General features: G+C 42.2%; 1 protein-coding gene and 1 long non-coding RNA gene across 5 annotated transcripts; one reads left to right on the forward strand and one right to left on the reverse strand.

Annotated features, from left to right (window-relative positions):
* Window positions 1-20332: 20332 nt before the first annotated feature.
* On the reverse strand, window positions 20333-95891 carry LOC139004131 (uncharacterized). Its single transcript, XR_011470337.1, has 3 exons — window positions 95546-95891; window positions 93677-93805; window positions 20333-20410 (listed from the first exon to the last, which is right to left on the reverse strand). It is a non-coding gene; the product is annotated as an uncharacterized lncRNA (long non-coding RNA).
* On the forward strand, window positions 61155-90109 carry SPTSSB (serine palmitoyltransferase small subunit B). 4 transcript variants are annotated; one of them, XM_070406879.1, is made up of 4 exons: window positions 61155-61509; window positions 72080-72169; window positions 81568-81611; window positions 88085-90109. In XM_070406879.1, the coding sequence occupies exon 4, from the start codon at window positions 88117-88119 to the stop codon at window positions 88345-88347; it is 231 nt and encodes a 76-aa protein (XP_070262980.1). In that variant the 5' UTR covers window positions 61155-61509; window positions 72080-72169; window positions 81568-81611; window positions 88085-88116; the 3' UTR covers window positions 88348-90109. The 4 variants fall into 4 exon arrangements, with proteins under 4 accessions (XP_070262980.1, XP_070262981.1, XP_070262978.1 ...); XM_070406880.1 differs by lacking the exon at window positions 81568-81611 and having other exon boundaries at window positions 72080-72165; XM_070406877.1 differs by lacking the exon at window positions 81568-81611 and having other exon boundaries at window positions 61161-61509.
* Window positions 95892-135995: the final 40104 nt, after the last annotated feature.

Here is a 135995-nt window from a genome sequence, read left to right on the forward strand (position 1 = left end):
TAATATTGCTATTTGCCCTTTCTCCCTCAGTGCCTGGGAGCCGGGTGTCAGCCTCGCCACCGCTGCTGGTCTGCCAGGCGATCGTGGGGTGATTGGGCCCCCACTCATACCCACCTTGACCTGGCACTGCCCACTCACCTGCTCCACCACCCTACTGTGGTCCCGCTCTCATCGGGGCCCAACGGAGCCGGCAGCACCTCCACTGCTGCCCACTGCCAGCGCTGCGTCGCAGAAGCCCGCCATGTTCAGTGTGTCCCCTGGTGTTAGGCACACGTCCATAGCAAGCAGTCGAACTCCCAGTCTCCTGGTGGAACTCCCAGTTGAACGACTGCCTGAGGGGACAATTTGTGTATTAGGCTTTTATTATATAGGATTATTTTGACTGTCTAGGTCCAGTACATTTCCATATAAATTTCAGAATCAGCTTATCAATATCTACTAAAAATGTCTTCAGGAATTTTGATTGGATGGAGTTAAATATATACTCGATTGAATACTGAGTTAAATATAGATTAATTAAATATAAATTAATTGTATATTATTAGAGTTAAATCTAAATCCATTTAAATATTAATTAGATTAATCATGATTAATTGATTTATAAATAATTATATAAGTAAGAATGAATAATAAAATGTGGTTTTCTTCATGTGTCTTCTGATTGGGGTTTGTTGTGCTTCTTATATCTTTGGGGTTTATAGTCTTCAATGAGTTGGAAATATTTCAGCCACTGTCTCTTCAGACATTTTTCTGCCCCATCCCATCTCTCTCTTCTTCTGAGACTCCTATGGCATGTATGTGAGGATACTTGAAGTTTTCCCATAGTTCATGGTGCTCTGTTCATTTTTCTGTCTTTTTCCTCTCAGTATTTCATTTATTATAGTTTCCATTACTATGTCTTCAAATTCACTTATTTTTTCCTCTATGGTATTTAATCACCTACTAATTTCATTTAGTGTATTTTTTATCTCAAACGTCATGCATTTCACCTCTGAAAATCTAGCTTAGGTATTATTTATATCTTTTATTTCTCTCTCCATCATACCCAATGTTTTATCTACCTTTTTCAACATATGGAGTATATTTATATCAGCTGATTATTCTTTTCTACTAATTGTCATCAATGCCATTTTTGTTTCTATTAACTGAATTTTGTCTTCACTACGGGTCATATTGTGTTGCCTCTTTGAATGCCCTCTGTGATTTTTGGTGTGTTTAATACCTTTATTTTTTTGTTAAATTTATTGGGGCAACATTGGTTAATGAGATTATATAAGTTACATTTCTATGATGCATCATCTGTATATTGCATTGTGTGCCCACCACCCAACTTTTTCATTGTTGGGTGCTGGATGCTTTGCGTTTCTTTAAATATTTTTGGACATTGTTCAGGGATGCAGAAAGTTTCTTGGAAATGAATTCTAGTTTTTCCCTTTAAATATTTTTAAGTTCTAGGATGTTGTTAATTTATTTGGAAACAGATACTTTTGAGATTTGCTTTTAAGCTCTATTTGGCAGGTTTAGAACAGCCTTTAGCCTAGAGTAGGGCTCAGCAAACTTTTCTTATAAGATACCACATAGTTAATAGTTAGGCTTTGTAGGCCATATTATCTTTTGCTCAGCCTTCTTATTTGCTTTCAACAGCCCTTTAAAAATGTAAAAAACAGAAACAGTCTCATAGATACAGAGAACAAAATGATGGTTGCCAGAGGAGAGGAGGGGAGGAGGATGGGTGAAAAAGGTGAAGGGGAATGAAAGGTGCAAAATACAAGTTAAGTCACAAGGTTATAATATACATCATGAAAAATATAGTCAATAATATCATAATAACTTTATACAGTGACAGGTGGGTTACTAGACTTATATCATTGTGATCACATCCTAAGATACATAAGTGTTGAATCCCTGTTTTAAACCTGAAAGTAATATAATATTGTATTGTCAACTACACTTTAATAAAAACAATTTTTTTCATGTAAAAACCATTCCTAGCTTGTGGGTTATATTTAAGAAAAAAAAAAGGCCAGCTTTGATCTCTATGCCATAATTTTCTTAACCTTCGTACAGGGCTAATTTGACTCTCTGCTCAATGTCCTGGGAATAAAAAGCCTGTCCTCTCTGGCTGGTAGAAGCACAAATTATCTCAGGTACCGTGTACATCCCATGGACCATTCTGCCTGGTCCTTTCTAGATAAACATATGAGAGCCAGAACTCTCTTGCTGAGCAGCTCTCCTCTGCAATAATTTTCCCTTTCCATTAGCAGTTCCTTGGCCTCCGTGAACTCTGCACTCTGTTTCCTCAACTAAGGGAGACTGCCAGGTTCTGAATGGGCTCCCTCTCCCCGCCCCCCCCCGCCCCGCCCCCACCCCACCCCTACCCCGCCAGGAAGCCCAGAAACTCTCTTTAGCCTGTAGCTGGAGCAATCACGGGGCTCGCCTTACTTCTCCCACAGATCACTCTCCCGAGCTTCCTGTTGTCCTAGAAACCATTGTTTCATATAGTTTTTCTGGTTATTTAGTTGTTTAAGATAAATCTTGTCCCTGTCAACCCACTATGCATAGAAATGACATTCAATAATATAATTTTTAAATACTCATTTACATAAAATTAAATATTGGTTTAAGCTCAAACAAAAGCATCACAGGATTTGTTCCTGTGACTTATGCTCGTATATTACATGAGCCATAAAAAGAAGATATTTTCTTTGGACAACATTTTTTTAAATATATTTTTTTCAGAGGAAAGGAGAGGGAGAGAGAAACATCAATGATGAGAGAGAGTCATTGATTAGCTGCCTCATGCAAATCCCCCACTGGGGATCGAGCCTGCTTACCCGGGCATGAGCCCTGCTGGGAATCGAACCATGACCTCCTGGTTCATAGGTGGATGCTCAACCACTGAGCCACTATAGCTGGTCTGGCAACATTTTTGGTAAAGTAGCATAATAAAAGTATAAATAAGGAAATACCTATTATTACTGAGATGACAAATATTTAATTGTAATAATGCCTGAGAATTAAAAAATTGTTAAAATTATTATAAGCTAAAAAGAAGGAGCTATAATCTATGCCTCACTTGGACATTGTTACTAGAGCATATTCATATTTCTTTAAAATGTTTGAAATTTGGGCCTGACGTCATATTTGGTAAGTATATAAGCTTTATATCAGTGGTTCTCAACCTTCCTAATGCTGCGACCCTTTAATACAGTTCCTCATGTTGTGGGGACCCCCAAACATAAAATTATTTTCGTTGTTACTTCATAACTATAATTTTGCTACTGTTATGAATCGTAATGTAAATATCTGATATGCAGGATGCATTTTCATTGTTACAAATTGAACATAATTAAAGCATAGTGATTAATCACCAAAACAATAGGTAATGATATATGTGTTTTCCAATGGTCTTAGGCGACCCCTGTGAAAGGGTCGTTCGACCCCCAAAGGGATCGTGACCCACAGGTTGAGAACCGCTGCTTTATATTCAGAACAGCAATATATATTTTTAGGGTTCTAAAGGAGTATTACTTATTTAAAAACTAGGACAGCAATTTTAGTATTATATATTTAAAGCCTTTAAATGTATAAAATAAACAAATTCAACTTATATGGGTCTTTTAAGAACCATTAGCTAATTGCTCTAAATACCTCTAATGACCTCATTCAGACTTCGGTTAGAATGCCAGTTATTCCAAATGACATGTTCACTCTAATTTTGTCTTCCTTTTTTATTTAAAATTATTTCAACTTGTAGTGATATGGCTTTCCAGCAATTAAGCTAAAAATGTGCCTTAAGTATTCAACATTAGAATCTAAATTACACAAGCAATAGTATCTCTTCCAGGAATTTCCAAGAAAAAATTTTTAGCGTTTAACTAACAATACTTTTTCCACTAATTGAAAAAGTAATAATAGTCCTGATAAGAGTCTTCTATTAAAATGCTACTTCTAATCTGGGATAAATTCACAGAAAACAAGTCTACCTTCATGAGATTTTAAGGTCATTCTAGTGCTATAATCAACTAATATAATTTTATATTCCCATTTACCAATGAAATATATCTTTTTTACAGAAATTAACTTAGCTTATGCTAGACCCTTGGAAAGCAATGAAGTATAATATGCACATTTCCTGCCTTCATGGAGCTTATAATCTGGTTGTAAGGCAAAGCATATACACATAAGAATTTAAATAATAATGCAGGAGATATAATAAGCCATTAGCGATTTAGTAAAAAAAGAAAAAGTCATTTATTACAAGTCTACTATGTCAGCAATTTTACACATAGTATGTCTAATCATCTAAGAAATTCCTTAAAATGGGCATATTAAAAAGAATTCTGGTTACAAATAACATCTCTTGCCTCCCCTCCACCATTCTCTCTCCCTCTCTCTCTCTCTCAGACACACACACACACACATACACACACACACACACACACACACACACACAAACATTTCCTATTCCTCAGTCTGGCCTCATTCTCTAAAGATTAGTGGCTACCAAAACTTGAAACTGATCAGAGTCATCTTGTGGTTTATATACTTACTAGAGGCCCGGTGCATGAATTCATGCACAGAGGGTGGGCGAGGGGGGCAGTGGAGAGAGGGCGCTGCAGGAGGTTGGCCAGCAGGCCCCGATCTAGTTGTGTAGATGTGCTGAGGTAGTGGCAAGCAAAGACCACAGACAGAGCGCACCAAAACAGCCTGAACACCAGCTACGCTCTGAAGTGAAAATACAGCTCTACTTCCCTGCCAGTACTCGGGCTGCCTCATTTTCCTGGGGGTGGAGTTGCTGACAGACAGACAGGCCTTCTCTCCTACCTCAGCTGCACATTTTCTCGGGGCTCCACCCCCAAGCATGATAGATAGCTGACTTCAGCCAATGGTAGCACACCACCATAGGAGCACTAGCCAATCAGCGGTTGGGAGCCCAGAAAGGCGCAGGGCCAAGCTAGAAGAGGCTTACAGGGGCAGAAGGGCAAGCAACGTGGTGTGGTGGCAGAGGTAAGATGGCCGTGGTGCTTACTTTATGTCCTTGCAGTTAGGCTGCTGCCTTGCCCTTTCTGCCCCCTCTGAGCTGCTACTCTGTCTCCATCAGCATCAGGGTCACTTTCCTCCTACAGGCTTCCCAGACCCAGATTCTCAGGTGCCCAGAGCCTGGGAGAAGGACTGGCCAGGGGGAGGAACTGCAGGAGGTTGGCCAGCCACTGGCTGAGGGAGGTTGGCTATGGAAGCACACTGACCACCAGGGGGCAGCTCCTGCATTGAGCGTCTGCCCCCTGGTGGTCAGAGCACGTCATAGTGGCTAGTCATTCCAGTCTTTTGGTTGTAACAGTTGCTTCAGCTTTTATATATATAGATACTCTCACACCAGAGAGAAAAGATAGCTTTTCTCTCCCAGCTTCCCTATGGGGAAAAAATTAGGAAAAAAAATTCAGATACACCTGCCTTAAATCTGATGTTCATGTCTTGGGAACATTACTGTCACCATAGGGATGAAGAACTGTAATTACTCCCAATAGAAGGCTCTTTTACCAGTAAGAGAAGAGGAAGCACAGTAAAGTCACTGGAAATACATTGTAAGCCAGTGTGCTCACCTCTCCCATTCACACAGGCTTCCTTTCAACTTGCTTAAGAAACCTGCAGTATGAGATCAAAGAGAGCATTTGCTGGAAAAGTAGAATGTGAGCCTTTTCTGAGTCATCAATGGTTTGGGGTGTGGTTTGTTCTGTGCGTGTTTTTGAGAAAAAAACAAAAAAAGACATTTGTCTCACTTTCAGTTTTGGCTGATTTAACACATTTCTCTATCCATCAGGGTTCCTATAAAATCTCAATCAAGGATTGGCACACTATGGCTTGTGGGCCAAATGTAACCTGCTGCCTGCTTGGTAAGTCAAGTGTTTCTGGGACAAAGCCATGCCATTTATTTATACACTAGAGGCCCGATGCACGAAATTCATGCAAGAGGCTTGGCCCTCGTGGCCCTTTGCAGCCCCTCGCAGCCCTGGCTTCATCCGAATGGTCATCTGGAAGGTCATCTGCTATTCTGTCTAATTAGCATATTAGCTCTTTATTATATAGGACTAGAGGCCCGGTGCACAAAATATTGTGCACTCTGGGGGTTCCCTCAGCCCGGCCTGTGCCCTCTCTCAGTCTGGGACCCCTCGGGTGATGACCCCCTCTGGCTGAGGCCTGCTCCCTGGGGATTGGGCCTAAGATGGCAATCAGACATCCCTCTGGCTGCCTGGCAGCCCTCAGGGGATGTCCACTTGCCAGGGGGGAGCAGACCTAAGCTGCAGTCGGACATCCTTAGCGCTGCTGAGGAGGGAGGAGAGGCTCCTACCACCACCGCTGTACTGGCAGCCATCAACCTGGCTTGTGGCTGAGCAGAGCTCTCCATGTGGGAGCACACTGACCACCAGAGGGCAGCTACTACATTGAGCGTCTGCCCCCTGGTGGTCAGTGTGTGTCATAGTTACCAGTCATTCCCAATCTTTCTGCTGTTAGGGTCAGTTTGCATATTACCCTTTTACTATATAGGATAGAGGCCTGGTGCACTGGTGAGGGCCAGATGGTTTGCCATGAATGGTGTTCCGGATCAGGGTGGGGGTCCCGCTTGGGTGCCTGGCCAGCCTGGGTGAGGGGCTGATGGCTGTTTTCAGGCTTCCCGCCCCCCCTTCAGGGTGGGGGTCCCCACTGGGGTGCCTGGCCAGCCTGGATGAGGGGCTGGGGGCTGTTTTCAGGTGGGCCAAGCCTGCAACTGAAGCTCCCAGTCTCTCCTTTTTTTCTTTTTCTTTTTTTTATTCTGGGATTTATTTACCTTCTGTAATTGAAATTTTGTTGCGGCTCCAGCTCCAAGGCCGGCTGGCTGAAAGCAGGTATCTGAAGTTTGTTTAGCTTCTATAATCGCAACATTGTTGCTTAGACTGGAGCTCAGAGCCCGGCTGCGGCAGACGGGGAACCTTTGCTTCCTCCATCACTGGAGCAAGCAAGCCTCCTGTTCACTTCAGCTGCCTGGCTGCCGGCCGCCATCTTTGTTGGCAGGTAATTTGCATATTGCCCTGATTAGCCAATGGGAAGCGTAGGGGAAGTATGGTTAATTACCATGTTTGTCTATTATTAGATAGGATTGTTTATATATCGTTCTACAACAGCAAAGTTGAGAAGTTGTCACACAGATTGCATGGTCCACAAAGCCTAAAATATTGACTATCTAGCTCTTTTCAGAAATAAGTTTACAGGTTCCTGATCTGTATGTTTGATTATATTCAGACTCAGTTATTTAGACCAGGATGCTTACGAGTATGCTATGTAATATTTTTTTTGCATTGCATGAGGCACATAAACACATGATTGTCCTGTTTTTAGTAATAAAATGGAATTACATCAGAAAGTTAAACATAGGTTATTATATGACCCTGAGAACATGTGCCCACACAAAGACATGTACACAAATTGCTTTTAGCAATGTTATTCACTATAAAAAAAAAATAGAAACAACCCAATGTCCATCAACTAATGAACGAATAAACAAAATATGGTGTCTTCATACAACGAATAGTATCCACCCATTAAAAGGAACAAAGTGCTGACATGTGCTACACTATAGATGACCATAAAAACATGATGGTAAGTGAAAGAACCCTTATTATATAATTCTGCTAAATGAAATGTCCAGAATAAGCAAATAGAGAGAAAGAAAGTATATTAGTAGTTGCAAAAGCTGGTGGGAAGAAAAGGTGGGGAATTACTGCTAATAACTATGAGGTTTCTTATAGAAGTGATAAAAAAAATGTTCTAGAATTTGATAGTGGTGATGGCTGCACTTCTGTGACTCTACTCAAAAACCACTGAATTTCACACTCTACATAGTGATTTTTAGTTCATTTGAATAAATAAATAAATAAAGCTGTTATGTAAATCAATAAAGTTGTTATTTTTAAAGAGAATAAAAAGGATTAAATCAGATGATTCAGATTGTGTCAGTCTGATTCCTCCATTATAAAATACCTCCCTCGATCTTTGCCACATCTTTTATCATTTATATACAATTGTTGCCTGGAAGTATTCTTTCATTAGAAGTTGTAAATCAGCAATTTTCTAGCTCACTCTTTCTGCATCTATGATCTGTACTTCTATAAAGAATTTTCCCTCACCAACTATTTGATAACATAAATATACAATTCATTCAGGCAAGGCAGGATGAGCTGGGTTCTTTTCCTTTTCCAGTTTTTCAGAGAAATGATTGGTGCTCTGGCAACCTCCAGTGGTGAATGGTGAGATACTTTTTTTGTTGTAATTACAAACTCACTGGTTTCATATACTAGTATGTGCTGTGTTTGCATTCAGCCCAGTCTTTTTGATACTCAAATGGTCCTATGCACTAGGAGCTCCTTTCCTGTTGATGCTTATGCCCTGTTGACATGATTTCACTAGACTTATTTTTAACAGCTTTATTACATGTAATTCACATACTATACATTCACCCATAAACAATATACAATTCAGCTGTTGTTTTTTATATTCACAGAACTCTGCAACCATCACCACAATGAATTTAGAACATTTTCATTGCCCTAGAAAGAAAGTCCATAAACCCATCAGCAGTAACTCCCATTTCTCCCAGCCCAACCCACCCCTAGCCCCAGGCAGCTATTAACCTACTTTCTGACCCTATAGATTTGCCTGCAAAAGACATTTTATATCAACAGAATTGTACAATATTCAGCCTTTTCTGTCTTCCTCCTTTCACTTCACATGCTTTCCAGGTTCATCCCTGTTGGAGCACTGTCAGTACTTCATTCCTTTTTATGGCTGAATAATCCACAATATGGCTCCACCACATTTTCTTTGTCCATTTACCAGTTGATGTACATTTGAGTTTATTCAGTTTTTTGGATACTATGAAATCATGTTGCTATGTTCTTCTGTGTACAAGTGTTTGTGTGGACGTATGTTTTCAATTATTTTGTGCATACCTCTTGCCCCTTTTTGTCCTGTAGTTGTTATACAGATTATATCTATATATGTTACAAACCCAGCAATACATTGTTCTAATTATTACTTTAAATAATTTTGTCTTTTAAAGAAGTTGAGAGAATAAAGGAGAGCAAGTATATATCTAGAGTGTGTTCAATTAATCTCTATTTCCCACTTCTGGTTCTCTTCCTTTGTTCCCCAAGATTCAAGTTACCCTCTCATGTCATTTCCCTGCAACAATATAGCTTTGCTCCCACCTACCTCCTATGTGCTGTTTCTGTCAAATATATTGAGTTTCTATGTGTTATAGAACCAAAAATTAATAGTTTTATACAATGGCTTTTTAAAATGTAGTTAAAAGAATAAATAAGCATTTACACTATCTTTTATACTTATTTAATTACCTTCACCACTACTTTTTGCTTTTTGTTGTGCAATTGAATTAAGGTCTGGGGGTCACTTGCTTTCAGCCTGAAAAAATTCCTTTAGTATTTCAGAGAAGGTAGATCTCCTAGCAACTAATTGTCTCCGTTTTTTTGTGTTGTGTTTTTGGTTTTTTTATAATCTGGAATGTCTTTATTTCACCTTCTTAAAGCATATAAGATCCTTAGTTAGAAAATGTTTTCTTTCAGTTATTTGAATGTCATCCCACTACCTTATGCCTACTTGATTTCTGATGAGCAGAACTGATCTTATTAGAGTTCCATCACATGGGAAGAGTCATGTTCCTCACTCGTTTCAAGATTTTGTCTTTGTCTTTCAACGTCTTTAATGAATGTCTCTGGATATGGCCCTCTTTGTGTTTATCCTACTTGGAATAGACTGGTTGCCTGGGGAACATATAGAAATCTGTCATTAGATAAATCACACTAGGAAGATTGTGCTTTAGCTCTGGCCAGGTAACTCAGTTGTTTAGAGCAAAAGGTAGCAAATGGAAACACCATTCCTCACCTAGATCTTCTTTATCCCTTTTTACAACTACATAATACTCCATTGTGTGGCTATACAATGGTCTACTCAATCTGTCCTCCATTGATGGACATTTTGGTAGTGTTTTCTATTAGTTTTCTATTGCTGCATGACAAATTGCCACAAACTTAGAAACTTAAAACAACAAAAATGCATTACCTCACAGTTTCCTAGGTCAGCAGTCTGGACAGGTTATCTGAGTCTTCTCCCCAGCACCCATCAGGCTGAAATCAAAGTGCAGGCCATGGCTGTGATCTCAGGTGAAGCTCAGAGTCCTCTTCCAAGTCCACTGGCTGATAAAGAGTTCAGGTACTTGTGGTTGAAATCCAAGTCCCCATTTTCTTGCTCTGTCAGCTGAGCCTCAGAAGCTAAAGGCCTCCCTCAGGTCTTTATCCCGGGACCTCCTCCAGGGGTCCTCTCACATAGGGTAGCCATCTCACATCTCCAAAGCCATCAAGAGAATCTCTTTTTAAAAGAGTCACATAAGCCCGACCAGTGGGGCTCAGTGGTTGAAATTGACCTATGAACCAGAAGGTCCCAGTTTGATTCCCAGTCAGAGCACATGCCCAAGTTGGGGCTCGATCTCCAGTAGGGGGCATTCAGGAGGCAGCTGATCAGTGATTCTCTCTAATCATTGATGTTTCTATCTCTCTCTCCCTCCCCCTTCCTCTCTGAAATCAATAAAAATTCACTTTTTAAAAATTATAAGACTCTCATGAGTAGGTCAGGTCCACTCAGCATAATCTTTAACTCAAAGTCAAGTAATTAGGGACCTGAATTACATCTGAATTTGCTATATAATGTAGCCTAATCCTAAGAGCAATATCTGATCATATTCACAGATTCTGTTTGTATTCAAGGAGGGGGTTACACAAGGCATGAATGGGGGAGAGGGAGGTTGAGAATCTTGGTTCTTAGAATTCTGCCTACCACATTCAGCATTATAAGTAATGCCGCAATGAGTAGCTCTGTGCATATGTCATTTTGTACATTTGCCAATGTATCTTTGATACTGATTCCTAGAAGAATTATGCATGTGTAATTCTGCCAGACTTTCCTCCCAGGAGTCAGACACTGTTGCATTCCCATTAGCAATGTAAGAAAGAGCAGGATTCCCAAGAGCTTCGCTAATACACTTTTAGGTTTTGCCAATTTGATTGGTAATAAATGGTATCTTACCACAACTTAAATTTGTATTATATTATGAGAGAGTTTAAGTGTGTTTTCCTATGTTAAGGAACACTTTGAGTGTGATGTGTTCAAACTCTTTGGATGATGGAGATGAGAAAGAAAATTTGGCTTTGGGGAAAGTATGAGAAGACACTGGCTTTTTGAAAAGTTCATGAAATCTCTGAATCGCCTCCCCAAAAATGTATTTAAAAATACCCGTGCCCACTGTTATACACAGTTTATGTTATTGCTTTGAGTGTTTATCACTTTCACATAGGCAACATAGAAAAAGAAACACTTTTTATAAAAAAAATAATTTCTCTCAATATTGTATATAATTGTAATTTCCTTTTTCTTTTGACTTCTCAGCATAGTACCCCCATATTAACCTCAGGGATTGCTCAAGCTTACTATTCACCATGGAAGCCACAAATTTCGGGTCCCAGCCCCCTCACAGTTAGGGCATGGACTCCAGGAATATTTGACCAGTTCAGTGCAGCAGCCTGGCATTGTCCATTTGAGAGGCAGGAACGGTAGCAAATGGGTGCGATTTCAGTGCCTTTGGCAGCGTGGTGAACACTGAGGTGCCCTGGGACCTATAAAGGCAGCGATGCCTCCCTGAGTTGTGTACAGTCATGGCTCTGATTACATAGTCTACCACTGTTCCTGCTGATTTATGAGGCTTGGTCATCAGTCCTCCTGGATGCTCTGGGAACAATACCACATGTTTTCAATAAAATCCTCTTCTGGCCTAACCGGTTTGGCTCAGTGGATAGAGCATCAGCCTGCGGATTGAAGGGTCCCAGGTTCAGTTCTGGTCAAGGGCATGTACCTTGGTTGCAGGCACATCCCCAGTGGGGGACGTGCAGGAGGCAGCTGATCGATGTTTCTAACTCTCTGTCCCTCTCCCTTCCTCTCTGTAAAAAATCAATAAAACATATTTTTTAAAAATCCTCTTCTGCTTTATCAGCCATGACTGGTACATTCTCTCTCTCTCTCTCTTTCTCTCTCTCTCTCTCTCTCTCTCTCTCTCTCCCCCCCCCTTTTTTCTTGAAGAATTAATGGCAACTTCTTGAGAACATGAAATAAATCAAAAATTGTTCAAATGAAATGAAAATTAGCTTGATGACTGCTCAGAAATGAGAACTCTGAAGTTATCTGGCAAGGATAAGACATTAAAATTACAGTGATCTTTGACATAACACACTTGTCAGCTTCAACAGTCAACTTGCTTCCATTTCTGGTTTTCAGTAACTGCTTAATCACAAAGAGGTGAGCTATTATAACTCTCAAGTCAGCTGGAGGTCTCCCTGCCCCCTGGATCTTTGCATAAAATTTCCTTGTGCTTAATAATTTCATAGCTCAGGAAATCCAAAGCCCCATCCCAAGGTTCCTGCTGATACTGCAGCCCCTGGCATCTGCCTGGCCTCACTTCTAAGTTCTGATGTCTTCACATCCTGCCTTATCCCACCCCACAATGAGGCCAGCTTAGTCCCTTCTCACACAGCTTTGAGATCTTAATAGATTTTATTGATTTTCAGGGCAGGGGGTAGGGGAAGGGTTCCACAGAAGGGTCACATCAAGCAATGTCATGCAATGCTGTACCATTTTGTTGGCTCTAAGTTTTTCTCTTTCTAAAGCAGTTTGGGCCATTCCGTAAACTTTGGGACTCACTGAGGTCTAGGCACTGAGGGGCTCCCTTTTGTCCCAGTGATAATCTTTGTAACTTGTTTTTGTTGTTCTTATACCACTTCCTTGTACTGATCCTCCACAGTCTGCCAGAGGCAGCCAATTTGCCTTGAAAAAAAATTACAATTATAAAGGCAGGCATAAAAAACAAAGAACATAGTGTAGGTTTTTGGTTTTCTGTTGGATTTCTGGTCTTAGTCACCTTTCGATTTCTGTTTTACATCTATGGTGGGCTGCTAAGTGGAAACAGGAAAGCCTTGAGGAAAACAGGGCATGGGATTAATCATCATAATTTATTAGAAAGAAAACTGAAGGAGAGGCGGACAATTCCACCCTCAAATCTCCATGGGAACTACTGTAAGTGAGGGTTACCTGAGCAAGGAGGTGACAGGGAGAGGGCGTGTACTAGAGCATCACGTGAGGGGAGGCGGGAGGAAGAGCAGAGTCCCACCAAGGGGAGTCCTACCTCTAAAGTGCCTTCTGCAGGGAGCCCAGTGCAAGCTAAGTCAATGCCCACCCACCACCCACAGCCCTGCCAGTAACTCCACCGAGAGGCTATGTCAGCTTTCTTCCCATGCTGAGTGGGAAGTAGGCTCACTTATGGATCATCCACCAGCAGGACATTTACCTCAACTCCCCCATCCAAAATGTGTCGTCTAGATACTTCATTTTTCAAGAGCCCAGGATTTGCAAGAGTACCTCAGAGAGGGAGTTGGAGGTATGCAGGGGCAAGTCACCATGTCCAGCATTTGTGTAAAACAAGGCAGTGAAAAAATCCATCCCAGTGACACATTTATTGAAGTATAATTCCCAGCAAAGAGAATTATTTCTAAGAGGAGTTTTGTGGCCAGATCTGAACATTATAGCATTTTCTCTGTAGTAAATGGAATCAAAACTACCATCACTGGATTTGCCAGATTAAAATCATCTTGTGTCAAGCAACACCAGGACTCTGAATTGACCATAAATCAGTCAAGTCATCTCTTCTTTCCTCACATCAATGATGGTACCTGTAGTAGTCAGGATTCTCCAGAGAAATGGAACCAAAAGGAGATAGAGATAGGGAGATAGTAATAGTGAGAGAGGTAGATAGAGATAGAGGAGAGAGAGAGAGAGAGAAAGAAATGGTGATAGAGAGATACAAATATGGATAGAGATACAGATACATAGAGATAGATAGATAATAAGACATTGGCTCACATGATTATGGAGGCCCAGATATTTAATGGTGTACTTCCAGTCCAAAGGCCAACAGGTTTGAGACCCAGGAAGCATCAATGTTTCTATTTAAGTTCAAAGGCAGAAAAAAAGGCAATATTCCCGTTAGAAGGCAGTTAGGCAGGAAGAACTCTGTCTTATTCAAGGGAGGGTTCAATTTTTTTTTCATTAGATGAGGCCCACCCACAGTAGGGAGGGCAGTCTGCTTTACTCACTCAGCTTTCATGTTAATCTCAACCTCACAGAAACACTCAGAATGATATTTGGCCAAGTGTCTTGGTACATCATGGTCCAATCAAGTTAGACACATAAAATTATCACAATATCTTTAACAAAGTCCGAATAATTGGTGCTACCTTTATCACCAAGGAAGGAATTTCAAATCCAAATTCCAACTTTAAGGTTACCTACTCAAAATAACTTTCAAACAAATTCAGCCATATTGCCAGGAATCTATATAATGCGTCCCCATTTTCAGACTACAAAAGTACATCTTTTCCAGCATCATTAAACTCACATACTTGGCCATCTCCAGCAGCACCTGGTCAAAGACTTTGCAATTTTTCAGTGGCACCCATAATTGTCACTGCAGAACCTTGAATCAAAAGATTTACTCAAATATGCAACCAAAAATATTTGCCAGGTAAGCCAGGCCATAGATGAGCTATTCCCATGCCAAATCTATTCTAAGAGTAGATTTAATTTCTTTTTCTCTCAAAAGAAACTTCCATCTGATATCCAACGCTTGTTTCCAGATTCACTCTTGAGAAACCAATAAATGATATCATAGAGAACTTCATGTCTGGCTCCCATTTCTTGACAAAACCTCCTGAAAAGATGCTAGCTAGGGATCTGACACCTTTCCAAGCAGTAAGCACAAACTCTCTCGGGATTTCTGACAGGATTCTGATGCCAACACATGTCCATGTCAGAAGCAGTGAGTCACGCCGACATGTCACCCTGCAGGAAAGCCAAGCGCAGGGCCAGGCATCCAGGGACCCATCTGTACACGGGGTACCGCGATTTCTCTTGCAGGCAAAGCTTTGTTTGGCTCCGAAACACTGCACTCTTTTGAAGCTGTTGACAACCTTTCCAATTTCCAAAAGAGAAATGGGACTTTGATGGCATCAATGTGCACCTAACAGACAAAAAGCAGGAGTTGGCTGCACTAAAAAAAAAGAAAAGAAAAGTAAAGAACATTTTTAGTCTTGTTAAACAATCCATGGAGGCAGCTCCACGCTCAGCTGTGGGATATCAAGTGAAATGTCAGCAGTTACACAGTGAGCGAGTCACATCATCTAGGAAAGACGCTGCCTCAATCACCTTCCCCTGCTCCCAGCTGCCCCCAGCCTGACCATCCCCAGGGCCCGTGGCCTCGTCGGGACCTCTCTGGAAGCATGTGGCTTCTTTCCTTTTCTGGTGCAGTTAGCATCCTAGGAGGATGCAAGGTTTTTGTTTTGGGTCAACTCCAAGTATTTATAAAATCCTAATCTTTTCACATCAAGACTTTTTCCTGAGATCTCCCAGTGCGTTTCAGGATGGTCACACACAAAGCGTTGCCTAGCTTTATTGGATTTTGGGTCTCATTGGCACATGGAAAGCACGCCAGCGTTTGTGTTGGTGATAAAAGAGAAAGCAAATTAAATATATAGGGTGTCCCCCAAAATGTATGCACACTTTAACCGCGGGTAACTCACTTAATTTTCACTCCTTTTCAGGTTTAACTGATTTAAAATAATGGCTGAAACCAGACGAAGCTTTGAACAAAGAAAATGTTCCTGAAGTGCCACTAGACTTTTTTTATGGGGATACATAAAAGATAACATTTTGGTACCAAACCAGCAACAGTAGATGAATTGAGGGCACACAAATACTGAACGAAATGATGCTTGATGTTTGTGATTCCATTGCTTCGTGTTGTCAGCAGTGCCTGGACCAGAATGATCATCAGTTTGCAAGCAGGTATTGATTCATTTCTGTAGGTTCTTTTGCATTTTGAAAATGAACTGTATGTTAATAAACACTGACTCTATCATCATTCCAAGTGCCTACACATTTTTTGAGATGCCTGTGTATCTCACCATTGACCCATATAAGTGTCTCAGGTATGAAGCATGGCCTCCCCTCCAGTCTCTGCCTGGCTGACCGAGTGAGGGGAACTTTCTGTCGTGGCCCAGGCACTGCTCCTCCTGCCCCCTCAGGTTTCCGAACAGCTCATAGAACAGCAGACATGCCCCGTTCCCCATGCACCTGGGTGCTCCCATTCCTCATACTCATCCTCTATAAAGAGAGGAGGGGAGCCCTAACCAGTTTAGCTCAGTGGATAGAGCACCAGCCCGTGGACTGAAGGGTCCGGGGTTTGACTCCAGTCAAGGGCATGCACCTCTCTGTCTGTCTCTTCCTCTTCCCTTTCACTTTCTCTATAAATCAATGGGAAATATCCGTGGGTGAGGATTAAAAAGAATACAAGAGGGGAGGACAGTTAAGGATTGACCATTGGCCCACATTTTACTAGCGGGTGCTTTTTCCTGAAAGGCTTTCAGCTATGTTCTGATGCTTCTCATCCATGCTGCTTCTTTTATCTAATTAACTAGTGGCCCGGTGCACGGATTCGTGCAAGGGGCTTGGCCCTCTCAGCCCCAGCTTCGTCCAGAAGGTCGTCCAGAAGGATGTCTGGTCTAATCTGCTTTTATTATTATAGATATGGCCCTGGTTCTTTGGAGCAAATCCACAACATTCTGTGTGTCCCAGCAGTTTCTCCTAACACTGGGGAGATAAGTCTGGTTAAATCTTCTCCTCACGCCCACCCATCTTCATTTCAAAAAAGCTTACTGAGGCCTTCTGGGCTTGGTAGCTCTCTTGTCCACTGAGCTGCCCTGAAGAGCTTGAAATAGACATATTGGTCAAGGGTTCAGTCAGAAAAGTAGAAAGCACTTTTACTTAAAACAGAAGAAATGAATGCAGGAAATTAGGCTGCAACATCGTTGGAAGGCCTGAGGAGACCGGAGGGGAAGGAGGTATTACCAGAATCAGCACTGACAGGAAGCCAGGCTGTTCTGCTCTAAGCAGTGGCCTTGGGACGGGCCCTCCCTGGTTCTTGTAATTCCCCCACAAAACTCTGACACGATCCCCTAGAAAGGCTGGGAGGGTTGGATAGACAGGCCTCCCTTCCCCCTTAGCAAGTCAATGGCCCAGGGCTGGCTCACAGGCAGCCCACGAATGTTCAGAGACTTTTCTGAAAGGGGGCACAACAGAGGATCTAGATGATGTAGATGCTTCTTCAAGCCCCTTCATTAAAAATATCTTCCTGTGGGAAGACTTCTCACCTCCTGGGTTCTTCTCCTGTCTCCCCTCACAATGTCCCAAGAAAGGGTTTTATGGTGTTAACTATCTTCTACCTCAACCAAAGGCATGGTTATGCACTCACCTCCCAAACTCTTAGAAGAGGATGAGCTTCAGTCCTGTCGATAAATGACTACCCATCTTCTAATTCAGTGGTTCTCAACCTTCCTAATGTCTTGACCCTTTAATACAGTTCCTCATGTTGTGGTGACCCCCAATTTCATTGTTACAAATTGAACATAATTAAAGCATACTGATTAATCACAAAAACAATATGTAATTATATATGTGTTTTCTGATGGTCTTAGGCAGCCCCTGTCAAAGGGTCGTTCAACCCCCAAAGGTGTCGTGACCCACAGGTTGAGAAACGCTGTTCTAATTCAAGGTCTCACCAGTAAGAGTTGTGGTCCTTCTGGTCTTGACCTAGAAAGCAGCCCTCTGCACCCAGCCAGCGTGGCTCAGTGACTGAATTTTGATCTATGAACCAGAAGGTCATGGTTCGATTCCCGATCAAGGAACATGGCCAGGTTGCATGCTCGATCCCCAGTGTGGGATGTACAGGAGGCAGCCAATCAATGATTCTCTCTCAACGTTAATGTTTTTTTTTTTCTCTCTCTCTCCCTTTCCATTCCTCTCTGAAATCAATAAAAATATTTTTTTTAAATAGACCCCTGGAAAGACTGATGCAAAGGTGCCCTGAGACTGCTCAGTCCATATCTGAAAAACCCCTTATTGCACCTTCCTCTTCAGCATCCCAGGACACTCATGATCCCCCAGTGAAAGGTGTGGACTCTGGGCTCCCAGGGACAAGTTGGAACCGCGGTAAAACACCATTGTCACAATGTTCTAAGAAGCCACAAATGGGAGGAGGGGAAGGCATGCTTACTACAATCCTTCCCAAACTCCTTTTGAAAGGTACTTAATTCATTTGTATTTGAAAGAATAGGCAGCATGCTTGAGGGGAGGGACCCATGTGGCTTAGTTATCTATCTTCTTGGAAAAATCACTAAAAATTCTATAAAAAATAATTCCTGAATGCACTCTACTCTATTCTTGTGGAGTAAACTTGGGAATTAATGATGTGATAACCCCTGTCAACAGAAAACAAAACTGAGATGGTAAGTGTTTCATTGGTAACTCTATGGTGCCATCTCTGCTGTAGAAACTGGAGCTTCTCATTGAAAAGATACTGGACGCACACACTTTGGTCCAGAAGGGTTCTCCGAGTTAGTTTACTGAAAACCTGTGTTCATGAGCAAAGCTGCTGGGCACAGCCTCTACCATCCGCAGGAGGAAATGAAGAAATATTTCACAGAGTTCATGTAATCATCTTTACCCCAGTTTTCACTTTATTGAAATACACAATTCAATAACAATAACCCGTTTTAGTAAAGGAAACTGGGATTTAGGCAATGAATGATGACATCTAAAGAGAACAGGACCCTGATGCTGGTTTTCTCTCGGTTTCTTCGTTTTCCGGCACAGTGTGGCTGCAGTGGTGTTTCTAAAACACAGGCAGGTGGCTAAACCCAAAACACTGCCCTTGCTGGAGCCAGCCAGTTAAATCCTTAGAAACACTACTTCTGTTCTATTCATGTTTCTCTAAAATGGCATCCCGTTTGTGGTGGTAAATTGTTTTTAAATGCTTGGTTCTCTAAAACCAACAATGCATGAATCCTCCTCTTGAAGATTGCTATTATTTTCCACTCCATCGGTCTCACTGTGGACAGTGGCGGCCGCGTGGAGGGTTCGGCAGGCTGGGAACCTGGTGAAGCCCGGCCCTCTGCACCTGGGCCCATATCAGAGCTTTCATTTAAAGAGAGCCTGGTCGGACAGGAGAGGTTTGCTTCAAACGCCTTGTTGCGCTGCAAGGCCAATAACCAGTCGGGCAGCACCGAAAATAGGAACAGGGTTATAGGCCCCCAGACAGCTCATCAGAGAACCTGTATTAGTAAATTGGAAGTCAGGCCCCTGAAGAAAGCAGGGCTGTAAGTGCTGCTGTAAAGGTGATTTAAAGGAACTCTCTGCTCCCTGGAGGGAGCTGTAACGCTTCCCCTGCTTATTCACATGCGCTGCTGTGTAACAGAAATAAAGGAAACGTAATGGTTAGAAGTCATTTGGGGACGAAATTACAAATCTCTCAAAATATGTGAGCGAAGGGTGTGAATAAACATGCCACTGTTTATGGGGTGTTAACATGCCACAGCTTTGCTAGACTTTAATTTAGGTCCAAGTGACAAAATTGTAAATGAAGTATCTATGCGTCTTTTTTTCTTCCCCCTCACCTTACTGACTACCCATAAATATGGGAAAGGTGCCAACAGATTACAAAGTTAAATCAGAAAGTATCACTGCAGGTGAAAGCAAATGAGATTTCATTTCATATTTAAAATAACAATGTTTGGCCCTAACCGGTTTGGCTCAGTGGATAGAGCATCAGCCTGCAGACTCAAGGGTCCCAGGTTCGATTCTGGTCAAGGGCTTGGTTGCGGGCACATCCCCAGTAGGGAGTGTGCAGGAGGCAGCTGATCGATGTTTCTCTGTCATCAATGTTTCTAACTCTCTATCCCTCTCCCTTCCTCTCTGTAAAAAATCAATGAAATATATTTTTAAAAAAATAAAAATAAAATAACAATGTTTGGCATTTAAGTGAAATTCTACCTTAAAATATAGTGGGTGTTAAAAGAAGAAAAGCAAGCTCTCTTAGCTTGTGGAGGGGGTCAGATGGAGAATTTCTTCTATTCCTCAAAACATTCAGTGTGATCACTGTACATCATTTTCTCCCATGTCAAATGTCATGTATGGATTCGATTAAATTATAAATGCTAACATCCTGTAAGAATTTTGTAGAACCTGTAGAATTTCTACTTGATTGCTGTCATAAACATTTCATATAACCCAAAGATTCTATACAACAAGTGAATAGAAAATGGTATTTCTTACCCAGGAAAGTGCACTTGATCTGATAAAATGATGTCAGGTTACAGAATCACCAGATGTCACCAAGGTTGTCCTAGAGTAGAGCCTGCTCTTCGTCCTTAAAACAATGAAAAATAGATTAAAGAAATTTAGCCATATTCTTTCCTTTCATAGAAAATGTCAGTTTTATTAGGTGCACTTCTCCCTGTTATGCCAAACTCAGCCGATCACCATCTACAACACACACAGAGAGAGAGAGAGAGAGACATACATGCAATCAGTAACCCCTTGGTTGAGACTAGATAGCAATTCAACCTGTCCCCACCGCCATCTTTGCCACTCCGCATTTTATCTAAAACGATGAGTAAATCCTGCAAACTTAAACAGGTATTGAAATAATTGTCTTGAAATGACCATCAGTGAACTTAAATTCTAGCAATTCCGAATCTGGCAATGTCTGCCAAACAGCCTGGACCTGAATCCTGAACATGACTTAACACCTGCACTGCCTCTGGATCATCACTTACTCCTCTGAGCCTCGGTGTTGGTGTCTGTAAAAACGAGAGAACGATGTCAACAGTGTGCGTTATTGGGATCACAGGTCACCTACGCAGAGCGCCCAGCACCAGGGCTGGCACGTGTCCTCGCTGCTCACTCGGTCACACCTGTTAAACCCCGGATGCTGTGGAAGCCAGACTCTCCCGTGTTTGCCAATGGCACATTGTCTTCTTTCCCCATTAAAGAAATTATAAATTTTTTAAAAGAGGAGGTGATTTTGCCTTCTCTTTTCCAGGTCGATTCCGCTGCTTGATCCCATTTGGATTGGAAGGTATATTTCGTTTGCTGGGGCTGCTGTAACGAAGTTCCACAAACAAGTGGCTGGGACCAGAGAACTTCATGGTCACAATTCTGGAGGCTAGGAGTCCAGGATCAGAGGTCCGCAGGGTTATTTCCTTCCAAGGCTGTGAAGGGGAATATAGCGCATGCCTCTGCCTGGCTTCAGGGGCTTTGCTGGCCATCATGGGTGTTCCTGGGTCTGCAGACCATCAGCCCAACCTCTGCCCTTATTGTCACATGGCGTTCTTCCTGTGTCCAAATTTCCTTTTTATAAGGACACTAGTAATATTGGATTAAAACCCACCCTGCTCCAGATGTAACTAATTATGTCTGCAAGGACCTTTTTTCCAAATAAGGTCACATTCTGAGGTGGGGGCAGGGCTTCACATATGGCGGGCGGGGGGAGAAGGTCACGGTTCATTCTCTCACAGAAGGTTGTGAGCCTCTCATCATTTCTGTGAGCTTTCTGGACTATGGACTCCAAAGGAAACAGGCAGGATCTAATTATAACTCTGGCCATCAGCCTTTTTACTAGTACATAGCAACCAATTTGCCCTGGAGCCTGAACATATAACACTATGGCCACTCAGAGAAAGGATCGGACCTTCCTTTAGAACAGATCTTTCGTCTGATTTTTTTAAAGTAGAAACATCACAATTGATGTCTTACATGTATTGTTCACTTTCTTCTATTGCAATTAATAGTTCAGCTAACGATCACTTCATTGGCAAGAAGGGGTTTCAGGAACCCTGCAGTGGGAAATAAGACTCGTGGCGCAGCTTGTCCAAAAGCCCCAGGATGGGCGTCAGCTGAATGGGCGACCATGCTGATGTTGCTCAAAACAAGGGGGCTAAGCCCAGCCAGTGTGGCTCAGTGGTTGAGCCTCAACCTATGAACCAGGAGGTCGCAGTTTGATTCCTGATCAGGGCACATGCCCAGGTTGTGGGCTCGATCCCCAGTGTGGGGCATGCAGGAGGCAGCTGAACAATGATTCTCTCTCATCATTGTTGTTTCTCTGTCTCCCTCCCTCTCTGAAACCAATTAACAAACAAAAAAAGAATACATGGGCCCACGAAAATAATTTTTTAAAAAATTTTAAAAGGAGGGAGCCAGACTCTGAAGCCTGCAAGTGCTTTTGTCATGGCAAAATATTTTTATTGTGGTTTTCTGTTTCTATTATTTGAAGAAGCGATCCACACGCAGAGATTTTGGTTTTTGTTTTTAATGGGGGAGCACAGGATGCACAAAAGGTTTGCAGTAAAAACAAAGGAGGCCTCCCTCTGTGCCTCCCAGACACCCGTTCCCCTGCCTGGAGGCGGCCGATGCTGCAGGGTCTTTAGGCCCCGCAATTAAAAACATGAATGCAAGGAACTCACACCAAAAAATGCTGCTTCTGCGGACTGGCCTGCACCTGGCTTTTTTTCCTCTTTATCTTGTGTCTTGACGATCCTGCCCTGTTTTATTTGCTGCATTTATGGTGTTTCAGAGTCAGATTCCTCTTTGGTAGGAATTTTATCTTGGTAAGCAGTGCAGTGTTTCAACAACACCAAAATGTGCCCCCTCCTTGTCCCCGCCTCTGCTGATGACCCAGAGGCAAGTTCCTGCAGAAAACACAATATCTGGTAGGAAAATGGACATACTTACCCATGGCTTTCAATGGTGCCATTGTTTTAGAGAAGTTGGTGACTTGCAGTCTTAAAAAAAAAAAGACTAACTAAAAATCAGGCTTAGGAATTCTGTTTCCTTACCCAGCCTCCCTTACTAGGTCCTTTGCTAATAAAATTTACAAGTGAAAAAAATCATTAATTCTACAATGCGATGGTTGATAACCACAGTGACCCCATCCTAGGACTGGAATGTAATTTATCTGAAACTTTGCTGTTGTTGCAGATTGAGGTGGTTTGTAGGTAAGCATTCAAAACAACTCTGAAAGGCACACGGTGTGACTGCATGCACACATTGTCAAATTGCCCCCGGGAAGTAATTTGGACATTTGTTCTTAACATTTGGGGACCTGGGCCCCTTTGAAAATCTGAGGGAACTGTCATCTCTCCTCAGGAAAAGTAGACAAATACACACAAAAAGGACCCCAGGCTGAGAACCAGTACCAACTTCTGTTCCTACCAACGTCAATGCCTCTTTTGCTCACACCTTCACTTTATTTTCAAGTTTTACTAATTTCATAGATGAAAACAATACCACTCTTTTCTTAATTTACATTTTTCATTGTTTATGAAATGTGAATCTTTTTGTGTGTTAATCCTCACTAGAGGATTTTTTTTTTCATTGCTTTTCACAAAGAGTGGAAGAAATGGGGAGAGAGAAGTGAGAGAGACACTTCAACTGGTTGCCTCCAGCACATGGCCTTGACCTGGAATCGAACCCAAGACCCTTTGATGCATGGGCTGAGGCTCTGACCACTGACCCACACGGGCCAGGGCTGAACACTTTTTTAAAGTTGATTGGTCATGTCTGTTTTTTGGTACATTAATTATTTAAATATTTTATATTATTCCGATTTTAAATATTAAATTATAATTTTTAACTCAACACTATAAAAAGCAGATGATAAATTGGAAACATCAATCCCTAGGTACTCCTGGACTGAAGGAATGGAGTCCTATGAATATCAGGTTCCAGCACTGCACGTCTCATCTTTTCCACTAGAGGGCAACATTAACTCATCTATCACGAGCTTCTACAGCAGGCAGGCAGCTCAATTCATGTTCCCTAGAAAGTATTTTTCTTAAAAACACCTACAAAGAGGAGAGTTACAAATATTTCATTATGTACCTAACACCTTGCTATATAAAAAATGACTAATTTTTTTTCTATTTTATTTTTTTCAACACAAGAAAATGTACAAATGGTATTTCAATAATTAGATGGAAACTATGACCTTATTAGCATTCCTTACTGCATAGATTTACTGAAATTACTATTACTTATAGAATGGTGTTTAGAGTGTGACTTATAAGCTGGAACTTCATAAACCATTAGTGGACACTGAGGAAGACAGTTGACTCCTAGAAAGCATCTTAAAAGACAACCAGATTCATTCTTGACTCCAAATATTTCATCCCCTCGGCTGATCATGTCCTACAAGAGAAAGCATCTGTTTTTGTTTTTGTTTTTTCATTCAGTAAATATGTACTGATTACCCACATGTGCAGGGCATTCTTCTGGGGCCTGCAAACAGTCAGGAAGAAAACAGGAACCCCTCACCTCCAGGAGCTTACACGCTAGAGGGGAGGGGCAGGGAGGATATTGGAGCATGCATGGCATATATACACACTAGGAGGCTGTAGGTGCTGAGAGGAAAATGAAGCTGGGAGGGAGAGAGGGCACTGGGGGTAAGGAGGTGGCCAGTGCAGGCTTCATGCACAGCCAATCTGAGCAGAGAGCTTAGGGAGTTCTGAAAACAGATCATGCCGCACAGAGAGGAAACATCAAGTGCAAGGGTCCTGGGGCAGGAATGGATCTGCCTGGTGAGAAGCAGCAAGGAAGCCAGTGTGTGTAGAGAGAAGTGAGGCGGTCAGGGGCGGGGAGCCCCGACAGCCAGCATCAGGACTTGGGCTTTTAGTCTGAGATGCAGAAAAGCTGAGGTTTTAAGCATAGGCAAGATATGATCTATGTGCATAAAAAGAATCACTCTGCCTACTCTTTCTAGAAAGGACTGTAGAGGCACAAGGGTAGAAACAGGAAGACTAGTTAGGAAGCCACTGAAATAAATTAGGCGAGAAAGGATGGACCAGGGTGACACAGCAGTGGAAAGAATTTGACATGCCTCTGAGCTATTGAGTAGGTAGTTGTGTACGGGAGACTGGCATTCAAGGAAGAGGTCTGAGTTAGAAACGTGAATTTGAGAGGCCTCCGAGGTGGATTGAGATCATAAAGAGAAGGAGTGCAGAGAGAGAGAAGAAGAAAAGAGGTCTGAAAACCAACCCCTGTGACATCTGTCTAGAAGTCAGGGCAATGAGGAGACACCAGCAAAGGAGGCTGAGGAAGAGGGTCCAGTGAGGTAAGAGGAAACCCAAGAATAAGGTGTTTGGAAGCAACTGTTTGCAGGAGCAGAAAGTGATCCATTATCACAAGCTGAGGGCCAGAACCGACCCTGGGTGTTAGCAGGGCAGGTCACGATGGCCTTGACGAGAGCAGTGCTCCCGGGGTGCTGGGGCCAGAAGCCTGGTCAGAGAGGGTGGCAGAGACAACGTGTGAAACAGGAGCCAGGAGGCAGAGCAGTCATTGTAAGGACTGTTGATAGAAAGGGGACCCAGAAAGGAAGGAAGAGCTGCAGAATGATATGAGGCCGAGAGATGATTTCCAAAAGATGGGAGGGATGACAGCACGAGTGCATGCTCTCAGCAGTAGCCAGGGAAACCTGGAGGCTGCCGGGAAGCGATGGGACTTTCCAAAGCCAAGCCCTTCAGTAGCCAAAGGGGATGGGATCCACGTGGCCCAGATGCCGGGAGGTGGGAGCATTTGATTAAGGAAAGTAAGTCACTATTCCCCACGGCTGTTTATTCTGTATTTTGCTGGGGAATGTGCCTTGTAGGAGCTTTTTCTGTGTTAAAGCTAGTACCATGTCTAACTGAAAAGCGACACTCTATAGCAGCCTGCTTCCTCAGCTGTGATGTTGGAAGAGCAGCACATTCCACAGCCACCTGGACCTTTCAGCGGGGAGGAACCCCGAGTTGATGACAGCTGCTGCAGAAACCCCTCTGCTTACTGATGCTCTATAGTCTCTGCTATTCCTTGTGGGCCCCTATTCCACTAAGAAAGACAAATACAAATAGAATCCAATTGGTAAACTCCATTAAGTAAATAGAGTCTTTGGGTAACTTGGGCTTCCTGGGGAGAAGGCTGGGCATTTTAAACTTTCTCCATTTCCCCTGCTCTTCTTCAAGGTGGCAGCTCGGTGCGTGGTGTTGGGGCTGACATACACCTTCTCCGCCTTCCGTCTCCTATTCCTAGTCACTGGATCCCCTGCCTGGCATCCATGGTCAGGTCTGGCGCTGAGGAACTGTCAGGCCTGGTGAGGTCTGATCTTCAACTTCCACTCTGTCTCCAGCCAAGGCAGGCAGGCCACCCTACCCTTGCTTAGAGCGTCACTTTGTCCTAACCACATTAATAGCTCCCCTACCCCTTGTCCTAACCAGTTTGGCTCAGTGGATAGAGCGTCGGCCTGCGTACTGAAGGGTCCCAGGTTCGATTCCAGTCAAGGGCATGTACCTTGGTTGCGGGCACATCCCCAGTAGGGAGTGTGCAGGAGGCAGCTGATCGATGTTTCTCTCCCATCGATGTTTCTAACTCTCTGTCCCTCTCCCTTCCTCTCTGTAAAAAAAATCAATAAAATATATTTTTAAAAAATAGCTCCCCTGCCCCATTAAGTTCACCCATCCATGGCTTTAGCTATCTAGGTAGTACACTATACCATTCATGGAAACTTACAGAAAAGGGTAGTCTGAGGACTCAGGCTCTCACTCCACCTACTTTTGCCCACACCTGCAGTTGCCCATGAAAAGAATCATTCCATGAGATGTCCTTTCTTTCACCTCGGCCCTCACCCCACCTGAAATGCCTCCACACTCAGCACTTGGGCTAGACGGAGTCACTCGGACACCTTGTCTCCCCAGGTGCTCCCTCTGCCTCTGTCACCTCCTTCTTCCTAGAAGGATGGGCTCCCCCCTCTCTCCTCTGTTCTGACCAGGATGTACCTGGCAGAATATGGGTGATGCACTTAGTACAAACGGTGCCCAGATAGGACCCACCCTCCCCTTCCCTGCAGCTTTTGTCAGCATGGTTCAAACCTGAAGGTCAGAGACTGGAGGAGGGAGAAATGATCATAGAACAAAACAAGAAGCTATCTGTCAATATTTCCCCAAAAGTGATTCCTTTACATCCATTTTCTCGGAAGCAGCATTTCTGAACACCTTTCAAGGGTTTCTTCACAGGCTTCCTAATTTGCCAGTAAGCCAGCAGCATTCCAAAGAGACCTTTTCTTGATCTCATTTAAAAAACAAAACAAACCCACCGCACCAGTTCTCCCAGCTTTGATGTTGGACCAAAGCAGCCAACAGTGAGGGCTGGAGGCTCCAGGAAAGCCACCTGTGAAGATAAACACAGGATGCGATTCGGAGTGGCTCATGGATTTTGGGACAAATAAAAGTGTGCTGGGGAAATTAAAGGCCAGCCTTACTAATGAAGTGGACTTGTTTCGTATGGTGGTGAACACACATCCATGATTACTTTAATGATCTTCAACACCTTATCGAATGACACACCTACCAGCTTCGCAAGGTGAGCGCTGCCCTATGAAACGTATCATGGAAATTCACTTCTATCTGGCTTCTTTCGAAAATTAACCTCCCCATGTGGTTGCCTCATTGAATAAAGCTATAGTATGACTCAATTTCATTTGGGTTTCTTTAGAAATTCAGTCCAAATACTGATGTAATTTTGGCACAAACAGTCATTTGCAAAGTCATGGGGAACGAATGAAAAGACTTTCTCATTGTCATTTCCAAATAGCATGTCTTTTGGAATATTGATTAGATCTCAGGAAAAGTTAGAGATCATTTCTAGAGCTCTGTTATTAAAATTTCCAGTATGTTCATGTGCTGCTTAATGACGGGATACATGCTGAGAAATGTGTCGCTAGGCAATTTCATCATCATGCAAATGTCATAGAGTGCACTTACATGCACTTAGACAGCCTGGCCCACTACTGTCATTGTACATGCTATATTTTTACAGTAGAATTGTTTACACCAGCATCACCACAAGGACAGGAGTAATGCTATCTAATAAAAGAGAAACATGCAAATTGGTGTCACACCGCTACCCTTCCCATTGGCTAATCAGGGCGATATGCAAATTAACTGCCAGCCAGGATGGCTGCCGGCAGCCAGGAAGCTTGAAGCAAACATGAGGCTTGCTTGCTTCAGTAACAGAGGACTTCAACGTTCCCCGCCTGCCGCTGCCGGCCTCTGAGCTTGCAGTTTGAAACATTGTTACAAATATAGAAGCTAAACAAAACCCCAGAAACCTGCTTTCAGCCAGCCGGGATCTCAGAGCTGGAGTTGAAACAGTGTTTCGATTATAGAACCCAAACAAACCAGATACCTGCTTTTAGCAGCCAAGGCCTAAGAGCTGGAGCCAAGCCTCAGAGCTAAAGCTGGCCCAGAATAAAAAGAAAAAAAAGAAAAAAAGGAGCGGTTGGGAGCTTTAGTCACGCGCCAGCCTGAAACCGGCCCTCGGCCCCTCACCCAGACTGGCCAGGCACCTGAGTGGGGACCCCCACCCTGAAGGGGGTGTGACAAGCTGCAAACAGCCATCATTCCCTCATCCAGGCTGGCCAGGCACCCCAGTGGGGACCCCCACCCTGATCCAGGACACCCTTCAGGGCAAACCAGCCAGCCCCCACCTGTGCACCAGGCCTCTATCCTATATAATAAAAGGGTAATATGCCTCCCGGCACCGGGATCAGCGTGACAGGGGGCAGCACCCAAACCCCCTGATCGTCCTGTGGCTCTGTGTGTGACAGGGGGCGGGGCCACAACCTCCCTATCCGCCCTGCTCTGTTCGTGACAGGGGAAGGCACCCCAACCCCCTGATCAGCCCTGCTCTGTGCCTGATATGGGGGAGCTCCCCAACGCCCTGATCGGCCCTGCTCTGTGTGTGACAGGGGGCGGTGCTCCAACTCCCCTATCAGCCCTACTCTGTGTGTGACAGGGGGGAGCTCCCCAACCCCCTGATCGGCCCTGCTCTGTGCGTGACAGGGGGTGGCGCCGCAACCTCCCCATTGACCCTGCCTTGAGTGTGTCAGGGGGCGGTGCCCCAACCCCCCAATCAGCCCTATCCTGAGCGTGACTAGGGGTGGCATCACAACCTCCCAATCTGCCCTGCTCTGTGCATGTCAGGGGGTGGCGCCCAAACTCCCCAATTAGCCCTGCTCTGAGCCCGACCAGGGGCTGCACCTAGGGATTGGGCCTGCCCTCTGCCACCTGGGAGCAGGCCTAAGCCAGCAGGTCGTTATCTCCCGAGGGGTCTCAGACTGCGAGAGGGCACAGGCCGGGCTGAGGGACCTCCCCTCCCCCGCGAGTGCACAAATTTTTGTGCACTGGGCCTCTAGTATATATAATAAAAGCCCAGCGACCATTATGGCTGAATGACCAGAATGACTGGTTGCTATAATGCGCACTGAGCAAGGGGTCCTGGATTGTGAGAGGGCGCAGGCTGGGCTGAGGGACCCCCGCCCCCACACGAATTTCATGCATCAGGCCTTTAGTTGTAATATAAGCCCTGAAATCTGGCTTTTCTTTTTGTAATGCAAATGCCTGACATAATCTTTGATTGTCTAGGTGTCCACTACTAACAGGTACAGGGCAAAAGGAGCCAGGCTGCCTCCCTCCCTGAGTTCCTTTATCTTAGAGATCTGGCTGATTGAGATATTTGATCAGTTGGGCTACTAGTTGTTTATTCTTCCTGTGCTTTAAATTCCCACAGTTATGTTTAAATTCACCAATGAAAAGTGAACCCTATAAACCCTCCAGGAAAAGCGTGAATATAGAGAACATACAAATTTAAATAGAATTTGGAATGGAGTCACTTTAACTAAGGGGCTACTGACTTATTAATGTTATGAAAGCTGAGTCATGAGAAAACGACTTTTTTTGTCTTAACTAGCCTAGGAACTCAAACTTTCAACTTTCCAGTCCTGTGGTGATGCCTAGACATGCATTAAACTGCAGATGACCCTCTGATTACCCACTGAGGGACTCAGGATGCGACCAGACTCCTGGCACTCATCCTCCACACCACCTGGTATCCAGCATCCAGACCACCTGGCATCTGGCTGGTAATCGTCCTGAGCCAATCCTAAGACTACGAATTCAGAACTGATTATACTTAAGGATGTGACTTTTACAACAAGAACTCTTAACTTTTCTTTCTTGGGAACATGTCTGGGTTTTTGCCTTGCTTTCCAGTTTGCAAACTCTAAGACCCTTGAATAAATCTTTATCATTTATTTCTAGCCAAAGCCCCCTGGCTCTTTCTGCGTACATTCAACATTCTGGGCAATCTTTCTCTCTCTCTCTCTCTCTCTCTCTCTCTCTCTCTCTCTCTACCAGTGTAGGTCCAGTTATAACATTGGTTCAGAAAGGAGCGCTGTCTGTAGGAAGCTCACACGGGACCCAGGCATTTCTAGCTGGATAGCCTTGCTGTGAAGAGACTGAGATGACCCAAAACAGTAATGTGTTGCCCTCTGACATTACGACAGCTATGATGTCATTAGGCGATAGGAAATGTTCAGCTCTATTTAATCTTATGGAACCACCATTGTAAAAGTTGACCAAAACATTGTTATATGGCACATGACTGTAGATGCCAGGTGAAGATATTTGCTTGGTGACTATTACAGGCATTATTATTTTTTTTTAGTGTTTACATTTTTATTTTTTATTTTTTTAAATTCTTTATTAGTTAAGGTATTGCAAATGTGTCCTTATACCCCCCCCCCCCCCCCCCATTAACCCACACACACACACACACACACTCATTACAGGCATCATTCTTTAAAGTCATCCCTAAGCAAGATAAATTTTATTTAACTAAATTGATAAAATTCCCATAATGTATTGTTTTTAGCAGGTCTTCAATATTTGCATAATAATTTCACTGTCTTTTTTTAAAGGTGTTTTTGTTGTTTCAAGGTTATCAATAAAATTTGTTGTTTCCCAATATCAGGGTGTTGTTTTTTTAATCTTTTTATTTATTGATTGATTTTAGAGAGAGGAAGGGATTGAGAGAGAGAGAAAGAGAGAGAGAGAGAGAAACATCAATTTGTTTTTCACTTATTTATGCATTCATTGGTCAATTCTTCTATGTGCACTGACAGGGGATCGAACCTGCAACCTTGACTTATGGGATGATGCTCTAACCAACTAAGCTACCTGGCCACTGTCTTTCATGTCTGACTTAGATCTACAATCAAAAAGAATAAGTCTTTGCTTTGGTACTACTATAGTTTTAAGGTGAAAAAAAGGAAAAGTTATGAAGAAGTGATGAGATATATTGAAAAATATAGCTATGAAGGAATTCTTGTGAAAACAAGAGTAAATAGGAGTAATAAACTGAGAATATCAGGTCTACGTAAGCTCCTTAGTTAAACTTCCCAGAAATTTAATGTAATTGTTAACAGGGTATAAAATGTCACTGAGAAAACCACAGTTTTATGGTAACTGTAGTTTATTCAGTCCCTTTTTGTAAAATTTCAAACCTACTTTTCTATAATGAAGAAACATGAATACTTCTCTATAAACTCCCACTGCTCTTTGTTGATATGCATATTAATATATTTACCATAAACAAATTTCTGCATATGCTTATGTACTCTACCACCACCACCCCAAATACCAGATTATAAACTGGCAAGGATTGTATCTTAATATTTTTTAATCTTCCATAATTCCTATCCAAAGAATAAAAGCAGTAAGTGTTTAGTGAATGTTGTTCCAGTTGAACTAAAGTTTGCTTTAATGGCTTAGCATTTTAGCTCAAGAGAGAATTTCTAAATAAGATCTAAAAGACTCCATAATGTTATGGTACACTACATAGTGGACAGACTAACTTTTTTTTCTCATTAGTTCTGCTATTATACCACTCCGGTGTCGGGTGAATTTCCCGCCAAAATATAAGATGGCGCGGGCAATTATTTAGGTTTCCCGCGCAAAATCAGAGTTAGTTTAAAATGCCTATATCTTTTGAAGTATGGGTTCGATTGAAATGGGTATGAAACGGTTCGCATACGCAGGTAGGTATCTTTGAAACAAATATTTGGTAATACGCAGTTACAATCGGCCCGAGTTTACACGTTTTCCGCACTCCACCGCAAATCTATATGAACCGAGTTAAGACGGCTCCCGCGGAGTACGCGCAATTCACGCGAGCCCACTTAACTCGTTTCCCGCAACCCAAGTGATACCTAGGTTCAGCAGAAATGTTGCTGATCAGTCAATATGGTCTATTTCCAGAGTGTTAGATGGCCTGTTCAAACCCCAAAGCTATGTTGACAAAAGGTGTATCAAAGAGACTGATTGGACTGGCTTGTGATTGAATTACTGCTGGGTAAGCTTTATTGCTCCTTTTTAATTTCTCAACACGGAAGGCTAGGTGCAGAGGTTGGATTTAATTACACTATATCAGGTTTCAGAAAGTATGGCTGGCATTCCAGATCCTACCACTTTTCCCTCTAGAGCCATTTCCTTTCATTAAAGAGATAAGTGTCTGGTTTGTAGGGGGGTTTGTTTTCTGTTTCATTTCCTTTGTTTTTCTATCTAGAGTGGCTCAAAATGAAAGACCTAGAAAGAGCAATGCACATGTGTGAGATGAAGACCAATGGATACAGCTTTGAGGAAGCAAAGAAACTAGAAGAGAAGGGGGGAGGGAAGAAAGGGGAGCAACGAAGTGAGTGAAAGGTACTTCAGTGAAAATGAACAACAAAAATAGAGAAGTGAGTTTTTGTGAATTTAAAGACATTACCTAGGCAGGGCCGGGACCTTCTAGACTTGGCTACTGGAAGCATTTATCACCCTGCCTTGCCTTTTGTGCGTCTCAGAAAACATTAGTTATGCCTCTCAACACTGAGCATACATAACAATCACCTGGGGATCTTATGAAAATGCAGATTCGAACCCAGGGTGTCTGGAGTGCATCCCGAGAGTCTGCATTACTCACAAGCTTCCAGGTGATGCTGATGTCTTCTGGGGACCACACTTTGCATAGTAAGGTGTTAGTTGACCCACAGAAATGTAGACTGGAATTTCTCAGCCTTGTTTGGCACTCTTGACATTTGGAGCTGGATGATTCTTTGTGGTGGGGGACTGTCCTCTGCATTGTAAGACGTTTATTTTAACAGCATCCCTGACCTCTACCCACTAGATGCCAGTAGCAAATGTCTAAATTTTGACAATCAAAATTGTCTCCAGACACTGCTAAATGTTCCCTAGGAGGCAAAATCACTCAGCTGAGAATCACTGAAATATGCAATGTGTTGGGGATGTTATAGGGGAAAGGCTGGTAGATGACATGCAGGCAAGCAGCCCTGTCTTTCAGTTCTGTGCCAGCCCCGACCCTTATCCAACCATGGTCTTCCCTTAAAAATAACGGGGGAGAGAGGAGGAACAGTGGTGGAAGCCTTCATGCCAACACCTCAGATGAAAACATTACGACTCAGCCAAGTGCAGCCTGGCCTCCCTCCAGGGGGACCTGTTGTCCAGAAATCACCCCCTCCATCTGCCACAGAGCTGGCAAGATCTAAAATATTCCCAGCATCTAGAAGAAATAAACTTCTTTGTGCCTATTCTTAGGGTTTATATAAGTGTTATATTAGTGGATATTTTTACTATTTCAGCAATGTTAAATCTTTCTCTCTCTCTCTCTCACACACACACACACACACACAAACATGTGGTTTTAATGTCACCTATAGGATGTATCTCAGAAACTCCTTCCTTCCTTGTGTTTGTTGGGGAGCCAGAAATCCTGCCCCCACCTTTCTTTAGTTTTTATGGTTGGACTGATCTATATATATAAAAGCCCAGCGACCGAATGGCAGAACAACCGGAACAACTGGAACGACTGGTCACTATGATGCACACTGCAGCGGCCAACCAGCCTGATCCGGCCCGATTGCCCCCCCCCCCCCCCCGCAACCACCCACGGCGCCTCCCCCTGCTGGCCCCACCCCCATCAACCCCTATCGTGGCGGGCCAGCTGGACCCCACCAGTGCACAAATTCGTGCACCGGGCCTGTAGTAATAAAATAATAAAATGGACACAATACTAGTTCAACAGGAGAAAAACCCATTTAACACATGCACATGGGAGGATCAAGATATGATGCTCAGATCATGAATTAAGGTTCAAGGAAATGATCAAGTTAGGTACCTTTTTAATACTTTTTAGACAAAAAATATACATAAATATGTGAGAAATTGAGAGGGCAAAGAAAGTTAGTGCTCATTTGAAAGTCATCTAAGCAAGCTCTGGGCTTGGGCAGTGAATTAGTGAAGGTGCTACACTGGCAGCCGTGGGCAAACTACGGCCCGCGGGCCGGATCCAGCCATTTGAAATGAATAAAACTAAACAAAAAAGACCGTACCCTTTTATGTAATGATGTTTACTTTGAATTTATATTAGTTCACACAAACACTCCATCCATGCTTTTGTTCCGGCCCTCCGGTCCAGTTTAAGAACCCATTGTGGCCCTCGAGTCAAAAAGTTTGCCCACCCCTGTGCTACAGGTTTGTTTGCACCAGCTAGCTCTGATTCTGTGACTCTTGTGACCTGGGTTGTCTCTGGGCCTCAGGAGCAGGGCGGAACCTGTGGCACGGAGGGCTGCTTCCCACAGTTAGAGAGATGGAAGAAAGTCACAGAGCTGCTCCTGTGGCTTCCCAGGAGATTTTAATTTTAAATAATCAATATGCCATTGTGGTGCCAGCTGGTTTGGCTCAGTGGATAGAGCAGCAGCCTGCGGACTGAAGGGGCCCGGGTTCAATTCTGGTCAAGGTCTCAGACCTCAGTTGCAGGCTCCTGGCCCTGGTCGGGGCTCGTGCAGGAGGCAACCAATTGATATGTCTCTCTCACATCAGTGTTTCTCTGTCTCTCCCTCTTCCCTTCCACTCTCTCTAAAAATCAATGGAAAAATATCCTCAGTGAGGATTTAAAAATAACTTAATTAAATAAAAGCTGTTGTATTTTTAAAATTTTAATTTTTTTTAAAAAAAATATGCCATTGTGGGGTACATTGGGGTGGCCTGCCCTGGGCCCTGACACATTTTAAGAAGCGAATAGCAAATATTTTTAGAATATTTCAGAAACGTGGGAGAATCCTATCCCACCCTGACAAACAAATATTTCAGAAACATAGGAGGTTGTAGGATATATTTTAGTTCTTTCTTCCTGTCAAAAGGCCAGTAAAATAATATTTTATCATTTCAATGTTCCCCTTGTTTTTTTTTCTCCACTTAACTTCCAAATTAATCAAATTCTGTTCCAAAGTGTTTTTCCTTTACTTTCTTTACTCCGTATTGTTCAATTGCATTGAAAAAATTTAGCTGAATATTCAGTGGGCTCTACTAAGCTACCAACTGGTGGAAGACAGAGAATCACATGTTGTCTCTCGTCTCCAAGAAGTAAATTATCTATTTAGTTAAGGAAAGACTGATACAAATAAAGCAACTAGTGAACAATGCAAACAGTTCCTAGCTGATTCGCCAGCTATGTCCAGCACACAGGAGACTCCCAGCTAATCTTTGTGGAGTGAGGAATGAACCATTAATGCTCCAGTTTCCAAACGCCATCAGAGATGACAGGTCGAGACCCATGAGCAGCTGGTCAGAAGAGGCCCCATGAGAACTGCAGAGCTCCCCGAACCTCAGCACTGAGACACCCAACTCCAGCCTGGCTTTAGCAGCATAAGGCTGTCCCCAGGACGACACAGCTCCCATAATGATGTCTGCCTGAGCCCAGCCAGCGTGGCTCAGTGGTTGAGCGTCACCCTATGAACTTGGAGGAGGTTGAGATTCTATTCCTGGTCAGGGCACATGACCAGGTTGTGGGCTCAATCCCCAGTGTGGGGTGTGCAGTTGATCAATGAGTCTTTCTCATCATTGATGTTTCTATCTCTCTCTCCCTCTCCCTTTCTCTCTGAAATATAAATATATATACATTTAAGTCTGCCTGAGAAAGCTCGCCTGCCAGGAAAATTACTGCTTTTCTAGCCAACACCTGAAGATAGGCCTCGACCTCCCTTTCTCAGAGCATTGACTAAAAAGGGTTTACAGCTATGAACCCTTCCTCCCTCCCTGCCAGCTGTTACAGGAAATATATCTCCTACAGCTCAGGAGGTCTGTCTCGAGGACCTGAGAGCCATTCCTTTGGAATGTAGCCATGAGGAAGGATAGGGTAGGGCCTCCTTGTGCGAGGACAGAATCCCAGCTTTCCTCATTGCCGCCCAGTACCTACCGCTGCCCATCTCCTTCACACCGACCAACCCTTTGTCATTGTCCACTTGTGTCCCCGCTCTCTCCCGTCCTTAGTGGGACAAGAAGGCAGGATTTCCTGCCATCAGTCCCTCAGTCAGTGTGCCTTCTTCCAGTCCATTTCTTAGGCACTGGTCAGGGCCCCGTATTCCAGCCTCCTACAGCCCCTGTCATCGCCTACCTGCTCCCACTTCTCTGCTGAGTCTTTTCCCAATCAGCACCTTGGAAGTGTGGTCCTAGGGCAGACTGGCCGTGCACCCCTGCAGGGGCCTAGCATCTGAAGTGGCCCCCGTTGCATCTAACTCCCCAAAGTGCTCAGAAACTGGGGCCCACACCAGGAGCCTCTACCAGCTGAAGAAAGAGTGAAGAAGCAAAATGGAGCCATGTAGTCAAGCTGCTAAAATACTAAAACCAGGTATTCTGCGGCAATGATGCTACTCTTGCTTTAACTAGTCTGGGAACTTAAACTTTTAGACTTTCCAGTAATGACTGGATATATCCCTATACCTATCTGTGTCTATGTCGATATCTATCTATCTATCTACCATCTATCTCACATAGCCAGACATCAGACATCTGGAAAATTATCATCGCACACCAATCCAGAAGCTAAGAAGGCAGGACTGATTCTTCTCAAGAATGTACTTTTACAAAAAGAACGCTCAGCTCAGTTAGAGCATTATCCCGATGTGCCAAGGTTGCAGGTTTAATCTCTCTCTCTCTCAATAAAATTAAAAAAAAAAACTCTTAGCTTTTTTTTCTTCTTCAGAACACGCTGGGTATTGCCTAGTTGTATTTCCAGCTTGCAAAGCCTAAGACCCTTGAATTAACTGTTATCCTTTATTTCTAGCTAAAACCTCCTGACTGATTTCTATTTGGTTGACGTGGAAGATTAACTGGAATGCCTGCTCCACCCAGGTGTGGTGGGGAAGGAAAGGCCTTCCCGGTGGGAGGAGATGAAAACACTGTTCGTGGTGCTTCCTCCTTCCCCTTTGTCCTGCATCCGTAGGACCGGGGATGTCAGAACTTGAGGTGACCTGGGAGCTCCTGTAGGACCGTCTCCTCGTGCAATAACTCAGGAGAGTGAGACCAGGGTCACCAGGCCTATCACAATCACCAACTGCTGCTTTTCCCTTTGCACACAGGCTCCGCACCAGGAATTATTTCAATGCTCCAGAAATGACACTGACGCCCTCTGATAACAAAGGAAGATGCGTGGGCTCCAGGAAACTTACAGTCCTGCCTGAGGTTATGCAGCCCACAAGGGCAGAACTGGAATTCAAACCCGCTTAGAAAAAGTTTAACCACATTTCCAAGCCTTTCACAAATATGAGACTTAAAAGAAGCCACAGTGCTCTCTCCCAAGTGGAGAAAAAAATGAGACCACCACCTCATTTTGTTAGATACATTATTAAAAAATGTGTACAAAATGATTAGTCCTGAAGATGTGGGTGAAAAGGGCTATGACATGTAGTTAGAAATTCATACGAAGTTTCTGTAGACTTACCTATAATCACATGTTCTTTAAATTTGGCAATATTTCAGTAACACTTGATTGATTATCATGTTTTTTTATGTTCAGTAACATGCTGCCCTGAGAAAAGCTAATGCTTATAAATCTTAATTTGGTAAAAAAAAAAAAAATTTAATGTGCAATTATCAAAAGCTCCAGAAGGGGGCAACATGCAGCTGTCACATAGGTGAGACATTTCCAAAAAAACCTGATTCCTCTCTTTAACCTCAACATTTTCTAGAGCTTCAGCTTACTCCAAAAATAATATTCTAGAATTGGGTTTTAAAAAATATTTCCAGGAATTGCAAGCTCTGTGAAACCTTCCCAGTGATCATCAGAGCTAAATATCAAAATTAAGGAGAAGAATTGCAGTTAGAATTTGGGCACGTTTCCTGCCCTCTTTGGGTCTCCTTATTTTGGGGTATTAGCAGGGCTAATATCACCTTCACTGCTTTCTACAGAAGGCAGGTGTGAACTTTCTAGTGCAGAGCTATGCCTGCCTCTGTAAGATTTGATTAAAAATAATTAATTCAAATAGACTTGCACTACGTGTTTGGATCCAAGATCCTCCTTTATTTTTGCTTTGCCTGGAGGCAAAAAAAAAAGAAAGTGGAGATAACATCCTGCAACATGAGGCCCCAGAACTCTGATATCCAGGGAAATCGAGGCCTCAGGTAACACCCTTCTTCAACAACAACACTCCCCTGACAGGGATGAGGGGCCACGGGGCAACAGTGCCCAAAACCAGTGGAGCCTGGGTGGACAAGCTCATCAGGGACCGGAAATTTCCAGTGAGTCTCAGGAAACTTGGTAGCCTGCATCCACACCTAGGGCCAGTAGCCACAGATACATCATAGATTAAAAGTACATATTTTAAAATGCCTCTGATATAATCAACTGTGCTGAAGATGACTGTATGGGTTTTTATGAAAATGATGCTGTCCTAGGTGGGTTGCCTAATAATTTATTTGCCCGCTCTTCACTTTAAAGATGGAAACTTCAGGCATTGCTAAATCACTGCACTCCCTGACAGTCCTAGTTTATATGAATGATTCAACAAGGCGTCCCTTGCTTTGGTTGGTTTATAGTTAAGAGCAGCTAACTGTGTATAGTGCCTTCGAGTTTATGACTTTATGTAAGTAAACTGCTTCACAGTTTAGGATTTTGTGCACATGTTTATCTCCAGAACTAATCCTGAAAGCATTTTGAAATTCCGTCATTTTTCACCAGTCTCGAAATGAGAACACTAAAAATCAAATGGCTAACACTAAAGTCTCAAAATGAGAGTATATACTAAAAAATCAACGTGGAAACTCTCAGCAAATCCTCTCGTACCTGATGTAAGTCAGCAGCAGGGGTTGCTGAAGAAGAGATGGGTGAGACCAGGTATTTAGCTTCAACCATAACATGAATTTTCTTTTCTTTTTTTAATAATAGTTTATTGATTTTTAGAGACAGAGAGAAAGGGAGAGGGAGGGAGAGAGAGAGAAACATTGATGTGAGAGCATAACATCGAACAGCTGCCTCCTGCACAATTGAGCCAGCACCTGGACATGTGCCTTGATCAGGAATCAAGCCAGCAACCTTTCCCTGCACAAGATGACACCCAATGAATGGAGCCACACCACCCAGGGCCATGAAATGAATTTTCAAAGGGGGTCTCTGGGGAATAAAAAATCTGATTAGCATTTTTCATGGAGGTTAAATATTGTGGAAATTATCGCATTCCAGAAAATTTATCAGCTGAGGAGTTATAATAGGCCCAACCCTTGAGGGAAAAAATAACACAGAGCTTGTTCAACCTGGGTTCATCCATCTACTGAGTCAATATTTGCAATTCAAAACTTGCAGGTATCATATGTACATATTTGCCTTGAAAATAATATTTGGAACTGAAAACATTCTATTCTTAGCAACAACCATTTGACATCTCCTGACTTGTTCTACTACACATGAACATTTCTCAAAAGAATTTTAATTTTTACAACTGTAAGGGTTCTTATTATTGCGATGAAAAACGCATAGCTAGAAACAAAAGAATTGTTACATCTCTGGGCCCCACACTCCTCTACAAAGCTTTACTCTGAATTTGATTCTGGGACTGACCTCGCAAAGTGCAGTCTCAGGAGGCAATGAGGGAAGGCAAAGTGGAGAGGGAAGGTAAGAAAAGGTGAGGGGAAATATCCTATTTGTATTCAAAGAAAACATGACAGTGGTGTTGTGATAGAAAAGAGCTATATTTTGGGCACCCAAAATAAAAGCATAGAGTATAATAAATATGAATGCTATTTGGGGAACAGTTAAAAGAATCTTGGAAATCAGAGCTGTCCTACACCCAGGTTTTGCCTTTGGAGTTAACAGACCCTTTCATAAGGCTCTTCGGTGTGTGGCTACAGGAAGTCAGCATCATCTAAAGTCTTCTTTTCTTAGGCTCCATCTACACACACACACACACACACACACGTGAAAACCATGGCCAAATTTCATCAAACACTTTAGCTTGATGCTTATTGAAATTTTCAGACCAGTTTTTGCATGTAGATGAGGTCATAGCCTCCTGAAATCCCTGCTAAGCCAGTCTTTGCCCTAAAAAGATATCGGTCGTCAGCTTGGTTTCTGCCTCTGAGCTCTCAACCTCATGACCTGTGTGCTAGTTTTCAGTGGGGTTTCAACCACCTGAGCCCTCTTCCTGGCATTAGTGTGCGCCCTTCTTAGTATGTTTCTTTCTCATCACATACCAGTCTGGAAGCCTGCTGTTGTGCCACCCCAGAGAACATGGGGATTGCCCACAGCGATCCAACCCTCCCAGTATGTCTAGCAGATATAATGCGTCTTCAGCACCAGCTCTTCCAACTTGCCCATCACTTCCAGTCCTTCCCTCTCTCTTTCACATCCCCTCCTCCATTTCACTCTGTCCCAGCATCAGGACAGCCCTCCATGTCCAAGTCCTGCAGGCTGCACCGCCTCTGCCCTGGGACCCCACGGAGCGGCTGAAATTGGATTCTCTGGTGGGCATCTCCATAGAGGTGTTTGCTGTGTTGGAGAATAAATTTAAAAAGATACAGGACACATCCCCCATCCTTGAGCTGATTACCATCAAGTGTCAAAGGTAATCTCACAGTTTAACAAACTGTTCTCATACCATTTCCTCAGGCATGAAGAAATGTTGTAAAACAACCAGATTGTCAAGAACAGGTTTTATGCCAGTGGTTTGTAGATAAGCCCCAAAAGGTAGGTTACATGAGAGCAGGAATGTTTTCAATACCAAGGAAAGAAGTTCAACTGGATCCGATGGGTCATGGCCATCGATAAACGTTGGAGGCAGGGGTAACATATGATGTGTGACTTAGTAATACTATCCTGCAGACAGCTTACCAGAATATTTAGAGGCAAAGTGTCTGAAACAGAAAGACCAACCGGAAGTCTGGTATGTTTCTTCAACAGGGAAACCATCAGGGTCTGAGCCAGAGAAGGGCAGAGAAAGTTAAGAAATATGAAAGACCTTGCCCTAGCCAGTTTGGCTCAGTAGATAGAGAATTGGCCAGTGGAACTGAAGGGTCCCAGTTCAATTCTGGTCAAGGGCACATACCTCAGTTGGAGGCTTGGCCCTCATTGAAGCACGTGCAGGAGGCAACCAATCAATGTGTCTCTCTCACATTGATGTTTCTCTCTCTCTGTGTCTCTCCTCCCCCATTCCACCCTCTCTAAAAATCAATGGGAAAAAAATCTCCTCAGGTGAGGATTAACAAATAAACAAACAAACAAAAAAAGAAATATGAAAAACCTCGCAAAGGAAGAAGCCACAGAAGAGGACACAGAGTGGATAAATACAGTGACGGCAAGGCTTAACTCCTGGTTCCAGGTAGAGGTGCGGTACCAGGATCAGAAACCCTCTTGAGCTCATGTCAATCTGTTCCTAAGACACTGAAGACCTCTGATTCCCCCAAATAGAAACCACCAAGACCTGAAACGTAAACCCTAATTTCTCAGTTGTTCGTTCAACAGGCATTGATTTAAACCTCGGATGTGCTAGGGCATTAAGTCAGAAATAAATAAGGTACAGATGTCCTAGGAGTTCCTCAGCCAATCCCATGACATACGGGTAATGGTTTTGGTTTCCTCATCTCCAAAACACCGAACTACCACTCAGTGTGTGTTTCTGATTTCCCCCAATAACCAATTACTGTGCATCTCCCATAATGTAAATGCATGCTGTCCTTGAGCTCCCAGTGGACACCGCTGAGGGGTGAATAATTTATCATGCTCCCCTTCCTAGCTGCATTGTCAAGGAGAACACAGCGCTTAAAGAACCGCATTTCAAATGGAATTTCAGACATTACAGAGGACCAGAGGCCAAGGTCCTTTGCAGTATTAGCAAAGGGTATCCTTCTCTGCTATTTCTCAGGTGGAATTCTATGCATCGTGAGGATGGGAGTATTCTATGCTATACTTTGAGACACCGGTCACAGGGTAGGCATATTATTTGGGAACACCTATTTTATGTGAAGATTTGGGGTAATTTATTGATTTGAAAGAGTTTATATTAAGATACTTACAGCAAAACATTATGCAGTAGGATATAAGTTTTGCACAGATTTTCTATTTAAATCGAATTAAAAGCAGGTTCAGTGCTGGACTTTGGGGATCATGTAAAAGAGACTGGGGGAGAAGAGAGAGGAAGGTAAGTGTATTGACTCTTGCATGCACTCCAGGGAGCTTGCGCTAGTTAGACTCCACACAGGTGCAGGTGAATCCCGTCTCAGCCAGGAGTCCTGGGTGAAATCCCTCATTCCACCCTGCCCTGCCCCAGCAGCTCCGGGCAGCCACTTGGGTACTTAGAGGGCAAGACTCATCTAGGGGAGCATGAGGCTCCTTCAGCTCCAAGAAGGGAAGAGCCATGGGTGAGAATGGCCAGCTGACTGTGGACATAGCTTAGTTTATAACTTTAAAATATTGAGATATATGGTATATGGCCTGCTATCATACTGGTGAATCTCATCAAATGTTAATAATCAATTCCAAGAAACACTAAGTCAGAAAAACATGTTAAACCAAAGTATGGGATATGAGGGTTCATGATACCATTCTCTCTAGGTTTACATAAAATAGATCTTCTTTCCTTTCTTTTTTCGCTCCTTCCTTCCCTTCCTCCCGCTTCCTTCCATCTTTATTTTCCTCCTCCCCTTTCTTCCTCCCTTCCTCCCTTCTCTCCATCTTTCCTTCTTTCCATCTTTCTTTCCTTCCTTCCTTCCTTCTTTCCTTCCTTCCTTCCTTCCTTCCTTCCTTCCTTCCTTCCTTCCTTCCTCCCTGGCATATTTATACACTAGACTAGAAGAAAAATAGGAGTAGTTTTTGCAAATAAATTCAATGTCTTTAGATATTTGAGAAACTTAAATTTTTGAGACAAATGTTTTCCCCCTGTTAAATGGGAATGTTACTTATATCATAACATGTACTGTATTCAGACAGTGTAGGAGGGAAAGCAACTCTGAATCCAGAAGCAACTTAAATCTCACCTTAGCAGCTGGCGACCTTGAGCAAATCATGAAACCTGGCAGAATCTCAATGGCAGTTTTCTCACTTATCAAACCATCCGAAAACCATTTTGTTTTGCTCTGTTGTAAAGATCAACAAGAATGTTTGAAAAGTGCCAGTAATATGACAGGTTCTCAGTATACAGAAGACACAATGAGTGATTATAGACACTATTGTTCCTATTATTTCTGCAGAGTTCTGGACTTTAAAACTTTTGCATTTTACCATTTTATTAAAGACTAGAGGCCCGGTGCACAAAATTTGTGCATGGGGGTTGGTGTCCCTCAGCCCAACCTGCACCCTCTCTAATCTGGGACCCCTCAAGGGATGTCCCACTGCCCATTTAGTGGGACATCCCTCTCACAATCCAAGACTGCTGGCTCCCAACCGCTCGCCTGCCTGCCAGCCTGATCACCCCCTAACCACTCCCCTGCCAACCTGATTGACGCCTAACTGCTCCCCTGCTGGCCTGATTGCCCCTAACTGCCCTCCCCTGCAGGCCTGATCGCCCCCAACTGCCCTCCCCTGCCAGCCCGATTGCCCCTAACTGCCCTCCCCCTCAGGCCTGGGTCCCCCTCAACTGTCCTCCCCTGCAGGCCTGGTTCCCCCAACTGCCCTCTCCTACAGGCCTGGTTCCCCCAACTGCCCTCTCCTACAGGCCTGGTCCCCCCCAACTCCCCTCCCCTACAGGCCTGGTCCCCCCCCAACTCCCTCTCCTACAGGCCTGGTCCCCCCCAACTGCCCTCCCTTACAGGCCTGGTCCCCCCGCAACTGCCCTCTCCTACAGGCCTGGTCCCCCCAAACTGCCCTCCCCTGCAGGCCTGGTTCCCCCTAACTGCCCTTCCCTGCAGGCTTGGGTCCCTCCCAACTGCCCTCCCCTGCTGGCCATCTTGTGGCAGCCATCTTTGACCACATGGGGGTGGCCATCTTGTATGTTGGAGTGATGATCAATTTGTATATTACCTCTTTATTATATAGGATTTTGTAGCATTTAGTATTATGAAAAATTTCTTTAATCTGAGATAAATTTTATCTTATTCTTACACCAGCTTCTGACTACTTTCTGTGTATATGTTTATCCATAAAAGTAAACCTATTAGTTGGCATATGCAAAATCCATCAGCTCTTGAGTTTAACAGTGTGAATGTGAAGGAGGAATGTGTGTCCTCAGCACCACAAGCTGCCTATCCCGGGAACCTGGAGAAGTGTGGTCTCCCATGGCAGTCCATCCTCCAGTAGGGCTCTGCTCCCCGCCCCTCTTTGTCTCAAGGACATCACTCCAGCAAGTCTCCCTCCTCACCTGCATCTTCAGTTTCTCACTCACTACTAGGGTATTCCATTGAGCATTACATATATCTTCATATCATCTATTTGTAAAATTTTTCTCTTGACCCCAAGTTCCCATCAGCTTCTGCCCCACCCATCAGCTCCTTTTTATAGCAAAACTCTAAGATTTGACTGATCCTCACTTTTCACTCTCTCTCCAACCACTCTAATCTTCTTTGACCCCGACCATGCCCACCAAACAACTCTTTTCAAGGACCTTTGGTCACACCGAGCCCCATGGTTAGTTCTTTGTCCACATCCAACCTGATCTCTCACTGGATTTTGACCCAGCTGTCCACACTCATCTTTGTGAATCATTTTACCTCTTAGCACCCATGGTTTCTCCTAGTGCTCCCATTCCAACTTACTTTTTCTTCATTTACACCCAGTTGCTGAGTATAGAAGCCCAAGAAGTCTTTAGCCCTATTGTCTTCCAGACCTTTGCTCCCACCCCACATCCCACCCCCACCCTATAGATCTCATCTAGGCCCATGATTTTAAATGTTATCTATTCATTTATGATAACCATAATGTTATTTCCGGTCCTGATTTCTTTCCTAAGCTTTGGCCCATAACTAAAATTATGTAGCCAACATCCACATTTGAGTAACTAATTGGCATCTCAAAGCTAACAACATGTCCAGAGGAGATTCCAAAATTCCCTTTAATAATCTCCACCTCTTGATTATGTGCATGGTGGGGGGAAAGGATCTAAAGACACCAGTAGTTTTGCAAAAGTCACTTTAAAAATGTTTAGGTTCTAGAAATCATTCATCATTATATTATAGACATGGAGCTGAGTGCTAAGGATAACAAGAGGGATGAAATAAGACTTCCACCATCAAGAAGCTCATTATAGTAGAAAATGAAAGCTAAATGCTCTGCCTTTGATCTGCAAGTTATCAATTGTCTAAACTTGACAACTTAATTCTTGCCTTCAGTTTCCTCATCTGTAATATGGGGATAATAATAAAAATTATACTTTCCTCATATGGTTGTTACAAAAATCAAATAAAAAGCACTTGATAAATGTTAACTTTTAAACAAGTGGCTAAAATTGTATGTTCTATTATCACCTGACATTCAAAGTGTTGTTTCCTTTATGCCTGGAAGGGAGACAGACATGGAAATAAATACAAAAATTATGCAATACACTTGGGAATATATATATATATATATATATATATATATATATATATATATATATTCCCAGCGACCGGAATGGCGGAATGACCGGTGGCTATGACGCACACTGCGGCAGCCAACCAGCCTGATCTGGGCCCTGATTGCGCCCCCCACAGGCTGGCCTGGTCCCCAACACCCCAATCAGGGGCAGGGCCGGCTGGCCAACCGCCCACGGCCCCTCCCCCCGGCCAGCCTGGCCAGCCCCCACCTGTGCACCGGACCTCTAGTAATTCATAAAATAACATAAACTCTGAAAGAAAATGTTCTCCAACAAAAAGCCCAAACCAAACAATTGCCACATAATCATCCACTGCAAGGGATGCCTTTTGCTCTATCCTATGGTCACTCCTTTTACCTTATGCATTTTTATGTTCTGATCATCTCCTTCCTCTCAAGCATTCTTCATTCAAAAAGGGACCCCATATTCATTCTTCCTCCCACACACAAGGAACCTGTCACATTAAAAAGCTGAGGCAGCAGAATGAGGTGTTTAAAGTCTGATTATGGAAAGCTGTGAATAAAGCGTGTCATTTAGCTTCCTATATAAACACTTTGCGAGCATTCGATTTTGCCCATGAGCATTGTTTGTCCCCTCCAAGCACAAGCACTGACTCTGAAGAGCATGTTCTCTCCTTGGGAATATCGAGGAAAACCTTACAGGTAAGTGCTATGAAGCAGGGATTTTCTGCAAAGCAAGTACTCATGGCACCATTTGAGATCAGATTTTTTCCATGTTGGTTGAAAAGGCTCAGTAACATCAAGAAGTCTTTGACATTTCTTTAGGAGCTCTTACTAACCACGCTAATCATCCAACCCTGGTTTATTCTATGACTCCTCCCAGCTTTTACTATGACCAGAGTTTAATGTATTCTACGATTAAGTCATCCACACATCAATCTTCTCATAGATTGTAAGGTTGTCTTGGATGCATAGTTAGCCTCAAATTACAGAGTAGTCACATCAATATCACTCTTTTTTTTATACCAAAATCCATGTACATTATTAGAAAACTGAATTCATCAAATTTCACATCAAATCCTGAGGCATGAGACAATGAGTGCTATTTAAGGGTTACAGCTGGAGAAACTGAGACCCAGAGATATTGTTAAATCCATAAAAGGGAAGAAATGGGGAGGTGGAAACCTGACAGTAAACACTTTCTCCTTCTGTCTTCCCTGCAGGTCCTTTAACCATGCGGCCTCATTGGCCTCCTGAACATTAGCCTCTTGAAGATGCTTTCATTTTTCTTGAGCAGAGACAAGAAAAAAAAGTGACGTCAAAGAACACTAGCTGTATTCCTTTTCACAGCTCTCTTAAAGCAAATGAACCCCACCGTGGCCCTCCCCATTGCTTTATATTTTTGAGTACTTCACTGACAAGTAAATCTTCTCTCTATTCAGTCTATTAATAATGAATTAGTGTCTTCAGCGATAAAGGGAGGATTAGTTCTTCCATACAGTGGAAATCCCACAACAAGGTCAGGGGCACGTGGTAATATTCCCTCAATCCCATCCATGACAGAATGCAGAAGGGCAAGTTCTGAGTCAGGAAATTCCTCACCGTGACCTGGGAGAGAAGCATTAAACTACCGCTTTTACAGATGGAGAAACAGACTCGGAGAGGTTGAATTAACTGAGAGTTCCCACAGCTAACATAGCAGAGCAGGGATTCAACAGAGACCTGTCTAGTATGCCCCCTTCCTATGTCCCCATTGCACTGCGAAAGACAAAGCTGCTCACCCTCAGATCATCTGAAGATCTGTAATCTAACCCAATGTCATCCAGATCCCATGCTCTGTCTGTTCCAACTCTTGGGCCAGCCTCAGAAACCCATTCACTCCACCTGAGAAACTGAGGCTTTGCCAATGGCTACTCTAGAGTAGGGCTGAATTTCTGAATTTTGGTCTGAGTCTTTCTCAGTCAAAGATGAGGGGGAATCAGATCAAATCCTAGAGTCAGACAGGGCAGAACTCCTATTAAAGACAGAAACAAACTGGCCTTGGAAAATGGGAGAGAAGCAGAGGCCTGGAACCAGAAGACTCCATCCTCCTCCTGGGTTCATCATTTGCCAGCAGCGAGACTTTACGTTACTTCACTTCTCTGAGCCTCAGCTTCCTATTTTGGAAAATGAAGGTAGTAGAAACTTCTACCTAGCTAACATCATTATACTGATGATCAGAAGAAGTAATGGAAACAGCCGAGGTGTCCCTCTACAGGATAATGGGTAAACAACCTGTGGTCTATCCATATAATAAAAATTACTCAGCAACAAAAAGGAACAAATTACTGAGACACACAACAATACAGATGCTCTCAAAGGCATAATACTCATAATACTAAGGGGGGAAAGAGAGACAAAAACTGCATGATTCAATTTATATAAAGTTTTCTATCAAGAAAAGCTAACCGATGAGGATAGAAATCAGGGTTGTAGTTGCATGAGGCTGAGATGGGGGGAACTGACTGAGGGGAAATGAGGAAACTTTCTGGGTAGTCGAAATGTTCTATACCTTAATGGACCTGTACCTATTTGTCAGGACTGATCAAAAGCACACTAAATATCTACACTTTTCACTACATGTAAATTGGCAAGAGAAAATGCTGAGATGCCGTAAAATACATTACAGCTGGCTGGAGGGTGGGAGGAAGAGACAAGGGAGATAAATCAGTTAACGGGGCCACCTACAAAAGACTGTTTACATTTCTGAATGTATGTTCAAACTCTACATCAACTTCCAGGCAGCTATTTCAAGTGTTATCTAGAAAGAACAGTCAACCATCAGCCGCCGCCGCATCTTGCTTATACAGGAACTTTCTAGATTGTTGTCTGCAACCAATCCAGAACCATCTACTGTTTGTTTATGAATTTACTCTGTTTCACCTTTTCCCATCCCTAACCGCCTTATCTATAACCAATGTAAATTCTTTAAAAGTAACATATCTTTTTTTTCCCCCCAACCCCATTGTACAGAAGAGCCCTGTCAACCCCAGGATAGCAGACAATTATGTCTCTTCCAACTGCTGGTGGTTCAGGCTGCAAGGCCCAAGACCTGGGCCTTTTCCTGGCATGTGGCTCAATGAACCCCGTTTTTCAAGACACTTTCAGTGTTGAAGGTTTTGTTTAACAAAATTGTACCTCAATAAAAAGGATAATAAAATGTAAAAACCTTGGTAAATAGAAGAGCTTTGGACAAATGTAAAATGCCACAGTTGCTTACCAAAAAGTTAAATCCTCTTTACACCCCTGCTTGGGTGACTTGTGGTGACCCCAAAAACCGAACTTAATTGAGGTTCCTTTCTTATATTATCCAAAGTTTATGACTGGATCTGAACACAGGGATTTCTGAGAAAACAAAATAGCATACAAATAAAGCAACAATAGATTTAGAAATAATGAGTCATATTCTAATAGCAAATTGGCCTATGGCCATTCCACAGCATATACACATTTCCTCTAAGTCGGACTCCCTAGATTTCCATAGGAAAGGGAAGTACCTCTTTAAAATTTAGTTCAGGAAAAGCAGGCAGCAATAAACAGAATAATGGCCTTTGTATTGAGTATATCAACCTCTTTCTTTCTTTCTTTTTTTTAAATATATTTTATTGATTTTTTACAGAGAGGAAGGGAGAGAGATAGAGAGCCAGAAACATTGATGAGAGAGAAACATCGATCAGCTGCCTCCTGCACATCTCCTACTGGGGATGTGCCCGCAACCCAGGTACATGCCCTTGACCGGAATCGAACCTGGGACCTTTCAGTCCGCAGGCTGACGCTCTATCCACTGAGCCAAACCGGTTTCGGCCCCTCTTTCAAAATGTTATTGCTTCTGCTCACAGCAACCCCACAAAGAAGACAGCGTTATCTCCATTTCCCAGATAAGAAATTAAGGCTTATGAGCAGCTAAATTATTTGCCATAAGATACACATCAAGAAATCAAACCTGTGGGTGTCTGACTCCATAGCCTCTTTACTCTATCCTGACAGACCAAACATATACTTTTCATTCTTACTTAGTGTTCTGATTAGTTATCTTCACAGTTGTATGTAATTTTCTCATTACACAACAGCTATAATAGTAATAGCTAACATTTATTGAGCATTTATAAAGTGTCAGGAATGTAACAGGTACAAGTATTAACTCATTAAGTGCTTAAGACTTAGTAAGAGGTACACATTATTACTAGCCTGATTTCACATATAAAGAACTGACCAAGAGGAGTAAAAGAATTTCCCAAGGTCACACATGTAGCAAACAGCAGAGCCAAGATGTGTGCCCACAGAAGCACTCCAACCATGCACTCTTTTCTCGATGCTAGTCAATGGGCAGCTTACCTTTGAGAAACCCAATGGGCAAGGCATTATATACAATATGACTAAAACCTTCACTTCAGAAAAGAGTAGAAACATTTCAAATTTCCTGGGAAAGGTCTGTAGTCAGAAGCTAGTCTGAGATTGTAAAACAGCATATCTTCACCTATTTCTGCCTAATTTATAAGAACAGTTGGGGCTATCAGTGTCCCTGCCGTAGAGGCAAAAACAGCAAAACTTTATACACCTTTATTAACAAGTATCCTAAAAAGGTCACAAGGTCAAGACATGACTCCATCATGATTGATTGTCTCTTAGAAAATTTCATTCATCTAGTCTAATGGTTCACCCTGCGGTAATGGAAGTATTCAGAGGGGTGTAGGAAAGGGAAGAGAGAGCGAGATCTTGAGAAAAGAAGAAACCCAAGTGTTTCTGATGCTCTCCACCCTCTTCCTCCTTCTAAAGAAGCACTGATCGAAGGCTCAAATTCCTGTACAGGACTCTCAAATTTTAGCATACATCAGAACCACCCGGAGCAGGGGAGTTTCTAACAAGTCCCCAGGTGCAGCTAATGCTACTACTGGTCTAAAGACCACACTTTGCGAACCACTGCCCTATAATACAGGGTGTCCCCTCAAAAAATACTTTAACAGCTAAGAGCTCAATTTTGAAAATGAAATGTATTTTAATAAATACTGCCTTTATATTTATTCAAAGTGTATATATACATGTTGAGGGGACACCCTATATTAATCCCTACCAAACCTCTGCTTAAACATCTCCAACTGCAATGGGCACTGAAGTGAAATTAACACTGCCCACCCAACAAAGCAGGAAGTCACAATCTTATTTATTGACAATGAGGAAATATTACCAAATGTTAAGTAGAAAAATACTTTGCAAGAATAAATGCTAAACGTATTTCCTTCCAAAATGAAGTGACAAAAGTTGCTATATTTCACAAAGTAAATTGGCATTATATATATATATATATACACACACACACACACACACACACACACACACACACACACACACTAGAGGCTCAGTACACAAAATTCATGCTCGGGGGGAGGGGGGTGTCCCTCAGCCTGGCCTGCACCCTCTCCAATCCAGGACTACCGGAAGCCGGTCCATCCTTGCTGCTTGACACAGTCGCTGCAGGGAAGAAACATCTGCACAGCATATGTTTCAAGGGACCTGGCATATATGGCATACTGTTCTTAATATGTTTGCTCCCCCTTCTTAGCGCTATGTGTTTTAAACAAGGTCACCTCTCCAAGAAAGGTTGTTTCCCCAGGTGGGGATTTTTCCCTGGAGTTAGGGATTAACAGGACTAAGGAAGGGAACAAATCAGTAAAACCCCTTAACTAAATGCCAGGCGGGTAGTTAATCACTTTAACTATGAACAATCATGCCTAAACTACATAATCTTTACTTAGGATAATCTCCTTCAGTTACTTCCTTGTAACTTAACAGAGTAGTGACCTTGGAATGGGATAACAAATACCCTAACCTTTGGAATAGAATGAATAGGATTAAAATCAAATGGTATAAATACAGATGTAACAGGAGAATAAAGAGACAACCTGGCTAGAGAACCTGGCTAGAACCTGGCTAGAGAACCTGGCTAGGCTGCTGATCAACTGCACGCTGTCTCTGTGTCATTCTTTGTTCACTGACTCCATCCACACCTTTGGGAACCCCTGAACCTGCTGGGATTGGACCCCAACATGGGACCCTTCAGGGGATGTCCAACTGCCTGTTTAGGCCTGATCCCTCGAGGGCAAGGATTGGGCCTAAACCGGCAGTTGGACATCCCTCTCACAATCCCAGACCACTGGCTCCTAACTGCTCAACTGCCTTCCTGCCTGATCACTCCTAACTACTCTGCCTGCCTGCCTGCCTGATGCCCCTAACTGCTCCCCTGCCTGCCTGATTTCCCCTAACCACCTCTGCCTTCAGGCCTGGTCACCCCTAACTGCCCTCCCCTACTGGCCTGGTCACCCCTAACCGCCTCTGTTTTGGACCCTGCCACCATGGCTTTGTCCGGAAGATGTCCGGTCTAATTAGCATATTACCCTTTTACTAGCATAGATATATTAAACGACAAGCAAGCCCAGTTCAAAAGTGTCCATGGGCAATGTTTCTGCCAGGTCAGAAGAAGACCCCTCAGACCCCGATGCTAATATGCAGCTTCTGCATAGACATTGACAGCCAGAGTCTCACCTGAGCTCATTGAGCTTAACAAGTCTCTATCTCCCCTCACCGTGAGAAGCAGAGATCAATAAAAGCTCCATAATGCTTTCCTGTTAGTCTCTAGACTTCCTTTGTGCAAAATGATGAAGGATGAGCAAGGGTAATACTGTGATGGACATGACCCATGCCTGCCTGCTCATTGGAGCTCATTATAGGTACATAGAGTCACATGGCACTTTTTGAAAGGTTTCTGCGTTTTTTCTGGGGTCTTTGTGGAGAGACACCTCCATTTCATGTGTTACTAATTCACCAAATCCTAGATATGAAAGGGGCCTTAGACAACTTTTTAGGTTAAATTCCCATCAGCCTATATTGCAAGAATCTTTCCTATTATATTCTTAGGAGACGAAAATATAGCAGTCTTCAAAACGATAAAGACAGAGATCTCCAAGACATCTCTCTTTCAGAGGAACATTACCTGGCTCCGTGGCCTACTCTTCATATGATATGATTGTTGTTCAAAGTGGAGGTATCTAACACAGCCTTAGAAGGGAGTCAAGACTGCTCAATTAATTACCATCGCAAAAAGCTCCATCAAGAGAAGTCAGCCTGCGATTGTCACCACTGTGTGCCAGAGTGGGCACATCAGGACATAGGTGCCCAATCAATGCTCATTGGATAAATTAGTGAGTGGTTGAGATCATCATAAGTATTCATAGCTGTAAAAACATTTTGAAACTTTCCAGAACAACCCTAAATGACTTATTCTATTGCTGAGGTTCCCTTGAGGCTGCAAAGACACAAGTTTTGACTTCAGATGAGAAGGAACTGTATTTTATCACTAAAATGCTTGCTAGTGATACCAAAGGGACACTCAAAATAGCCAGAGGAAAGTGTGTGAAGCCCTAAAGGCAAATATGAAACATTAAATTAAATATTAGTGTTATAAAAGTAGAGCGCCATATGACCTAGCAAGTCCACTTCTGGGTATTTATCCAAAGGGGAAAAAATTTAATTAGAAAAGATAAGTGCACCCCTTTGTTCACTGAAGCAGTATTTACAATAGACAAGATATGGAAATAACCTAGGTGTCCATCAACAGATAAAGGGATGAAGAAGATGTGGTACATATATACGATGGTATATTACTCTGCAATAAAAACAATGAAATCTTGCCATTTGCAATAATACGTATGGACCTAAAGGGTATCATGCTAAGGGAAACAAGTCAGACAGAGAAAGACAAATACTGTATGATATCACTTTTATGTGAAATCTAAAATGATAAAAATGAATAAATAAAACAGAAACAGACCCATAGATATAGAGAACAAGCTGATGGGGGCAAAGGGTGAGAAGAGATGGGCAGAAAAATGATTTAACTGAAGAGAGAAGCCAGAAATCACTGCGAGGGAGGGGGCTGGTGTTTTGTCAAGTGTCTGTGCTTGTGGCAGACTGTATTCACCTTCATTATGTGCTGGCCACCAGGGTAGCTCATCCGCCCCTAACTATTTATGCTTGAATGTTTCCATGACCAAATAACTTGCTTATCTGTGCTCAATGCACTGGCTTAGGTCAGCTCACAGAGCAATTCAGAATGGAACAGGGCATATGCAGAGAGAAGCTGGGGGCTGGGGGAACCATCCCCACTGGGTCTCAGTTCCTGTGTGCTCAGATTCCCCTAGATTCTCGAGGCAGCGTGCTGAGCTGCCTTTTCCTTGAGCTGTTAGAATGAATTCTCTGACAAGAGCAAGTGTGGGAAGAGCTCAGGAGATCTATCTCAGTGCAGTGGCGGATGCAATGGTGTGAGCTCACTCCGCCTGTACAAGCTTCCTCGGCACACCAGGAAGTGGCAGCGCCAGCCTGAGCAAGCCTCCTAGAGCCACTACATAGTACCCTGATCTTTCCTACCATTGGCTGCCCTAAGGATAGTGTAAACTTCTGATTGGTCCAGAATGTTATATATGCTGCTGCACTTACACAATAAACTTAGGTCTGCATCACTGAACCTGGTCTCCGGAGTCGTGCATGCCTCGTTAGGGCTCCGTCATCCTCACCCCCGAGGGACCCCCTGCTTCAAGCAAGCTGGGCTTGGGCATATGAGGGTGCGATGAGGATATCCTTGGGGAAGATAGTATTTCAGGTAGCTCACTCCCAGCATAGGGTCAGGAGCTAAAAGGAAAGAAGGTGGAGACCTCTGAGCAACTGAATCTAAAAGATTATCTCTGACTTCAGGAAGAGAAAAATTATATATATACTAGAGGCCGGGTGCATGAAATTCATGCACTCGGGGGTGCGCCTTTTCACAGTCCGGGAGCCCTCGGGGGATGTCTGACTGCTGGCTTAGGCCCACTCCCCGCCAGCAGTCAGACATCCTTAGCGCTGCCACAGAGGCGGATAGGCTCCCACCACTGCCACTGCACTCGCCAGCTGTGAGCCTGGCTTCTGGCTTAGTGGCACTCCCCCTGTGGGAGCACACTGACTACCAGGGGGCAGCTCCTGCATTGAGCATCTGCCCCCTGGTGGTCAGTGCACATCATAGCAACCGGTCGTTCCACTGTTTGGTCGATTTGCATATTAGCCTTTTATTATATAGGATAGTGTGTGTCTGTGTGTGTGTGTGTGTGTGTGTGTGAACATTTTTGAATTTTTAATGTTAGTTGGATCTTAGCAAGGCCATCTGCATATGTGAACATAAAATCTACTCAGAGAAAAAAATTAGAGTCTTAGTCAACCCATTTAACCCTAGATTATAATTTTGCCACTTAAAAATAAAACCTTCCACTATCACTTCACTTTTAAGAAAGTAAAAAAAAACTAATAACCACCGAGCACCTGCTATGGCGCAAGGCCATGGGACAGCCCCCTTTACAAACACCACCTTGTTCATCACATCAATAGAGGCTGACCTTCAGACACCAGGTAATCTAGATACCCAAACCTACAGCACAACAATCAGGCCACATTTGTGTTAAATTCAAATTAACACATGCCTTGCACACGTATTAAATGACCAGACTTAGAGAAAATAAACATGGGCATTAGTACATATGAGTAGAAAAGGCATTTCCCAGTCATGTCAGGAATGCTATTTGATATAACTGGAGAAGACTATATGCATTTTAAAGAATGTTGATTATTTCCTCATAAACAAACAAGTCAACTATCAGAGCTGCACGTAATATTTCAAAAGGATACAGGGAAGAGAAGGATGGTCATCCCATCCTTCACAGGAGGCACAGAAGGTCAGAAACCTCCCCTAGTTACAGGAGGGCTCAAATAAAACTGTGCTGTTTCCTATGGTGGTTAAAATGCAGGTGTCACCTGAGTGCATTTGCCAGTAAATCTTCCCCTCCTCCCTTCTCATTCTCGATCCTGCCTCTCTCCCTGGCTGAGCCCCTTTTTATCCTTCTTTTCCTTCTAGGGGAGAACTGTCTGCTTGCAACTACTTTTCAACTCCCCCATTGGCATTTTCCACTTTTTCTCCCTCTCTCTCCCCGAGTGGGCATGGTGCAGAACTAAAGTTTTCTTTTATTATTATTATTATTATTAATTTTTTTATTGTTTAAAGTATTACATATGTCTCCTTTTTCCCCCCATCGACCCCTCCCTGGCCATTCGCACCGCCCCCCCCCCCCCAGGACAAGCCCCCACCACCCCAGTGTCTGTGTCCATTGGTTATGCATGTATACAAGTCCTTTTCTTTTAAATTCTTAGGTGTTTATTCAATTGTCAAACCCACTAAATAAAAGAAACCAAGTAATTCATAAACCAATGTTGACAGTATATCATAAAGCAAGGAATATTATTAATAAAATTGTGGGAACCTGAGTCCAAAAAAATTAAAAAGTAAAATGGATCAATGAAACAGAATAAAGTCAAGCAACATACATAAGTATAAGAAGAATATAACAACTAATAAAAATGTCATTTTGCCCTGGCCAGGTAGCTCCGCTGGTTAGAGCATTATCCCAATATGCTAAGGTTGTGATCCCTGGTCAGGGCACATATAAGAATCAATCAATGAATGTATAAATAAGTGGAACAACAACTAAATGTTTCTCTCTCTCTCTCTCTCTCTCTCTCTCTCAAAATCAAACAATAAATAAAAATTTTTTAAATGTTATTTTAAATCATTCAGAAAGAATGAATTATTTAATAAATAGTATTAGCATAATTGACTATCCACTATATATTATCTCACAACATGCAACCAAATGTATTCTAAATGTTTTTTAATTGAAGTTATTGGGTTGGCATTAGTTAATAAAATTATATCAATTTCAGGTGTACAATTCAATAATACATCATCTGCATATTGTATTGTGTGTTGACCACCCCAAGTCAAGTCTCCTTCCATCCTCACCATTTATTCCCCTTTACCCTCTCTTGCCTCCCCCATCCCCTTTCCCTTTGGTAATCACCATACTGTTGCCTATGACTATGAGTGTTCTTTCTTAATATAGTTTTATTGATTTCAGAGAGGAAGGGAGAGGGTGAGAGGGATAGAAACATCAATGATGAGAGAGAATCATGGATCAGCTGCCTCCTGCAGGACCCTCACTGGGGATGGAGCCTACAACCTGAGCATGTGTCCTGACCACGGAATCAAACCGTGACCTCCTGGTTCACAGGTCGACACTCAACCACTGAGCCACAGTGGCTGGGTTATCTATGAGTTTAAAGCAAAATAAAACAAACAAACAAACAAAACAAACTGAAGTTTTCAATTTGATAGTCCTTGATTGAAAAATTTTACAGTTCTCCCTTAAGAATGCCTCCACTTTTTTAAAAAAATGAACTCCAGTCTTGTTTAACACTTTGTTTTTATAATTACTACTAAAATTATCTTGAAATCTGCAGAGTCCTGAAAACCTTGTTCTAGCCTCCCTGAAAGATAACTTGAAGATGGATTGGTATAAAGCAGATTTCTGCAGGCCCAGAGAAGGAGTGCGCACTGCAAGACGGTATGTACCTAGGAACCTTGGACCACATGTAAAGCCAACGATTGAATTAAAAACGTAAAAGGCATGATGAAAGAGAAACCTCAGTATAGAAGATTTGGGGCAAATACAATGCAACATCACTGTGGAATAGTGAACTCAAACTATTACGTTGTTTCAGTATAGAGAATGAAAACCTGAAGCAGGAAAGAAAAAAAAAAAACACAGACTAATATAAGACATTTTTCAAAAGTAAAGGGAAATTCCAAGTGCTCATTTTGGTTCAGCTATTGATCTACTTCTTAATTGCTCCTTCCTTTTTTATTATTGATTTCAAAATCAAAAGGAAGGCTTAGCATTTATTCATTTGTGTATCCCTCAGATGTCTGCAGGGAGGAGAAGGGGCTGATAGGGAAAGGATATTATCTTCTTGCCTCTGCAGCTTCTAAACTTAGAGACAGTCTCAGAGCCAAATGCCTCCACAGGGAGGACACAAATGTTGATATACTGCTGACTGAAACGACTTGCCCTGGGCTTAAATATATCAAAGAACAAAAATCCGCGCCCCAAGATTCCTCGCGGCTTCAGAGCCACCACCAGGTCCAACCATGGCTCTAAATTCACAGTTCTGTTATTTGTTCCTCCAAATAGGTCCTTTATTGCTAAATGCAATGAGGCCCACTCTCACTCTGTTCTCCCGGGACCTGAAAAGATCCTTATTCCGTAGAAGGACATAAGCTTGGATTTGCAGTTTCCAATGACATCCCAAAGAGACTTCTGTGTTCGCCCTTCCCAAAAATGTGTTGCTTCCAAAAACCACTACAGTGAAAACAGTCTTCATCTTTATAACCTGGAACTGATCATTTATGGTTCACCCAACAGTTCGAGGAAAATACGCAGGTGACCTATGACTCAAAATCATGTCTCAACTTCCCTTGGCAACAACAAAAATCAGATTCTTTTCTTTCTAAGAAACTACCAGCTTACTTGAAACTACGGTGAAAAAAATAAAGTCTTCCCATTTTTATTTAATTTGCACCTGCATTAGACTTGGACACTTACTATGGACATGCAGCTTCATGACAAAAGTCTTCGCCTTCCTCCTAGTTGTCACCTCTAAGAAACTCCTCAATCGAAATGTGGAACTGCTCTATCGCCTCCATATAAAGTCCATTTTCTACCTTAATGGAAGATAAGGGAAACGTGAAATAAGACCCGAGTAGTTCAAATATGTTACTGTAAATGTCAGAGTAGGCAGCTAGAAAGACATGAGCTGGGTAAGGAAGTTGGGCTTGGAGGGGATACATGTGAGATGTGACAAACCACAATTAGACAATGGGGGCGCCAGGCCCCTCTGTGAGGAGAAATTCCAAGGCCCTCCAGGATGTGGTCTAACCAGTGGCATAACACCTGGGTGAAGGAGCCTGATAGTTTGAAAAAAAAAAATTTCTTTTTGAGAAATAAGGGAGGGGCAGACTTACTTAGGGACACTCCAGTAGGGGTATAAGTTTCCCCAACCCAACTGAGGATGGCACTTGGTTAGGTTTCCATGGGCTGAGTTGCCTGTTCAAACTATATCTGAGGGCATTCCTTTTTTGCAAATAAATCCTCTCCCGCTTTTACTGCTGTTGGTTGTCTCGTTTGAATTTGTTCCTACAAGAAGATAGGAGCTGAGGACGCAGAGTACTGTCTCCAGCCAGAGGCCCCTGACCTCCGCTGACACCAATATCCATGCTACCTGCTACCTATGTTCTCCAGAGCTGCTGGCAAATTAGAACAAAATCAAAACCAACAAAAATGCACAACTTTTTATCCTCAATGTACTATCATTCTGTCTCTATAAAATAGGAAGTTTTTACCTTGAAGTTAATTTCTACTTTCAAAACCCAAATATTTCTATTTCTCATCAACTACTATTTTAGTAAACATCTTTAAAGTGATAACGGAAGTGAAGAGTTCTGTCTCCGAATATGCGATACGGGGTTAAAGTATGTTTGATATTGGTCTGGAATAGGAGGATAAACAATGTGTCTCCCTAGGGAAAGAATGGTTTATAGAACACCGAGTTGAATAAGTCACAGATACTTGGTACCAAAAAGGGGGCGGGGAAGAGAGGGGTAGGGAGAGAGAAGGGAAGAAAGGTGTATCTGTATATGGTTGTATTACAATATTGTAATATTGTTGTATTACACGCGTGTCATTTAAGATCATTTTTAATGGTCTGGATGCTTCTGCAAGGTCTCATATCCATGTCCCAAACCTTTGGCAGGACGTGAGACCTGTTTCTTCCCCAAATGTACAACCCCGTGGGGGTGGGGTGCGTGTGTCACGATCTAGTGAGAAGCCAGATAGCGGATAATGAGACCTGCAAACTAGTGTCAATAGTATTGGCCCTACCACAAAGCGGGTTTTGTGACCATGGGCAAGTCACTTTTGGGGCTTCCAGTTCCTCATCTCTCCAGATGGGGGCGATCGTGTTTGCTTTGCCAACGTCACCGGGGTTGTCAGGAGAAGCCAGGAGCTAAGGAATGTGAGCAACACAAGTGATGACGAAATCTAATACATTTAATCAACAGCGGTTGCTAATATTTAGGTACAGGAGAAGGGAAAGAACGATGGAAAACTTCCAACACAGGCTCCAAGGTGCTCAGTTTCTATTGGTTCCCTTCAGCTCCCCTTGGGGCACCCCGCTTCCGCGTGGAGAAACCCCAGCCCAGTCACACGAGTCTCCCTCTACGGAGCACCAGCGGCTTGGAACCTGCTGGAAGAATGTTGGGAGAATGAGCAGAAAGCTGCCAGCAGCTGAAACTCGCGCTTCTGCCGAGTCAGCTATGGCCGGGCATGTGCGCCTCCCCCTCCTCCAGCAGTGCCGGTGCGGGCTGACTGTCGGATGTCCCCCAAACGCTCATTCGTCAAACGAGGCTTTCTCCCCCGACGCCCCTTGGGCCCAAAGCGGCTCGGCTGCGCAGACATCAGGGGTGAGAGCCTCAAGGGCCTCTGCGCTCGCAGCTCGCAGCCACCGCGTTGAATCCAAGCAGTTCCCTCGGCGGAGAAGGGATCGATGGTGTCCGCGCGGGTTTCCGCGATAGAGGTTCTCTGCGGGCCTGCACCTCCTCGGGAAGGCAATTGAGCGCCGGTGTCTGCAGCACCCAGCCCCCTCCCCGCACTCTCCCCAGTTTGCTTCCTGCTGCAGTCCGGGCCCACATTAACTCTCCCCACTTGTGAGTGCGCACACACGAGTTCCCCAGGGCGGTCCTTCCATCTGTCTCCCTGGGGAGTCCAGCTTCTCAGCCTTGACCTCCAGCCACGGGGTGCAGGGAAGGTGGCAGAATGAATGGATTGCCGGAATGGGGGGGGGGGGGGGGGACACACGTTCAAAGGCACAGAAATTAGCTGCCGGTGCAAAAGGGTTTGCTTTCTTCTTCGGTTTCAGACACAAAAAAAGCAGTGGTATGCCCGTTGGCTAACTGCTGCCCGCAGAGCCCTGGGCTCACTTCGCAGGCTGCTGCCGACTTTCCCACCGCAGTCCCGCCGGGCGCCTGGGCTTCGGCCCCTCGCCGGTGTCTGCGGAGGGATGCGCCCCGGGCACTGGCTGTCTCCTGGCAGGTGAACGCCCCGGCCTATAGGCTAAAGCCCCAGAGCGTCCACCTCGCGCCCCCAGGTTTTCTGCTCCTCCCCAACCCCTCCGAAGGATGTGCCCCTTTGGCAGTGTCGGGGCTCCCAGCCCGAGGGTGGGGGGAGGGCGCCTCCCTATCCCTCCTCCCCATCCCCGCCTCGGCTGCGCTCGGGCTTTTACTGCAGTAGCCGGAGGTGACAGGGACGCCTCAGCCTCCTCGGCTGCTCTCAGAAGCCGGCTTCCCCAGCCTCCCCAAGGTCCTGCACCTGAGAGGCCGAGCCCGGGGGGGGGGGGGGGGGGGGGGGGGGGGGGGCGTGCTACGAGCCGCAGGAAACCGAATTTTAGAATGTGGAAGTCGCAGGGCTGCATTCCTCCCGGGACCAGCCCGAGCGCCCAGCGCTGACAGCCAGAGGCAGCCTGTGGGAAGTTGGGACCGTAGAGCAAAGGGGGAGGGGAGTGGTGCAGCTCTGCGAGGAGTCGCTGGAGCAGCGCGGTTGGACACAAGTTTGCGTGGGAGTGTTTTCCTTTTGTCAATAATTAATCGGTCTGGCAGGATTGGAGTTTTGGCAATAGGGCAGGCGGCGGGGCCGAACACCGCACTCTGGGAAGCTCGGAGGCGCCAGGCGCAGGGGGAAGCTCGCAGCACCTGGAGAGGCGCCAATGCGCTGGCGCTCACCTAAGCCGCAGAGAGGTACACCCAACCGGGAGGTAAGCATCTTCCGAAATATCTGCTTGAAACATCATTTTAGTAAGATACAATTTCTGCCTTTATAGGGGAAATACAGTACTGAGCTTTAATGCTATTTATCAGTGTATTATTTAACTGCATTAAAATTTTAAGAATTCAAAGGGTTGTTTTTTTTTCCATTTGCCTTGAACTATGTGAGAAACTATGATGTTTCACTCAACAGACACCAAACTTTATTACTGACACTTTCCAAGCCAAGAGAAGAGAAAATTACTTTGTAAATGACTTTCATTACTTATCTTTGTGCAGTTCAGAGATAGCTATTCAGGGAGATATCATTGAGAGGTGCTTGGTTTCATTCTTAAATATTCCTCTTTATCTACTTTCAGACTCTTACGCAATACCTTTTGCCCATAAGCTATTTCAGACAATAATACACACGAGTGAACTGCCCCAAGAATGATGGATTTCCAAGAAATACATTCAACATTTTCTCATAATTATTAAGTACTGTGTATTTTCTCAAGAGTGCTTAACTGATCATTTATAAGTAACCCAGACTTCTAAACCCAAGAAGGAAGGTATAGTTAACTTTGCCATGGGGTTGTGGGAATGGAGAAAGAAAGGTTTTCAATATGGGCAGAGATTCTAATTCAGAGATCTATTTCAACTCAAGTGAAATTCACCTAGTTGGCAATTAACATATGAGCTCAGCCATGGATCAAATAAAGAATTGGAAGAATTGTTAAATGTAAGTATTTGCCCTAAAATCACAAATAAATGCACCAGGAATGTTGGGAATGTTGTTTTTCTAAAAGACTTTGTGTCACGGTAATTCTTTGAATGAAACAAAAATTAAGAAATACATGGTCATTTTTGTTTGTGAACTTTGTAGAGTATTGTATAAAACTAGTGAGGTATTAGGAACTTGATTTTCACGTCAGAATTAATTATAATCCTATGCTTTTTAAAATGGGCATCATTTTGAATGCTGTTTCAGTAGTTCTGATGGCTTTATACATATATTACTAGAGCAGCAACAAACTTTCATATGAAATGCAGCCACCTTCATTATTCAAATAGTTGCATATTCCTATGCAACTATTTAATAACAACAAATTAAGAATGGTTTGTCAAACCAAATGCATAGGCAGTCTAGAATTTGACTGGATTTAAAGCTGAAAGTCAATCAGCCCTCAACTTCTATCAGGTTTCTTAAGCCCCTGTTTGTAAAAACTTTTGTTACAAATACTTTTGTAAAAACTGTCCCTCCTAATTCTATATCTACTATGTCAGCATAAATGATTTTACCACCAAGTATACAAGATGCAAAATCTTCATTAAAAATTATTCAAATGGGACTCAATCTTCAGAATGTTGGAATGAAGAGCTCCGTAAACCCACTCTTTAGCAACACAACAATAACTGGTGAAAATTATAGGCAAACAACAATTTAGTCTCTAGAAATTGTCCTGAGAAAATGCAACAAATACAGAAAAATTATTCAACACAAACTACTAAATTTCAGTAAAAACAGCAAGAGTTCCACAACCTACTTCCCTCCAGGTGGTTATGATAGTACTCCAGGTGGGAGCAGCCAAGAACACAGGGCTTCCTCTCATCCTCAATCCCAGTCTAGAGCTATAGTATATTTCTGAGAAAAGCAGGCCACCAGCATCTAATCCTCCCAGCTTTATGTTGCAGAAGCTCTAATCTAGTCAAGATTAGGTGAGAGGTCTGAGGCTGTCTTCCTCCAACCATCCCTCATTCTTAAGGCAAAGAAGAAAAACTAAACAGCGAAAAGACCAATAACCCATTTTAAAATGGGCAAAGATTTTTTTTTATTTTTAAATATATTTTTATTGATTTCAAAGAGGAAGGGAGAAAGAGAGAAAAACATCAATGATGAGAGAGAATCATTGATGAGCTGCCTCCTGCACGCCCGCGACTGGGGATCAAGCCTGCAACCCGAGCATGTGTCCTGACCACGGAATCAAACCGTGACCTCCTGGTTCATAGGTCAATGCTCAACCACTGAGCCATCCTTGTCTGGCACGAGATTTTAGACAATTCTCTAGAAACAGAATTTCTTCAAAGAAGATGTCCAATCAACACATGAAAATGTGCCTACTATCATTACTTTTAGGGAAATGAAGATAAAAACCACAGACTATCACTTCACACCAACCAAATGGCTATAATAAAAAAGTATATTGGAACCATCATATATGGCTGGTAGGAATATAAAATGTTGAGGTGCTGTGGAAAATAGTTTGGTAGTTCTGAAAAGGTTGAATATAGAGGTACCATATAACCCAGCCATTTCACTCTTAGGTTTACATCAAAGAGAATTGAAAACCTATGTCCATGTAAGAACTTGTACACAAATGTTTACAGCAGCATTATTCAAAATAGTCAAAAAGTGAAAACACCCAAGTGTTGACTAATGAATGGATAAAGTGTGATATGGAATGGAACAATGGAGTATTATTCTGCAGTACAAAGGAATGAACATTGAAAAGATTATGCTAAGTGAATGAAGACCACATATTGTGTTATATTCACAATAGGCAATCCCACAAAGAGAGAAAGTAAACTCATATTTGCCTATGGCTGGAATGGAGGGTGGAGTTGGGGAAGAATGGGGAGTGACTGCTAAAAATGCAAGGTGTCTTTTTGGAGTGATGAAAATGCTCTAAAATAGACTGGTGATGGTTGCATAACTGTGAGTATACTAAAAACTATTGAACTGTGTCCATTAAATGTGTGAATTGTATGGTATATGAATTATATCTCAATATAGGTTTTATAAATTATCCAAGATATTAAAAACAACAGATGGTTTAGAACTTGAAGTTCATGAATCCCCATTTACCACTAGAGCAATATTTTACATGAGGCTTTTTCCCAAGGGTCACATTGAAATATAGGAAGTAATAAAATGTGGCACAGGTGTTACACAGCTACGTGATTTGCATGTGTTTACACACCTGCCAAGGCTCTCTTCTGTTTAGAAACAAATCAAATGTCATTCATGTAGTGCTATAGAGAATTTGCTTGCAATGCCCTATCTTTTTGGATGCACTCACTCACTCGTAATATTAATCCAAGTCCGTTGAGGCCAGTTGTTCCTCCTGCTTCTAGATAAGTCTAGTCTTTTATCAGTTCTGCAGAACGCACTGAATGGGAGAGGGAGGTTACCTGACTCTCAGATTACACTAGATTGGCCCTGGAAGTAGGAGTCTTGGGGGAAAGGAAGAGCTGTAGCAGCCACTATTGTCCTCAGAGTACACTGCCATGTCATTGCTGGGAAGCATGTCCTGTGATTATAATAATGTCAAGTACACGAGAAACTCTCACATAATTACTACACTCCTCTTTTCATCTTTTATGTTTTGAGTCCCAGTAAACTTCCTGATCCTGTACTGAGAATTTTAGAATTGGATGATAATGCTTTATCCAGAAATGGGAATATAAAATTAGTGATCATGTTTCATGAGGGTCGTCAGCAGCACATGAACTTGTTATGAGTACACTGAGCCAAACCACACCCTTTGTTTTAGGGATTCGTGGACGTCTACCTGCATCAGAAACCACCAGATTTCCCATTCCCGCTAGCACGGGCTTATCTGTCCACGCGTATGTTTAGAAGCGCATACCATGCTGATGAAAATGGGTTCTGTGTGGTTTTTGACCATCAACTGCTTTGTAAATGCCCAACTGTTGCCTATAAATTAAATACATGTAGAAAGAAACTTGATCATAGTTGTTATTTATTAATATTTCTTTGATCAGGATTAATAATTCATGTATTCAACAGATATTTATTGTGCATCTACCCAGTACCAGGACAATTCTAGGCCCTGTATGAATAAACAAAACAAGCAAAAATTCCTGTCCTTAAGGGAGCTTACATTTTCCAGGGGATGTCAGACATTTAAGTAATAAAATATAATAATAATAATAAGTGAGGTATATAGCACATGAGAAGGAGATAAGGCTCTGGAGAAAAATTAAGCAGAGAATGAGGTACAATGTTAAACTGTGGCATCAGGCTAGCAAGTAAAATTTCGTAATTAAATAATACAAAGCCCAACTGGTTGGCTCAATTGGTTGAACATCATCCCATGCACCTAGAAATGGCAGGTTCAATTCCAGGTCAGGGACACATGCCCAGGTTGTGGGCTCAATCCCCAGTAGGGGTGTACAGGAGGCAGCTGAAGAATGTTTCTCTCTCATTGATGTTTCTATCTCTCTCTCCCTCTCCCTTCCTCTCTCTGAAATCAATAAAAACATGTTTTTAAAAATAATGTAAAGATCATTACACACCTGGCCACTGTGACTCTGGGATAGGCCACAAGGATTACCAACTCCAAGTTAACTTACCCCTTGGGAGCATTGGCTTGCCCTTCCCTTCAGTGTTTTTTTGCTGCCTTGGTTTTACTGCTATTTCACTAAAGAAAATATTACGTTAGCCACAACACATTCCAAGCTGACATGAGGAAGACGTAAATGTAATACCTGCTCTACAACTAAGAACTACAACCTAAATAAAACACCACCTTATGATAAAAGAATTTCTCATGAAGGAAACCATTAGCTTAAGCTTTCAGTCTTCTGTTGGCCTTTCTCTTCCCCTTTGCCCTGGAGTCTTGCAGTCTGCCAGAGGATTGTGTGGTAAATAATTAAGAACCACTTTCCCAAAATTAATACCATTTGAAAAGTGAAAAGGTAGGGAAGAGGTTGAGGGGAAGAAAAATTTTCAAGCCATCCTGGAGAGGTGAAGAGAGAATAAATCTTTCCTAACTGCAGAGTAGAGCATGGAATCCCACAGGGGAGCTGGAAAAAGGAGGGGCAAAAGCAATCAGAGTTTCCATTCTCCCAGAATGTCCTAGAATCTCTAGTCAGAGCACCTGTTTTAAAGGATACTAGAGGCCCTCGCTGGTTTAGCTCAGTGGAGAGTGTGTCAGCCCTGGGACTAAAGGGTCCTGGGTTTGATTTCCATTAAGGGCACGTACCTCAATTGTAGGCTTGATCCATGTGGGAGGGAACCAATAGATATGTCTTTCTCACATTGATGTTTCTCTCTCTGTGTGTCTCTCCACCTCCACTCTCTCTAAAAATCAATGAAAAAGTATTCTCCGATGAGGATTAACAAAAAAAATAAATTTTTTTAAAGATACTTGAGGATACACTGTTCTAGTAGAATATATTGGGTGCGGTAGCTTTCCCAGAATAGAGCTTTTAGAAAATGGCTTAAAAGGGAGCACCGACTTGATTTTTTAAGTCAAAAGGGAACATTTATTTCAGGCTTAGACAAGAAGCATTTGAGAATGTCTAGAGTCATTAAAAATAAGTTAGTAAGACTCCCTGAAATAGTGGAGTTATGGAGCATTAGAATTTTCATTTATTCAACACATTTTAATTGAGCAGCCACTACGTGCCAGGCCCTGGGGGAACGACACAGAGGAGGACCTTGCCTCAAAGATCTTTCTTTCTAGAGGTTATGGCATTTGCCTTTGGCTGCAAAATAGATGAAGCACACAGTGTTGAGGACAGAACTCTTGGACCTGCCTGCCTTGACACCCGCTTCCAGACTGGGCTAGAGCCTCCTTCTGTGCCCCTGCACTGCACTTCCCAGGAATGATGAGTACTTAGCACATGTGTGCAGATGCTTGCATAAGTGTCCCTCCTCCTCTCTGGAAAGCGGCCTAAGAAAAGTGACCATGTCAGTCTTATTCATGGTTTATATTCCTAGTTCATGCTTGTTGACTATTTTATTGGATGGATGGATGGATGGATGGGTAGGTGGGTGATTTGCCAGGTTATGATCAGAACTCTTTGCATAGAGAGGCAGTCTGACAGAGTAGTTAAGAGTGTGTGCTCTACATTAGCTATGAGACTTTGGGTCAGTTTTTCAATTTCTCAATGCCTCAGTTTCCTCATGTATAAAACAAGTATAGAAAGAGTGCCTTCGTTATAGTGTTGTTAAGGGAACTGCATAAGATAATACATATGAAGTGGTTAGCAAAGCTCTGAGAGTAACTCAATAAATATCTGCTATTATTACCAATGTGGAATGACACTCTCCTGGGTGGCAGTTTTCTATTCAAATATTGCATCCCTGTCCTTTCAGCTCTATTATAATATCAAAGGATGTCAATGAGGAATTTCAAGCTAAAGTTATCACTTTGAGTTCAAGATCTCAGAAAAGATTAAAAAGAAAATTTGGAAACGACTATAAGTAGGATATTAAACAATAAAATTTTTAAAAGTTCAAGAGGCATGTCTAGAGCAACATTTCTCAGGCAATACAATGGCTCTCCAGCTCTCACCACACCCTCCACAAATATCAGAGTACCAGTTCATCTCTGTTCTGGAACACACTTGGTATGCCTCATAGAATGTCATGCCCAATAAGCACCAGTGAAAGTTCACTGATGCAGAAGAAAGAAAGAAAAGTGGGGGGGAAAATTCATTTGAAGTAGAATCTTATCTAAACCTAAGAGTGTTATATTATCTTTGTTTCTTTTGAAAATCTAATAATCCTCTTTTTGTGTAAGACCTTGAGTAGAGTTATCATACTACTTCCTCATATGCAGTTACGTATTACCTTCTAAATGCTTCCTTCCTTCCTTCCTTCTATCTAAATGCTACCTTTCCTATCAGAGGAAATTCATTTGGCCTCTTCCCCAACCATGAGGGAAGTATCATTTTTTGTATCTTTTAGTCATCCATTATAAAGTAATTTTTAAGTAAATTAGTTTATTGTTATCTCATTGATAGAAAAAAATAGGCATAGAAAGAATATGTAACTGACCCTAATACTTCACTTACCAACTCTTTTTATTCCTTGAGGCCACAGATATTTTATCTACTCCACAGGGACAGCTTGGTCCTTACATCCTATATAATAAAAGCCTAATATGCAAATCAACCAAACAGCGGAACAACCAGTCGCTATGATGCACACTGACCACCAGGGGGCAGACGCTCAATGCAGAAGCTGCCCCCTGATGGTCAGTGTGCTCCCACAAGGGGAGCATCACTCAGCCAGAAGCCTGCTCACGGCTGGCGAGCGCAGCAGCAGTGGTGGGAGCCTCTCCCACCTCCGCAGCATCACTAAGGAGCAGCGAGCAGGCAGGCAGTAAGGAGTGAGGGGTCCCAGACTGTGAGTAGGCACAGGCTGGGCTGAGGGACACCCCCCCCCCGCCCCCAATGCACAAATTTCGTGCACCAGGCCTCTAGTTTTTAATAAGATGTTTCATTGCCTAAAACTTTAAACAAAGAAAAGATTGAATCGTGTTGGCCTAGTTCTAGTTTTGATGGGCAGGAAAATCAATTTACAATATAGGACAAAATGTTGTTCCACTGGTTTCCTCCATTTAGCAGGAAACAAACACTGATGTGAACATGAACAGGTGATATGGTACCCCATGACCTTTGGGATGAATTCTTTCTTCCAGACCAACGGGCGTCACCATATTACCCTCTTACATCAAACTTTCTGAAGGTTCAATAGAGTCACCTGAAAGGAATCTCTTAGAAGGAGTGGAAATAAAATGCAAGTAGTGAGGAATAGAGTGAAGAAATAAAATGGAGTCTCTATGGTCAAGCTGCTGAATTGTTAAAATCAAGTAGGCTGAGCCTTGAAAAATGATTCTATTCTTGCTATCACTATCCAGAAACTTAAACCTTTGAGCCTTCCAGTTGTGCCTGGAATATACATGTATAAATCCTATAAGATAACCTTCTAACAGCCCTTAAGGATTTAGGGGAAAAAAAATGTTTAGTTGACCAGACCACCTGGCACCCAGCCTCCAGACCACCTGGCATCTATCATGCAGAGTGACACACAACCGGACACATGGCATTTGGCTGATAACTGTCCTGGATCAATACGAGGGCCAATAATGCAAGACTGATTATTCTCAAAGATGTGACTTTTACAATAAGAACTCTTAACTTTTCTTTTTTCTTCGGAACAGTTCTAGGTTTTAACTAATTGTGTTTCCAGTTGGCAAACTCTAAGACCCTTGAATAAATCTTTTATCATTTTTTTCTATTAAAGCTTCCTGATTCATTTATGCTTGATTGATATTAGAAAAATAAGAGAAACACAATAATAATTGTGATAAAAGCAACCCTCAGAAGATGTTGTCCATTATCTGTATAAACAGTTTCCCTAATGGAATTCTCACTACTTCAACCAAGCAACCTCTTCCCCTTGAGGTAGCTCATATTGATTAAAGGTTTTCTCAAGAATCATCTCTGAAAACAATAAAACTATTCCAAGCCTTCCCCTCCATGACAGCTATAATACCACTTAAAACGTCTTAGATCTGTTAAGACCTCCATGAAATGCTCTCCCCACTAACCTTTTCTCAACATTTCCTGTTGGAAATCTTCCAGACACTCTCCATATAGCTTCCTAGGGTGTCTGAAGTGACGGTTTTTAACAGCTGGAAGAAGGATGCTCATCAAAGTCAAGAGTGGTGGCCCCCTTTTCTCAGCCATGGCACAGTACTTCTATAAATACATGCATAAGAATATTGGTACTATGGTCTGAATATGTACCCCTGAAATTCATGTTGAATTCTAACTCCCAAAGGTGATGGGAAGTGCTTAGGTCATGAGGAGGGAGCCTTCATAAATAGGATTAGTGTTCTTATGAAAGACGCTCCAAAGCCCAGCAGGTGTGACATAGATGGTTAAGTGTCTTCCCATGCATCAAGAGGTCACCAATTTGATTCCCAGTTAGGGCACATGCCTGGGTTGCAGGCTCAGTCTTCAGTAGGGGGCATGCAGGAGGCAGCCAGTGGGTGTTTCTCTCTCTCTCCCTTCCTCTCTCTGAAATCAATAAAAAATACCTTTAAAAAAAGAGAGAGGGGCTCCAGAGACATCCCTCGCCCCGTCCATCATGTGAGGACCCAGCAAGAAGGTGCTGGCTATGAACCAGGAAGAGGCCTTCACCAGAATGCAACCAGGCCAGCAACTTGATCTAGTCTCCAGAAATGTGAAACATTTCTGTTGTTTATAAGCTACCCAATCTGTAGAATTTTGCTATAACAACCCAAATGCACTAAGACAATTGGATCACTCATTTATTTGCCAACCATATCGCAACACTATTGGCTCATAATGAGCTTGAAGTCAAGTAAAATTTCTTAGTCTTTTTTACTTAAACTGGCTCACAGGCCACATTTCCCCCCCATATTACCCTTGGGCAATTGACTTTGTGAACTAAAGAACAAGACTTTATATTTCCCCCAAAGTTTTACCCTCAGTCATTCTCTTATCTGCTCAGTCGTTTAATTCCACCCCATAACTTGGATTCATCTGCAAATTTGACCACCCATACTTCCTATGACTTAATTCAGGTGGACACTAACGCTACAATGGTCAGAACAAAATACATAGCCCTTGGGCTCACCACTAAAGACCCACTCAGCATCTTTATAAAACACTTCTTAAAATTATTTCATTTAATTCTTACAACGCTCCTATGAATAAGATGCTATCATCATTCTACATGTGAGGACTGAGATTCAGAAAAGACTACCTGAATTGCCTGATGTGATACAGCTAATAAACAACAAATAAGAAACAAGCCTTGCCCGGCTGGAGTGGCTCAATTGGTTGAGCATCGTCCTGTGCACAGACCTGGGTTTTGGGTTCAATCCCCGGCCGGGGCATGTACGGAAGGCAAGGGATCGATGTTTCTTTCTCTCTCTCTCTCTCTCTCTCTCTCTCTCTCTCTCTCTCTCTCTCTCTCTCCCCATTCCTTTCTCTAAGCATGTCCTCAGGTGAGGATAAAAGAAAAAAAAAAGAAACAAGCTTTAGGGTTTCTGTTTCCAGTGTTTTTTTCAAAGACAGATTTTTAAATACAGTGATTAAATAAATATGCAATCTCTGTTTCCTTCCTCCCCACCCAAGGGTATCAACAGAGACTAACTAAAATCAAGAAACATTTTCCAGAAACCCAGTAGGTAAAACAGACTAAAAGCAAGCTGCTTTGATAGAAGCAAGGTGGGGGACACTTAGCCTCATCATCTCTCTGTCCCACCTGGGACATCCCCTCAACCTTGCTCTAGATCAGTGATGGCGAACCTTTTGAGCTCGGCGTGTCAGCATTTTGAAAAACCCTAACTTAACTCTGGTGCCGTGTCACGTATAGAAATTTTTTGATATTTTCAACCATAGTAAAACAAAGAATTACATTTTTGATATTTATTTTATATATTTAAATGCCATTTAACAAAGAAAAATCAACCAAAAAAATGAGTTCGCATGTCACCTCTGACACGTGTGTCACAGGTTCCCCATCACTGCCCTAGATGGTAATGTGACACCTTACAGTCCTTAGAGTACATTGGGAAGTCACTAGCCAGGTGCATGTCCTCAAACTGTAACCTTTTCTAAAAGTAATTTTTAAAATAAGACCAGGTTGTCATCCCTTATTTTTATAATACATTCTAAAATTTTGTGGGAGAACACCCATCTACGAGGTTTAATAATCTTTTACAAGGAACACAAGTGTTTTAAAATTTGAAGACATCTTTGGGTTTATTCAAATGTTTATTTTAACAGATGAAGAAACAGCAGCCCAGAGAGAAGTAACCCAGAATTATTCCGTGGAGGAGCAAGAACAAGAACCCAAGCCTGGACTCTCCTAGGCAGGTAAATTCTTCTAATCATACCATGGAGTCTCGCTTTTAGAAACCTGACCCTTTTGATTATAAAACAACATCTTTAACAAGACGAAGTTTCTGGTTCCCACTTAAGTAGCTAACAGAGACATATTATATACTCAGTGTTATAATGGCATTTAAGATGACACAAAGGGGTAAAGTGTGGCACCCAGCTTTAGTAGTGAAAGGCCTTGAAACATTGGCTCTTAGTTAACAGGCATTACACAGGTTCCTTTGAAGTATATGCAGAAAACTTCATGCAAAATTTGAAAATATTCCAAGGAGTTCATACATGTTCCCCATGCCACCCCCCAACTTTTGGCCTCCAGGTTAAGAACCTCTGGCCAATTCCAGTACAAGTGCCAGTGTCGGGCTTGCATAGCACCGGCTACTATCTTATTTCTGGGTCTGTTGGTTAGAGGCTGCTTCTGTGTCGACAACCTTCATCTTTTATTTAAATGGAGCAGCATCTTATTCTGGAGGAACTTTGATAAAGAGAGGAGTAATGTTTTAATAAGTTATTAGTTAACCAGATGGGGCAAATTAATAGAGAAATATAAGATGAAAACATTTTCTTTCAAAAACGTTAACAATAAAAGTGGGGATGGTCAGTGTTCATAATAGGAATTTATTTTCTTTCTGTTTCTTTTTACTTTAAAAAAAGAAAGAAAAGGAAATAGAATTTTTTAAAAACCTAGATTACCACTAGCTGCCTACTCACTTTTATTAAACCAATAGCCAATGGGGAAAAAAAGAGTAGGGGGTGTGGAAAAAAAGAAATAGATGTATCTTCTGAATGATTGTTTCTTAATCCTTCCCTTTTGCTAGAAAAGATTTATGGTTCTGAAATGGTTCACAACAATTTCTTCATTTAAAATAGTTTTTCCAGCGGGTATAGCTCAGTGGTTGAGCATCAACCTATGAACCAGGATGTCATGGTTCAATTCCTGGTGAGGGCACATACCCAGGTTGGGGGCATGCACGAGGCAGCCGATCAATGATTCTCTCTCATAATTGATGTTTCTATCTCTCCACCTCCCTCCTCTCTGAAATCAATTAAAATAAAATAACCAGAAAAAATAGTCTGGGCAGCTCTGATATTACTTTAAAGTTATTGATAATAAGGCTTGATTTTACTACTTCAAAAAGTATCTGATGGACACGCAGCATTTGGACAGCACTGCTACGGGAGGCAGTATGGTGTGATAAACCATTTTGGAGTGAGAGAGTCCAGGACTGAATTACAGTATTACCTCCTCCTTAGCTTTGACAATAAATGAGGTACAAAAACTTAATGAGCCCCAGTTTCCTAATTTTTGAAATGAGGTCATATATATTTTATCTCCTTTATGACGTTATGAATAAACATTTTGAAGAGTAACCTCTCTTAAAAAGACTTGTAATTTAATAACTAATAAAGTTCCTATGTTGTGCCTTAGAAATGATCTCATTCTCCTTTATTCTTTGCCTGGTATTCATAGCCTTAGCAATAGTGCATTAGCATAATGTGTAGTAATCATAACAGTTAACATTCATTTAGCCCTTCCTATGTATTATCCTAAATACTTTACACTCTTTAATCTTCCCAGAAATCATATGAAGCTCTATTATCATTCCTATTTTCCAGTCGAGGAAATAGAGTCCAAGCTGTGGAGTAGCTTAGCCAGGGTCAAACCCAGACAGAATCCAGAGCCAGAGCTTGTTAACGACTCTCCAACTTGCCTTTTGCCAGGATTCTCACCCAGCTCCCTGTGTGTTCACCATGGGGCGCATTAACTAAAAGGGTTCAAATATATGGTGACAGGTGGAAACTGAACTTTTGCCTGTGAACATGCAATAGAGTATACAGATATCAAATTATAGTGTTGTATTCCTGAATTTATATAATGTTATTAACCAATGTTACCTCAATATGTATAGTTAATTTTAAAAATGGAAATCATGCCCTGGCTGGTTTGGCTCAGTGGATAGAGCATCAGCCTGCGACTGAAGGGTCCCAGGTTCGATTCTGGTCAGGGGCACATGCCTGGCTTGTGGGCTCGATCCCCAGTGGGGGACTTGCAGGAGGCAGCCAATCCATGATTCTTTGTCATCATGGATGTTTCTATCTCTCTCCCACTTCCTTCCTCTCTGATATCAATAAAAATATATTTTTAAAAAAATAAAAATGGGAATCATTTAAGTTAAGCACCTCGCCAGTGCCTGCCACAGTGGTACTTAATAAATGCTGTTTCTGTTCCTGAAGACTTCTACATGATAAGACTCATGTATCTTAATCCAAATATCATTTTTAAATATATTTTTATTGATTTCAGAGAGGGAGAGAGAGACATAAACATCAATGATGAGAGAGAATCATTGATTGGCTGCCTCCTGCACACCCCTTACTGAGGATGGAGCCCTCAGCCCAGGCATATGCCCTGACCAGGAATTGAACCATGACCTTCTGATTCATAAGTCTACGCTCAGCCACTGAGCCATACCGGCTGGGCTTAATCCAAATATCTTTATGTCTTAGGATATTCCCTCTGGTATTCTTGACAAACAAACCCACATTCATTCAAAGAGGGAAAAGAACATTTCGTCTCACCCAGTTTAGGCCTGTAGTTTTATTGGTCACAAAATTTTTTGGTTGAAAATATTTCTCCTAATATGCCCAGTTGTTGTGAGCCTTCTCTACGTTTACTTGAGAATGAACAAAGTTTTTAGGAAACAAACCATTGTTACCCATTTAAAAGAACAAGTTGGAGTTCAGCACTTCTCCCCTTTTCACTACAAGCGTACCCATCGCCATGCACTTAGAAGGCAAAAGAGAAGGAAACCAACAGTAAATACTGTGTCCGCACTGTTCTTCTCAGGAGAATGAAAAATCCACTTCGCTAAATTGTCAGCAAACTTTCTTTCTTTTAGTACAGTTTATCATTTAAGTAGCTCACTTCTAAGTACAAGATCACAGAGTGTAATTAGAGTACGTAATGTAATTGCCTAAAAGCAAGTTTTGACATAACTTTATAAACTCCTGCCTTTCCCTTCTCTCCTCCTCCCCCCATCACTTCAGTAACTAGCTGACCTGGAATGCTAACCAGCCCAGTAGGGAAATGCCCCTGGATCTGGGGGTTTTCAGAAAGAACATGGCAACAATGCAGACTCCTAGAGAAAGCCTAGCTCTCTACTCATTCTCCTAAACACAGTAATAACTGAGATACAGAAGTAGGTCAGCTGAGGGCTGTGAACAAGTAACAGGCTACATTGCTATTGTCACAAAAATCACTCCTATGAAAGATCAGTGTTGCTAGTCACCAAAATAGGAACAACACTGAACTCATCACTAGCAGTTTCCAGATTGTGGAATAAGAAATAAAGAATATGCCAGAAGAACCCTAGCCAGTTTGGTTCAGTGGATAGAGTGTAGGCCCATGGGCTGAAGGGTCTTGCGTTCGATTCCGGTCAAGTGCATGTATTCGGTTGCAAGCTCCATCCCAGCTCTGGTGTGGGCACATTAAAGAGGCAACCAATGAATGTGTCTTTCTCACATCAATGTTTCTCTCTGTGTGTCTCTCCCCCACCCTTCCACTCTCTCGAAAAATATTATCCAAAAAAAAAAAAAAAAAGAATATGCCAGAAGAATGAGGAGGAAAAGGAAGATGAACAATAGGAAAACAAAAGGTTTTAGGAATAAATGTATTCAATGTTACCCAAAAAAAAATTACAAAGAAAACAGAAAATTAGTATAAGAAAATTCTATTGGAAGAGTTTTGGTTGACCAACTACCTATGCAACCAGATTTCCTTTGATAGAACTCTGGGAACAGGGTCAGCGGGGATGCTTTGGACAAGTTGGTACTGCAATAAGTTCCCTCCTGGCCCTCAGTTTGTTCTTTGAACAAAAGTCTGTTTCTGAAGACCATCAAATATAACTGATAGAGATGACATAAAAGCTTAATTTTTCATGGTCTGACGTCTAGCTCCTACGAAAACCAAGTCCTTAGAACCACATGGTAAGCAAGTAGTTCCTTTCCCAAATCCTGGGTTTGATGGCCAAGAGCTGGTAATGAAAGAGAAAGGCAGAACTACTATGATATGCATGGAACACAGTTCTCAGGAAAGGGGTTTGTCATGACAGAAAAGTAGTTTCGGCCAAATGATTTTGCCACTTGTCCCATTCTTACTCCCTTTCAAGTGCAGTGAGTATTGGGGTCTTATGAGCCCCTTATTTCACATTCTTAAAAAAATAGACGGGCACATCATAGAATTTATCATTTCCACAAGTACTCTAGGAAATTAAGCTACTAGAAGTTCACTGATGCCAGGAAGAAAACTAAACATGTCAACCCTCCTCTCAGAAGGTGTTTTGGTACTTTGGCAGCTCCCAATTTTCACAAAAAGAAGGAAACCCCAACTGGGAACTCACAATTATTATTTGGAGATCTTTGGGGTTGTTTACTCAATTTTGGATGGTACATCTATGAAATTTTGCCAGACCAGTAATACCCCATTACAAATTAAGAATCTCAATGAATTTTTAAAAATATTATTCAGACTATTTCTAAGTATATTTTTCAATTTCAGTCCTTCATCATTTTTAGAGTTACTCATTGATATTTAATTTTTTAATTCTGGTAAAATACATATAAAATAACAGTTTATTATTCTTACCCGTTTTGAAACGTGCAGTTCAGGAGTGTTAAGTATATTCACATTGTTGTGCAACCACAGTGTTTTCATCTTGCAAAACTGAAACTCCATTCCCATTAAACAGCAACTCCCAATCCTGTTTCCTCCAGCCTCTGGTAACCGCCATCCCACTTCATCTAGAGTTCGACTACTCTAGATGTGTCATGTAAGTGAAGACAGACATTATTTATCTGCTTTGTGACTGACTGACTGACTTCACTTAGCATAATGTCCTCAAGGTTCTTCCATGTCGTAACATGTGTCAGGATTTCCTTACTTTTTAAGGATGAATACTATTCCATTGTATGCCTCTACCCCACTTTGTTCATCCACCCGTCTACTGGTGGGTGCTTGGATTGCTTCCACTTTTTGGCTACTGTGAATAATGCCCCTTTAACATGTGTGTACATTTAGTGACTTCATTACTTTAAGGCCATGGTTAGTGCTGCAGCTCGGTTTACTTTTCCCTTCTAAAAACAGCGTGGTAGTCCTTGGGAAAATATCTTCAGAAGGAAAAAGCCACCCAGGGCTATACTCTTTCCTCTTTCCTTATTGGATAACAGGGTTTCTTTTTCTTTTTCTTTTTTTCAACAGGTATAAAGAGATTCATTCTAAGAAATGACATTATAGTTAAATACTTGGCCCAGAAGCCCTACTTTCCCTCCAATTGGCAGAACTAAACAGGGGTAACTGTCCTGTTTTTCTATGAGTAAATGAGAAGTCACTAGGAACAGGACAAGATATATCAGTCCCCCATTAGAAATTTCTCTTCCTAGTCATAACATCTACTCAACATTAAGGTACCCCATCTTCTTTTTGATAGCCATACAACACTGAGATTGATCTAATCTGAATTTAATAGTTATTAAATTACTATGAAATATCTGTTAAAGTCACATTCTAAAATTTCTTCCCAGACAACAGAAGTCCTTTATTCATAAATACATCTGGAGTCTGAAAAAAAAAAGCCAAATAATAAGTATAGCTTTGAATACACAATTACTCAACACATGCCATGTTGCTCAATGGCCTCAAATGATAGTTGGACTAGAAATACATGTTTCCTATTGTTCTGCTTTTGTTAGTGTTAATAAAAATGAGAGGCAGTAAGGGGTTCAGATAGCCACAAAAACACTCTGCTCTTGTATATAACTCAAACCAAAACTGTACCAACAACAACTTGGATAAATTGTTGGTGAGACTTTTTCTTTTTAGAACATTATTTCGTAACTCACTTCTATGTAAAAGATTACAAAACTTAGGAATAACTTAGTTGCCTAAAAGCAATAATATGACTTACAATTGATTGTTTTTTTTCCTCTCTGAGGAGTCTATAGAATTGTCTAAATATTTCATGAATGGGTAAAGAAAGTTCCTTAACTGCCCTATGGCTGTTTGATTTTCTTCTCTGGCTTTGCTTCATTACAACTCTTAATGGTTTTCTTAGCTTACTCTAAGATTTGGGCTCTGAATCCATCACTTCTGGTCTGACTTCTGATATTCAACCTGGTATCAGCATGAGGAATTGCTTACCTAAGGATGGCTGGAGAGTACTCTACGATGGAAAGAAAATTCCCAGGAAAATGTTAAGCAAGGATGGAACATTCTACGGGGCAGAGAAAATACTGTAGTCACCCACAGAAAACTTAGAGCAAGATATCTGGAAACTGTGAAACCAATAAGCTAACATTGGGCCTGACTCTTACATGGATCTGAGGTTTTGCCATTAACCACAGGAACTGAGTCACCCTAAAAGAGCAGCTTGTGATTAGTCCCCCAGGACAGGAGCCACCACGTAAGATTGTGCAGTACACAGCCCACTCAGCGGTGTATGGTGGCCCTGACCAAAACACACTTTTAAGTAGTGGTTTGTGATAATGCATTGGCTTTTTTGTTTGTTTTTTACTGTCCAGACACTTCAATTAGCAAGCATAACAAAGGGCCAAGGTTTTTTTTCCTATAAAATATACAAAGCACTTCATTTTTAAAGTAACCGTTATGGAATATGCCACAAGGACTTTTTGACTTTATAATTTAGTAAAGTGTTGCAAATAGTTTAAAATTGTACCAATTCACAAGGAACAACAATAAACACTACTATCACTATTACTATTACTTCTGAAGAGTGCAAAGCCTTTCCCTACACTCCTTATCTCATCAGCGAGACAGACTTATCTTTATTTTACACAGGAAAGACATGACAGGGAGATTTGGAACTTTCCCAAAGACACAAAGTAAAGTGAATGAATCACTGAATTAATGAAGAGAAATAGAGAAAAAAAGAGAAGTGAAAAGTAAGGAAAAGAAAAGAAAATAAGCAAAAGAAAAAGCTGCAATAGTATTCATGTCTCCAGATATTACCATCCTGGGATATTTTTTTCCCATTAGAACCACTTTTCTACCTACCAATTTTAAATTATTACTCACATAGAGTACGTATGTGTAAAGGCCATTTTAATGGAATTTAACATCACTTCACAACTGGTTTTTCCCCATGAGTTCATGAACTGAGCCACACCAGCCAGGGCAGGGTGTTTTTTTATGAACAAAGAAAATAACAAAATACAGTAGAAACTAATCAAATAGAACAGAATGAAAAAGAAAGTATCAGCATGCACCTATTTTGAGATGTTTGTCTTACACTCCTGAACTGTCCATTTCAAAATGGGTAAGAATAATAAACTGCTATTTTATTTATGTTACCAGAATTAAACAAACTATTTTGAGATGTTTGTTTTAGTTATATGGTTATGTGTATAAATGTAGCCTGCATCACACTGTAAAATGTACTTTTCCTCTTTATTGTGTTTAAAAATGTTTGAATGCCAATCCTTTGTGGAAGGGTATTATTTAATTTTTAGAAAAAGTTTTCCAGAAGTTCAGAACAACATAAGCAAAGTTCACTGGAGTTTGAAATAGGGATAACTCTGGACATTTCAAATATTTCCTTTGTTTTTTGTTGTGGTGGTAGGGTTCGCTTGTTTGCTGTTGTTGTTTTGCCTTTAAAAATATTTAGTATATTTTATTGTTAAGAACAGTTTGGCTCAGTGGATAGAGTGTCGGCCTGCGGACTGAAGGGTTCCAGGTTCGATTCCAGTCAAGGGCACATGCCTGAGTTGCAGGCTTGGTCCCCAGTAGGGGGCGTGCAGGAGGCAGCCTATCAATGATTCTCTCTCATCATTGATGTTTCTATCTCTCTCTCCCTCTCCCTTCCTCTCTGAAATCAATAAAAATATATTTTTAAAAAAGAACAGTTTTATATTTATAGAAAAAATTGTATAGTATAGAGAGTTCCCATATACGCTCCATCCAGTTCCCTAGTAACAGCTTACATTAATAAACACTATCATTAACTAAAGCCTATACTTTGCTCAGATTTCCTTAATTTTCACCTACTATCACTTTTCAGTTCCAGGATTCCATTCAGGATAACACAATACATTTAGTTGTGTTTCCTTAGGCCGCTTTGGGCTGTGACAGTTTTTCACACCTGGCTTGTTTCTGATGACCTTGAGTGTTTACGGAGCACTGGTTAGGTATTTTATAGGATGCTCCTCTATTGGAATTTGCCTGATGTGTTTTTCTCATGATTAGACTGAGGCGTTGGGTCACTGGGAGGAAGATTAACAAAGCTAAGGTACCATTTCACGGCATGATTCCATAGGTACGTACTATCAGCAGGATTTATCACTGTGGATGTGGGCCTTGATCAGCTGGCTGAGGTGGTGCTAAGTAGCCTTCCCCACCATAATTTTACTCTTTTTTAACCCCCTTTCCACACTGGTCTTTGGGAAGAAATCACTCTGCTCCTTTTTAAAATAAATAATTTAATTAAAGGAAGTCTGAGCTTCAGTAAGTCATGTTGAGTTCTTTCCAAAGAAAGCTACTTCTGAGTACACCATCCCTTTTTAGATATATCTTTTTCTGCAAGAGGAGAACACTTTTTTTCACGTCTTAGATTTTCAGGTTCCAAGTATGAAGCACACAAAAAGCTGAGTGATTGATGTGGAATTCCAAAATAAGTTGGAGCCCTAACCGGTTTGGCTCAGTGGATAGAGCGTCGGCCTGCAGACTCAAGGATCCCAGGTTCGATTTCCGTCAAGGGCATGTACCTTGGTTGCAGGCACATCCCCAGTAAGGGAGTGTGCAGGAGGCAGCTGATCGATGTTTCTCTCTCATTGATGTTTCTAACTCTCTATCCCTCTCCCTTCCTCTCTGTGAAAAATCAATAGAATATATTTTTTTAAAAATAATAAGTTGGAAAGAAGTTAACCCAAATCAATTGAAGGTCTTTCCTTTTTTTTGTCCTTTTTTTGTTAATCCTCACCTAAGGATATTTTTCTATTGATTTTTAGGGAGAGTAGAAGAGAGAGTGAAAGACAGAAACATTGATGTGAGAGAAACACATCAATGGTTGCCTCCTGCAGGGCCCTGACCAGGGCCTGGGCCAGGGAGGAGCCTGCAACCAAGATAGATGTCCTTGACTGGAATCGAACCCAGGACCCTTTGGTCGACAGGCTAACGCTCTATCCACTAAGCTAAACCAGCTAGGGCAATTGTAGGTCTTTCTGACTTTTCAACTCCAGATTCTGACATTTTAGAAGTAAATTTAACCCCAAATATGTTGGGGGGCTTTGTTTGTTTGTTTTGTTTCTTAGAAAGGAAAATCTCTTACTGAAAAAAAAAATCCAATAACTTGGAGTACTTTCTTTAGGTGGAAGAGAGCTGTAGGATCAAGTCTTCTGAAATATTCCCCAGGTAAATTCCACCCTTCCCAAACACCTGTTACTCATCTTTCATTGAGGTTGCCTAACTTTCTACCACTCCTGTTCCCATGGACAAAAACAACAACAAAGAGCGTCCTGAGCAAGCCCAGGCTCTGCTTTTGTTACTTCTCCGCATATTCTCCCTACAGTGCCCTCGTTTCGTGACTCACACGTGGGCTCATGTAAACACGTGTTGTTTTTATTGCTCTATTTATTTTAACTTTCTCCTCCATTCAGGCCAGAACAAAGCCCTCCCCCTGAGTAAGGTGGATCATAAGTCCAGGTCTTCTCCCTCTCATTCTGGGAAAGGAGAGGAAATTTTACCTCCTCCTCCACTGTACACAAGTCTAGTGAGAGGAAAATGTCATTGCTTGTTGCTAAGAGAGCAGTGACATTCAGCAATGAAAGACAGATTCTTACTCCCCAATCAGGTATGAACTAACTTCTTAGTGGACTTCAAGTCCTTGCTATTTCCCACTGTCCTAGTGTCCCCACCCAGTCACAGGGTTCCCTTTAGGATTCAGTCTCTCCCTCTGGCTCCCCAAACTCATAATCCTCCTGCCTTTCCTTCCCCTCCATCTGGCAAAACTCTGCTTTGGGTCTTTTATCCATGTGAAGATGAACATTACTAACAAGAACCTTAGCTTTGCCATTTCCCAGTACTATTTGCAATAAACAAGCCTGCAGATCATCCTTCAGCTTGGAGGAGAATCTAAGCTCTGTGGTTTCAGGAAAGTCATGAGTAAGGGAAGAGTAGCGTCTGGGGAAACAGAGAGGGTGGGGCTGAGGTCTTCCAGATATCCTACACACCTGATTCCACTGTCCTTGCTCAACTTTGAGTCTTTGAAAGACTATGGCTCTCTTACATCGATCTTTCTCTTCTCTCTTTCCCTCCTCTTCCTCCCTTCTACTCTCTCTAAAATTAATGAGGGAAAAAAATATCCTCAAGTAAGGACTAACAAACAAAACAAAACAAAAACATGCAATAGTTGACTATATTTAGTCAGGGGCACTGACCTCCTTCCCCTTAGATTGTCAAATGAAAAACTGACAACAGCCAGTACAATAGCTGTCCAGTGTGAATGAATCAAAATTATACCCTTTTTTTTCCAGATTGGCAAAAAAAAATTTTTGGTGTGCCACAGAATTTAGTAACTAGTTTATGTGTGCCATGAGATGGAAAAAAGGTTGAAAATCGCTGACTTACAAATGTAGAACCTAAATATAGTGCATATTTTAATAATAAGTTGTAGCAGATGGTTTACCAATAATAACCAACTCTCTCTCTTCTCACCTTTTCATAATAAGAAACAATGGATACACAATCTTTAAAATTGCTTTTCATCAACAAGAGGGAAAAGAATCAAAGGGTAAAATCATTGCTTTTTATGGACTGACTCTAGGTTTCATGAGAGTAAAGTGAGATGTGACAATATAAAGCACCTTTCATATGTCCGAGCTGGCTACTGAAAAGGCTGGAAAACAATACAGGGAACTGTAGGAACTGGCAAGAAAGAAAAATTTTTTAATCTCAATTCTTTAAATTGCTAGCAGTATGTGACCAAGGTCTCACAAGGTGTCCACTTTCGGTGCAATGAATGTTTCTATGGCTCAGGTGTCTGGGCATAACTTAGCTCAGTGCCTCTGTCTCAGGGTCTCTCAACAGGCCTGCAGTCAAGGTGTCCATCAGGGACATGCAAGCAAGAAATTTAATTTTAGAGGGGAAAGCAATGGCCAGGCAATTAACTTGTGCATTTTTAAAAGCTAAACTATATAGAGAAAAAGTAAATAATATTTGTAAATGAGTAATTTATCTCATTTATGAAATTGAAAAGATCATTAGGACTATTTTAAATTGATTTTCAGTACAGGGTTGATTGTAAATAAGTAACGCCCATAAGAGAGCAGAGGCATCGATTTTTCTGAGATGATTGTTATTCAAAATCATTTCAACTTGGCTTTAGAGTGCAGGGAAGGCAGCATGTCCATAGGAGCCTAATGCCTCATCCTCTTTTAACAGCATTCCCGTGTTAAAAACCTCACTCACAGGATAAAGAGCAAGTACTTGGCCTATCTACTAGGCCCTATAGTGTCTGGCCTCACTCTAACCATTCCCTCCTCCTCATTTTCTCATACTCCCGGACTCCCTCACTAGATCTCTGTGCTCCCTTACCTGCCCCCAGACCACCTACCAAGCTCCTTCCCACCTCTAACCTTTACATAAGCACTAGTTGAGCCCTCTGTCTTGGCCACTCTCCCCACCTGACTACCCATTGTTCTGTTAGACACAATCATCCCTTGGATCTTATCTCAAACATCTCTTCCTCAGAGATATGCTCACACTGGATCAGGTTTCCCATAGCCTCTTATGCTCAGCTCTTTTCAATAATGTAGTTGATAATTACATATATGTATATATTATTTAATTGCTACCTGTCTCCCCAACTGGACCAAGTTCCCTAAGCAGAGGGTCTCTCCCTGTCTGAGCACATTCTCCCACCTTCAAAATTAGCCTGGAACTTGACCCCTGAAGAATGTACTCTCATGTACTGATCAGCTACCTGGCACCTCCCCAGACCCTATCTAGATAATGAAGAGGGAGCAAGTATGGGTCGCCATGAATAAGATTTTTTTAAAAATTAGGTTGAGGTCGACCAAGATGGCGGCGTAGGTAAACACCGGAGACCGCTGCCGCAAACAACCATTTCAAAAATACAACTAAAAGACTGAACGGACATCACCCAGAACCACAGGAAGGCTGGCTGAAGAGAGACTCTACAACTAGAAGGAAAGAGAACAGCAAATCGAGGCTCAGAGGCGGCGCAGTGTGGAAAATACAAAGGTACCGAGGTGCGCGCGAAAGCGGGCTGGTGGCTGAGGGCGCGGTTGTCGTTTTCTGTCGGGACTGAGTCTCAGACTCTGGGCTCCAGATCCGGGCGAGTCTCTAGGGACCCAGACTCAAACGGGAGAAGCGGGATTACCCGGCATCAGTTGGAACCTGAGGGCAGCTTTCTCTCCGAGGTTTGCAGCGGCTGCCGGGGTTCTGAGAAGCAGAGCCTCTGGGAACGGGACTGAGCGTGGCCATAACTGCTCCCTCCGCCCGCCCTGTTGATCCCGCCCCGCCCAAAGCCTGCGCACAGCCATTTGCTGATCGCCTCAGGCAAAGGCTGGATTAGCGCCTCCCCAGAAGACAGAGTTTTCCGCACAGCTGATTACTATAGCCAGCCGGCCTGAGGGTCAAATCCCCCTAGTGTTAACTACAACAATTAAGGCTTGGCTAGAACAAGACTGCGCACAGAGACCACAAGGGGGTGCACCAAGAAAGCATAAAAGATGCGGAGACAAAAAAACATGACAGAAATGGAGGATATGGAGCTAAGAATCGCAATTTTGAGGGCTTGCCATAAATTTGTGCAGAACCTCACGAAAACTAATGAGACCCTCGATGCTACGATAAAGAAATTAGAAAGTAAGCATACACGGACTGAAATAAAGAATATTATACCCAATAGCAGACCAGAGGAGTACAATAATCAAACCAAAGATTCGACAAAAAACACCCAATTGGAAAAGCAAAATGAAAAAAGAATCCGAAAGTGTGAAGATAGTGTAAGGAGCCTCTGGGACAGCTTTAAGCGGTCTAATATCAGAGTCATTGGAGTGCCAGAAGATGAGAGACAGCAAGATATTGAAAACCTATTTCAAGAAATAATGGCAGAAAACTTCCCCCACCTGGTGAAAGAAATGGACTTACAGGTCCAAGAAGCGCAGAGAACCCCAAACAAAAGGAATCCAAAGAGGACCACACCAAGACACATCATCATTAAAATGCCAAGAGCAAAAGACAAAGAGAAAATCTTAAAAGCAGCAAGAGAAAGAGGCTCAATTACCTACAAGGGAATACCCATACGACTGTCAGCTGATTTCTCAACAGAAACTTTGCAGGCCAGAAGGGAATGGCAAGAAATTTTCAAAGTGCTGAATACCAAGAACCTACAACCAAGATTACTTTATCCAGCAAAGCTATCATTCAGAATTGAAGGTCAGATAAAGAGCTTCACAGATAAGGAAAAGCTAAAGGAGTTCATCACCGCCAAACCAGTATTATATGAAATGCTGAAAGGTATCCTTTAAGAAGAGGAAGAAGAAGAAAAAGGTAAAGATACAAATTATGAACAACAAACATGCATCTATCAACAAATGAATCTAAGAATCAAGTGAATAAATAACCTGATGTACAGAATGAACTGGTGATTATAATAGAATCAGGGACATAGAAAGGGAATGGACTGACTATTCTTGGGGGAAAAAGGGGTGTGGGAGATGCGGGAAGTGACTGGACAAAAATCATGCACCTATGGATGAACACAGTGGGTGGGGAGTGAGGGTGGAGGGTGGGGTGGGAGCTGGAAGGAGGGGAGTTATGGGGGGAAAAAAGAGGAACAAATGTAATAATCTGAACAATAAAGATTTAATAAAAAAAAAAAAAAAAAAAAAAAAAAAAAAAAAAAAAAAAAAAAAAAAAAAAAAAAAAAAAAAAAATTAGGTTGAGTTTGACATATACAGTTGTCTAGTAAGAAAGCCTAAAAGCTCAAACAGTGATAACCTATAATTTTCTGTGGAAAATCCCAGTTGCTTATATAATTTCGCTCACTGAAATGATCACTCCTTCTGTGGCTCATTTCCTTCCAGACCTAACAGCATGGGTCATTGCTCTTTCTCTGCAACCAGAGCTAGGAGTTTAAAAAAAAAAAATCATTGGCAGTCACTTCTTACCGAGGTCCACCTACCAGGACAAGGTCTTTACACCCTACTTAGTTACCACTCTGGCTTTGAGGGAAGATGGGAGGCTGACTTTTCTTTTCATAGGAAAGTAAAACAACTCCAGTTGTTTTATCTGCTCATTTGAATTATCCTGACCATTATTACAGAGAATGATGACGTGGTAACACAAAGACTTGCCATCTGAAGTTTTTTGTGGAAATTATCCTTATCAGAAAGTGTTACTTATCAAAGCCAAGCTACCGAAATTCGACAGCAGTGAACCATATGCTATTTAAGCTGGGACTCTGAGTGACCCATATTTTTTTTTTAAGTTGGTGACTTGACATTCATTCCTTCACTCATTCACTCAGCAAGTATTGACTGATGACCATCTCTATGCCAGGCACTAGGATCATGAGGGTCTCCCCAAAGTCTGAGACATTGGAGCAAAAAACATCTTGCCTGACTCAAAGGAGAATCAGAGAAAAAAGAGACAGCTTCAGGTCAGAAGATAGAAATGATCTTCAAAGAAAGTTAACTGTGATTTGAATAGTAAATGTTATCAAAATGGACTTAGATGAGGTGGCACCATTAATCTCAGGAGTAAGCAAAACAACACAATGTTCAGCTTGTTCCCCACAGACACAACAATGTCAACGAAAATCTGCAAAACCTTCCCCAGGATCATTTTCTTTCTAGAAGATTTACATGTGATTATAGCTGTCCTATATGGGGGAGTGGGGGAAAGAAACAAAACCACAAATGACTACTCAGGGGTACACTTTGTGCTTCCCATTTGTTTCAGAGGTCCCCAAGACCACCCACATGCTCAGGGACTCACTAGAATGACTAACAGGACTCAACATACATTGTATCCACAGCTATGGCTCATAGCAATAAAAGGATATGCAACGGGATCAACAAGGGGAGAGAGACACTGGTGACATCTGAAGAAATCCATTTACAGGTTGCCTATGCTCTCTCCCTCCCATGAGTAGACATGGCGTATGCTCCCTTCTCTACCAGCAAAAAGTGATACATGTGCAATGTTTCTGCCCAAGGCAGTCCATTAGAGACTCCACACCAAGGTCCTTATTGGAACTGGTTATGTGGCCATCCTCTGCCTGGCAAGGAGCAAAATTTCAGGCTCCCAGAATAAAGCAGGTGTTCACCATTAATTACAGTGTTTGCATAATCTAGGCATAGTGAATCATCTTTATCCATCAGAGAATGGAGAGAACATTCCACAACCCAGGATCCCAGGCGCCAGCCAAAAGCCAAACTTGCACCAGGCCCTTCTAGAGACAGCAGCCTCAGAGTCGCTGTATTAACTCTTCTGCACGCAATTCTTTCCATCTTCTTTCAGAACATGTTGTAGAGAATAGAAAATGCATGTTTATCTCTCTGTATACATGGCTAAAGAAAGTGTGGCCAGCTTCAATTTTTAGATTGTTATTGCTAGAATTATTACTAGGAATTATCATTTTTGGATGACTGTTACATTAATAACATTGTTGCTGTCTAGTGTTAATGATGATAGTGGAAATATTATTAATTTCTATGATACATTGTGTATAATATCTCAATATAATATTCATATTAACCCATTCCATGATCATGTTAAAATCATGACAACCTCAGCAGATTCTGTGTCTGGCTCCTTATCGTAGTTTTCTTCTAATCTGTTGCCTTCTTTAACAGGACGGGCTTTCTGCAGCTTGACGGAGCCAACCATGGATTTCAGGCGTGTGAAGGACTATTTCTCCTGGCTCTACTATCAATACCAAATCATCAGCTGCTGTGCTGTCTTGGAGCCCTGGGAGCAATCCATGTTCAATACCATCTTGCTAACCATTTTTGCTATGGTGGTGTATACTGCCTATGTTTTTATCCCAATCCACATCCGCCTGGCTTGGGAATTTTTCTCCAAAATCTGTGGCATTCACAGTACACTTTCGAGTTGATCTTGGTGGCATTCTGTGAACTGGCAGTGCACATGTATATGTTGCTTACAACTCCTTGTTTTAGGTGATTACTGTGTCTTCTTTCACTTTCTGATCTAAAAAGCTCTCACTTCTCTATGCACTCTTAGGTCCTGCCTGAAATTTGAGATAGATGCCTCTTTAGGTTCTTTTGTACGTGTTACATTGTGCATCAGACCTTACCTCACGTACCATATTTTCTCAACTTAAATCTATGACTTTAGTTGTTGTTTTTTTAAATCAGGAAATTTCATATAAAATTTTTCTGGAAAGTAGGCTTATGAGACCTATCAGAATCGTGTTTAAAATATCTGCTCCCTTGATACCTATTCTATACTAAAGGATATATTTTTAAATATGTGTTCATAGGCTACTGTCAAAAGTATCAGATCCTTGTTTACAATATAAAGACGTGAATAAATTATATGGGCCCCCTAAAGTATTGGTTTTTTTTTACTCAACTACTGATACCTAAAATCCTTTTACTTCCAGTGCAAAAGAATAGGCTGAAGGCAATTATCTGCTTTCAGACATGGTTCCTGAATTGTTTCAAATGTCTCTAAAAGTCTGGCTTTATAACAATTTAAAACCAACAATGTTGATTTTAAATAACCCAGTAGGTATTATAATACAAAATAATTTTTACGTATAAGAAACAAAATATAATCAGAGTAAATTCAGACATTGTGACTGTGATGTTGTCTTGCCTTGCATGATGCTGGAAGGGGAGGAAGGGGGAGGGAGAGAAAAGAAATTGTTTTTTTTTTCTGTGCTTTCACTCAGTGGAGGGGGAGCATGTGTTGGGCTACAGGAAGGAAAGCTAATAAATAGGCTGGGAGTAATATTCTACCAGCAGGAACTCGACAGCTCCAGTTAAATACTCCTTTGCAGAGCAAAATCAAGATTTATTAAATTTCCTTCAAAGTGTTCGTTTTAAAGACAATTGCTGCCCTAGTTGGTTTGGTTCAGTGGATAGAGCATCAGCCTGGGGACTGAAGGGTTCCCAGGTTCGATTCTGGTCAAGGGCACATGCCTGGGTTGCAAGCTGGATCCCAAGTAGGGGGTGTGCAGGAGGCAGCCAATCAATGATTCTCTCTCATCATTGATGTTTCTATCTCTCTCTCCCTCTCCATTCCTCTCTGAAATCAATAAAAATATATATTTTTTTAAAAAAATAAAAATTAGCCCAGCCGGCGTGGTTCCATGGTTGAGTGTTGACCTATGAACCAGGAGGTCACGGTTCAATTCCGGGTCAGGGCACATGCCTGGGTTGCGGGCTCGATCCCTAGTGTGGGGTGTGCAGGAGGCAGCCGATCCATGATTCTCTCTCCTCATGGATGTTTCTATCTCTCTCTCCCTCTCCCTTCCTCTCTGGTATCAATTTAAAAAAAATTAAAATTAAAAAAATAAAAACAATTGCAAATTTTAATTATACTGCTGAATCAGATGTGAATACCAAAGATCAAGCCTTGCAGTTTTTCTTTCCTCTCAATAAATATCAATATTAGTGATACTGGAGGGTAAAAGTATAAATAGTTTTTGGACAATATTTGCACCCTTGTTTGTGTTATGGAGAAAAAAATTTCCAAAAAGAGCTAGAGAGAAAGATGTTTGGCATGCCAAATTACCTTGCATGTTTGTTTTAAAAAACACACACAAGCACATGGTTTGAAGATAAACCAGATCTGAACATGTATTTGTTGATTTTTGCAAAATAAAATTAGGTTTCATTTTATAAATAAAATATCCACTTCAGATTTGCTTTTCCCTCCTATTGCACTAGATGCTTACATCTGTATTTCTCCCCCAAATTATCATTTCTTACTAATCCATTGTGGCAACTGATCTTAAAACTAACATTTACCAAGGGTCTTCTCCACGGTGGACATGTTTTGCATGTTAAGGTAGGTGTTACGGTCTCCCAGTTACAGGTAAGGAACCTAGAACTTGGAAAAGATACATTTCTTGTTCAAGGTCCATCAGCTACTAGAGGCAAAGCCAGGAAGCAGATCCAGGTCAGGACCACACGAAAGCCCATGGGAGGACAACGTGAGCAAATGAAAGCTGATGGAATGGGAGTCACCACGTGTTAGAAAGCAGAACCCCGTCAAATGAAAGGAGACAGCTGAGGTCAGAGACACAACAAGCCCAGGTCCCAGCTTCCGCCTTTGCTGCCTCCTCGCGTACTGTGCTCACCATTTCTATGCTGTCCAGGTCCATATGCCTCTTTTGAAAGATTGCTTTCACTTTTAAATATTTAACAGAGGATTCTCAGTTAAAGCATGAACTTGGATGCATTCCCAGTTCACAATGATTCAACACCTTTAGTACGTGGACCCCTGCTAAGTACTCTTGGAATGCAATCACAAAGGTACTGCACTGACCTTAAAATCCTCCTTCTAAAAAGAAGAATTAAAATAAATATGAACCGACACACCAAGCTTGATAAAGGATATTGCAAACCACAGCCCCAGGATGTCACTTTAAAGGTAAGCATTTCCTCTAGGCAATCAAAATAACAAACACAGGGTACAAAACATATAATCAAATATGATTGCTGGGGGTAGGGGGGGGACGCGTGACAATCTGCAGAAGGGAAGAGGGCTCTATCGGCCCTGCCTGCTCTGTCAGACGAGGCAGAAATGCTCTTGTCCTTGACCATAGTTAGCCTGGATTAGAAACACTTTTTACATGCTTTTCCCTGGCTGCTGTTATGTGTATGTTTCAATGGTTATACAACGCTTAAAAAAAAAAAAAAAAAAGGCCAAAGTTGCATAGTTGAAATAGGCTTGCATTTGTCATTCACTAAACTAGGAATCGCAAAATGTTTCTTCATTGGTATTGGCCAAGTCTATAGTTGCTTTTATCTACTTGTGCAACAAAACACAAAATGTCAAGAAATAAGGCAGTTTTAACATCAAGATAACACTGCTCAGTCTTTAATTAAAAGTCATATATGAAAAAATATCATTAGTCCACATTTTCTACTATTTTCTTCTTTCATCACTAACTTTTTCTTCCTCTCACAAGTAGAGCATGTGCCCCTAGAAGGCAGGAAATCTGACCTTCTCTCTGAATGCCCAGTGTCTACCCCAGGGCCTGGGACGGAGCTTAGCAGATACACACCCCTGGGAACATAACACTTCCACACAGAAACAAAGAAGCTCACTTTGCACTGGGCCAACCTCAGAATGGACAGTTTCTGGCTATTGACCCAAAGAATAACATTCCTTGATTCATTTTGCATTCAATGAATGTATTACAAGTCCACCATGTATTAATAGATAGAGAAATGAAAATAAGTGATGAAGTACAAGTAGAAACTAGGTGGTAGATATTAAGGTATTAATTGTAAAGTTCTCTTTACTGCATGTTTGAAATTTTTTATTTAAAAAATGCTGAAGAGAAAGTCTACCATATGCTATTCATTGAGCTTACCACTAGGAAACAAAGATGAACAAGACAGAAACAGAAAAATCCCTGAATTCATGAATTATACAATTCTGTAGGCAAGATGACACAAGAAAAAATATGCAAACAAAATATTTATGAATTGTATGATCTTATAAAAAAAACAGCAGAGTGCTGGAGAAAAAGCAACAGAGAGCTGAGGATGGGGGAGCACCTGGGGGCTGCATTTGAGTAAAATCCAAACTTCTCTCAAACTTTTAATTCATATGAAATTCAAAATTCAAATGGCTCCTTTTAATTACTGTATTTCTAACAGAGGAGGTGCTTAATCCAGATGTCTGATTGTGGCGGAGGGGAAGACTGCAAAATAGAGGAGAGCCCCTCACGTCCCACCCTCCCAGCCCCTGGGCACAGCCACACAGGGCAGGTGAATTCCCTGGCTGGCACTGTGTGGATCGCTGGGACCAGTGATTGAGGACAGCCCGTTGTCACTCAGCTCGGATTCCCACTCAGTGGTGAGATGGAAAAAAGGGAGGAGGAAGAAAGGGAGAGGGAGAGACCAGGGAGGAGAGGGGAGAGGGAAGAAAAGGAAGCATTAACCTCTAGTTTCTACGTTCATACTGGAAGGCCCTCGCTTCCAAGTAAATTGCAATACCTCTCTTCCATCCTAGTCCCTCCATGAACTTCCCTGATCTCGCATATTTTTTCCCTAACATGAACCATATCTAAATTATATCTTATTCATATTAATTTTCTAGTTTCTTTTGTTAAATTAATTCACTTTTGCCCCAGGTAAGCAATCTTCTGCATAACCGGCAACGGATTTTCTCTCCATCCTCCGGTCGCTCTTGCCTTCCCTCCAAGGCCTGGTTGACAAGGGTCCCTCTGCCTCTCACCATCCCCAGCCCCTCTCCATCACTGTTTCTCAATAACCTCGTTAGAAAATTGGGGACCGAAGTCTCTCAGCAATTCTTCCCATGAAAAGGGCAACAGTCCATGACATTCTAGTGACTCAGCATTTCAGCTTTCCGAAGCTTTCCCCGGTGATTGAGAGGACCCTGTCCCTGCTCTGACAGTCCAGGCCTTTATAACCCTAACACTATTCATCCCTGCTGTGGGAGAAAGGAAATGCAGTCCATAAATAAAAGCAAGCAAGCAAGCAAATACACAAAACTCCAAGCAGCAACCAATCCGTTCTTTGCCTGAGAACTGAGAGAGAAAATCTAGTTCATTCGGTGGGTGGTGGGTTTAGGTGGGCTTGCATTTCAGTAGCCATCCTACCCACCCTACTGGGAACCCTCCTCTGATTCCCCCACAGGCCCTCAGGCCTTTTAACCTCTTCATGGCCCTCACCTGCCTTCTCCTACATGCAGGGCAAGTTTACTGTCCTTCTCTGCAACCTCAATTTTCAGCAGGAAAAGGGATTGCGGGTGAGGACGGGCAGCTCTGAACAGAATAAAACAAAATAATAATAAAATAAAATAAAAACAGGGAAGTGGTTCATGCCCTGGTCTAGCCAATAGGCAAAGTATCCAAGAAAATCAGCTACCTGTCAAATGTGACCCCATCTAGTAGCTTATCTCTCACACCTCATCATGCAAAGGGGACACCATTCCCCGGCCCTGAGTTAACGTTTCCCTGAACCAGAGAACGCATCCCGCTCCACGGAAGGAGGCGGAACAAGCAGTCTGTTGCCCACATGCGCACATGCTGTGCCGCTTCCGGGTCAGTTCCCAGTTACGCAGGCGCTGCTTCCGGAGAGCATGGACCTGTGTGTTCCCAGGAATTCTGGTAAAAGCTCACTAAATGCACAGAGAGATGAATACATTCATGAACTTACTATCCCAGTTTAGGCTGCATGGAGTCCTAGTCCAGACATGATTTGTGTCGAGTGGCTCACCTATGAGGAGAGTTTTAAAGTCCGAAGGAGCAGTGAGGATGTTGTTGCTGGTCCTCCCTTGCGTTCTCCTGCCTGTAGCTTCTTCTTTCCTGCTGTGAATTTACGCTCCAGGCCATCCCCACGTGAGCACTGTTAAAAAGGCAGAGGATCAAAATAGGTGTCTTGCTAATTGATATTTGCTCCTCAAGTACCAAACCATTTGTTCTCGTCTGTGGCTCTACATTAGAATCATCTGGGAGTTTTAAAAACCGCCGATGCCTGGCTTCAGCCAGAAACATTAAATCAAAATCCCTAGAGCGCCCCTGCCCCAAGTCTGATGGTTTAAAAAGCTCCCCAGGTGACTCTAATATTCAGCGGAAATAGAGAACCTCTTTACCAGGGTTCAGTGAATGCTAATTAAGTCACTAAAATGCAGCCGAGAGCTGGACACTCCACTGACTCTCTCCCACTCGCCGGTTCCCTGAACATGTCTATGTTATGGTCAAGGCCCCACTGTTTCTCTACATACAGTCTTAATTGCAACAGACACGACTTCCCTGCCGTTCCCTGAGTACAAGTACTAAACACCCCCCATGAGAGCTGGAAGTACTAAGTAGTTAATAATATCACACTTCCCGCTGGATTTTATTCCGTGTAATGATGTCTTCAATCATTTCATCACGCATCATTTAAAAGCAGTAAAACATCCCAATTTGAGCTTGTAGGCATGAAGCTCCAAATGCATGCAGCCCGTGCCGATGAGCCTGGTGGAGCTCTTTCATTTGCAACCTGAGCACAAGATCACGTCAGGATAATTGGGTTAAGCCAGACAGACAGAGCCATAAGCACTGCTCAGAGCCTGCTGGGTTTACTCATCTCACAGGGACGCTGAGCATCTCGAGGGCGAGTGATGGTGCCCTGCTTCCTTTTGTTTTCAATCACTGGCAGCTACACATCTTTAATGTGAGGTATATTACATACATATGCACGATGTATATGTGATATTGTAAATATCAAAAACATATGGACACCAGCCTTGAAAATTCCCTGAGCAGACAGAATTAGTTGACTCATTCAAGCAAAGTGTAATTTAGCTTATTGTGCAAGACTAACTTGGCCTGGGTCATTTCTTGCTTATGCCTCTGGAAATCATAAGCAAAACTGTTTTCCAAAAATTGGTATCAGGTAACCACTAACCAATTCCCTATCATTTTAAGAAAAGTCTAATTCGATAATCAATCACTGTGAAGAAGAAACAGTCACGACCTTCCCACCCTATAAAATGCTTTACAAGGACATACTCTGAGCCTCAGTCCATGTTGTGGTTTGAGCCCTCCCAGGTCACAAACTGGTTTTTTTTGTTTGTTGTTTTTTTTTTTTTTTTGGTGTGTGCACAATACCCTATTACTAATTACTACTTTGGTGATTCATTCATTCATTTTACTTCTGCTACTTATAAACTTTTAACTATTTATACACACATACATACACACAGGCTCACATATATATAAATACTAGAGGCCCGATGCACAAAATTCATGCAAGAGTAGGCCTTCCTTCCCCCAGCTGTGGGCACCAGCTTCCCTGTGGCACCCGGGACCTGGGCTTCCCTTGAAGCCCCGGCTTCGTCCAGAAGTATGTCTGGTCTAATTAGCATATTACACTTTTATTATTATAGATATATATTTAACTGTCTAGAGCTACACCAATGTGCAGAAGCCATTCTAATTAGAAACTAAGCTAGCCAATGATTCATGTGATAGAAAAAGAAACACCAGTCATGTATGATGGAAAGATAACTATTAACCAGCAAGGAGTAAAACCCAACTTCCAGTTCTCACTTCACCTTTGTAGGCTCCCGGTTTCCCTGCTGTGAAATGAAGGACTCACCTGGGGATGGCATCTGTGTTTTTATCTCTCTGGTTCCTCCAAACTGGAAGGTCCTCCCTGAGGAACCTGTTGAGACACTTTCTGAGGTTGCATCTGCTCACTGGAAAGAACACTATGATCAACACATCAGTATCAGTCATGAGGCCAAGAGAAAGCCAAATACCCAAAGAATTACTTCTCCAACGCATGGAAACCAGTAGAAATAAAATGAATGCAACTATTTACACCACCTTTACAGCCATATAAAAATGTGTGTTACACACTCACTGGCATATAGCTGTCTTTACCCAGTCAAGCTTAACCTTCAGCTCCAGTTCAAATTCTACCTCTTCTTCTAGGCCAACCACATTCCATGATAATAAATGGTCATTGTGTAGCATGTGCTGTGTGTCAGGCACTGTTGTAAGCACTTTGTGTATGTAATGCATTTAATCCTGTTAGGTGGATGCCACTATTATTCCCATTCCACAGATGAGGAAAGCCAAGGCCCCGATTGTTAAGGGATTTGCTCATGGTTACACAGCCAGTGGGAGAGTTGGAACTGGAACCCAGGCAGTCTGCTCCAGAGAAAATGTATTTAACCATTGGATGAAATGGTACCCATAGTTTTTGGGGTTTGGTTTTTTTTTGCTTTGTATTGTTTACTGATGCTCTGTGATTATAGGAGATCAATCGACATGGTAAGCACTTTGAGATTTAGGCAGATCTTTATAGAGGTGACCATATATCCTGGTTTACTCACCCAGGGAATTTGGGTGGGGATGGGGATATTCAGAGAAGGCTTCCTAAATGAAGTAATGCCTGAGTTACATATTAAAGGATAAATAGCAATTAGCCACATTGAAATAAGCAATTAAAATCAGCTTATTCTCTAATAAACATTCTCCCTTGCCAAGTGTGTGGACCTCAAAATATATTCTTTTGTAAATGGGGTTGACCAGCCCTCCCCAAAACTCAAAGAAAACATTAAATGCCTGCAAGAATAAAGTTCAGTTTTGTCATAATTGTGGTAACTTGCTTTACATATGAAAGGCTTAAAATGTCACTTAAGGTGATATTCTTAGGTTATTAGAAGGGGGGAGAGATTTAATAAAACTCTTAATTAGGAGAGGAGAAAATATCTCAGAACACCAGAGAGTAAGGGAGAGTTCCCTCTTGCAGTTGAGAGCTTCAGACTCTTCAATAAATCAAAGTTAATGAGCCAATAACACCATGAGAATGTGAGGGAAAAGATGCTACATCCTGGTGAATTTCAGGCAAAGACAGTCTCCACTTATACACTCTGAGACCTACTTCAGGGACGGCTGAGCCAACAGGAAAGCACACTGATCAGATGGAGAATAAAATGGGTCCATGCTGGAATCCTAATTTTACTTGTTTTTGGTTTGGTGATCATGCCTTTCTATCTAACAGTCAAATTTTTCAAATGTATTATAATAATGAATAATTTCAACCTGATCATGATGACTTGATTCCATGGTCTTGCAAAGATATAAGACTTGAAAGACACGTTCACCTGTAGACCTGAAAGCACTTAGACGCTCAGAAATGTCTGGGAAAACAGCTGGCTTCTCACTTCAAAGCCACACCCAGATAACTCTGGGTTCATTTCCATAATAGAACACTTGAACCAACCTCAAAAGTCTACCTGCTTTCATATAAAGGGGCAGATAAGGGGCATCTATTCCTAGATAAGGGGTAGGGGGAAATGATGAAACATCAGATGGTGGAAGCCTGACTCTCCAGAGATGGAAACCAACTTAGAAACAATAAGAAACCAGGCAGGTTAAAAACAGAGATCATGGTCTGGGCAAAAAAGAAATAATTAGGAGTTAGGAGAACAGAAATACGGTGTTAAGACCAAGTGAGAAATTCCAGAGGCTGGAGTGGCAATGCTGCTGGGGAAACTCAATGGTTCCCCCCCTGGTAAGGAGCATCTTGGGGTGCTAAATTCCAGGCTGCCCCTGAGAGGTTGGGTGGAGGAGACATTTGGTTGACCTGACTCAGCTCCCCAGGCTCAGGGCCAAAGCAGCTCCGTCACTTTCAGAGCTCACTCTTGGCCCATTCTTGACTTTGGAAAGGTGCCTTTGATAAGTCAAAAGATTCCAGAAGGCAGCAGAACAAGCTTCCACCTGAAGTCATCTAACATTAGTGCCCACAACCAAGTGCCCTAAAAGTTACAGCAAACCCCAGTGTGCCCATTTGCACGCTTCTCTGAAAACTGGAACATTTTTTAAAAAATGTTCGTGGCTTTTCCTCTATTAATTTTTTCAGTAAAACTTTTGTTCACAGGACAAAGGTGAACTGGAGCACAGCCTTGTTTGATCACAATTTTTCATAATGTGTGACATAATTCACTTAATGTCAATTCTCCCTGAGACAATACAGGGCAAAAACTATCTATTTTTGTCTCCCACTATAGCCTTATCACCTGAAACACTATCTGGCACCAAGTAGCCCTCAATAAATGTTTGCTAAATAGATAATATCCACTTAAAAAGTTGTGAGGGTAAAAGAGAAATATATGTGAAGTACCCATCACAGTGCCTGGAGGCTGAATCAGTATTTGTGAATGGAGTTAACAAGTGAAAAAGACTACTTCACTCACTCACAGCGCCCGCTCTGGTTACCTTCCCATTTTTTAGCTTTCTTTTACTATCATACTTTTCACATGAGTAATCAATGTTTTCATTCCCTCTCTAGTTGTTCTCAAAGGTCTGCCCTTTGCACTCCCCTGAAACAATCCCCTTCAAGCTGTTTTGAAATTCAAACAATTGGCAAACTCCACTCCTTGAAAACTCTTCACCGTCCATGGCACCAGGACAGAGTCTCCCGCAACTTTCCCAGTGCTTTCTCCCTCGCTGACTCCTGACTTTCTCCCACTCACTCCCCATTAATCTCAGCAGCGCTCACACCTGGGCCTTCTGCCTTTTGTCCCTCATGAAAACTGAGCTTAGCCAATCTAGGCTTCCACTTAACACTTCTTGCTGATGAGCCCCAAAATTTCAGATCTTCCATATTTAAGCAGATATGAGTCCCTGATTCCCATACTGTGGTAAATTGTCCCTCCTTTGTGCTCCTAGAGCTTTTTCATCCTCCCTACCGTCATAGCATATATGTCCGTCTCTGTCAGACTTCCTTAGGATAAGACGCACATCATGGGTTTTTGTATCTCCGGCATCTAGCATAAATCCTGGCAAAAAAAAACCAGACAATTGTTGAATAAATGAATGAGTTTTAAAAACTACTACTAAAACATTTTTATTTGAATCTCTTGCAATATCAGACTTTACACAAAAAGATGCCCTTCTTCCATAGATTCCTTTGCCTGCTGCATTTCCTGCTGATAGTAGCACTGGCACTTACCTACCTAAGTATAAAATCTTCAGATACTCTCCATCTCTCTCACTCATCACATTTTTAATGTTTCCTTTGATATTCCATGTCCTATCCATTCCCCATCCCCGCTATCAACATGCAAACCTAGTGAGGCCTCAGGTCCCATCTGGATTACTACAAGAGCCTCCCTGTTCCCAAACTTACAAAGATTCTCTATTATCTGCTACAGGTTTGTAATCTAATATCCTTGATCTCATTGTTAGATGTCCCCAAAATCCACTCTCTCCTTTTCCCCTACTACTGGCTACTGACCCAACTTCAGCTCAACTTCCACTGTTCACGCCAGGCAGGTTGTTCTGGTCACTGACCAGTTGAGTAGTGGCGTGTTCTCTTCTAATCTAGATTCCTTTCCTCCATCATCTATGGATTCTGACTACAATTCAAGACTGAGAGCTAACCGATTGTCGGTCTTCAGTGGTAAGGCCAGGAAGGGTTGGGGGACAGGAGGGAGGGGAGTAAGAGATCAACTGAAGGACTTGTATGCATCCATATAACCATAACTAATGGACATAAGACACTGGGGGGTAAGGGAGGGCAGGGGCTTGTCAAGGGTGGGGGGGAAAAAAGGACACATATGTAATACCCTTTGTAATGCTTTAAGCAATAAAAAAAAAAAAAGACTGAGAGCAAATAAGTTCTTTTTTTAATGGCTTTGAGATATCATTGGCATATACAAATTGTATATATTTAAGGCATACAACTTGATGTTTTGATATTCAAATAATTTCTATGCAGGTAACTTATTGTGACCATTCCAGCCCCCTTTACCAGCCCTCCCACAGAGCTTAAATTCTGCACCATGACCTTATTCAAAGCTTCATTTAGGGTTTTGCCCTGATTTCTCTATATTCTCCCTGTTCCCCCAAAGAAATTGTGAGCTTATTGAGGATTGCAGCTATGTTCTGAGTTCTCAGCAAGTGGTAAATAGACATTGGCTGATTAATTTTACCAGATTCAGATACACTGTGACTCATTTAAAAGACATACAGTGTCTAAAAGCAGACTACCACAGATAACTGGGGGAATCAAAACTCATTTCCTCCCCCTGTAAAGTTGAAAATGAGTTCTCAATAGGAAAAACTGTGTGCTCAGAATTTTATAATGATAACATTTAAAATACAACACAATTTTTAAATTGCACTTGTCAAGGAAAAGCAAGATATTTTGGTGGAGAATGGGAAAAGGAGGACAAAATAAAATCAATGAAATTCCTCACCCAAACTACAATATGTTCTCAAAGATCTTTATCCTGTCAATTTGCCTGACCCTCCAAAGATGGTCTTAAACATTTCAAACTTTTCTTCCCTTGTCAAGAGGAGAGAGTCTCTGTCTTGAGTTTTTTGGCTTTTTTAAACTTTAACTTCTCATTTGGAAATAATTTTAGGCTTGCCAGAAAGTTGCAAAAATAGTTCAGAGAGTTTCCTGTTCCAAATATACTCCCTTCACTCAGCTTCCTCTAATGTTAAAGTGTTGTGTAACCATAGCACAATCATCCAAACCAGGAAGTTAATATTGGTACAATACTATTGGCTGAACTACAGATCTTATTTGTATTTCTCTAGGTTTTTGTTTGTTGGTTTTGTCTTTTCTGTTCCAGGATCAATTCAGGATTCCAAATTGCATTTGGTTGTCTCCTTCATCTCCTCCAATTTTTCCTTGTCTTTCATGACTTTGACACTTTTAATGAGTATTGGGCAGTTATTTCGTAGAATATCCTTCAACTTGGGTTTATCTGATGTTTTCCCATGATTAAATAGAGGTTTTATATCTTTTGGGCAAGATTATTGCCAAAGTGATGTTATGTCCTTTTCGGTGCCTCATTATCAAGAGGTACATGATGTTGATATGCCTCAGTGATTTAACTTTGGACATTAACTTTGACTACTTAGTCGCTGTGGCATCAGTTGGGTTCCCCATTGCAAGTTACTATTTTCCCTTTATAATGAATAAATATCTTGGGGGAGATACTTTGAGATTTTTGCTAATAATCCTGTTTCTACTTCAACTTTCACCCTCTAATTTTATCCATCAGTGGGTCTTGCCTGCAAAAGTTATTACTGTGGTATTCGATTTACCTAAATGGTGGTTTTATATTTCCCTCATTCCTTCTATATTTATTAACTGGAATTACAGAATGCTGAGTGTTTCTTGATTTAGTATTGACTTATGTACCTCGAAGATATCTAGTATGAAGAGCACAGTCCTGAGATCCTTCTATATAACAGCTTCATCTACTTGGGAATATGTCTGGTTCATACTTCTGGGTCAAAAGAGGCACCTAAAGGACATCTTTCAGGGAAAAAAGAAGATGGAGGAAGAGAAGGAGAAGGAGAAGTGGAAAGGGAGAAAAAGAAAAGGAGGGAGAGGTGAAGGGGATAGAGGAAGAGGTAAAAAAATAAAAGAAGCATTAACATTTTTTTGTCTTTTTCTGAACTATAAGTTAATTTGAAAACAGTATTTTAAAGGGACACTTTCCTTTTAATGAGTTATACCAGCAATTTTCAACCAATGTGCCCCAAGAATTTTTAAAACATGGCCTGTAGGGGATGTCCAGTAGATAAAAGCCACATTTTTACTCTACCAAGTATTACTATTAATATTAATACAGTTGTTTTATGAGATTAGGTTGACTTTGGAAGTAGCCAAATGACCTGTCTGGCCCATGCCATCTGTTTCTGCTGGACATCTGCTATTTGCCCCGTCGGGCTCACATTCCTGCCTTCTCCACCTGCTCCGTGCTTTGCGGAGGCTGACCCTTATGAACAGTATCAATGAACTCCTGTGTCTTCCAGCTCCCATACAGGTTCAGCCAGTGGGTGCACTGGCAGGAGACTGAAAGGTGGGGTAAGAGGAAACTCTGCTATTCACTTTCACAACTCCCTCTTTTCCAGGGAGCCCTTGGTTAGATGCCCCTGTATCAAAGCTCACAGCTTCTGTCCTTGGCCCTCTCTGGGTTCTGAACCCTCCCTGTCATTGCCCCTTCAGGGACAATGGGTGCTGCTAAGGTTTTCCCAAGGTTGCTAGTCTCCAGGTTCTGCACCATTCTCTGTTGTTTTGCCTAACTCTGTATGTAAATGGTCCTGAAACTTGTCAAATGCAATTGGAGTATAGCATCTGTTTCTTCCCAGATTCCTACATAGTCACTGTTCCAAAGTTCCAGTAGGATAATCAAGCACAACACAGACAACTGCACTGCTGGAAATTTCCACCAGAAAATTCCTGCGAATCTCAGTAGACCAGCCGTACACACAGGCAACAGAGGGAGACTCTTACATTGTGCCATTTCCATTCCTTCTGCAGGCCTGAAACTCCACCACTAGAATAACCACAGTTTGCTCCACTAACTGATGGTCATAAAATATGGAAATTTTCTAATTGTAAGTTATAATTCCAAACTGCCTATTCACAACTTGTCTGATGGATAGAATCTTTGATATGTAATTTTCTCATCCCCACTTTCAAGGTCTTAACCCTGCCCATGGTGGCTCACTAGCATGCCTTACACAGGCAGCACACCTTGGGTCAGTGGGAATCAGCTCTGACAAAAACAGTAGCTGAAACTGGACCACTTGTCCTGCCTTTATTACAACCTCTCACCCTGCTCCAAAACACCACTTCAGTGTTCAAAAAATCTACAATGGACCTTCATTTTATTTAACAATTGCTGCTGTAGAACTTACTATGTTCTGGGTCTAGGCAATTTATAAATATTAGATTATTTAATCTTCACAATCTCTCTATGATAGCCATTTTAGATAAGGAAACTGAGGCACAGAGATGTATTTTTAATTTTTTGAGGAGCCTTGATACTGTTTTCCATAATGACTGTATCAGATTACAATCCCACCAACAATGCACAAGGGTTCCCTTTGCTCCATATTCTCACCAGCATCTCTTGTCTTTTTTATAATGGCCATTTCGACAGGCATGAGGTGATATCTCACTGTGGCTTTGATTTGCATTCCTCTAATGATTAGTGATGTTGAGCAGGCTTTCATGTACCTATTGCCCATGTGTGTATATATAAAGGACTTCAAAAGCCCAACATACAGTGGGGTAGACAGTCTCATAATGATGGCTAAGAATGGGTTTAACTGACCAACTGAGGTATGCACAGGCTATCATAGGAGCACTTCCTGAAGGAGAAGCAGGTGGCTGACTCAGACTAAACTCACAGACGGGGGTTTCCATGAACCAGATGCTCAAGAGGATAATACATGCACAATAAATACTTGGGGTTTCAGGCAATCATATTAAGTAAATACGATCAATTTGTGTAAAATTTTAATTGTTCCCTCTTTGGGTAATGAGACTGTTTTTGAGGGATTTCAAGTTCAAAATCCATTAAATTCAAAATGGCTGGATGGTTACCTACAAGAAGGAAAACAACCTGGGCTGTATAAAATACAAAGCCTGGACCATGCTGCTTTATTCAGGAGCAGTTCACACAACTGCAGCTTTAAGACTGTGCATCTCTAATTTACATGTGGATCAATTCCACCACCAGGGAATTTAATCAATAAGAACGCATCAATGTCTAGTCTAGTAGGGGACCTTCATGAAGGATGGTGACAGCCTCTCCCTCAGTTTGACTGGCCATTGGCTCCCCAGACTAAACATTATTTCTGCGTGAGAGTGTTTCCAGATGAGATTTGCATTTGAATCAGTGGGCTCAGTAAAATACACTGACCTTCCTGATATGGGTGAGCATCATCCAGCCCAGTGAGGGTCTGAATAGAACAAAAGTCAGGAGGCCCTAACCAGTTTGACTCAGTGGATAGAGCGTTAGCCTGCAGACTGAAGGGTCCCAGGTTCAATTCTGGTCAAGGGCATGTACCTTGGTTGCAAGGAGGCAGCTGATCGATGTTTCTCTCTCATCGATATTTCTAACTCTATCCCTTCTTCTCTATAAAAAATTAATAAAATATATATATTTTGAAAAGGCAGAAGAAGGAATTCACCCCCGTCTCTTCCTGCCTCACTACTTAAGCTGAACACCTCAACTCATCCTCTCCAGACCTTGGACCGGGACTTACACCATCAGCATTTGGAGTTAGACTGAATGATAGCACTGGTTTTCCTGGGTCTCTATTGTGTAGACAACAGATTGTGAGACACCTCAATCTTCATAATTATGTAAGCCAAATCCTCATAAATCAATCAATCTCAACTGCGTGTGTGTGTGTATACATATATCCATACATACATACACTCACATATACATACCCTACTGATTATATCTATACCTACAGACACAGATATCCTACTAGCCTGTTTCCTGCTGAACAGACTAAGGCACTCAGGCAGGTGAATGTGGACTCACAGAGGAAGCAGCAGTGGGAGCAGCACGGCCAGTCCTGAAGGGAATCAAAACTCATCAATGCCTCACAGCAGGCACTAGAGCAGCTCGGGCTTCCGGGGCAACACTGAGTGGCGTTCTCTTTGAGGGGGGCCTGCTGGACATCCAGCTTGGATGCTGGATGCTGGGGAGCCCCAGTTTTTCAGGGTCACTGTTGACCTTTGTAGTAGGCTGAGTAATAGTCCCTTAAGTATATCCATACGCTAACCTCCCCCGCAACCTGTGAATATGTTACCTTGCATGGCCAAGGGGATTTTGCAGGTGTGATTAAGTTAAAGATCTTGAAATGAGAAGATTATCCTGGGTTATCCGGAAGCCAAAGAATGCAGGTGGCCATGGGAGCTGCAAGAGGCAAGAAAATGGATCCTCCTCTCCAAGCTGCCAGAAGCAATCCGCCCTGGTGACTGACTCTTGACCTTAACCCAGTGATATTGATTAGGGACGTCTGAACTCCAGAACTTAAAGATACAGTTGTGTTGTTTTAAGGCATGACGTCTGTGGTAATTTGTTACAACAGCAATGGAAAAGTAATTCCAAGATCTTTGTCCTCTGACACTGTGGGCCTTATGACTTAGGCTCACTGAGGAACAGACAGGCAGTGGGATGGGGTTTCTGCATGAGCACACAGGAGCAAGAGCGAGACTCCCACTTAACCCCTGCGACAACCGCTGAGCCGGGAATACAGAAAACTGAGTGCCACTGGTCCCCTGGCTGGAGGGCGTGCTGGGAGCAGAAAGCCTAGTTCCAGGGGCTGATTCGCAAGCTGGGGATGAGGAAATTAGACAGCCAGGGAGCGTGGGCTGAGTTCACACTGCTTGTCGCACAAGGAACTCAATTTGTTCATAAACTCTAGAAAGAACAAAGCATTGGATTCTTACATAAAGGAAAATTTGTAACATAACAGAATGTCTTCAAGCAGCAGTTTTATAGAGATGTTCTTAAACCTCAAGATAATCAGATCATACTCTTCAAGTTAGCCTGGAAAACCACATTTTATAGGTGCAAGACAAATTGAATCAGAATATATATTTGTGGTAATCCAACTTCATTAAAAAATCTAGAGCATTTAGCCAGGCTGGTGTGGTTCAATGTTTGAGCATCAACCTATGCACCAGGAGGTGACGGTTTGATTTCCAGTCAGGGCATATGCCCGGGTTTGGGGCTCGATTTCCATTTGGGGGCACTGATCAATGATTCTCTCTCATCATTGATGTTTCTATCTCTCCCTCTCCCTTCCTCTCTGAAATCAAGTATATATATATATATATAATCTAGAGCATTTAGAGCCCCTGAATGAATTACTCAAAGTGATTCCAGGGAAATGGCCTCATAACTTAAGAGAAGTTGGCTTTAAAAACCAATGCATTAACAATGACTTCTAATCTTTTTTTTTAAGAGAAAAATTGAACAGACTTCACCTGTGTAGACAGAACCTGAATCTGTTTATGCAACTACTAAATCACGGAATTATAACTATTGGATAGATTTGAAGATCTTTTCCCAGTGTGGTAGCTGAGGGCACTGACCCCAGGCAGTTCAATTCTAACTGCCCATTGCAGGATTTACACTCTAATAATCTAATACATCGGGTGGCCCCCCCAAAATGTATACACATTTTAACAGCTAATAGCTCAATTTGAAAATGAAATGTATTTTATAAACACTGCCTTTATCATTATTCAAAGCATGTGTATACATTTTTGGGGACACCCTATAGTTATGCTCATTAGAAAGTAATAGGCACACAGAGTACACCACGCCCATGAAGAATTCTAGTAACTCATTTCTCTGGGAGAAAAAAATGAGTGTATATTCTGACCTGGTTAAGTCGCCAACTCTAGCAATCAGGAAATCCTATGTCTTCCTTTTACAATGCCCCAGTATCAGGTGGGAAGTGGAGGGGTAGAAATTCAGATTTTTTAACTCCTCCCCCAGGCAGCACACAGCTCTCTCTAACCCCATGCTTTTCATAAGATAGCAGCTGGATCTGAGCCCAAAACCAAAAATATGTTTTCTTTCTTTTATTATTTTTTTGCTATTCTTTCTATTTTATGATCTTTATTTTTTGAACTCGGATTCATTTCTGTTTGGGGCTTCCCACCTGCTGGGCAGGGAGGAAATGAACTTTAGGCCAGGGCTCCTCCCCTCTCATGGTGGGGTCCTGGAATCATGGGCAGAGAAAGACTGACTCACAAACATCAATCATGGCAGGGGGTGGCCCCGAGAACGCCAGGGTCTTTCCACCGCTGCTAAACCCACCTGGGGCCTGGGAGTCTCTGTGAAACTGCCCAAGCAGCTTTCTCAACCCCAGTGTCTTGCCACCCTCCCTACGCCCTGCCTGGAAATTAAGCAAGCAGTTAAGGAAAATGAAGCCAGCTTGTCTAGGTTTATGTTCAAGTCTGATACTTGCTAGCTATGAGATCAGCAAGTTACGTAAATCTCAATGTCTCAATCTCTTCATTCGTAAACTGGGAATATAGTATCTAGCTGACTGGCTGTGAGAAGTAAACACGGGCCATGCACTCGGAATAGTGCATACCACACTCTCATACATCACTAAAATGTAAGCTCCCTGAGGACAAGAATCTTTATGCATTTGTGCATTGTTCTTAGAACAGTGCATGGTGTGCACAGGAGTTGAATGAATGAATGTTGAAAAGTTCAGGGCATGTTTTATCTCTGTCCCAGGACTTCTGAGCTCTCTGCTCTCCCCATGTTGCCCCTTACCAGTCCTGGGAAATCTCTCGCTAGTCTCTGAGAGATCTTTTTTCTTTTGGGTTTCGGGCGAATATGTTGTTTCTGTGCTTTCTGACCCGCATCCTGCCCACTTCCCCTAAAGCCAGAAAGACATGCAGACTTGCTTATTTTTCTCCCAACCATATCCCTCCATGGAAGCAAAGAACAGACGTGATTTAACTACCTGCTTCAACAGAGGGAAGAGAAAGGAGGAAATATAGAGAAAGACAAGATTTAAAAACTCAAAATAGTATCCTATCCCAAGAGCTTTAACTTGTTGTTGTTGTTGTTTTAAATTTTTCAGTTTCGCATGAATGAGTCCTAGGACTCATTGTGCAAAAGTATAGGGCTTTTTCTTGTAATCATTGTATGAAACACAGCTCATGCCTGCTCACACATCAGCTGGATCTAACCCAGGGATGATTCACATACCCATCACCACATTGCCTTGCTGGTCAGAACAGAGCCTCCCCCTGGCTCTCTTTGGCAGGATGGGGCTGGCCCTTGGGTAGCCCTGCTCTTGGAGTCCTATCAGTGAGCACTTTGCCTTCTTTGATAGAAACCCTACTCTGGTTGTTGAGTACACACACAGACCACACCCAGGCATACAACATCCAGTTTCTAAACAGAGGTGGGGACAGCACCAGAGTGGCAGCTTCCTGCCAAGTCAGACCTGGTAGTAATGCGCTCCTTCTCCACCCGCCCTCCCACACAGTTTACCATCCTTAGCTCCAGGCAGTGCAGAGGATTTCCAGCCTCCCCTTTATTAGCCAAAGCAGCCTGGGCCTCTTTGCCAAAGACACACCCAGGGAGGCTCACTTGCCTGAATCCAGATACACGAGTCCTGACGCCAGCTGGAAGCTGCCTTCACTTCCATGAAGAGCCTTAGAATCTGGACCCACAGTTACCTGGGCTTCATCTGGGACAGCAGCACCAGAGCTGACAACTTCCCACTAACATTCATTCCACTGTTTCAATGCAGACCCCACGTTGGTTTAGGGTTTTGTTTTGGACAGGATTTTCTGGCTCTTGGTTTGGCCAGGTATGGCTGAGATTAAAATTTAGTCTCATCAGAGCTGCCTGGAGCTGAAGACAGTGAACTATCTTGCTGGCAAAGACTTCTCTCTCTCTCAACCTAAATGTTTTCTAGGGGTCACTATTATACCCTTCTCACATGGTGATATTGTTATGGATTGGAAGTGACATAATGTGAAGGAAAGAGTCCTGGAATGATATCCAACTCATGGATTTGTACGGGTCTGCATCCCAAATCGTGGCCTTGGCACTACTGCCCTTGGGAAAGGCAGTGACCTTGTCTAGATGCAGCTTCCCCATCTGCATGTTGTGAGATATTTTTGACATACACTCATATCCTGTAATTATCTTTGCCCATGCAGCCCACTCATTAACTCGGTAGCAGCCATCCTTTTGGGAGGGCAGACAATCCAGCGGTTCTCAACCTGTGGGTCGTGAACAATGAAAATAGATCCTGCATATCAGATATTTACATTATGATTCATAACAGTAGCAAAATTACAGTTATGAAGTAGCAACGAAAATAATTTTATGGTTGAGGGTCACCACAACATGAAGAACTGTATTAAAGGGTCGCAGCATTAGGAAGGTTGAGAACCACTTTTAAAAGGGTCAGCATTCATGTCCAAAGCTGCTTCTTGTTAAAATGCATTGTAATACATAGTAATTCTAAAATGTCTAAGTTCTTTCAGCTTCCTTTATATAACAAAAGCAAGCCTTGGAGTAGGTAACCAACTCATGTCGCTTTGCCCAAGATTTTCCCAGTATTAGCACTGTAAGTCCCACATCCCAGAAACCCCCTCAGTCCCAGGCAAATTAAGGTAATTGGTCCCTCTACTTAAAGATCTGCACCTACAGTTTAATTATGAGCCATAATGTAGAAATTATTTAAGATAGAAGAAAAGTTTGGTAAGACCGTGATGTCTAGGAGGAGGGAGTACTCTAGTCATCTATTAACAAACCACCCAAAAGAGTGACTTAGAACAAGGGCAATCATTTATTTTGCTCAGGAATCTGACCATTGAATGGACTTAGCGAGGTGCTTCTTGCTCAGGGTGTCTCTTCAGATTGAGGGAGACAGTGGTTGAAACTGATATGATCTTAAAGCCTTAACTTGCATGTCAGCATCTGGGCTGGGCACACTTATAGCTAAAAGCTCAAGCTCCTAGGAACGCCCCCCCCCCCCCCCCAATACATATCTCTCTCTCTCTTTCTCTTTCTCTCTCTCTCTCTCTCTCTCTCTCTCTCTCTCTCCCCTCCCTTCATGGTGGCCCCAGGGTAATGGACTTCTCATGTGAGGGCTGAAGGCTCCCAGAGCAAGTCCCAGAAGAAGCTGGCACAGCCTTTTCTAATCTCGTCTTGCGTCATGTTGCATCACTTCTGCCATATTCTTTTTATTAAGGAAGTCACAGATGTCCACCCAAGTTCAAGGGAGGTGACATAGATTCCACTTTCTGATGAAAAGAGTATCAAAATTTTTGCAAATATGTTTTAAAACCAACATAAGGAGGAAGGACACTACCCCTTCCAGCTCAGAGAATTTATTAGAAAGAGAAAGAGAGAAGAGAGAAAGAAGCTGTCAGATGCATGTGTTATGAATCTGACTACATGCAACCCCACACCTACCCAGACCATAAGATGAGAGGGGCTGGTGTCAGACACGACAAGGGTCAAGAAGAAAGCCAAGAGTAGAGGAGCTGCTACCACTTCCCGTTTACAGCTCTGGGAAGATGTCACCACATAGGACGTCAACAATGAATGTCCGTAATAAAGTGAAAATGGCAGCACATCCCGGTTATGCAGTGAGAGTGCTCAGTCACTGAGCCTTGCTTGGCTCTCACGTGGCACAAAAGAGACCTAGGGGTTCCTGCCTGCCTCTTGGGGAATGTGAGAAGAAGATGATGTTTCTGCTGGCAAAGATGCCACAGAGCACTGGTGAGGCGACTCTGAAGTACCTTAAGTTGGGAGTTACAGGAGTCCTCAGACCTTAAGGAGAAGGAACTGTGGCATCACAGTAAATGGAAGTAGGGGTGAGTCTGCAGGAAAGACCTTCAGGCCAACCAAGCCCAGAGAAGAGACTAAGAGTTGAGTTCTCCAAAGATGGTCAACAAAGTGCCCTCAACCCCATCACCTGACTAGACAGACAAAAGACACGAGACAGGAGCCGAAGGCAGTAGACAACTGTGTGTGGACCTGAGGCCTTTCTGTTCCCTGCCACCTTGCAAATGCAATTGAGTCATCTGAAAGCGAGGAATGTGCCATAAATGGACAGGTTGAAATTTCATTCTTTTTTTAGTCTTATCTCCTATTCAGGATGTCAGCTGTGAGGAAAATCAGGTCAGTTTAGATGGAGAAAAAGCAATATTTCCTCTTTCCCTTCTAAGCTATAGTGTTAAACCTGTTCCTGAGCTATGTGAACAATAGCAACCACTCTCTTTGAGTGCCTCACTCCCTGCCCGGCAGCCACCGCAGCTTCTGTGGCTCCCTCTGACTTGCCATTTCCTCCCTGTGCCTGTGCACCTGTGGTTCTCTCTATCTGAAATGTTCTCTCAGCTGGCTCTTTGTGCCTCTCAGACCACATCTCTGATGTTAACTTCTAAGTGAGGCCTTTACTTACTGCTCCACCAAAATGGATCTGCTCCTGTTTTTCCAGATCTCAATACCTACTTGGTTTTTTGGAATAAATGATTCCTCCCCACCCACACTCTCGAAAATCCACTCCCTTCCAAACTCCCCTTTCAGGAAGTGGTCTTACCCAACTGCTTAAACCAAAAACCCCAGTCCTGATTCCTCTCATTTGGCCTCATATCCTCATCCAATCCAACCATAGTTCTAAAATATATCCCAAGTCCACTCATTTGTCTCACTCCCTTGTGCCAATCCTCTACTCTAGGCCATAAGCTTCTTGCCTGGCCTGACTGCAGAGCTAATCTCCTGCTTCTGCTCTTACCTCCCTACCACTCCACATCACACTCAACAAAATATAAATCATATCCTGCAACTCCTGTGTTTAATCCTTCAACGCCTCAGAAGTCTTCTCCCGGGGTCTCAGGCTCATCTCCCTCCCTACCCACTGGTCTGCTTTTCACTCTTTGAACCTGCCAATCACCTTCCTGCCTCAGGGCCTGGGCACCTCCTCCACCTGTGACAATCTCCCCCAGTGTCTCAATCAGATGGCTTTTTCTAGTCATTCAGGTCTCAGCTTTAATGTCATCTCCTCAAAAAGGCCTTCCCTGAGCTCCTCCCACCTCCAGGAGAGTTCCTTTCCTACTTTTCTTTACAGCACTTAGCACTGTGATGAAATTGGCAGGTAATTTGCTTACTTTTTAATTATCAAGTCCCACCTTCACAAAAATACTTATGAAAGCTCCCTGGGAGCAGGGCCCTATAACTCTAATACCCAGAATCATATCTGGTTTATGGTGCTCATGGGTATTGAAGAAATAAATGAACGAATGAACCAACGAATGAATGAATGAATGAATGAATGAACAGTTTGAAAACTACTATTCACTGAAGAAGGAGCATTTTTTTCTGGTCTCTGTTTCCTTACCTGTGAAATGAGGCTGTTGAATAAGGTGATCTCCAGGGTTCCTTTCAACCAAATGTCTGGGATTCTTTCTATAATCGCCTGTGCACTCTAATGGTTGGCCCTGCAAGCTAGCCCTCAACAGCTAGCTTAAAGGGCTCTTTCAATCTTCTCCTAAAGTATGCATTCATGTCTGCCAAAATTTCAGAGTAAAATTTCACGAGGTACATAATACAGTTAACACTTGCCAATAAGGTAAAGCAGGGCCAAGTAAAAGGTAAGTCCCTTATCACAACAGATGATGGAATAAATTGCCTGGGCTCTGGGTCTATTTATATCTGACACATAGCTTTCCTTTGAAAATTGACTTCTCTGGACTGGAGTCCAAATTTAAGTAAATGCAAGAAAATGTTGAATCAAGACTCTATTAACTGCAAATGGCTGTTGTGCCCCTACCCTACCAGGGGGTGGGGGAATATTCAACAGTACTTGGCTTTCCATTTCAATTCATTTTTCACGCTCTTCTTAATAAAAAAAACTATGAGGGTGAAAAAATAATTTTATTTTGGCAGGGTTCCTAACTACATGATTGCAGTTTGGTACCTTCAGGCAAATGGCAATAGAACCCAGGACTTCAAGTTCTCCCACAAAGTAATTCTGTTTGAAGAACTATAAAGTGACCCCAAACAGTCTTTGAACTTCAAAACAAGCACATTTCAATACAGTTCCCATGGTGCATTTTAACCATTTAGAAACACATCTAGCTTCAGAGGCTAAAGGCATGAAAGAATAAATGTGGAGGAAAAGTAAAAGTTTGACTAAGAGTAGAGAGACCAAGATGGCGGCATAGGTAAACACCAGAGACTGCTGCCGCAAACAACCACTTCAAAAATACAACTAAAAGACGGAACGGACATCACCCAGAACCACAGGAAGGCTGGCTGAGGAGAGACTCTTCAACTAGAAGGAAAGACAACAGCATACCCAGGCTCAGAGGAGGCGCAGTGTGGAAAATATAAAGGTGCGGAGGTGCGCGCGCAAAGCCGGCTGGTGGCTGAGGGCGCGGTTGTCGTTTTCAATCAGGAGGGAGTCCCAGACTCTGAGCTCCAGATCTGGGCGAGTCTCTAGGGACCCAGACTCAAACGGGAGAAGCGGGATTGTCTGGCATCAGTTGGAACGTGAGGGCAGCTTTCTCTCCGAGGTTTGCAGCGGTTGCTGGCGTTCTGAGAAGCAGAGCCTCTGGGAACGGGACTGAGAGCAGCCATAACTGCTCCCTCCGCCCAAGCCCTGCGCAGAGCCATTTGCCGGATCACCTCAGGCAAAGGCTAGATTAGCACCTCTACAGAGGACAGAAGTTTTCCCGCGGCAGACACAGCTGATTCTCACAGCCAGTCGGCCTGGTGGTCAAATCCCTCTAGTATTAACTACAACAATCAAGGCTTAACTAGAATAAGACTGCACACAAAGACCACAAGGGGGTGCACCAAGAAAGCATAAAAAATGCGGAGACAAAAAAACATGACAGAAATGGAGGGTATAGAGCTAAAAAATGCAATTTTGAGGGCTTGCAATAATGTGCTAGAAGCTGCCAATAAACTTGATGAGAGCCTCGCGAAAACGAATGAGACCCTCCATGCTATGATAAAGAACCAACTAGAAATTAAGCATACACGGACTGAAATAAAGAATATTATACAGACACCCAATAGCAGACCAGAGGAGCGCAAGAATCAAGCCAAAGATTTGAAATGGGAAGAAGAAAAAAACACCCAACCAGAAAAGCAAAATGAAAAAAGAATCCGAAAATACGAAGATAGTGTAAGGAGCCTCTGGGACTGCTTCAAGCGCACCAATATCAGAATTATAGGGGTGCCAGAAGATGAGAGACAGCAAGATATTGAAAACCTATTTCAAGAAATAATGACAGAAAACTTCCCCCACCTGGTGAAAGAAATGGACTTACAGGTCCAAGAAGCGCAGAGAACCCCAAACAAAAGGAATCCAAAGAGGACCACACCAAGACACATCATCATTAAAATGCCAAGAGCAAAAGACAAAGAGAGAATCTTAAAAGCAGCAAGAGAAAGAGACTCAATTACCTACAAGGGAATACCCATACGACTGTCAGCTGATTTCTCAACAGAAACTTTGCAGGTCAGAAGGGAATGGCAAGAAATATTCAAAGTGATGAATACCAAGAACCTACAACCAAGATTACTTTATCCAGCAAAGCTATCATTCAGAATTGAAGGTCAGATAAAGAGCTTCACAGATAAGGAAAAGCTAAAGGAGTTCATCACCACTAAACCAGTATTATACGAAATGCTGAACAGTATTCTTTAAGAAGAGGAAGAAGAAAAAGGTAAAGATACAAATTGTGAACAACAAACATGCATCTATCAACAAGTGAATCTAAGAATCAAGTGAATAAATAATCTGATGTACAGAATGAACTGGTGATTATAATGAATCAGGGACATAGAAAGGGAATGGACTAACTATTCTTGCAGGGGAAAGGGGAATGGGAGATTCGGGAAGAGACTGGACAAAAATCGTGCACCTATGGATGAGGACAGTGGGTGGGGAGTGAGGGCGGAGGGTGGGGCGGGAACTGGGAGGAGGGGAGTTATGGGGGGTGGCGGCGGGGAAGAGGAACAAATGTAATCTGAACAATAAAGATTTAATGAAAAAAAAAAGTTTGATTAAGAAAATCCTAATCTGGCCCCGGCTGGGTAGCTCCAAAAAAATCTAAGATGTACATGAAATCCCTTCTTACTTTCTTCTGGACCTTCAGCATCAGACTCGGCCTTCAAGGCTCACTACAGAAATCACCTCCTCCAAGAAATTTTTCCTCAGTCTCTCAGGCCACTTTGAAGCCTCTTTCTCTCAATACCTGTCACACTTTGCTTGGAATTACTCAATTTATTTGACTCAGATTATATATGTGTGTTTGTGAGCTCACCTCCCAGTAGACAATGTGCCGCTCACTGAGCTATGTTCACTGAGCCATCTTCTCCACTGCCTGGAAGCACCTCTACCTCCCCCAGAATGTTCAATCAGGCCTAAAATCTTACTCCCCTCTTTTATGTTCAAAATCATTATCACATCTATTCAAATTACTAATAAAATACAGTTTTTTATAAGCACTTTTACTTACTACTTAGTTTTTTTACACTTTTTATTTTGAAACTAGAAGCCTAATGCACGAAATTCGTGCAAGGGGAGGGTCTCTAGGCCTGGCCCACTACTCAGGGCCAACTGGGGGCCTTCCAGCTGCCATCCAGGGCCTTCCTTTGTTCTGCATCACCTGCTGGTGGTCAGTGCACGTCATAGCAAGCAATCGAACTCTCAATCTCCCGGTAGAACACCCGAGGGGACAATTTGCATATTAGGCTTTTATATAGAGAGATATTTATAGTGCCCTTCATCCTGCTTCCCCAAATGATAACATCTTGTATACAATATCAAAATAGAACATTTCCATTGGTACAATACTATGAACTAGGCTACAGACCATGGATGGCTTTCACTACTATTTACTCATTTGAACTCATTTGTGTGTGTATGTGTGCAGTTTCTATGCAGCACATGCATATGCAATCCCATGTACAATTTATGTAGCCACCACCACAATCAAGATACAGAACTGTTCCATCAGCACAAATGAGCCCTATCATTCTCTCCATGTATATTCAATCCTCTCCCAATGCCTGTCTCTACCCCATCACAGCTGCTAATCTGCTTTCCATCTCTATAGTTTTGTCATTCTAAGAATCTATAATAATAAAAGCATAATATACTAATTAGACTGGACGTCCTTCCAGACGACCTTCCAGACAAAGCCGGGGCTGCAAAGGAAGTCCGGGTCCCGGGTGCCTGTCGGCGGCCAGAGGGAAGCTGGATCCGGGTGCCTACTGGTGGCCAGAGGGAAGCCTGGGTCCTGGGTGCCAGAGGGAAGCTGGTGCCAGCAGCCAGGGGAAGGAAGTCCTACTCTTGCATGAATTTCATGCATTGGGCCTCTAGAGTTATATAACTGGAGTTACATTTATATAACCCTTTGAGATTGACTTTTTTCAATGAGCATAACACCCTTGAAACCTATCCAGATTGTTGAATGTATCAATAGTTTGTTACTTTTTACTGTTGAGTAGTATTTCATGGTACAAATTGCTAGTCACAAAACAATCACAGGAGTGTAAACTACAGCGTAGGGAATATAGTCAATAATATTGTAAGAGCTATGTATAGTGCCAGGTGGGTACTTAAAATACCAGGGGACCACTTTGCAAAGTATATGATTGTCTAATCACCATGCTGTACACCTGAAATTCATACAAAATACCATATTTTTCAATGTATAAGATGCCCCCATGTATAAGATGATGTATAAGATGCCCCCCACTTTTCCAACCCAAAGAAATCCATATTTTAAACATTTTGCTGGTTTTCGTTTTAAGGCCTTCTTCTTTTTTGGCATCTTAAGGAGTTGTTCTTTCTGTTTTCTCCACTGTCTGATCATACCCACAGTGGGAGGAGGTCGAAATTGTCTCTCTGAAGCTCTTTTGCATAGCTGATTCCATTCAGCTTGAATTTTGCAGAGTAAGACAATCACTTACCAGTATTTATCTTTTTATTTTCTGATGTCAGTAACAATAAGGCTCATGATTGGAGGAATCCTGATTGACAAGGTATGGGTAGCTACACACCCACATGGCGCCCTCCTCAGATGACTTCCATATATAAGACACCCCTCAATTTTCAGTCTAATGATTTTAGAAAAAAAAATAGCATCTTATACATGGAAAAATACGGTAATATTGAATATAAACTATATTGAAAAACAAAATAAAATTAAAAAGATCGATTGTGCCAGGCATATAGTAGGTACTCAACAAGTGTTTCTTAAATGAATATACTTATAATTCATTATCTTATAAAATACTAGAGGCCCGGTGCACGAAACTCGTGCATGGTGGGGGGGGTCCCTCAGCCCAGCTTGCACGACGCCAGCGTCCCTTGCCCCAGCCTCCCGCCCAAGGCCTCTCCCCTCCCTCCCTTTCTTCACATGGCCGGTGCATGGATGCTGGGCTCGTGTTGCCAGGGCAACACCGCCAGCATCCCGCCCCAGCCACTATGGGTGCTGCCATCCTTTGTTGTGGAGTGATGGTTAATTTACATATTCTCCTTTTATTAGATAGGATATTTCTTCAACACCTATTGTATGCCAGACAATGTTTTCTATATGGGAGTATAGCACTTCACGAGGCATACATAGTCCCTTATATTATAATAAGGAAAGGAGACAGACAATGAATAAATACTTACATACATAAAAAGGTTGCAGGCGGTGATAAAGTATGTCTACAAAAGCAAAGCAAAGTGAATGAGTAAATGAATAAAGAACTCAGAGCTGGAAATCAGGCCATTCAGACTACTGCCAGAGAAGCCAACTGCACTGCGATAAATTTGAATTTGAATACATGGATTTATTTCCTAATTTGTATACATCCTACAAATATTTATTGTCTTCTAGATGCCAGGCATTGCTCTAGGTCAGGGGTGGGCAACCCCTGGCATGCGTGCCAAACATGGCACGCCAGTAACTTTTGCTGGAACGCGAAACCCTCTCTTATAATCTTCCATTTACAATTTTTTTCTTAATACTGACTTTTTTATTTTTCAGATAAATTCAGTGTAGGTGCATCTTAGATAAATAAATAATTTTACGTAACAAGTTATCTTAAAGACCATACACATGGATTGACAAGAGAGGGGAAGAGCAATTTCTATGCCTCTGCCTTAACTCTCCCTGCCTTCCTAGATCCAACCAGTGTTTCGGTTTCATCCACATATGCTTGTGAATCTTTGTTCTCAGTGATGAATTTTGTTAAGTCTCATAATAGGAGTAGCCTGACGGATGAAAGTAGTAGCTCGTGCATATCTCTGAAGGTCACGAAATATAAACCTGATGTAAAATCTCTGTCATCAGTGATGCAGCAGCAAAAGTCCCACTGATAATATCAAACAGTCATAAAGTTTCCTGTCAGACTATCAGTGTACATGTATACATTAAAAAATAAATGTATTTTTCATCATCATATATGTGTTTTTGTCGCTCGAATGAATTTTATTATTTTTTCAAGGTTCTTCACATACGTACAACTTAAGAGATATCAAGTAGGCGTAACATGTTTTCAAAAATTAGGGTTAGCACACAGAAGAATTTTGAGTCAGAGATTTTGCTGGTTTTGGCACACACTCACAAAAAGGTTGCCCACTCCTGTTCTAGGTCTAGAATACAGAAGGGAATTTTTATTCGTGTCCTTGTAGAGTTTATATGAGAGTGTTAGCAAGTAAATAATAGTATCAGAGGCCGATAAGTGCTCTGAAAAAATCAAGAAAAGAAAAAGGCAAAAAAATCCTTGAGAATCTATGGGGGTGGGGGTAACTGGTATTTTAAATAATCAGGAAAGAACTCACAAAAAAAGTGGCATCAGAGCAGAGGACTGAGGAAGGTGAGAGAGCAAGCCAAGGGGGTGTCTGTGAAATGAACAAGCCAGATGCAGAGAACAGAAAGTGCAAAGGCCCGAGGCAGGGGAGGGGCTTCTAAACCTCAAACCTGCTCCTAAGATGCAGCAGAAGTGCAGATTATAATGAGAGTGAACTATGACTGAGAGCCGGACAGACCTGGCTTGAGACTCACAGACCCCACTTACTGATTTTATGGCTTTAACCATGTTTTTAATCTCACATCTCCAATTACTCATCTGTACAATTAATACCTGACTAAAAGGGTGGTCATGCTACTCCAGCATCACGAGGGACCCATTGACTGTGCTCTGTAAACTGCAGAGTATCTCAAGTGTCAGTTTTAATTATCTTCTCATATCCCTTGTTTCCTAAGATTGCCAGGAATGTTAACTAGGTAATTTAATAATGCAGCTATAATGATCTGGTTATGATAAAGCAGCACTTGTTATATCTAAACATGAACTTACAGAATTTTCAGCTTCTCATGGTTGCACTATATAGCTACTTGTTATTTATATAATGTAACTTGTTTAACATGTTTGCAATGTCAGCATTTATTGAAAGAGCTATCATTTCCGATCACTAACAGTCTCTAGACTTCCTCTATCATTCAGCTAAGCATTTTTAAAGACTGATATTTGAGTTTATTGCTGCAGTACATGTATATCCTCTGTCAGACTGACATTGATCCTTGATCCTAGATATTGATCAGATTATGGTTTTCATGACTTTGGGATTTAAAGTTGAATCCAGCTATTTATTCCTTAAACTCTATGTGGAAAAGAGTCCTTATCATTTCAAGTCAGATAAACAGCACAGAGGAGCTTAGATTCAAGGAGCTGGGTTCAGAGTCTCCTGGATGCCTGGGACAGGCCTGACAGACAAACCTGGTTTCTGCTGGTGCCTGGAGCAGTGGGAGGGTCTGATCTGGTGGGACAGTTGCCTAAAGGATGGCTTAAGCTTTCATTCTAATTTCTCTTCAGAGTTTAATCTATGTATATAAAAGCCTAATATGCAAAGTGTCCCCTCGGGAGTTCGACCGACTAGGAGTTCGATAGCTCACTATGAGTGCGCTGACCACCAGGGGGCGGTGCGGAACAAAGGAAGGCCCCGGCCAGCAGCCAGCAACTGCTAAGGACCTTACCTGTGCACGAATTTTGTGCACTGGACCTCTAGTACTATATATTATGACATATATGTATCACAATATAGGTGCAAAGCTACATTTGTACATGTTATGAAGGATTTTTAAGTGTAACTTTGTACTATATGAGTTCTTCAGAAAACAACCTAGGTGTTCATGAAAAGACAATTCACAAAACAAGGCAGCATGTGACAAGCAACAAATGAGTAGCACAGACAATAGGGGGTAGAGGGACTTCAGAGGAGGGAGGGTAGTCGACTAAATTGGACAATCAGGAAAGGCATGCATTGGGTTGGGATGTGATTTACTGACATCTGATTCAGAGGAGGAAGATACTTCCAGAAAGGCATGGCAAAGGCCCAGAGATGGTACAAGGAGGATGTTTGAGAGACACTGAGCAAAACAATGGAGCTGAACTGAGGGCAGATCTGAAGTAGAGGCTTTATACAGAAATACACTCAGAATAAAGGGTGAAAGGAAAAGTTGGTTAGAAGAAAATGTGGAAGGCCTTGAATGATTTGATCACTGATACATATGCTGTTGGTGGGAATAGTAGGTTGATAAAAACTTCGTAGGGGACAGTTCAGCAATATTTTTCAAAATGCATATACCCTTTGACTTAAAATCCAACTTTTAGGAATTTCTTTTAAGAATATAATTAGAGAAGATCTCAAAAGACTTTTGTAAAAGGATGTTTACTGACTATAATAGGAAAATAAAACTGTCTCCCATACCAAATTGATGACAAATAATATCTCCACATATGGAACCCAGTGCACCATGAAGGAAGATTTCTCAGGGTTACTAAGGAGATGGAAAGATAATGTAAACATGAAGTGAAGACGGCAAATCACAAAAGGTCTTCATATGATATGATTCTCCTTCCCTTATAGCAGTGGTTCTCAACCTTGGCTGCACATTAGAATCACCTGGGAATCTTTTTAAAATCCTGATTTTTGGGCCTCATCCTCTGGAAATTCTGTTTCTTTGTTACTAATGTTGTGGCCTCATCCCATAACAAAGAAACAGAATTTCCAGAGGATGAGGCCCAGAAATCAGGATTTTAAAAAGATTCCCAGGTGATTCTAATGTGCAGCCAAGGTTGAGAACCACTGCCTTATAGGTTTTCTGGCTGACCTAATAATTCAATTGACCTAAGACAGAGTAACAAAAGAAAACCAAATTTAATTTTGTACACACATGAGCCCATAAAGAAAATATGAGACCAAAGCAGGCAGCTTTTTTACCTGCCTGAAAAAAACAACAACAAAAAACAAACAATAAATTAGTAAAGAATTGACAAGATAAAGGTGTTCAGCTTGGGGCAGTAAATTAATGAAGAAGTAATGAAGTCTGTTTATACAATCTCCTGGGCCCTAAGTTCCCCATCTCTGGGAGTAAGAATGCCTTCCACCCTCCTGGTACAGGTCGGGTACCTTCCGCATTGGAGACTGTTTCCTGCTTTCGGGGGAACAAAGGAGGGTCAGAGTGTCCTTGCACTGTCTCTTTCTTCAGGACTTTTAATTCAAAATAATCAATATGCCAAAGTGGCATATGTGGGGGTGGCATATTCTCCTCTTCTTCAATTAATTATTAATTTCAAAGAGGAAGGGAGAGAAAGAGAGAGATAGAAACATCAATGATGAGAGAGAATCATTGATCGGCTGCTTCCTGCGTGGCCCACACTGGGGAATGAGTCTGCAACCCGGGCATACGGAACCAAATTGGAATCCTGATTCATTGGTTGATGCTCAACCACTGACCCATGCTAGCTGGGCCACTTTTATTTTTTTTATTAATCCTCACCCAAAGATATTTTCCCCCATTGATTTGCAGAGAGAGTGGAAGGCAGGGAAGGGGGCGAGAGAAAGAGAGAAAGAGACATCGATGTGAGACACATCAATTGGTTGCCTCCCATACACACTCCGATTGGGCCAGAGATTGAGCATGCAACCGAGGTACTGCCTTAGATCAGAGTCTAATCTGAGACCCTTCAGTCTGAGGGGGCGGTGCTCTAACCACTGAACTAAACCAGAAACTATCAATAGTCCCTGTCTTGTGCTCCCTCCCCTCAGGGCTAATCTGATAACCATTAATAATGTGGTGGACACTCAGTGCAGTGCAATGCAGATGGCTGCCTCTCCCATGGGACACCATTCTCTTACAGCAGACCCTCCTGAAACCAATGCCTGAAGCCCAAGTCACAGTGGCAGGCAAGCAGTGCAGACAGTTTAAAAGGAGGTAAGCTTTCAGTTTCTCAGATCACACCAAGGGTTTTAGTTGTCATTTACTTGGGAGCCAGGCCTTGTGCTTGCCATAGATGATTTCATTTAAACCCTCAACAGTCCTATGAGTTAGGCACCGGTATTCTTCTCATTTTACATATGGAGAAACTGAGGCACAGAGAGGTTAATTAACTTCCTCAAGTGCTCACAACTAACAAGAGATGGAAGCAGGATCCAAATATAGACAATGACAGAGCCCATATTGACTACTACACTCTCCACTTCTTTTAATAGAAGACAAGCAGGAAATATCCATCCTACACATCCCTTTGTGTAGGGCCCCACTGCAGTGTCCTTGGTGGGGAGTTAGGCAGCATATCATCCAATAGGAAAATTCTGGATGGCACCTCTAGGTCTGGCACATCTGTTACTAGGTCTGGCACTTACTAGCTTTGTAACTTTGGGCAAGTCATATACCCCCCAGGCTTGACTTTCTCATACATAAAAGGGAAATAATATTATCTGATCTGCAGGCCTCCCAGGATAGCTGCAAAGATCAAAGGAGACAAGACACATGAAAGCCCTGTGAACACTGTCGAGTGCCATACAAATAAAAGGTATTAGTCATAATACTAGCATGGAGCTCTCAGAGCAGTGAGATCGGACACCTGATTGCTCTGAGAAACTCCCCAAGGGTCGTTCTCAAGGACTCTGTCATATGATCCCACAGACAGTCACTCCAGCTGTGGCTTGACGACAGTGATTTGCAACAAGGCACCTGATTTGCACCACGATGCACATACCATGTGGAGACATCTACCCGTGAGTAATGGACACTGAGATGAGCTAAATAACGATTCACACAACCCAGATCCTGGCCTGGAAAGCCAGTCAGGGAACTTACACTGCTATTCTGGCAGAAGGTCTTTCTGATTCTTGAGACAGAATGATAACAGGCAGATAATGATGTTGCCCACCACATACCAGGCCCTGCCTGCGCTAGGCCCCTCATAAATATCTTCTCTAAGCCTCACAGTACACCTGCCATTATCCCCATTTCACAGTTTAAAACACTGAGGCTCAGAGAGGGTAATGTACTTGCCCTCCAGACAACTTAGGGATAAAGAGAAAATCAAGGGATGATGACACAATTTTGTTCCTCCATTTCTATTGCTATAAAGTTATCTACACTCTTTTTTTGGTTCAGTCCTTCCATAATGTGGATAATTAATAAATCATATCATTTCCAGGTTTTTTGTTGACATGTTAGATGATAAAACTGACATTGATTCAAAAGATTTTGTTATAATATATATCATTATTTTGAGACCAATGCATTTCTGCTAGACTCATGAAAATTATGTGAACTTAATAGGAAAGAGTTTGATTTTTTTCTCAATTAAGAGGGAAAGGTTTTTGATTTTTAATTAGAGAAATGAAAGAAATATTTAGACATTAAAAAGATTTACACATGACACATTCTTCATGTCAATAATAAACAGCTTATGTAATTCTATGTTTGTTTAACACATAAACAAACTGCCCCCCCAATGAGAAAACAGCTCACAAAAAAAACAATATGTACATTTTTATCAAATATATGGGAACTCAATAATAAATTTAAAGTAAAACAATGAGAGCCCACATTTTACATATTATATAAGTAGAGATTTAAAATGGTTAATATTTAGTGTTGGTGAGTGTGATCATGGGTTTGTGAGTGTCATGTGAGCGGCTGGTAGAGCTGCATTTCAGCACAACCTTCTGGAAAGTGATCTGTGATCTGGTGACATATAAAGACCCCTCAGAGATAATCTTTGACTCTGGCAGATTAATAATGGCCCCAAATTATCTATCACTTCCTCCTGTACCTCCCTCTGGGATCTAGCCTGTGACTGCTTAGATCAAGAGAGCATTCTAGAAGACAGTCTGTGCCAGTGCCAGGCCTAGCCTTTGAGAGAACTGGCAGTTCCCACCTCCTCCATCTTAAAACCCCTTGAAGAAGCCCACCTGGTGGAGAACCAAGGCCCCAGCCACCAGCCGGCACCAACTTGTCAGTCCTGTGAGTCACCCAGGAAGTGGGTCCTCCAACCCCAGTTAGACCACCAAGCCAGCTAACCTCTCAGAAACAAAGCATTCCCAGATTACAAAGCTGTGAAGCAATGAAAGATTGCTGCACACCCCCATCATTATCTGCCTGTTACGTGACGAGGTTTTAAGTGTTGAGGACATGAGACACAGCAATACATACCTGAGACTGATCCAATAATCTTACTTCTAGAAACTGATCACCAGGCACCAATCAGAAATGCACACAAAGGCTTACATCCCCGAACACTGCCAGCAAAGAAGCTTGGAAAACCTTACTGTCTAAATTAGGAAAATAAATATGTAGATCGTAGTATATCCGTTATGAAAGTGATATAAATGCTAGCAATATGGAGAGTACTTATGATATGCTTTTAGGTGGAAAAGGTCACATAAAGAAATATATGTACAAAAAGGAAAAAAAATAAAATTTAATAGTGGTTATTTCTGGGCAATAAGATGATGAGTCATTTCATTCTGAGCTTCACATTTGTGTGATAATTGCACAATCAGAAAAAATAAAACTTAAGAATGAGAAAACTATCAACTTGTGAAATCTGTCCACAGATAAAATAAACTTAAAAAAATAAAACTTCATCTTAACTATACTTTTAAACTTTTTCATAAAACCATTTTACCAAGGCATTCAGCAATACTGATGTTGAATCATCTGCTATTTCCGATCAGTGACAGGCTGACTGGCAGTTACATTGCAATTTAAAAAATCAGCAGGAGACAGACTTATTAGCAAAGGGCTTTGATTATCCATAAACTGGATGTTAAAATCCTGAATAACAAAGCAGTTCTAATGATGGGGCAGAAAGTTAAACAATTATTGAAAAAGCTTCAAAAAATGAGACTGACATCACTGAAAGTGGGTTACCTGCTCGGAGCTTTCCCACAGCCAAGCCACTTCTTTCCACCGTCTTGTGAGGCAGGTGCTGTTCCCACTTTACAGATGAGGACCCGCAGCCTGGGCTGAGGTTCCCACAGCCTGCCACTGCACAGCCAAGTGTCGGGCCCGACTTCCATCTTCTCCCCACAGCACCAAGCCACTCCACGAAGGTCAGAGTTCAACACTCCTATGGCATAAAAATGACCAAACATGCAGATGTGGTCTGAAAAAGCCTTTTTTTTCCTAACACCACTAATTAGAATATATTTAATTGGACTTCTTAACAGGATCATTTTCTTCTTGCAGAACTTGAAGCAATCCTAAAAAGTCAATGCCAATGTTATGAGAAGTCTAGACTATTCTTGAGCCATTGAAAGGGGCTCAGGGGAGCTCAGCTGGTATGGCTCAGTGGTTGAGCATCAACCTATGAACCAGGAGGTCATGGATCCATTCCCAGTCAGGGCATGCCCAGGTTGAGGGCTTGATCCCAGAGTCGGGGGTGTGCAGGAGGCAGCCAATCAATGATTCTCTCTCATTGATGTTTCTCTCTCGCGCTTCCTCTCTGAAATCAATAAAAATATATTTTTTTAAAAAGGGGGGACACAGGGGAGGGGCCGGCTTACAAGCAGAGTTACGTATGACACAGCTCCTCTCCTCCTTGTCCTCTTTCCCGTGGCACCTCTGTGAAGCCCTGACTTTAGCATGACTGAGGCTTTTAGTGATTTGGAGCCTGGTGGTGCTTGTTGGTTTTATTCTCAAGTCATATTTGTTTTGTTTTGTTTTGTTTTTTGTTTCCAATAGGCCGTACCCATTTGGGGAGCCAAGCAGTGAGTGATCAGAACCACCAAGAGGCCCCACAGGCATTTGACAGGTAAGATGGAGAACGAGGTCCCAACCAAGCCCAGTGGGTTTTTGTTTGTTGTAATTAAATAACTATAATAACAACAACATGTAAAGTTCCCACAATGTTACATGCAATCAGCTCTGTGCTGCACATAGTACACAGGAATATGATCCTACTTAACCCTCACAACATGAAGAAGTAGGCATTATTATTATTACTAGAGGCCCAGTGCATGAAATTCATGCACTCAGGGAGTCCCTCGGCCTAGCCTGCGCCCTCTCGCAGTCTGGGAGCCCTCGGGTGAGCCTGGCTTCTGGCTGAGTGGCGCTCCCCCTGTGGAAGCACACTGACCACCAGGGAACAGCTCCTGCATTGAGCATCTGCTGCCTGGTGGTCAGTGCGTGTCACAGCGACCAGTCGTTCCACTGTCGGGCCGAAACTGGCTCTCAGACATCCCCTGAGGGGTCCTGGATTGTGAGAGAGTGTAGGCCAAGCCAAGGGACCTCACCGATGCACAATTGGGGCCGAGGAGGGACACAGGAGGTTGGCTAGCCAGGGAGGAACCATGGGAGGGCTCCAGGGTATGTCCGGCCCATCTTGCTCAGCCCTGATCAGCCGGACCCCAGCAGCAAGCTAACCTACTAATGGGAGCATCTGCCCCCTGGTGGTCAGTGCATATCATAGTGACTGGTCGACTGGTCGACTGTCTGCCCCCCTGGTGGTTAGTGCTCGTCATAGTGAGCGATCAAACGGCCTTAGCATATCATTAGCATATTACACTTTGATTGGTTGAAAGGACAACCGGACAACCGGACACTTAGCATATTAGGCTTTTATTATATGGGATTATTATTAATCCTCACCAGAAGATATTTTCCATTGATTTTTTTAGAGATCGTGGAAGGGAGAGGGAGAGACAGAGAGAGAAATATCTATGTGAGAGACACATCGATTGGTTGCTTCCCACATGTGCCCCGACCAGGGCTGGTCCCAGGGCCTGGGATTGAGCCCACAACTGAGGTCATGCCCTTGACCAGGATTGCACCTAGGACCCTTCAGTTCACAGACCAGTGCTCTATCTACTGAGCCAAACTGACTAGGGTGGTAGGCATTATTTTTTATCTTCATTTTACAGGTGAAGATGCCGAGGACCTGGACCCTGGACCGGAAGTGGTCAGGGAATGAAGTTTGACCTCAGTCGATGCTCCTAACTGCTACCTGGACTGCAGCAGTCAGCGCTGGGGTTTCAAAGAGAAGCTGGCTTCTCTTCTCTTTTACCAGCTCCTGAGGGAATCAGAAACGGGCCACAGGGGTGGGCTGGGGCGAGCAAAAGGAGGCATGGGCATCCCAGTCGTGAAGGTCGAGCTGGAGAGCAGTTCCAAACTGCTAAGCCTTCCTCTAACATGTATTCCACTCATTCATCATTCCCTAGATCTACAAGGATATGAAGTAGTTTACAATGACACAAAAATAGAACATGCAGTAATAAAGAAAAAGAAATGAACAGACCTTGAAATATTCATCAGCCAAGATAAATAAAATAATGACCAGCAGAGACCAGTGTTCATTATATTTAAAAATGCAAACAAACAAAAAACCCACAAAAAACAGCACCTCAAGACAAGCACAACTAATACCCACATTAAGGCCAGGGAGATATATTCTCCTGAAATCAAAGCGGCCCAGTGCAATGTGATGAGCAAGCCCTCCCATCTGCAAAGGACTAAACGCCCAGCTGCAGAGCAGAGCAGCTGAGCACGAGGACCCTGGAGCCAGGCGCCTGGGCTCTCCCACATTCCAGCTGCGATCCTGAGCAAGTTACTTAACCTGTCTGTGCCTTAGTGTCTTCATCTATAACTGGGAGCTGGGGAAACATGGAGGACTACACAATGGATATAAGCCTTTAGGCATTGCAGAAGCTGTGTCTGTGCTAGTGTCATCACCAGCCTGGTTTGAAACATACCAGACAGGTCCGACCCCGGGCACCTATCCCCACTGCTCCCTCTGCCTGACACACCCTCCCCCCTCATACATGGCTCACTTCTTCCCCTCCTTCAAGCCTTTGCTCAAATGTCACTTTCTCAGCAAGGCCTTTCCAGACAATAATATTTAAAACTGAAACACTTTCCCTCCTTCTCTCCCCCAAACTAGCAACCTATGTTGCCTGCCACAATTCATTTTTTTCCTTCTCATGCTCAAATAACCAATTACTTTATTTCCTTTGTGTGTGTGTTTTTTGTCTGACTTCCTCCACTAAGTGAAAGCAGGTTTCTGTTTTATTCACTGCTCTATTCCCAATACCTAGAATAGAGCATGACAGAGTAGACACCTGATAAACATGTGTAGAATGAATCAACCAACAAACTCATCACCGGGCAGCCAATTACAGATCCTTTTGAAACACTGTAAGGGTAAGTGAATAAGTCAGAAAGTGAACTTTCCAATCCTCTGGTAATAATTCAGGAAAGACTTTGAAAATCCTCCAAATTTTGTGGGGAAAGAGGCAATCTCATTGATACTTTAGGTGAGATGTGCTGTTTTACTCTTGGAGTTTAAAATCAGTGACTGGGAGTCACTCCCAGCAGGGATGAACTTGTCAGGGCAGAGGAAGAATAAAGCATGATGGAATCAACCGTCACTCTGTCAGTTCTTAATAGAGCCAGTCCAAATAAATCGTGGGTCTTATTACCTCGTTCTCTCCTGGCAGCAACGTAAGGACAGAAAAGCTGGTTATTGATGAGGACATCTGATCTCATGCCCCAGAGGAATTAAAAAAAAATTAACAAAGGCTAGTGTTCCAGGTGCAGAACTTGGGGAGAAACCCGGGATATGTGGTCTAAGAGTTATGTGCCTGCACAGGCCTCAGTGATGAGCGGCCGTCTTCTCAAACAGTGAAAGGCAATCTAGCAGAACAGAAAACATGCCACAGAAGGGGCAACAGAGGCCAACAAGTTGAGTCATGCCCCAGGGGGAGCTGGGAAACTCTCCCAGGGACAAAGGCCGATTGACCCGTGTCGTCCACATGTGGTGAAATGCCAGTCACATAGCAGTGGCCATTTCTCTACACCACACTTTGGCCCAACAGAAGAGCCCATCCATGCCTGAAGTATGAGAGCCAGAAATATTTCCATGGTAAATGCGATTTCTTCACAAGGTATTCAGAAGAAAGTTAACTGACTAAGGCTGCATTCTGAGCATTCTGCTGATGTCCATACCTTCGTTTGTGTCAACTGTGGCCTGAAGAGACTGAGGTTCCCAGCATGAGAGAGAACTCTGTGAAGCCTGGATTGCTGGTTGTGAATGAGCCGGTGCTTCAAGGCTCACAAGCCTTCCCACACCCTCAGATCACAATGACCCACCGCTGTCCACTTAGGCCTTCATCCTCTAGTCTTTAATTAACACTTGGAGTGGGGGAAACGAGTTAAGTCGGCTCTCGTGAATTGCGCGTACTCCGCGGGAGCCGTCTTAACTCGGTTCATATAGATTTGCGGTGGAGTGCGGGAAACGTGTAAACTCGGGCCGATTGTAACTGCGTATTACCAAATATTTGTTTGTTTGCCGTTCACAAAGATACCTACCTGCGTATGCGAACTGTTTCATACCCATTGGGGTAATAGGTATCATAAAAATCCCTGATTTTGCGCGGGAAACCTAAATAATTGCCCGCGCCATCTTATATTTTGGCGGGAAATTCACCCCACACCGGAGTGTTAAATTCAGGCTCAATCTACTCTATTCTGTTTCTTTTTCATTTTAAGTGTGTTTCTTCTCTCACAGTTAAACTATGGATTTCTTAAAGGACAGAGACTACATTTTAAGATTCTTCTTTTTCACCCACAGATCTGAGCGTCATTGAGCCGACATTTAGCACCAGGTGAGTTTAAGGTGTACAACCTGCTGTTTGATACTCTTACATACTGCACAGTGATTACCACGGCAGCATTAGTGAAAACTTCTATTCTTTTTAACTTTTCAAAAAGCAGCTCTTAGTTTCATTGATCCTTTCTACTGTTTCACTGGTCTCTATTTCATTTATTTCTGCTCTGATCTTTGTTATTTCCTTCCTTCTGTCAACTCTGGGCTTAGTTTTTCCTTCTTGTAGTTCCTCGAGGTGTAAAGTTAGTTATTGAAGATTTTTCTTTTCTCTTAATGTAGGTATTTATTGCTTATAAATTTCCTTTTTAGGACAGTTTTATGCTCCATCCCATAGGTTTTAGTATGTTTTTTTCCCATTTTTGTTTCAAAATAATTTTCCTTTTTATTCCTTTGACCCATTAGATGTCCATAAGTATGTTGTTCAAATTCCACATATATATTAATTTTTCATCTTTCCTCCTGCTATTGAGTTCTAGACCATACCATTGAGGACAGAAAATATACTTGGTATGATATTAATCTTCTTAAGTGAGCAAGAATTGCCTAGGATCTACCCTGGAGAATGCCCCATGCGCACTTGAGAAGAATGTGTATTCTGTTGGGTGAAATGTTCTGTATATGTCTATTAGGCCCATTGGTCTAGAACAGAGGTGGGAAATGTCTGGCCCTTGGGCCATATAAGGCCCTCGAAATCATTTTAGCCCTTTCCAGATTTCATCTGCCTATAGCTGAGTGACTGTTCAGCATTCAAAGCACCTAACTTCTTAATACCTACATGAAAATGTCCAGTGGTAGTGCTTGAAACAAATCCTCCTCATCTTTCTTTTCTTTATCATGCATGTTCCCTTTTGCATATAATAAGAGGAATGTAAACCAAAGTTTACACAAGGCTTGTAAATGTCTAAAATCACAATCTGGACAACTGTACATAAAGGGCAAAAAAACATGCTGATAAGGAGTTCTAAGGAACAATTCCATCAGAACCGAGACTTTAAAAAAAACATCTATTACCTTATTTTAAAATCTAAATTCAGGAATCAGAAAGGATGCCAAGTAAGTTATTTACCTGTTTGCCATTGCATGGCAAGTGCCCAGTGCCCAACCCTGAGCAAGCAGGCACTCCCTTGGCACATGCCCATGGTCCCCAGCACTCCCTGGGCAGGTCCCACTGCACCTCATCTCTGGTCACCCATGAGCTCACCACCACCCTCTGACCCAGTGTCCCACGTGTGGCTCTGCCTGGAGTTCCAGCTCTGGTCTCACTTATTAAAGCCAAAGAAGGGCAAAGGAAGGAAGAGGAAAGGAAAGATAAAAGGAAGTTAGCTGACCGAAAAGCTCTACCTCACCTCTAGAACTTTGCTCAAAACTGTGATGCCACTGATACTTGTCTGTCAATTAGTTTAACACATTAATCTTTTAAGAATACTGTACTCTATCTTTCTAACAGTTGAACCAGGAGAAAACTCAAAGGTCTGATACTTAGGGATGAAATTTAAGAGACTTTGACACGAACATGGAGAGACGTAGAGGTAGGAAGTTCCTTCTAAGACCTTTTATGCCATGACACCCTTTAGATTTCAAAATCAAAGCTCAATCTTGGTTATTGTATGTCTTCCAGACAAGTTTTCACAACATTCATTCTAAAAGAAAACCCCAAGACTCCAGGTGTTCTGTTCTGAGTATACCCCAGTCTGTTCCTCTTTGGTAGTCTGCAACATTTCCTGTGAAGCCAGAATGCCCAGGTTCAAATCCCAGTTCTGCCATTTACTAGTACTACATGTAAGACTTGGGGCAAAGTACTGAACCCTTCTCCCTACTATTCTAGCTGTATAACCTTTAGTACGTGATTTAACCCTCTTTTGCTTCAGCTTCTTCATGAGAATGAAGACAATATTTTTTTTTCGAAGATAATATTATTACTTACCTCATAAAGTCTTACCTCATGAAGATTACATGAATTACTGTACATAGGCATTTAGCATGATGTTTGATATGCAGTAAGCACTGTTTGCCATTATTATTTCCCCTTGAGGATAAAAACATCCTATAATAGGCCTGTGATCTCAACTAGAATTGGTTATGCAAATATCAACCATAGCCCCAGGAGTTACTGAAGATAATGGGAAAACAAAGTAACACAAAGCAATGATAAATCACAAATCGCACATTCCATCTGGCGGTTTTAACTTTCTCCCCCTTCCCTTGATCATCCCTTTGATCACAAGAAAGGCAAGCAGCAAGAAGTAGGAATAAGAAATGGGTGTGCTTCAGGCTGGATGGTCAGCCCCTTACTGTGGAATGTTTCACCTGCCCCAGGGCTGCTCTGAGGCAGAGTTCGACCTCTCCCCCACCTACTCCCAGCCACAAAAGCATGGAGGGTGGAGAAAGGCCTGTGCAAGGACTGGCAAATGTTCAGAACCACAAGATGTAGAAGAAAGGGGACCACGCTTCTCATCTGAGTCTCTGCCAGACCTCTGAGTGACCTAGGAATAAGTCACCTGAATTCTCTCATTCCATCTACAGAATGAGAATACTTATGCTATGCACCTCATAAAATGTTAAAATAGGTTGACATAGGCATGTGAAAGCATTTTGAGAAATATAAAATACCATATAAAGTTTCATTAATGGCAGGGTTTGCATTAGTTTAGCTTTCCCTAGAGTTAACAGATGTTACACAAAATAAAGGTTCTATTATCCAATTAATTTAGCAAATGCTGGGTTAAGAAAATTGTCCAGTTTCTGTACCTAGGATAGCGGTTCCCAACCCTATCAGGTACATAGAGCCCTTGTTATGAACACGTATCTTTGTAACATCTCCCTCACCATCCTAAACAAATTCATAGTTATGTCCCACACAAATAGAATATCCAGAAAGCCAACAACAACAACATATCTTTTATACGTAAATGTTTGGGACTGACTAAACCAAAAGACGTAAGTAGTCAGATACTTGCATCTATCGTGTTGAAGAATCATGGTGAATATGACAGCTACTCACTGTGGAATGTTTCACCTGCCCCAGTGTACAAAGTTGTGCTGTATCAGCGACTCAATTACATGCAGTGGCATTTGCTCATAATGTGCTTTTCTGAAATAGTAAAAACAATTATTTGTAAAGCTCCAAACAAAATGAAATCCAACCTTTCCTTGACTTATACGGCCATTGTATTCCTAAGACATTCAGTGTCTACAATGATAAAATCACAACTACTTTGTGCTTATACATAAAACAGCTAGGCCAGAAGCTTAATGATGAACAGATTTTCAGCTACATGACAATAGGTACAAGTGTAAGTCGCAGGGAGCGAGGAACAACTCTTGCTTTTATGGGACTGTCTGTTTACTGCAGTCTATATAGCATCCATGACCTCTTGGCCAATCAGGGCAACAAAAACACTTTCACAAATTAATAATTTATAAAACATCCCCAAGGGGGCAGTATCACTCTATTGAGATTCACTGCATCTAAGGCTTCAAAGTGTCTTTAATGTGATAATGTGAAGACAAAAGTAGCTTGCCAATGCTTAACCATAGCATACATTTTCCCCCAAGTAGCTTCTGGAAAGACTATAGTTTCACTAATCACACTTTGGGACATACTGGTAGTAAGCATTTTTAAGAGTAGGTCAAACAGTGAAAGCATACGGAGTACCCACCACAAATGAACACCAGTAAGAAGGTGCTGGAGATATGTTTTCCGGGGATGAAAAGCCTGATGCTTGGCTGGGTCTTTCAATGTTATCAATAATGCGGAAAGGATATGCCCCAGATGAGAGGGAGTTCACAGAAACTTTCCAAAGATACTCAGACAGCACAGACACAGAGCTGGACTCATTAGTGCCATTCAGGATAAATGGTATTAAAGTTTTATATTTGGAATCCAGGCTGTTGCTTGGAAGTCACTTTTATGGTCCTTGAACATATTACTTCATAAATTTATTCTTCAAGGACTATAAATTCCTCTATGCCCTTTTCCCAAAAGGAATGGATTTATAGATCAATCCAGTGAATGAGGTGGATAATGTTGGCTATTCTTTTCATTATCAATTCAATATACAAAATTACAGCAATGAAATGTTTATTTCCGTTATTCCTCCAAACCTGCAGGTTTCATAAGCATTGAAAGATGTTTAAATTGGAGGCAAACCTGGCTTTAACTCAAAACCTAATGATTATTAAAAAAAAAATAAAAAAAAAATCCCCACTATTCAGGATCTAGTGAGGCTAAAAATGTTCCCATTTCTACCCCAAGTGAAAGAAATAAACTCTAGCAAATAATTAGATAAATGCTAGTTAGAGGAATCAGATAAATGCTATTATAGGACCATAGAACCTTAATTACATTGTCATATTTTTATCTCAACAGATTTTAAGATAAGTGTGAGAATAATGCTTCTAATTTTCCTAAGTATTTATCATGCATTGGTGCCATCTGGTGGACATTTTAAACTAAACTTAAAAAAATGATTGTTTTAAAAAATTGGGGGCTTTTCCCCCTCGCTTAAAAAAAAAAAAAAAAAAAAGTAGGAAAGCACATTTTTGTTATTTTGCAACATACTTATCTTATAGTTTCTATAATTTGGGGACCAATGCATCAGTTCTATCAGCCTAACTGAGGTCACTTACCACATGGCCATACCTCATCTTTATGCACATTTATGAATGGATTAAGTTACCACTTTATTTGTAAAATAAATACTTAACAGTACTTGAGAATCTAATAAAATGAGTGAAGATTTATGCAATGTCTAAAATCAACAAGGGCTACTTACACAAGACATTTCAATAGAAGAGAAACAAAGCAAAGACTATACAAGCACTGATCAGTGATATGAAAGGATACTCAGCATGTTATCCAGTAGTTAAAATGAGATATCACTTTACATCTATTAGGGCAAAAATTATTTTAAAAGTCTGATATTAGCATGCGCTAATGAAAGTATGAACAGAACCCCCAATATTGCTGGTAGGAAAGAAATCTAGCAGTACTTAACGAAGTATGTGTGCATATATCCTACAACCCAAAAATCACATTTCTACATGTAACACATTACCCCAAGATTTAGAGGCTTAAAATGACATTTATCTCAACGTTTCTGTGGGTCAGGAATCCAGATGTGGTTTAACTGGGTGCCTCTGGGTAAGGGTCTCTCAAAAGTCAGCAATCAAGGAAGGGTCAGCGGGGCTGCAGTGTTCTCCAGGATAAAAGGGGAAGTGCCAGCGTCCAGCTCACTCAGAGCTGTTGGCAGGTGTTAGGACCTCACTGGCTTTAGGTCAGAGTTCCCTGCCACGTGGACCTTTCCACAGAGCAGTTTAAAACATAGCCCTCTGCTTCCTCCAAAGAGAACCAGAAACAGCAAGAAAAACAGAAGTCACAAATCTTTAGTAAAAAACTAACCTTCGATGTGAGATCTCATCATATTTGCCATATTCTATTCATCAGAAGGCAATCACTAAGTCCAGCCCACATTCAAGATCAAACACGAGCATGCAGATAATAACTAAACTTACTGTGGTGATCATTTTGCAATGTATACAACTGTGAATCATGATGGTGTACATGTGAAATGAATATAATATTGTATGTCAATTATACTTCAAAAGAGGGGACATGGATCACTGGGAGCCATTTTAGAGGCTGCCTACCACACTGGGTATACACCTCAGAAGCTCTCAACAGATCAACAAAAAAGGGATGAAACTGTTCATTGCAGTATTGTGCGGGCATGGGTGACAAAGAGGAATGGGCATGATGATTTGCATGGGCCAAAATCAATATGCCATGAAATGAGTATAATCAATTCAATTCTGTGACTCTAAGGGCATTAAAAACAAAGGCCAAAAGACAAGGAGGAAAACAAATGTGTCCCTGGCCCTGGCCAGTTTGGCTCAGTGAATAGAGTGTCAACCCTCAGACTGAAGGGTCCAGGGCTCAATTCCAGTCAAGGACATTTACCCGAGTTGCAGGCTCAATCCCCTGCCCTGGTCAGGGGTGTGTGTGTAGGAGGCAACCAACTGAACAGCATGGGGGGCGGGGAGGGCGGGGGAGGAAGATGGGGCATAGGCAGCACCTTTGGTAAGTGAGCCCAGCCTGCCTCTAACAGTGCAGCAGCAGGTCAACTAAGGGCTGCAGCAACTATAGCTTCTCATCTCTGGGTATCACCCCTTCATCTTCCTTTTTATTGCTCCATTCATCTTCCTTTTTGTACTTTGTCAGTACAGAGAATAAAGATCATCTGAAAAAACTGCTTTTCTATTAACCTCATAATAGGACCCACAATTTTAAACAACTAAATTCCCCAGAGCAGAGTGATTCAGAAATGGTAAGTACTTGCCTGAGGATCACAGCTGGGATTTGAACCCAGTACATCTGGCTCCTGAGCCTATGGGCTTAACTATATTCTATACTTCCTTTCACACACACATACTTATTTCCCCATGATGTCATATAAAAGAAAGAAGTGTGACAGCATGGTAAAGATAGCTAAATAATGCCAGCAGCCCTTTTATTTTGTATCCTCATGCTTAGAAAGAGGAAAATGTGAAAAAATAGTTACACAACAAAGTAAACGTTCCTTGGGCTAAACATACAGATGAAGTAATTGAAAGGATAAATTAAGAGTCTAGAACAAACTCTAGCACTGATTCAGTACTGACCAGGTAGATGTGTCCCAGCGTACAGCCTCGAGTTCCAGGTTCTGCTGTGGCAAGCAATTAGCTTGATGCTGTTAAACATCAGAATTACACAAGCAACTCTCTCCCTCAATTGTTTCCTGGCTCTTCGAT

The sequence above is a fragment of the Myotis yumanensis genome, unplaced genomic scaffold, assembly GCF_028538775.1.
Source record: "Myotis yumanensis isolate MYYU_CA2020_CCGP unplaced genomic scaffold, mMyoYum1.0.hap1 SCAF_2, whole genome shotgun sequence".
In the NCBI taxonomy this organism is placed as follows: Eukaryota; Metazoa; Chordata; class Mammalia; order Chiroptera; family Vespertilionidae; genus Myotis; species Myotis yumanensis.

Bases quoted from the DNA above. Each gene is read 5' to 3' on its own strand.
- SPTSSB (XM_070406879.1), top strand. From the start codon at position 88,117: ATGGATTTCAGGCGTGTGAAGGACTATTTCTCCTGGCTCTACTATCAA.